Source organism: Rhinopithecus roxellana, chromosome 15, assembly GCF_007565055.1.
Source record: "Rhinopithecus roxellana isolate Shanxi Qingling chromosome 15, ASM756505v1, whole genome shotgun sequence".
NCBI classification, from domain to species: domain Eukaryota; kingdom Metazoa; phylum Chordata; class Mammalia; order Primates; family Cercopithecidae; genus Rhinopithecus; species Rhinopithecus roxellana.
The window spans coordinates 31,589,357-31,715,808 of record NC_044563.1 but is presented as its reverse complement, the minus strand read 5'-3'; the positions used below and the strand labels follow the sequence as shown (position 1 = coordinate 31,715,808).

General features: G+C 37.7%; 3 protein-coding genes across 10 annotated transcripts; 1 reads left to right on the top strand and 2 right to left on the bottom strand.

Moving 5' to 3' along the window:
* Positions 1-1,925: 1,925 nt before the first annotated feature.
* C15H11orf97 (chromosome 15 C11orf97 homolog) lies at positions 1,926-20,912 on the bottom strand. Its single transcript, XM_030918814.1, has 3 exons — positions 20,768-20,912; positions 15,709-15,813; positions 1,926-2,362 (listed from the first exon to the last, which is right to left on the bottom strand). The coding sequence occupies exons 1-3, from the start codon at positions 20,910-20,912 to the stop codon at positions 2,097-2,099; spliced, it is 516 nt and encodes a 171-aa protein (XP_030774674.1). The 3' UTR covers positions 1,926-2,096.
* A 12,974-nt stretch (positions 20,913-33,886) lies between these two features.
* On the bottom strand, positions 33,887-39,654 carry ANKRD49 (ankyrin repeat domain 49). 4 transcript variants are annotated; one of them, XM_010360565.2, is made up of 3 exons: positions 39,443-39,654; positions 36,506-36,850; positions 33,887-35,398 (listed from the first exon to the last, which is right to left on the bottom strand). In XM_010360565.2, the coding sequence occupies exons 2-3, from the start codon at positions 36,761-36,763 to the stop codon at positions 34,937-34,939; spliced, it is 720 nt and encodes a 239-aa protein (XP_010358867.1). In that variant the 5' UTR covers positions 36,764-36,850; positions 39,443-39,654; the 3' UTR covers positions 33,887-34,936. The 4 variants fall into 4 exon arrangements, with proteins under 4 accessions (XP_010358867.1, XP_010358868.1, XP_030774000.1 ...); XM_010360566.2 differs by lacking the exon at positions 39,443-39,654 and adding an exon at positions 39,308-39,438; XM_030918140.1 differs by lacking the exon at positions 39,443-39,654 and adding an exon at positions 39,391-39,409.
* On the top strand, positions 39,602-116,510 carry MRE11 (MRE11 homolog, double strand break repair nuclease). Of its 5 annotated transcripts, none has more exons than XM_010360562.2 (20): positions 39,602-39,689; positions 40,573-40,698; positions 42,556-42,688; positions 47,732-47,892; positions 54,073-54,160; positions 55,136-55,277; positions 57,618-57,732; positions 62,257-62,442; positions 63,362-63,533; positions 66,158-66,238; positions 69,943-70,069; positions 76,533-76,633; positions 78,541-78,714; positions 82,058-82,120; positions 87,983-88,202; positions 89,533-89,616; positions 99,015-99,073; positions 100,673-100,740; positions 106,235-106,310; positions 116,059-116,510. In XM_010360562.2, the coding sequence occupies exons 2-20, from the start codon at positions 40,679-40,681 to the stop codon at positions 116,113-116,115; spliced, it is 2,127 nt and encodes a 708-aa protein (XP_010358864.1). In that variant the 5' UTR covers positions 39,602-39,689; positions 40,573-40,678; the 3' UTR covers positions 116,116-116,510. The 5 variants fall into 5 exon arrangements, with proteins under 5 accessions (XP_010358864.1, XP_030773996.1, XP_030773998.1 ...); XM_030918136.1 differs by having other exon boundaries at positions 39,657-39,796; positions 40,582-40,698; XM_030918138.1 differs by having other exon boundaries at positions 39,659-39,796; positions 89,536-89,616.
* Positions 116,511-126,452: the final 9,942 nt, after the last annotated feature.

The window sequence follows — 126,452 nt, the reverse complement described above, 5'->3', positions numbered from 1 at the left end:
CTTCCTAACTGGTTCCTGTTTGCTACATGAATCCTCTTTAGTAACAAGTTTTGTGTTTGTTTTTTTTTAACCTCTTGTCTCAGTTTCTCAGTGGCTGTATTTTTTCCCTTACTGAGCCCATATCCCAGAGGCTGCATCCCTGGCCTCCTGGGGCCTCTACTCCTGTGTGACACTTTTATTGAGCTCTCATCTCACTTCAGGTTTAATAGACATCGTAGCTCGTGGGCACTTGGCTCAGAGACGCAAGTAGTGTCTAGTGGTTGAATGCATGGACTTTGGAGACAGACTGCTTTGGTTCAAATCCCAGCATTTCTACTCTTCTACTTGCTAGCCGAGCGACCGAGGGTAAATTATTTCACCTCCCTGTGCCTCAGTTTCCTTATCTGTGAAATGAATTATATGTTTCATGTAATTGTGGGTAGACAGAGAGAGAAAGAGAGACGAGGGGGGGGCAGAGAGAAGAAGAGGAAAGAGAGAAGACAAAGAGGAGAGAGAGAGAGACAGAGGAGAGAAGACAGAATAGAGAGACGGGAAGGAGAGAAGAGAGAAATATTATATAATATATAAATACTAGATATAACATTAAATATATACTATATACATATATGGTATATACATACATATATAGTATATAGTATATATAATAATTTTATATCTTATATGAATATATATACTATATAAATACTATCTATAATACATAAATATTATATTATACATACATTATTAATAATATAAATCTATATAAATATATAAATATATACTACACAAAAATATAATACATATATAGATATATAAAAATAATAATATAAATATTATAATAAATATAAAATACTATACTATAAAATATATATAATATAAATACTATACTATACAAATATATATACTATAAAATATATATATAAATAGTATATACTATACAAATATATAATATAAAATATATAATGTATATTATATATTAAATACTATTTATATAGTTATTAATGTATATTATATTAATAATACAATATTAATTTATTATATAATGTATGTTATATAATATAGAAATATTATATCATATATAATATTATATAGTATTATATCAACATAATATATAATATATTAATTACAAATTATATAATTATATTATATAATATGTAAGTTACAAATTATATAATTATATAATTATAATATATAATCTCACTCTGTCACCCAGACTGAAGTGCAGTGGTGTGATCTTGGCTCACTGCAACCTTTGCCTCCCAGGTTCAAGGAATTCTTCTGCCTCAGTCTCCCAAGTAGCTGGGATTACAGATGCATGCCACCATGCCCGGCTAATTTTTGTTTTTAGTAGAGATGGGTTTTCACCATGTTGGCCAGGCTGATCTCGAATTCCTGACCTCAGGTAATCTGCCCATCTGGGCCTCCTAAAGTACTGGGATTACAGGTGTGAGCCACTGTGGCCAGCCTATTATTGTATATATTAAGAATCTAGAATAAGCAATGCTATATAGCATTGCTATTATGATCATTATCTTGGTGAGTACCAAGTTTGAATTTTATCTAATTCTCCCTTTTGACCATGGTAATCTCCCAATTGTAAGGTCTATTTTAAGGACTTATGTAACTAGCTGACATTGACCCCTAGATTGTCTGGACACTGTGCTTCCATATGAAGACCTCTGTCTTCCCCAAATCCTGCTTCAAATGTTCCTTGGCAGACACTGGCTATGACAGTGAGGAATGAGTAATATTTTGTTCCAAAGTTTATGTCTGCTGAGGAACAACGGTATCCTAGGCCCAGTCTGGTGGCCTCATTCCTGGAATAAGGTGAAACTAAGAGAGCCAAGCAAAGTAGCTGCCATGTTCTTCCTTCATTCTCTCATTTCCCTTTCCTCATTTCCACTGGGGAAACAATGATCCTCTATCTAGAAGAAAAGACAGTACAGGATTCCTCTTCACAAAGGCTGACTGTGTGCTAGAAAGTCTTGTGTAGATAGAAAGTAAAGAAAAAAGTCATGAGTGTAACCCAGAGGATGAACTTCTGTTGTATCCATGGGGGTAAATTGGTTAGATGAATTGTTACAGTTTGAGTTCCATAATGACATAATATGGCCAAACTAAAAGCAACCCAAGAGAAACAAGTCAAAGGAAGGTTGAATTCTGATTGAGATCTTTAAACAGAGCATATACCACTTGTCTGTAAACTGCAAAGTCCCCGTAGGGGCTTCAGTGGAAGTCAAGGGCATCAGGGTCTTACTTCTCAGTCCTCCGTGCCTGGAATAGTACTTGGCTTGTGGCAATAAACTGTTTCTGCTCGGCAGTCCTGGCTTCAAGCCTTCTACAGGGAGATTCCTTTTAATGCTCCAAATCCCTTCCAGGGCCACTGTCAATATTTTTAAAGCAAGAAAATAATTATTAGCATATTCTCTTTTTAGCACAGTATTTTAAAGTTTTTAGTTGGTGATTTTTAAAATTTATTTGGGTGTGGGTTATTTGGTTTGACTAATCAAACCACCCAAATCTTTATCATTTGTTTAATCTTTTATTCCATTTCATTCATTCAACCATTCTCTATGCAATTAAACCTCTACAGTGCTCTTAGATCATTTAACTTACCCCTAAACTAATAGATAATAGAAACATCCATAACAAAATAGAGAAGGATCAGGAATAAATAACAGTCAATAAATAGAATTCATTTAGTCAACTTTATCTGATTCTGATTTAATTACTACAGTAAGAGAAAATATTTCCAAAGATAAAAGGACCAAAAATCACTACATTAATTCATCCAATAGTTAATTCATCCAATAGATCCAAGAATCCTCTAAAAGCCACAAACTAGATGCTGTTTAATCTCCCCTTGAAAAGAGCAACAATAAACTCACTAGATCCTATGTTTTAAAAATCATTGCAAAATACCTGGAAAGTGATGTTTGCCCATTGATAATTACAGTTCTTGGACCCGGATGCCTTTCAATAAGGTTTAGCAAAGATTCGCACTTGGTTGTCCTCCATATGCTAAAATCACCTGGTTACGTTTTGAGACTCAGCAAACAAGCACGTGGTGAATGTCCACTGCGTACAAAACTGCAACCCAAGTCTAGTAAGTTGGTGAATTTGGGTGAGTTGCCGTAAGTTGTTTTTCCCATTTCTAAGGCTGCAAATATTAATGCCAAACATTCTTCATAGATCCAAGGCTGCCCACTGGCATCCTCACCGATATTTGATCCCTCTCTAAAGGGTTCCATAGCAAGTAATTACTAGCAGCATAGTCTCTAGATTCAGAGGAGATCTGGGTTTTGATCTTAGTTCTACCATCTATCAGTTATTTGATTTTGACCAAGTTATGTAACCCACTATGTCTTAATTTCCTCATTTTTGAGACAGGGATGATAATATCTACTTGAAGGATTATTGTAGGATTTAGATGAGGTGGCTGTAAAGTGCTTTGTACTCAATAAATGATAGCTATTTTTTTACAGGGAGACTGATTTTACTATCCAAGCATGGACTAAGATTCCGTGACTGGAGGTACAGTCATTGAACTGACTTGCCAAGCTGTATGTCAATACCTGCCTCTCCTTTTCTACTCCTGAGTAGAGTAGCTGAAGTTATCTGTCAAGATTAGTTTCTCTCTTCTTCAAAGACCTTCAAGGAAGATTCCACAATCTCCTATTTAAGACCTTAGAAAGTTTAAGCTGTACCTTCTATCTAACCTAAATCTTCCCCTGCCATGCAAGCCAGTTTCCTCTTCTATCCTGTTCAGAGATACAAAAAGGCTGCTCCCGAACTGAAGGAGATAGAGACACAAACAACCCTTCAAAAATCCATGAATCCAGGAGCTGGTTTTTTGGAAAGATCAACAAAATTGATAGACCACTAGCAAGACTAATAAAGAAGAAAAGAGAGAAGAATCAAGTAGATGTAATAAAAAATGATAAAGGGATATCACCACCAATCCCACAGAAATACAAACTACCATCAGAGAATACTATAAACACCTGTATGCAAATAAACTAGAAAATCTAGAAGAAATGAGTAAATTCCTGGACACATACACCCTCCCAAGACTAAACCAGGAAGAAATTGAATCCCTGAATAGGCCAATAACAGGTTCTGAAATTGAAGCAATAATTAATAGCTTACCAACCAAAAAAAGTCCAGGACCAGACGGATTCACAGCTGAATTCTACCAGAGGTACAAAGAGGAGCTGATTCCACTCCTTCTGAAACTATTTCAATCAATAGAAAAAGAGGGAATCCTCCCTAATTCATTTTATGAGGCCAATATCATCCTGATACCAAAGCCTGGCAGAGACACAACAACAACAAAAAAGAGAATCTTAGACCAATCTCCTTGATGAACTTCAATGCAAAATCCCCAATAAAATACTGGCAAACCAAATCCAGCAGCACATCAAAAAGCTTATCCACCACGATCAAGTTGGCTTCATCCCTGGGATGCAAGGCTGGTTCAACATACACAAATCAATAAATGTAATCCATCATATAAACTGAACCAAAGACAAAAACCACATGATTATCTCAGTAGATGCAGAAAAGGCCTTTGACAAAATTCAACAGCCCTCCATGCTAAAACCTCTCAATAAACTAGGTATTGACGGGACGTATCTCAAAATAATAAGAGCTATGTATGACAAACCCACAGCCAATATCATACTGAATGGGCAAAAACTGGAAGCATTCCCTTTGAAAACTGGCACAAGACAGGGATACTCTCTGTCACCACTCCTATTCAACATAGTGTTGAAAGTTCTGGCCAGGGCAATCAGGCAAGAGAAAAAAATAAAGGGTATTCAGTTAGGAAAAGAGAAAGTCAAATTATCCCTGTTTGCAGATGACATGATTGTATATTTAGAAAACCCCATCGTCTCAGCCCAAAATCTCCTTAAGCTGATAAGCAACCTCAGCAGAGTCTCAGGATACAAAATCAATGTGCAAAAATCACAAGCATTCCAAACAGAGATTCAAATCATGAGTGAACTCCCATTCACAATTGCTTCAAAGAGAATAAAATACCTAGGAATCCAACTTACAAGGGATGTGAAGGACCTCTTCAAGGAAAACTACAAACCACTGCTCAGCGAAATAAAAGAGGACACAAAAAAGTGGAAGAACATTCCATGCTCATGGATAGGAAGAATCAATATCGTGAAAATGGCCATACTGTCCAAGGTAATTTATAGATTCAATGCCACCCCCATCAAGCTACCAATAACTTTCTTCACAGAATTGGAAAAAAAACTACTTTAAAGTTCATATGGAACCAAAAAAGAGCCTACATTGCCAAGAAAATCCTAAGCCAAAAGAAAAAAGCTGGAGGCATCACGCTACCTGACTTCAATCTATACTACAAGGCTACAGTAACCAAAATAGCATGGTACTGGTACCAAAACGGAGATCTAGACCAATGGAACAGAATAGAGCTCTCGGAATTAATACCACACATCTACAACCATCTGATCTTTGACAAACCCGATAATAACAAGAAATGGGGAAAGGATTCCCTATTTAATAAATGGTGCTGGGAAAACTGGCTAGCCATATGTAGAAAGCTAAAACTGGATCCCTTCCTTACACCTTATACAAAAATCAATTCAAGATGGATTAAAGACTTAAATGTTAGACCTCAAACCATAAAAACCCTAGAAGAAAACCTAGGCAATACCATTCAGGACATAGCCATGGGCAAGGACTTCATGACTAAAACACCAAAAGCAATGGCAACAAAAAGCAAAATTGACAAATGGGATCTAATTAAACTAAAGAGCTTCTGCACAGCAAAAGAAACTACCATCAGAGTGAACAGGAAACCTACACAATGGGAGAAAATTTTTACAATCTACCCATCTGACAAAGGGCTAATATCCAGAATCTACAAAGAACTTAAATTTACAAGAAAAAATCAAACAACCCCATCAAAAAGTGGGTGAAGGATATGAACAGACACTTCTCAAAAAAAGACATTTATGCAGCCAACAGACACATGAAAAAATGCTCATCATCACTGGCCATCAGAGAAATGCAAATCAAAACCACAATGAGATATCATTTCACACCAGTTAGAATGGCAATCATTAAAAAGTCAGGAAACAACAGGTATGGAGAGGATGTGGAGAAATAGGAATGCTTTTACACTGTTGGTGGGACTGTAAACTAGTTCAACCATTGTGGAAGACAGTGTGGCAATTCCCCAAGGATCTAGAACTAGAAATACCATTTGACCCAGCCACCCCATTACTGGGCATATACCCAAAGGATTATAAATCATGCTGCTATAAAGACACAAGCACACGTATGTTTATTGTGGCACTATTCACAATAGCAAAGACTTGGAATCAACCCAAATGTCCATCAAGGATAGACTGGATTAAAAAAATGTGGCACATATACACCATGGAATACTATGCAGCCGTAAAAAAGGATGAGTTCATGTCCTTCATAGGGACATGAATGAAGCTGGAAACCATCATTCTGAGCAAACTATCACAAGGACAGAAAACCAAATACTGCATGTTCTCACTCATATGTGGGAACTGAACAATGAGAACATGTGGACACAGGGTGGGGAACATCAAACACCAGGGCCTGCTGGGGGTAGGGGAAGGGGGGAGGGATAGCATTAGGAGACATACCTAATGTAAATGAGTTAACGGGCGCAGCACACCAACATGGCACATGTATGCATATGTAACAAACCTGCATGTGTGCACATGTACCCTTCAACTTAAAGTAAAATAATAATTAAAAAAAAAAAAAAAAAGAAAAGAAAAGGGCTGCTCCCCAGCCTCTGGACAATAAACTTAGTAGCCCATGACATTTATTTAATACCCCCAGTGCCTGATACCCTGTGGGAGACCAAGGAAATAGATTTGGACTTGTGGTTGACACTTTGTGAAGATCCAGTATGTGGAAAGCAGTATAAAATCAGGAAGCAGAACCGTGCAGACAAATCACATCAAATTAGATGGAAGAACTGTACTAGTTAAAGTGTAAGTGTGCTCTTTCACATGCAATCACAAGAATGTCATAGAGAAAAACACCTGAAATATAAATGCGGATGCCCAGAAATGCATTAGAAACTCTCAAAGCAAAATATGGTTATGCATAAATATTTGCTATATTCAGGGATAATGGTTGCGGGAAAAAAATAATAGCCCTTCATACATGTGAAGTGATGTTTGGGTGAAGAAGTTCCAGAAGGTGATATATTTGACTGGATAAAAGCGGGTCTAGAAAAAAACGTGGATGCTCTCTGAGGCAGCTGCTTCTTTTAAGAGAAACTTAACTCCCTCAGCTCAGGGCATGTGCATTCCAGAAGGAGGAAGGCAGAGAAAGCCAGAAAGGCTTCAAGTGTTGACTCCTCTCAACTGAAAAAGAAAAGGGCAGCAGGTACAAAGGGAGAAGCTAGAAAAAAAGAATCAAATCTGTTCTTGAGGCTCAGAATCCTCTAGAGATTCCTCTTCTCTCTTCCCTTCTCATGCTTCCAACACTTTCCACTCAGAAACCTTTATAGGTGTATTTTTATACTGAATTTTAAAATGACTAAACCATGCCTTTATGCCCAAAATTTTAGCCAGTAGGACCTGGCCTGGTTTTATAGGGAAGATAAGCTCACACTTTAAAAATATTTGAGTTCCCTTCAGCTCTCTCTGGACTGTAAATAATGAACATTGGAGCTTGAAAAGCCAGTTTAGAGCCATATCATCTGTACTTCTCTTGTGCAAACAAGGTCAGAGATTTGACTAGAGAAAGAAAAATATAAGTACTTTTAATTTATGTCTGGCGACTCCTAGGCTCTATAATTGTCTCGACATGCCTTTGGTGTCTAGTAAATTCCTCCTATATTGTAGGTGCAGAAAACATTTTAATTGAATGAAATAATGAAATATATCCACATTTGCTTGGCAACATTTTGCACTTTCTAAGCTTGTACTTAATGTAGTAAATAAACTGGATTCAAAATTAAGTTTCCATGTATTAAGACACATGTAGAACTCATTAATGTATTTGGCAATACACTTCTGAAATTCATTGGAAAAGGAAGTGCTGTGTAAGGGGAAAATTAATAAGTTTATTAATCAAATTTTTCATGACTACTATAACCTTTGTAGGTTTTAGCCAGAAAAATACAAAAGCCCTTGCAACTTGAAAACATTAAATTAATACATCATTTTATTTCTGCAAAGTCCTTTATAGAATAGAAATGCAGAAATAGTTTTAAAATAAACAATACAATAAATGCACTAGTTCCATAATGAATGTCTCACAAGCCTACATTTTTCTTTTCTTTCTTTCTTTTTTTTTTCTTGAGACAGAGTCTTGCTCTGTTGTCCAAGCTGAAGTGCAGTGGTGAGATCTCAGCTCACTGCAACATTCGCCTCCTGGGTTCAAGCAATTCTCCTGCCTCAGCCTGGAGAGTAGCTGGGACCATAGGCGCATGCTACCAGGCCTGGCTAATTTTTGTATTTTTAGTAGAGATGAGGTTTCACCATGTTGCCTGGGCTGGTTTCAAACTCCTGACCTCATGTGATCGGCCCACCTCGGCCTCCCAAATTGTTGGGATTACAGGCATGAGCCACTGCGCTCAGCCAATTCTACATTTTTGTTTTTGAAAAGTTGTAAGGAAAGGAAAATCTTCAGGAAATCACTGAGAATATATGAATGATGGACATTAGCTAAATTCTTCCTTATCCAGAAAGTTCTATAAGTTGCCCAAATTCCATTTTATCTGATTAAAAGGTCTGATGAGAAAATTACACTCCTTTTTTTTTTTTTCTCAGTATGAGGTTAACCTTTTCAAGTAGACCCAGGTTCTTTGTCCTTATCTGATGGGAATGTGGAAAGCCTCTGAAACCTGTTTTACCTCAAATTTGAACCTGGAGGCTAAACTGAAACTGAACTTAGAGAAAACGAGCAACATTTCTTTTTTTTTTTTTTAACTGAATAGAACACTATTTGCTACTAAATCAATTTCAAATCTCTGTTCTTCTCCAAAGGCATAATCTTATGTTTTAAAGAGAGATGGAAGAACCCAATGACTAAGAGCAACAACATTAGCTTCTGACAAATCTGCATCCAGGTATCAGTGTGACATTGGACAAGTCACCCCCTGAGCCTCAGCTTCAAGTTCTTCAAAATGTGAATTAAAACAGCATATATCTCACTGGTTATTGCAAGAATTAAAAGAGATTATTTGCAAAAAATGTATCATGTGCAGAAGAAACTCTATAAATGATAACCATTATCACTATTATTATCACCATAATTCCCAACATCAACATCATCATATAAAAAGACATCCCTACCTCTCACCCTGGCATCCAGTGTTTCTAACTCAGCCCATGTATCACTGCATCAAGAGCCTACAAGGAATCAAAAGTCCACAGAAGGGAGGACAAGAGGCCTGTCAGCCCATTATTTCTATTGTCACTAATGGCATTTCCTAGACCCAAGTATAGAGTGCAAAGTATCAACCATGTGAGACACCTTGTCCATTTCAGTGTCTTCACAGCCCTTATTAGCTGTAGTCACAATATGACCGCAAGAACAAGTAGGACAGCTCATTCAGATAAGAGCCCCAGTCTGAACAACTCTTTCTCCTGAGTCTCGCTAGCTATGCAACCAATGGTATTCCCAAAGAAATATAATGTTCATTCTGTTCAACATCCATAAAACTCAACTTCTGAACCTTTTGATTTTTTTTACCAATTTCATTCAACCAAAGGAGAAGAGAAAAAACACAGAAATAACCACACAGCTTCTGGGTACTTCCATAATTGTCACTGTCAACTCATTCAAAAATAAAACATGCTATAATTTAAGTTGTTTACCTCCAGGACAGATGGCACTCTTAATAGACTCTTCAATAAGTTCACCTATGCTTTGCTACATAGCCCAGTATTGCAGTATTTTATCTATAGTTAAGGAAAATCCAGTCTGGACTCTTACCGAAGTCTCACCTTCAACAATCAATTACTTTGTTGTGAGAGTATGTGGAGTTGATTGTCTTAAAATTCAAACAAACCCAGCTAATTCATACATAGCTACAAATATGCTTTGATCCATGCGTATATGTTGGGGTCCCTAGAATTTAGACAGGCTTGGGAATATCTGCAAAATACTATGTAGTGTTTATCCAAAGTCACAAATTCAAATATGCATAGGAAGAGGCCAGGCCAGTAGTATAAGTAAAGCTGGTCAGGGGTAAGAAATAATTGGTTCTCCCTGTCTTTCCCTTTTTTACTACTTTTGATGAAGGCATCATACAAGAGAAACAATTTTTTCTATTTCTACAATGAGAAGAAAAAACCTGCAGCGGGCACGTGAACATACATAACTTGTGATGTTTCCCACTGGAGTAGGGAACTTGGTGTAGGATGCTGAACAGTGGAGTGGGCAGGTCAGCACGGGGCATTGTAACCCAACCCCAGCCACTGTTGCCTGATGCAAACGGTGCCTTGGTGTTGTCAAATCATCCTTTATTCTCCCTGCTCCATCACCACTCAAGAAAATCTAGACATCTAGATTTGTATATAAAATTTCTAATTTTAAAATATGCACAACTGGTTCAGATATTTAAAAAATATACTGCAGGGCAAATAAATATGTCCGCAAGGTGAACCTGGCATATGGGTCAATATTTTGGGATCTTGAGCCAAACTAAGGTACCTCTCACAGTCTAATTAGATGTGGAACATGGTGGTCTGGTGTGGAGATAGGGGATGGCTCTGTGGTTTTGCATTTGGACCTTAGGCCATGCTATTCATTGGGATGGGTGATATAGGGGAAGCAGCAAGTCGGGGAGAGGTATGAGTTTTTTGTGTGTTTTTGTTTGTTTGTTTGTTTGCTTGTTTGTTTTGAGACGGAGTTTCACTCTGTCTCCCAGGCTGGAGTGCAGTGGCAGAGCTCGGCTTATAGCAAGCTCTCCAGTTCACGCCATTCTCCTGCCTCAGCCTCCCGAGTAGCTGGCACTACAGGCACCCGCCACCGCACCCGGCTAATTTTTTTTGTATGTTTAGTAGAGACGGTGTTTCACCGTGTTAGCCGGGATGGTCTCGATCTCCTGACCTCATGATCCGCCCGTCTCAGCCTCCCAAAGTGCTGGGATTACAGGCATTAGCCACCGTGACTGTCCCAGAGGTGTGAGTTTTGTTTTGGTCATGTTGGGCCTGAGTTATCTTATGACTTATGGGACATCCAGGAAAGGAAGTTTACCTGCAAGGACACATTTCAGAGGCATCCTAGAGAGGCCATAGTGGAAAGTCTGAGAAAATCCCAGGAAACCTAATGGAACAAGATTACAAGACTGTCGGAAACATTCTGATAAACATCAAGATTTGGAGAATGGAGTGAATAAAAAGAGCGCTTAAGAGAGGGTGAGAAAGAAGTAGAGGGAGAACCAGGACAGTTAATTATCATGGAATTTGAGAAAGGAACAAGGTTGAAGGAGAGAGCCATCAACAATGCAAATGTTGCAGAAAGCTCAAGCCACCTAGAGGCAGAACAGTATCCACTGCATTTAGCCATAATGTGTCACCAGAGACACCATAGTGAGCAGAAAGTCTATGGAATTGGGGGTCAGATCTGAATTTGGATCTGGTTCTGCTACTTAATGCATTACCTTGGGCAAGTTAAAAACCTCTCAAAATCTCAGTTTACTCATCCTAAGATGGGGATCAGAATATCAATATCATATAGCTTTGTGAGGATTTGGGGTAAGCAAAATTAAGCCCCTATCCTCAGATAGCTTGTGTTCTAGTGGGACAGATAGCCAAAAAAGAAGTATATAAAGAAAGATGGATGCTCCTCGACTTACAATGGAGTTACATCCTGAAAAACCTATCGTAAGTTGAAAAAAAATTCTAAGTAGAAAATGCATTTCATACACCTAACCTACCAAACATCATAGCTTGGCCTGGCCTACCTTAAACATGCTCAGAACACTTACATTAGAATGGCTAACTAGAAGCTGCGGCTCATGGCCACTGCCCAGCATTGCAAACGAGTGTCATACGGCATATCACTAGCCCAGGAAAAAAGCAGCTTTCACACCATCACGTTGAAAAATCATTAAGTTGGACCGCAATAAGTTGGGGACTGTCTGCATAAAATTTCAGGTAGCAATAGAAAACAGGAGAAAGAAGAAAGCAGTATAAGGGATTAGAAGGTGACTTGGAGGACAGTTTCTATTTTGACCTGGTGGAGTGGAAAGGCCTCTCTGAGAAGACGGCATGTGCAGTTGAAGCCTGAATGAAGAGAGAGGAAGACATCTGAATGTCTGGGTGACATTTAAATGTCCCGAGGGGTAAAAATGGGTTTGGCATGTTCCGGAATGTCAAGAAAGCCTGTGTGGTTAATTAAAGTGGAGTGGGAAAGTACAGGAGATGAGATCAGAGAAGTGAGCTGGCCATAGAAGCATGAAATCTAGTCTCAGAATAATAAAAAGCCATCAGACAGCTTTAAGCATGGAGGTGACATGTAACGATTTATGTTTGTAAAAGATCCCTCTGGTTTCAGTGCAGAGAATTAACAGTAGCAGGGGCAGTAGTAGAGGCTGTTATAGGATGCTATTGCCGGGCCTGCAAAAGGTGACAGGGGCTTGGCAACGGTGCTGGTGGGGGATTTAGGATATATACTGAATTCAACAGAATTGGCTGATAGACTGGATATGGAGTTTGAGGAACTGACTTCTAGGTGTTTGGTGGTACCATCTCATGATATGGGAAAGACTTATGGGTTTTTAAAAGCCTGGGGGTAGAGAATAAGACTTCTGTTCTGGACATCTTAAGGTTGAGAGGCCTATTCGACATCCAAGTGGAGAATCAAGTAGGTTTTGGGATTTAACGGGAAAAGTATAGGGTAGAAATAAAAACTGCTGGAGTCATTAGCCCAATAGGGCTAGATCTCCCAAGGTGTGAGGGTAGGTAGAGAAAAGAGTCTGTGACTGAGCCCTCTAAATTATACAGGCTAGGAGGAGGGAGAGCCAGCAAAGAAGATGGAGAAAGAATAGCTAAAGAGGTAGGAGCAAAACCAGGAAATTGGAGCATTGTGACCTACAGGCCAAGCTAAGAAAGTGTTTTTGGAGGGAAGGAGAAAACAACTACATCAGACGTTACAGAGAGGTTGAGTATGTTGGAGGGATCATTGGATCTGACCTTCAAAAGGAAGGCTATTTGCAATCCTGGGAAAGAACAGTTTCCCTGGACCCATGGGAGCAAACGCTTAATTAGAATAGGTGAAGTAGCAAAGGAGAAGTAAAGGGATGGAGAAAATGGTTAACATGTACTTACATTTAAAAATAGCAGCTATAGGAACCACACAATTCTCTAAAAGTCTTATGCAAAATTCTGCATGTATGTAACAAGATGTGTCTTCCAGGAAAAGAAGCCATAGCTGTCATCAGATATATAAAGGAGGGGTCACTGCAAACTGAACTAGAAGCAAAGGTTCAATGACTGGCCTCTAGACTCTGAGGCTGGGCTGAAAGAGTGTGGCACCCTCTCTAGATGCTAATTCCCTGTTCTGGCCAATGGTATGTGGCTTCTAGCCATGATATATATTTTAAAAAGAGCAGGATTTCCCACAAGTATATCATTTTAAAACCCAAATTTATAGAATCTATTCTCAGCATTGGAAGATTTTTCTAGGCTAAAATAGTACCTCTGTGCCACCTCTAGTGAATGTTATTTTAAAAAGCAGCCCAGACAGTCTTCATTTTATATAAAGGATATTTGAAAAGATCGCTTAGGAAAATGAATTTTTATAAACCAAATGATACATCCTATTCACTCAGACTGTCTCACAATCTAATGTATCCAATAAGAATAATACAACATACAGCTAGTGTATAAACTAGCTTTTATATAGATTTTTAAAACAATGAAGATAAATCCAAAATAGTATAGACTTAGAAAAAAATGTTAAACACCAGGAAAATAGTACACGTAGGCAAGGCTTCCCAGCTGAAATCTAGTAGGTCATTCTGCATCCATTCGTTTAATTCAAAATAGACTTTAAAAGTTTCCTTGAAGATATTATGGAAGCAAATTTCAACATTTTATTGGTCTCTCCTTTTATAAGAATAGGTCATACGAGAAGACCCAAAGGAGTTTCTATGTCTGCTTTAGAAATGTAAAGTTGGGTCAGGCGCGGTGGCTCACACCTGTAATCCCAGCACATTGGGAGGCCAAGGCGGGCGGATCACTAGGTCAGGAGTTCAAGACCAACCTGACCAACATGGTGAAACCCCATCTCTACTAAAACTACAAAAATTAGCTGGGCGTGGTGGTGTGTGCCTGTAATCCCAGCTACTCAGGAGAATGAGGCAGAAGAATCACTTGAATCCAGGAGGCGGAGGTTGCAGTGAGCAGAGATCGTGCCACTGTACTCCAGCCTGGGTGACAGAGCGAGACTCCGTTCAAAAAAAAAAAAAAAGTACAGTGGGCACAACATACATCATGTAATCTGAAATGATGGACTTCTGGTCCTGCAGCCTCTCTCTTAGGAATCCTTAGTGAATTGAGACCTCACTTGCAGGTTGACCAACAATTCTCCATAAAAAATGGCAAGGTCTCTTAATGAAGGAGTCTATGCAATGCAATAGTTTTATTATTTCTTCTAGGAACTGCTGATACCCAAGAGTGTCACAATAAAAATCTGATGATTGGGAGAGCATGAAATATACATCTAGTAATCGTTGAGAAGGAACCATGAAAATGAAGGGTGTCAGCAGTTTCAAACTAACATCTGGGATTCTGGAGCTCCTAGAGCATCTCTTGCACACATGAACGATCAATAAGAGCTACCAACGCTCAGATCCTCTATGGGATGAAATCTTTGAATGATTTGACCATGTAAATGACTTAGGTTCTGCTAAGTCAGTGATTTGTAAAGTCGGGTACTGGACCAACAGCATCAATATCATCTGGTAATGTTGTAGAAATCCAAATTCTTGGGCCTCACTGCAGACCTACTGCAGTGGTGGCGCCAGGGGTGCCAGGGGTGGCGCCCAGCAATCTGCTGTTAGTGAGCTCCCAGGTAATTCTGATGCAAATCTAAAGTTTGGAAACCACTGTTACTTGTCATATGTATATTGATAAAGATTAAAGATATTATTGTGTTTTTCAGTTTTTCAGGCACTTGGAAAGCATTGTACATGTCATTAAATAGAAATAACTCCACCAAGAAAGTGGGACAGCAAAGTACATATCGATATCTACTTCATTTTTTTGCTTGTTTGTTTGATATGGAGTCTTGCTCTGTCACCCAGGCTGGAGTGCAGTACCACAATCTCCGCTTACTGCAAGCTCCGCCTCCAGGTTCACGCCATTCTCCTGTGTCAGCCTCCCGAGTAGCTGGGACTACAGGCGCCCACCACCACGCCTGGCTAATTTTTTGTATTGTTAGCAGAGATGGGGTTTCACGGTTTTAGCCAGGACAGTCTCGATCTCCTGACCTGTGATCCACCCACCTTGGCCTCCCAAAGTGCTGGGATTACAGGCGTGAGCCACTGCGCCCAGCCTATTTTTTTTTCTAGATATGAAGATTTATTGGACATAAGCAAATTAATTATAAACTAGTTCAAGAACTTTCCAAAAACCTATTTTTACTTCAATAGTATGGTTTTATAATAAAATACTCTGTCATCAAATAGGCAATTTCATATTCATTTCACAAATATACTTCATTTGTCACTGAGATTACCTGCAGCTGGATTTTTAATGTGGCATTCATCTCTCTTAATATAAAGTTCTTCTTCCAGTACTTCCTTAATTCTCTTATGTGGCTCACAATATAAAAATTTCTTCCCTATAAAGGCATTAACAAAATCAATTACTTAGTATAAATTCTGCCCAATCTTCTAGCCATTATATCTACATGATAACAATTTTTAAAAAGAAGACATGTTATTTCATACAAATATCAGACAATTTGCCCTGAAGGCTCTATCTTGAAAAGATCTCTTCCATGGGAACTTTAGGTTCTTTTGGGACTTCACGTTTTCATGTAATTCCTGAACTTGCAGGGTAAGTTTCAGGTACCTCTTTTAGGTGTTAGGAAGAAATATATAAAGTTTTCTCATTAGCTTCAAGAAAACTTGCACTCATTTATTCAATGAACTCTTATTAAAGACCTACTCTGTGACAAGCATTTGGCTAGAGGCTGAAGACAGAGCAATGAATAAGACAGATGTGTGTATGGAGCTTACAATCCAGGTACAGGAGACAGAACAAAATCTCAGCATTTTTAAATCATCATTTTAAAAGACTGAAATTGAATTGTAGTAGTGAACCACTTATGGACATAGGACTTTTCCCTGGCTTCTAAATCTGGACCTATAGGACATGACTACTACAGTCAAGGACTGAATTGTTTGTTCTAAACACCGTAGCTACATTTCTTCTGCTCAGTCCAGATGTCAGAACTCCAGAGAAACAAAAGAGCTCTGTGCTATTGGGCCTACCCATATCTGCAATCTCTTCTGTCAGCCTCTCTCTCTTGCTCTCTGAGCGCCAGCCACATGGCCCTTCCGTTCATTCCTACCTTTGCACATGCTGTTTTTGCTACCTGAGCTGCCTTTCTCCTGGTTTTGCCTATATAACTTCTACTCAAATTTTAGGTCTTGCCTTAAACATTAGTTCTTTAGGGAAACTTTCCCTTACTCCACAATCTGGAAAGGACTTTTTATCATGGCACCCTCATTTATTTTTCATTTTACTTACTGCATTTTGGATACAGCTTCATTTCTTTATATACAATTATTTGTGTAGCTATTCATTTAATATCTATCTTCTTTACCAGATCACAAACCCCATAAGGGCAGGCATGTTGTCTCTTCAGTTCATCAGAGTCTTAGAACAGAGCTTGATGTAATAATAAATGCTCAACAAATGTGTGTTCAGTTAGAACTAAAGCACTGTTAAATTGGAGCTCTAACTAAAGACTACTCTGTGTGCATGTCTGTCAATGCAGTTATACGGTAACTGTGAATGTCAGTGAACCGATAGTTCTAATCTCAGTACCCAAAAGCTCAATTCAAGGAACCATTGAAAACCTAAACAACTGAGTACTTTAGTTGTTTATGATTTGATTTTAAACTCCCATATATATGGGCAGGTATCTCATCTTTTCCAGACTAATCAATAAACAACACAAGTGAGTCAATTTGATGGGGATGCAGACTGGCACAAATGGGGCAAGAGATCTGCTGCTTCCGGCAGTGATCCCAGGTCATTCCTAGTCATGAAGACCCAGACACACCCTCAGACATGAAAAAGTTAGAATTACATACTTTTAGGGTCTCATTCTTGTTTCCCCAAAGTTGGAAATCATATGAATAAAATATGGGAACAGCATTACTGAAGCCTAACTTTGGTTTAATCTGTTAAATCATGATCTTCAGGCAGAAAAAGGGTTCACAAACTTGGCTAGGAAGAAAACTAAGCCTATAACAGAACAACAGAAAGGAAAAGATCACCTGCTGTCAGTACAGGTCTCCTGATAAATTTCAGTCCTGCTGCTAGGAAAATGTACAGAAGAAATCACTAAAGGTGATTTGAAGAATTGTGGTAATTGGGAGAGTACTAAGGAGCTAGTACGAGCAAATATCTCCTGCTCGGGAGAAGAAAGGAAAGGAGGGGAGAGAAAGGGAGGGGAGAGGAGAGAGAACTTTCAGGCAGAAAAAGTTTTCACAAACTTGGCTAGGAAGGAAGGGAGAGGAGAGGAAAGGAAAAAGGGAAGGAAAGGAGAAAGGAGAAAAGAAAGGAAAGGAAAGGGGAAAGGAAAGAGGAAATGAGAAAGGAAAGAAAAGGAGAAAGGGAAAGAAAAGGAAGGGAAAGAAAATAAAAAAAAAGAAAAAAGGAAGGAAGGAAAAGAGATAAAGAAAAATCTACAAACTCTAACATAGCAGTTTGATGTTGATCTTTACCAGCATTTTGAGTGGATTGGTCGATAGATGTCTTGTTTATATAGACATGAGGAGCTGTGATCACTGAGAAGGATAACTAAGAACAATGTTATTCCAGAATTTCTTTTGAAACAATAATTACTCCAGGTTTTTGGGATTCTTTGTTGTTGTTGTTTGTTTGTTTGCTGAGAGCTAATAGCAATTGCATCTTACATATATTACTATTTCCCTTTCTCACAATGACCTATGGGCAAGTATAATTATTGCTGTTTTATAGTTGAGAAAGTAGCTTCCTTAAGTCATAAAACTAAAATCATGAAAATGAGAAGCCACACCTACCTGAGTCTCCCAAGCTCCTAGGGTTATTAAAAATTGTTTATAGTTTATTATAACCCATAGTTACAGATCCACTGCACTCTACTAATCAGTTCATACCTAGAATACAGGTTTCAGTGATTTGATACACTGGAGATTGTTGGAAGAAGTGGCCAGCCAGCCAGGTTAGAGCACTACAAGTGATCTTAAAGGTGACATTGGCCAGGCACGGTGACTCATGCTTGTAATCCCTGAATTTTGGAAGGCTGAGGTGGATGGATCACTTGAGGTCAGCAGTCCAAGACCAGCCTGGCCAACATGGTGAAACCCCATCTCTAATTGTTGTATATCTAAAAATACAACAATTAGCCAGGTGTGATGGTGCGTGCCGGTTGTCCCAGCTACCTGGGAGGCTGAGGCAAAAGAATTGCTTGAACCCGGGAGGGGGAAGTTGCAGTGAGCCAAGATTGTGCCACTGCACTCCAGCCTGGGCAACAGAGTGAGGCTCCATCTCCAAAAAAAAAAAAAAAAAAAAAAAGGCAAAAATTAAATAAATGAATAAAATAAAGGTGACTTTAAGTCTATGAAAGATTTGGTTGGTGGTTGAATAGCCACCTTTATATAATTCAAGGATGTTTACATGGGAAACAACCACACTTCGTGTTTGAGAGCAGGCCTGTGATTAGGGAATAGAAGCTGTAGAGAGACTGAAGACTTTTCCAATAATTAGAGACATTTGAAAATTGACTGAGTACTTTGTGCTTGTGCGAACAGCCTGTCTCTACTTAGGCTGAGCCCCTAAAAGGAGGTTCTGAGGGAGACTGAGGCAGGAACTCCTTCATTTTCCCACCCCAACTTTGTGAGCTTGTGAAAGTTTGGACATCTGCCTTAAGTCATTAGTCCTTTCCCTGAAACTTGTCCAATGCCTGGCATGTAGTAAAGACTCAACATATGTTAAATTGATGAGTGAATGTTAATCCCACCTTTTACTCCTAGAGCCACAGGACTAAAGAAACTTAGATACTAGCATGTTTAATGGGGAAGTTTCCTGATAGAATTTGAAGTAGGAGGCGGGGCGCAGTGGCTCATGCCTGTAATCCCAGCAATTTGGGAGGCTGAGGCAAGCGGATCACTCGAGGCCAGGAGTTGAAGACCAGCCTGGCCAATACCAGGCGCTACCCTGTCTCTACTAAAAATATGAAAAAACTAGCCGGGCATGGTGGTGTGTGCATGTAATCTCGGCTACTCAGGAGGCTGGTGCACGAGAATTGCTTGAACCCAGGAGGTGGAGTTGCAGTGAGCCCAGATCATGCCACTGCACTCCAGCCTGGCAACAGAGCTGTCTAAAAATAATAATAATCATAATAATTTTAAGTAGAAGTAAAGAATCTCCATTACCCAAATATACTGAATTTATGTGGGTAATCTCCATTACCCAAATATACTGAATTTATTAACTATATCTAAGCAAGTCCTCTGCATGCTGCTGATAATAACAAGGAATGACGTTTCATAGTCATACTGGAGCTGATGCCTAGGGAAGAGGCCCCTTTCACCAGGAGGCCATGGTTCTGTAACTCCTTGATGAGGTCTCTGGGGAGGAGAGTGTGTGGTCCACCAAAGGAGGTGCTTCAGCCCAACCCTCTCTCCTGGGGCCCGCCAGAGCAGAGGAACTGTGGAGAACCCCAGTCTGCTCTCTAGAAAGGCAAACAAGGAGGCGCTGCAGAAGGGCTGGAAACTACTCTGTTCCTCTGGTCTATTATTCTCACCATCATTCCTTAGCACCTACTCAAGACCTGGGGGTGCAAGACGCTGTGAAATATCTGTTAATTCATGAAACAGTATGGGTGAGTAACAACCTGGCTAGGACCCAAATTACAGCCACTTCCACTGTGGCTGTGGGCCAGAACTGTCTTTACCTATTTGAATATTGTGTGTTTGGCAGGGCAGAGAGCAAAGAACAGTGCGTTAAAATGTGACCCATAATTATAAGATTCTAAAAGGATTGGGTAGTTGTAGACTGAGAGTCCAAGAGATGGAAATTAAAAGTGATTTAAGTATTTCGCCTGCACTGACTGACTGTGGCAAGTCACTTTCTTTCCTCTGGTCTAGATCTCAATTTCCTCATCTGTAAAATGAAATAACTGGCAAAATGAGCTGCGTGTTTCTAAGGGTGTATACGCATGCATACATACACACACATATACATATACAAATGCATGTATAACATGGTATACATATAAATGTGTGTGTATGCGTGTGTGTGTTTTAATTCCTTTCAGAATAATGCAACTACCGATTAAATCGGAGCTGATGTCCAGACCCTGGGTTCAGGCAGGCTATCGGGAAGGACGGCTTGGAAAGATGAACCGATGCTTTCTGCCACAATGCCATCATCTCTGGCTCTCCCAAAAGCAGTAGCTCCACCTCTCCTGCCCCAAACCTTCTCAGCCAGTTCCACTGCGGTTTCCCCCAGCTGCCCCGTCACTCGTTCTCCACGCCCCTCCTCCCAGTAGCGTCCGCGGCGGGAGCTGAACTCACACTGCTGGCCGTGCTCTAGTGGGCCGCGGCCGGGCTCCCCTCGCGCCTCGCACCCCAGCCCTGCTGGCGGCGGAGGCTGCTCCTCTTCGCGACCCGCCTCGGGCGCCACCGCTGCGGTCACCACCACTGCCTCCTCGCCTGTCATGCCGCAGCTGTCTTCTGAGAGCCCCGAGCACAGTTTCCTTCTCAGCTCAGTCGCCGGCCGCCCGGCACGCGAGGCGTCTCGGGTTGCCATAGTGACTGCCGATTCTCCCCGCCCCTAGCCCGCCTTCCGAGGCCCTAGGTATCCCGCGCGCCAAAGAAGGCGCTGAAGTTATGGGGCTGGGGTTATTATTACCATTGACCAAAGCAAAGGACTTTCCATTAATTTCTCGTTAATTTCTCACACGAGCTCGGCAAGAGAGGCTTTACTATTCCCAGATACAGAATCCGAGATTCAGAAAAAGCGAAGGAAACTGCATGAGGCCTCATAGCGAGGAAGCGGCACCGTTAGAATGTGGACTCAGAAGTCTGGTCCCAAAGCCTACAGAACAGATCACTGCCCAGAACAGAAAAGTTAGAAGTGGAACTGGTGTGCAGGTGAGTACAAGGCACCGTCGCTGCTTTCATGCAGCCTTGTGCCTGTCACATCCCGCTCCCTGCTACACACACACAACGTGATTGAATAAGTAAATGCTGATGAATCCCAACTTTCACGTTGTAAATTATTACTATTATTAAGCAAATTGTAGTTTCCAAGCTCTTTTGTATTCACAAAACTAATAAACTAATAACTAACTTTACAGATGAAATCAAATTCAGCAAATTTTAATATGAAGAGCAAGTAGAAAAATTCAGGGTTTTATTTGGAGCATAAGGTTGCTTTTGCCTTGGTTTTGGTTTTGCAGTCCTTAAAAAATGGATTATGTTGTGGTGTTAATTTTATGAAAGTTGAATATGCATTGTTTTATAGTATTAAATCATTCTACAAGGCTTGCAACCAAATACAGGAGACCTCCTCTGTCTCCACTGTACCCCAGAGCCAAACACTTTTAATACCAAATCCTTATATTGCTGCTTTTTATGTTTTTCAATTTTAGATATCATGTTGATTTTCATACTCCCTGTGTCACATATACTTATTGCTCCTTTATACTATTATAGATAAATTGAAATTTTGACTAGAGTAATATTTAATGTTTACATTACTATCACAATTGTATTAGGCTAGTCTTGCATTGTTATTTACTTGAAACGGGGTAATTTATAAAGAAAAAAGATTTCATTGGCTCACAGTTCTGCAGGCTTTACAGGAAGCACGATACTGGCATCTGCTTGGCTTCTGGTGAAGCCTCCAGAAGCTTACAATCATGGTGGAAGGCAAAGGAGGAACAGGCAGCTCACATAGCAAAAGCAGGAGATCGCTCTCTCTCTCTCTCTCTCTCTCTCTCTCTCTCTCTCTCTCTCTCTCTCTCTCTCTCTCTCTCTGTAGAGAGATATCTATCTATATTTTATATATAGAGAGAGAGGCAATTAAAAGGTTGTGTGGAAAGGTTGTATTCCTTTTTTTATATCTCTGTATCTTTGCACTATTTTCTGAGAGATTTTCTGAGAGATTTTTCTTAACAGGAGTTTGAATTTCAAACTGCTCCCCAGTACCCACAGTGTTTCTCCAGGCAGTTCAGGCACTCCTCATTCATTTAATACACATTTATTGAATGACGGCTTTGTGTCAGGAGCTATTATATGTGCTAAGGATGTAACCATGAGCAAAACATACAAAAATCCCTGCCCTTATGTAGTTGAGCTCACATTCTGCATAAGATTTGATTTGAACAGAGTTGTTGATGTGTGTGTATGTGTGTGTATAACTTTTACCTAATATGTTTGGAGTGAATTCATCGCCATTCTTACCCAGCTATGTTACTGCCAACATGCCTTGGCTTTTGCTGAGCCCTTCACCTATCAGAAGTCCATATGGCTGAAATAATTTGATAGGTGAGTTATGGCAACTCAAATGGCAGAAATAATTTCCAAAAAGTTATTCTAAATGACTTATACTCATTATATCCTTACCTAATATGGGTTTATATAATTTTAAAGCAAAAACACTTAGATTTCATTTGATTGACTCATGATGCTATTTTAACATTATGTTCTTAATTTTTATCAAGAACCAATGGGAAAAAAGTCAAATAAGAAATATTTCTGAATTTTAAGTGAAACTATTTTTAAAGATGCTGTTCATTCTGTCAACTATCATTTGTTAGTTTTCACAGAATAAACTTAAGATTAGTTTCACCAATATCAGAAATGGTAAATCTATACCTAAAGATCTTACAGGCATTAAAAAGATAGGAAGATATTCTGAATAATTTGATGCTAGTAAATTTGACAATTTAAATAAAATAAATTACTTAAAAGGTTTCCAAAAGAAACACAAGAAGAAACATAGCTTTAGTAGAAGTAGTTATAAAAATATAACTACTAAAAATATGGAATTTAAAATTAAAACACATTCCACAAAGAAAAAGCCTCACTGGTACATTCTTCCAAACATGTAAGAATGAAATAACACCAATTCACCAATTCTATCCAACCTCTTGCAGGAATTAAAAAAAAAAATGTTAACACTTCCCAACTCATCTTTATACCAAAATCTGAAAGAACATCACTAAAAAGGAAAATGATAGGTCAATGTCTCTCCAGAAGATCAATTCAGATATTAAATAAAATATTAGCAAATGTAACCCAAATGTAGCATGTTAAAAAATGGATAATATATCACAATCAAGTTTTGATCATTGCAGGAATGCAAGGTTGTTTAAAATCAATACTGTATAATTTACCACATTAAAAAAATTAAAAAGGAAGAAATGAAACTGTCATTAGCTGTCAACATGGCTGTATACATAGAAAATTCAGGCCAGGCGCAGTGGCTCGTGCCTGTAATCTCAGCACTTTGGGAAGCCAAGGCGGGTGGATCACAAGGTCAAGGGATCAAGACCATCTGGCCAACATGGTGAAACCCCGTTTCTACTAAAATTACAAAAATTAGCTGGGTGTGGTGGCGCGTACCTGTAGTCCCAGGTACTCGGGAGGCTGAGGCAGGAGAATTGCTTGAACCTGGGAGATGGAGGTTGCAGTGAGCCGAGATGGCGCCACTGCACTCCAGCCTGGCAACAGAGTGAGATTCCGTCTCAAAAAGAAAAAAAAAGCAGAAAAGAAAATGAATGTACAGGTAAGCTATTGGAATTAATAAATTTATCAAGGCCAGGGGACACATGGTCAATAGAGAAAAATAAATGTTACTTTTTTATAGTTAAAAAAATTAAAAATGGAATGTAAAATACAGTAACATTTATAATAGCATTGAGAGCCAAAAAATACATTAAGAATAAATCTTTAAAAGGAGAGAAAGAATTCCAACAGAATACTCTAAAACATTATCAACAAAAAGTAATACCTAAATAAATGCGGAAATATATTACAGTATATTCAAGAACTGTAACACCGAATATTACAATGATGTTAATTTTCCTCAACTAGATCTAGAAATTTCATGTAATCCCAATATGAATCTCAGCAGGGTTGTTTCAAATAGATGTTGACAAGGAGATTCTAAAATTAGAAAGTAAATGTAGCACTTTGGCAGGCTGAGGCAGATGGATCACGAGGTCAAGAGTTTGAGACCAGCCTGGCCAACATGGTGAAACCCCGTCTCTACTAAAAATACAGAAATTAACTGGGTATGGTGGTGCATGCCTGTAATCCCAGCTACTTGGGAGGCTGAGGCGGGAGAATGGCTTGAACTCAGGAGGCAGAGGCTGCAGTGAGCTGAGATTGTGCCGTTGCACTCCAGCCTGAGTGAAAGAGCAAGACTCCGTCTCAAAAAAAAAAAAAGGTAAATGTAGTGGGCAAGAATGGTCAAAACAACCTTGAAAAATAAGAGTGAAGTTGGAATATCTACACTACCACATAATAAGACTTACGGTAAAGCCAAAATATTAAAACTGGGGTATTGGGGCAAAGATAGCTCAATGAAACAAAATAGAGTCTAGAAACAGACCCAACTAAATATGATCACCAGATAAATGACAAAAGTTTCACTGCAATGTAGTGTGTGTGTGTTTATATGTGTGTGAGGGGTTATTCCTTTTAATAAGTGGCATTGATAAATTGGATATTAATATGGGAAAATGAACTTTGACTCCTACCGTGTGTCAAATGCAAATATCAACTCAAAATAGCACTAAAGGTAAAACACAAAAGCTTCTAGAGTATAACAATGAAAAAAACCTTCATGATCTTGGGGTAGACAAATATTTTTCAACAAGGAAACCAAAAGCACCAATCAAAAGAAGGCAATAGATAAATTAGAGGTCATTAAAATTAAGATATTCTCAGGCCAGATGCTGTAGCTCATGCCTGTAATACCAGCACTTTAGGAGGCCGAGGCAGGAGGATGGCTTGAGCCTAGGAGTCTGAGAACAGCCTGGGGCAATATAGTAAGATTCTGTCTCTACAAAAACAAATACATGAATTAGCTGCACATGGTGGCATGCACCTGTAGTCCTAGCAACTTGGGAGGCTGAGGCAGAATTGCTTGAGCCCCAGAATTTGAGGCTGCACTGAGCTACAATCACACCAGTGCACTCCAGCCTGGGCAACAGCACAAGATCCCTGTCTCTATAAAGTAAATAAATAAATAAAATTAAGATATTCTCTTCATTAAAATCACCAGTAAGAGTGTGAAAAGGCAAGCCACAGACTGAGAGAGCATATATCCAAAAAATAACTAGTATTGAAAATATATAAGGAACTTGTAAAAATAAGAAATGTGCACACATCCCAGAAAGAAAATGGAGAAAGATGAAGCACTTCATGAGAGAGGAGATCCAAGTGGTCAGTCAGCACACATAAAAACATTGCTTCACATCACTGGTCACCAGGATAATGCAAATTAAACTACAATGAGCTAATACTACATGCCCACTAGAATGGCTATTTTAAAAAAAAAAAGAAATGAAAATCAACAAACCTGGCAGTAACAAGAACCATGGGCATGTGGAGCAATGGGAACTCTCCTTTCCTGCTAAGAGTGTAAATTGGTACAACTACTTTGGAGAAATGTTTTGGCAGTTTTTACTAAAGTGGAATATAAGTACATCCTGTGACTCACCAGGCTTTACTAGATATGCACTGAAAGGTATAGTAGGTACACCAAAACCATGTACTAGAATGTTTATGGCAGCACTATTCATAAAATCCCCAAACTGGAAACAATGCAAAATCCCACCAAAAGTTAACAATATCATGTATATATAAATTATTACATATTTGTATAACAGAATACATCAATAAAAAGAACAAAACCCTGCTACATGCAGAAATGGAGAAATTTCATAGACGTAATGTTGACTGAAATAAACCAAATGCAAAAATATACGTAAGTTACTACATTTATGTAGGCAAAACTAAATGATGGAAATAAAAGTTAGATTGTAGTTACCTTTGAGGGAACACTGAGCGGAAGCACAAAGTAGCTGTTGGAGGTGCTGATTATGTTCTAGATCTTGAGCTGGGTGATAGTTACATAACCCTATTCACTTTGAAGAATTCGCCAAGATTTCTGAATTTTACTTTGTGTATGCTATAGTTCTACAAAATTATACAAAAATTAAGAATATTTTATTTAGAAAAAAATGTCTAAAAATACTTTTACTCATAAAAATGTGGTTTATTTGATCAAATTAAAAAATATGCACAAAACAAACATAAAGAAAGGCTGGGCACCATGGCTCACACCTATAATCCCAGCACCTTTGGAGGCCAAGGCAGCAGGATTGCTTGAGGCCAGGAGTTTAAAACCAGCCTGGTCAACATAGCAAGACTCTGTCTCTATAAAAGAAAAATTAAAAAATTAGCTGGGCATGGTGGCTTGCACTGTAGTCTTAGCTATGCAGAAGGCAGAGGCTGGAGGATCTGTTGAGTCCAGGAGTTCAAGGCTGCAGTGAGTCATGATCACACCACTGTACTCTAGCCTTGGTGATAGAGCAAGACCCTGTCTCAAAAAAAAAAAAAAAAAAAAGCAATTACTGTCTTCCTCTTTTTTCATTACCAAAAACCTTAAAGATAATCTATCAATTTTAATAACTATATTGATTTAGGTAGTTTATTTCCTTCTTTCTCCTTCTAAATGGCTTTTGATTTTTTTATTTCCAATTGTTATACGTGTGTCTTCAATTATATACCAATGCATATTCTCTTGAAAGAAGTTACTGACACAAATAATTATAAAGGGTACTGTTTTAGGTATGAACTGTGGTTTCCATTTTTCTCTTTTTAACTTTTTTTTAGGTTCAGGGGTACATTTGCTGTATAGGAAAATTACATGTTGCAGGAGTTTGGTGTACAAATTATTTCATCACCCAGGTAATAAGCATAGTATTCAATAGTTTTTCAATCCTTACCAAAAAAACTAAAAATGAACAACAAAAACAGAATGAAAAAACCCCAGGATAGTTGGCTTATCCTTTTAAAATTTCAGTTACAGTCATGCATCACTTAATGATGGGGGTATGTTCTGAGAAATGTGTTACTAGGCAATTTCATCCTTGTTCAGTATCAGAATGCACTTACACAAACCTAGGTGGCATAGCCTACTACACACCTAGGCTACTTGGTATAGCCTGTTGCTCCTAGGCTACGAACCTGTAGAACATGTTACTATGCTGCATACTGTAGGCAATTGTAACACAAGGAAAGTATTTGTGTATCTTAAGAAATCTAAACATAGAGAAGGTACAGTAAAAATATGGTATAGTTGACTTTAAAAGGTACACCTGTAGAGTGTGTACTTCATGAATGGAGCTTGAAGAACTTGGTGTTGCTCTGAGTGGGTTAGTGAGTGAGTGGTGGGCAAATGTGATGGCCTAAGATATTACCGAACACTACTATAGACTTTATCAACACTACTGACTTAGGCTGCACTAAATTTTTGCAAACATATTTTTCTTTCTTCCATAATAAATTACCCTTAGCTTACTGTACTTTTTTTACTTTATAAACTTTTAATTTTTAAAAACATTTTAACTCTTGTAATAACACTTAGCTTAAAATGCAAACACCTGGCGTAGCTATGCAAAACTATTTTTTTCTTTATAGCCTCATTCTATGAGCTTTTTTGTATTTTCAATATGCATTATTTATATATTTTTTTACTTTTTAAACTTTTTTGTTAAAAACAAAGACACAAACACATACTTAGTCAAGGCCAACAGAGGGTCATCATGATCACTGTCTTCTCCCTCCACATCTTGTCCTCTGGGAGGTGTTCAGGGGCAATAACACTCATGGAGTTACTCCTATGTCATCTCCTATGGTAATAATGCCTTCTTCTGGAATACCCCCTGAAGGACCTGCCTGAAACTGTTTTACAGTTCACTGTTTTTTAATAAGTGGAAGAATACCATAAAATAATGACCAGAAGTATATTATAGTAAATTCATAAACCGGTAACATAGTTGTTTATTATCATTATCCAGTGTTATGTACCATACATAGTTGTATGTAAACATGACTGGCAGTGCAGTAGGTTTGTTTACATTTAGCATCACCTCAAACATGTGAGTAATGTGTTGTGCTATGACATAATGACAGCTACAACATCACTAGGTGATAGGAAATGTTTAGCTCCATTATAATTTCATGAGATCACTGTCAGTATAGGCGATGCATCATTGACCCAAGCCTGACTGTAAATGGAAAAGACCAACATGACCACTAGATGGAGACAAAACCCAAGACTAAAGTTTTCTTTTAAAAAGTTACACATTTCACGTAAAAAATGAAGTCTTAAAAAAATAAAAAGTTTTAGTATATTACCAGAGTAAATAGGTTACTTCATGTTACTTGTGCTTAATTCTATAGAACTAAAACACGTCTCAAGAAATCATCTCAGTTTGTCTTATAGCACAACCGAATAAACAACGGAATGTTGAATGCTACCGTTTTTCTTCAGAAAAGTAGATGCTAAAACCACTTTGGTAGCCTCTTCTAGGTTCTAACAGTCCTGATTTAAATTAAAAGCCAGCCAAATCCTTCTTATATGGTAATAAACAATGGGATGTTGAATGCTATCGTTTTTCTTTGGAAAAGTAGATGCTAAAACCACTTTGGTATCCTCTTCTAGGTTCTAACAGTCCTGATTTAAATTAAAAGTCAACCAAATCCTTCTTATATAGTAACTAGCCATCTTTTCAAATTTCTTGAATCCTGCCAAATGGACTAATTATTTTAAAGCAATTATTTTGTTTCCCATTCTGTCATTTAATGGAGAAATTGCACCTTCTGATTATAAAGGATGTGTTACTTGGTATTTTAAAATTCCAGTGAATTGGTGAAATGTATTTTTTTAAGTAACAGGCCCCCCCTGAAGATATATCCTTAGAATTTGAGGATGAGTTCATCTTATGCTTGCCATGGAAAATAATAAAAGAATAAAATTAGTCATTTCTGGATATCTATTTTTAAAAATCAACTTCATAAAAATATAATTTATGTACAAAAACCCTACATTACTCTTTAAAACCCAGTGACTTTGACAGTTGTGTACACCTGCAAAATCATTACCACAATCAAGCTACAGCGTATTTCCATCACCTCCAAAAGGTTCTCCCTGCCCTTTTGTAGTCCAACCTCTGTCCCTGTGACCAAGAAACCACTGAACTGCTTTCTGCCTATAAATGAGTTCATGTTTTTTCCAAGAAGATATTCAGTTGTTCCAGCACTATTTGTTTAACAGAATGTCCCATTGACTTCCTTGACACCTTTGTCAAAAATTAATTGATCATCTATATCTGAATTTATTTCTAGACTGTATTCTGTTCTATGGATCCACGTGTCCATCCATCAATACTACACTGTCTCAATACTGTTGTTTCATAGCTAGTCTTAAAATCAGATTGTAAAAATCCTGATTTTAACGTTTTCTTTTTCTTTTTTTTTGACACGGAGTCTCACTCTGTTGCCCAGGCTGGAGTGCAGTGGCATGATCTTGGTTCAATGCAGCCTCCGTCTCCTGGATTCAAGCAAAAGCAATTCTCCTGCCTCAGCCTCCCAAGTAGCTGGGACTACAGGGGTGTGCCACCATGCCTGGCTAATTTTTTTTGTATTTTCAGTAGAGATGGGGTTTCACCGTGTTGGCCAGGATGGTCTTGATCTCCTGATCTCGTGATCTGCCCACCTCGGCCTCCCAAAGTGTTGGGATTACAGGTGTGAGCCTGTTTTCTTTTTAAATATTGCTTTAGCTCTTAGGATTTTCAACTACTAGGATTTTTGCTTATCTATGTTTGTGTACCATAAAATGCAATTCTCTCCTTGTTGCATGAGTCCTCTTATATGAGGTGTCTAAAATAGTCATGCTTCTAGAAACAGAAAGTAGAATGGTGGCTGCCAGGATCTGGGGCAAGGGAAAATGGGGAGTAGCTATTCAATGAGTATAAAGTTTTAGTTATACGAGATGAGTAATTTCTAGAGATCTGCTGTACAATCTAGAATCTCTGTAATTCTAGAGATCTATAAGCATTGTGGTTATAGATAAAAAAATACTATGCACTAAAATTTTAAGAGGGCAGATCTCACGTTGTGTTTTTCACACAATAACAAAACAAGAAATTTGCACACAGGTATGGAATCCTACACGGAAGGCGAATAAAATAGATTTAGTGGCCAAGCATGCTGGCTCATGCCTGTAATCCCAGCACTTTGGGAGGTCGAGGCCAGCAGATTACTTGAGGCCAGGAGTTTGAGACCAGCCTGGCCAACATAGTGAAACCTGGTCTCTACTAAAAACACAAAAAATTAGCTGGGCATGGTAGCGCATGCCTGTAATCCCAGCTACTTGGGAAGCTGAGGCATGAGAATCACTGGAACCTAGAAGGCAGAGGTTGCAGTGAGCCGAGATCGTGCCAGTGCACTCTAGCCTGGGCAACAGTGAGTCTGTCTCAAAAAGAAAATAAAAACAAAAATAAAAAAAAATTAAATAAATTTAGTTATAGCCTATGTACAACATATACTTTATATGTGGATAAATGGCAAGCATATTTAAAAGTAGATATAAGTAACTAAATTCAAAAAATATAAACTGCACCTTTAAAAGCAAATGGAGTTGCTTTTGCTCCTGATAGTAATTTTTATGTCCTCAAACCCTACTGTAAATAAACTACATAAAAATAATGTTTAAGAAAATGGAATTTTGGTTATTATGATTGACAGACTAACTGGTGGTATATAGATAATATTCAAAAACACCACAGGTAAAAAGTTGTGATATTTGAACATGAGCTTTCTGGGAACATAAGAAAATACACTTAACATGTACCAAATCATGCATTCTTTAATCAGCTTCACAAATACATGTCAAATACTAGTGTGTGGTGAAGAGGAAAGGTGGTAGAATCAGATAGACAAACCTCCATCATGCACACATAGCATGACAATGGGCAATCCGTGTAAGTTCTATAAGCCTGATTTCCTTTTGTACAATATGTATCTCAGAGTTGCTGTGAGGCTTACATGGTATCACACACGCGAAGCACATACAGCATAGTTGGCCTACAGTGAGCACTCAGTTGTTAGCTATTGTCACAGAGGTTTGGTGTACCACATCTTATATATGTAAGAACTTTCATAAAGATCAGATGATTTCATTCATGCATTACATAAAAGATGACTGGAGGACGTTGATAAACACATGTAGCTTTTTTTTTTTAAACAATATGATTTCAACGTATTTCATATTGAAATTTATTTTTAAAGTATTAAAGAAATTGACAAAATAAATTATACCATACGATTTTTACATTTAAATAACAAACTAGCCTACAACAAGATAGACATTATCCCTGATTTACATATGAGAAAATTGAGGTTTTTTTTTTTTTTTTGCCCAAAGTCACCCACAGGTGGCACTGAGGATTTGAACTCAGTTTGTCTCACTCAAAGTGTAATGCTCTGTGTAACCATCCTTCTTTGCCTCCAGGGAATGACTCAGGCATGTAGATCTGTGCTTTCAATGGACTAGCCATTAGACAAACATGGCTGAGAACTTGAAATGTGACTAGTCTAAATTCAGATGTGCTTTAAAATACACCCTGTATTTTGAAGATTTACTACAAAAAAAACTCAATAATTTTAAAATATCTCTCATATTTTGGATGTATTATCCTAATATATATACATATAATTAATTTCACCTGTTTTTGTTTTAATATGGCTCTGATGATTTTCAACTTCTAAGATTTTTGCTTATCTATGTCTGTGTGCCATAAAATGCAATTCTCTCCTTACTGCATGAGTCCTCTTATATGAGGTATCTAAAGTAGTCATGCTAAAAACATAAAATTACATACGTGGCCCACATATTTCTATGTGTTGGCACTGATTTAGATCATTTCCATTTAGGTTCCGAGAAGCAAAATTTTGGAGTTTCAAAGGGAAATTTCCAGGAATTTAAAACATCAATCAGCTACACTTAATCCTTCTTGGTTTACTCTCTTCTGAACTTAATAAGCATAGACCTTAAATATCCTTTAGAGAAAGCATTTCATATTGAACAAATTGAGTGGTCATTTAGCAATCCTACAGATGGACTGGAGCATCTTATGATAAACTAATTATAGGAAAGACATAATCAAAGATTTGGTGATCTTATTTTGCAGGCAGTTGCATAAATTCCTAGAGCCAATGCAAGTAGGGTCAAAGATGGTACATGTGTTGATCAGGAATCAAGAGTTGATCCAGAGATTTCATTTTGGTGCAGGACATAAATCTCAGAATAGCCTCTGGGCTTCTTTTGATCATGATTTTCCAGCATAGTGTTAGATAACATAATAGATGTCAAATAATAAAAATAAACGTCTTCATATTATAGTATAAAGACTCTAAATCCCCACTGTGGTAGGCGGTGGGTTGGAAGGCTCCCTGGAAAAGCATATTTAAGATTCATAAAAGCAAAGCCAACTGGTTCCACTTTAGGCTTAAGAATTATGATATGAACCTTGAACATTCACAAAAATTATCTCTTCCTCAAGCATATGTTAATCAAAATTAAACCCTTAGTTATGAAAAACTCAGATTTTATTTTTTAATAAGTCTTTGTATAGGCTTTTCAAGATTAGAGAAAATTCTGTTTGCAAACTGAGCTATTTAGCCTGCCTAAACTGGAAAGTAGAAATAATCCTTTCAAAGCACAATTAGTGACTGCCTTCTGTGGACAGAGCAGTCTAGTAAATGTTCTGGAAAGTATAAAGGAAGCAGACAATACAAATTCTGCCCTCAGGGGTGGGGTTTGTCTTATATGTAGAGTTTGCTCTCTAGCATCAGTGAGTGTTGAGGTCTGAAAACAAGGGAGTAGACACATCTTAGGTCCTTATTGGAAACAAGACTTCTTTGGCTTCATACTTAAATGGAAAGTTTGCATGGAATCATAGGTGCAATCCATTCTCAAATGAGAAAGGAGCCATCAGCTCTGTGACTTTCAGGCTAAGCAGCCTCATTCAGCAGTCTGCTTGGATAAATAAGGTCTTATTCTATCATCACTGCCTGTCAGCTGTACCTGTCATTTGGTGTCACTAACTTAGGCCAGTTCAAACAGAAAGCAACCTCTTTCTGCCACAAAGCATCTCCCTAGGCAGAGATCACAACATAAACTAAAGCACTAACTCTCAAGAGCCTGTTGTCACGATGATTCAGTTCATATATTGTCTCTGAATTTTCTGAGATCATCTAATAAGTTCTAACCAAAAATAAATATTTAATATTTCATTAAATAACATTATTACTTAGTCTAAGGTGACTGGGTTACATAGGATGGCTTGAAAGAGATAAGCCTTGGTGGACATTTAAAAAATTTAAATGAAGTAAAGAGCAATTGGTTTAGTTCCCTTCCCCTAGAGTGTTCTCATGTTGAGAAGACAAAACTTTGGGAACAATCACAGAGGGGCTAGGTACACAATGCAAAATTGCTGCTGGAGAAACTGAGAGAGTAGATATTAAATAACTAAGTGCACGTTGGATGAATAATGTTCTGGATCCAAGAAAGACATACACAGGTAAAAAATGAATTCATGCCTTTTATGTTGTTCAAAACTTGTACTTTATTTTTCTCAAATATTTTTACTTATGCTTTTTGTCATTATCCACAGTGTTTTTTTTTAAGCCTGAGCCACTTTGTGATTTTAGCCTTAATATAATAATCATCCCCTTACTCTTAGACTAATTCCTTTTCCCCTGTCACTTTGCCTTTGTATAGTTTGTAAAAATGAGGACCTTAGAAAATCAACATTTCCTGTGAACTTGAGAGACTATATGAGCAGTGCCCCAACCAGTAGGATTAGGCATGTAAAACCAGTTGGATAGCAGATATATTATGATCTCTTGGACAAAGGTATAGTTGTGTGCATGTCTACAAGGTCATCGTGATTTGCCATTAGCATAAGGATCATGTAGGCTGACCAGGGTGAGGTAGGACTACCCACAGGATTGTGTAAATTGTGGTAGGGGAGGCAGTATACAATATTCATGAATTAAACACCTAGCTAACTGCTTTCCTGAAAATGGTCTGTGTTCTAAAAGACAAAGATCTAGGTTTTTTGCTGTTTTTTTCTTTAACTTATGAAGATGCAAGTCACTAATATGTTACTTGCTCTAGTTTAAAATGAAAGCAACTGGCTATGGTAAGGTAGAGAAGACAGCTAAATTGTATCAGAATATGTAAGACTTTTAAATTAAGTTCTGAGTTACCTCACCTTATAAAAATATATGTCAATATACTAAGTACTCAACAAAGATCCAGGATGTGGGATATTTAAAAATACATCTCTCTTGGATCAGCACCAAAAATATCAGTTTCTGTACAACCCGTGTCAAGTTTTTAAGTATACACACATTAAAATTATTTCTGATAAAAAATCACAAACTTCACAGAAATCATTAAAGATATATGCAAATTACTTTTAAATACATTCTGACATCAAAGTCAGGCAATTCACTTGGAAGAATGTTATAATGAATATCACTGAATTTTTGTAGTAAGATGTTTGACGTCAACTTTGATTATGGGAATACTTTACATCTCACACAAAGGAGGCACTGGTACTTAGAAGCTTAAGAAAATTACTAGAATTGTTAAGACTGAGGTGAAGAATTTGTACAGCCTTCCACAATTTCAAAGAGGTAGTGATAGATACTCGTCCTCCTGGCAATATCAAATGCAGTTTCTTCCAGGTTGTTTTTCAGCCCTGGTTTGACATAACGGTTCATCAAGAGGAGTTCTAGGGTATCCTTGCTGTCTCTGTTTCCAGCAGCAAGATGCAAGGGGGTCAAGAGGCCTTTTGTTTGGGCATTGATATCTGCATCATGCTGCAGTAAGAAAGAAGCCACTCTGGTATTATTCCACTTACAAGCACTGTGCAGGGGCGTCCAGCCATCCACAGTCACTGCATGAACGTCTGCCCCCTGTGCAATGAGCTCCCGGACAATATCTAAGTGTCCACTGTAGGCTGCGCGATGAAGAGGGGTATACTCATCTTCATCCCTAGTGTTCACATGAGTGGCCTTTTCAGAAAGTAGTCTCCGCACTGTAGTTAGCTGAGAAGAAAAAAGGAAATCTTTCAACTCAACTCAAACCAAAACAATAACTAAAACAAAATTGTCTTGTGGTGTTAGATTTAATTAAGTTGAATAAAAACTTACTTGTTAGTAGATGACTTTAAAATGAAAATAATTTAAGATCTCTTTTTTGGGAGGAGAGGACTACTGATTTAAGAATGAACAAGTTAGTGTTAACTATACTTTGTTGCTTCTAAGAATGAGATTATCTGAATATCAAACCAAACCCTTACTCCTGGTCCAACTAAGGTTCATTGCATAAAAGCTTTGGTCCAGTGAATATCATAGGCTTTAATTGTATTTAATATTTTATATGTTATCTGTGAAGAAAACTGCTTGATTTTTCTATTGGATTATCACACCAATATATACACTGTATGAAACTTTTAAAAATAAAACTTTTAACAAAAGAATAAAGTATTAATAAGGAATTCTAGGGATTTAAGAGCTCAATTCCTTCTTAATACAACCTTAGAAACATCCTTTTAGGTTGTAATTTTTAATTTGTTCTATGGGCCTCTGGTTAAATGTGGCATGCTCTTGGGTTAAAAAGCTATTTAAAATGCAAGACCCTTTTAGTTATTAGTTTACTAAAACAGACATGGGGAAACTTAGTAAAATTAGGTGGAAGTGGCCAAGTAGAAGAAATAGGCTTTTGATGTTCACTCCACTTGGATGATCCTGGGCAAATTAGTATTTCTGAATCTCAATTTCTTACTCTATAAAAGAGAAGAATATTACTTATAGAGATACATGAGGATTAAATAATGTAATAAGGTACCTGGTATAGTTAGTATTTAATAAATGTTAGTTTCCATCCTCTTTCCTAAATGATCCTAATGACTTTATATAAATGATTTTAAAATATAGATGATTGCTTGCTATCTTTATAATTATCCTTAAACCCCCAAATAATACCTGGCATGACATTTTGCAGCTTAATATGTGCTTTCATGTACATTGTCTCATTTGGTCCTCACAATCAAGAGATAGGTATGACAGCCATAATAGTAAAGGCAGGCCTTCTGGCTTGAACCCAGTGCTATTCCTACTGTCACACTTCCCTTTGTAATTTTTTTTTTTTACCCGATTTTTTTCAGCAGCCCAAAGAAGCAATTTGCTTGGGTCTTTTTCCATTTTTTTTTCTTGCAATCGATACCACTCTTCATTTTTGTCATCTTGCTCCTCATCTTCATCAGAATTGCCTACCCAAAGACTTTGAGTACCAGTAGGAATAAGGTGTCCATGTGTTTCCAACAATTCAAGTTGGTTAAAGTGTTCAGAAAAATCCAAGGAATTCTCTTGGTCTGGTATTCCATCATCATTTCCTTTTTCTTTTTCCATTTTTACTACTATTCTAAATAAAAAGCATTTCAAATGCCAGGGTATAATCTTCCTAGAGATAAATTATGCTGCTTTATTCATCAAGACCTGAAAACACAAATACAAAAGTTATTAGTAAAACAATAATTCAGGCTTTATCAACTGCATAGATAAGTCTCGCAAACATATACAATTAAACCCTGTCTAAACTCTTGTTTTTCTCATGGTATTCCTTACATACACTAAATACTGGTGCTGACAGAAAACAACAAAAGTAAGAAGCATTAGACCACTATTAGATCACAGATGATCTTTAGTGGTCTAATGCTTCTTACTTTTGTTGTTTTCTTCTAAGTCAACTATATTATTATATAACTATTATTTTTAATCTACTGGTTTAGGTATGATGGTATTATGCTAAGAGTGATGAATGCTTGAAGGTTTTGAAGTATAACTAATACAATTAAGAAGGTGCATTCAAGATTTTTATAAACTAGACACACAGATAATATAGAGCAGAAATAAAAACTTCTAATTCCTAAAAAAACTAGTTGGAAGAATCAGGGATTCTTGAAGATGGAATAGCCCCAAAAAGGACATCTGTCCCAATCTCTCATTGGAGCAGATATCTTTATCACAACATCTACACTAATTATCCTATTTCTACTTTGATAATTTCAGGCCTAGGAAAATTCACTGCTTTAAAAAGTAGTCCTATTTATTGATAAGCAACTATAGTTCTTAGTTGGGTCCTTGTTTTCAACTGAATTTCGGCTGTCATTCATTCCTTCATTCAACTAATATGAATAGAATGTCTGGTATGTGTCAATTTCTGGGTACTGGGATTCAACAATGAGCAAGATTCATGTCTTCACCTCAGGAAGCTTACTCTAGTGTAGGTGACTGGCAAAGACATCATGTGACTGGCAAAGACAACATGATAAGTACTACTACAAGACCTTATCTAGAAACCATGAGTATACAGGAAGTTCGTAATTCCCCTAGTCCTAAGGGATTAAAGAAGGCTTCCTGAAGGAACTGATGTTTATTCTGCTAAGCCGCCATATTAATTTATAAACCAATATCAGCTTAAAGAGTTACACAGCATATAAACCTTAATCAATTACAGAAAAGGAGAATAACCAATAGATAATTTAAAAATACCAATTCCCAGCCTCCCAACTCTATTTGTCGAAATCTTATCAGTCTTTCAAGGGTCTTCTCAGACGTTATCTCTTTCATTCTTTCTTGATCCTCTCATTTAGATCACTTTCTGCTTTCCACTTTTTTTGGTGCTACATTGTATTTCACCACTAACTTTGTTCTTGTTTTTGTCCCTTAAAAGATTATAAGTTTAAAGATAAGGACCACATTTAACTTATATTTATCTCCTACTTGTCTATAGAAGGCATTAAGTATGTGTAGCATTATATTTAATTAAAGTCTTGTCGCTTGATTTTGCCTGGAATGGATTCTGAGAAGTTCCAGAGTTAGACAATACCCCCAAGATACTGATTTCTGGTACCTAATCTCACAAGTTTAACAGTATACAATCTTAATGTGGTATTAAATTTTATTACTAGTGGCAATAGCACTAAACTCAAGTTTAAATATATTACTTACATCCAGTAACTTTTCTGGACCTGTTACTTTACTGTAAAATGTAAGAATTTTACTAAAGTGTTCCTAAGGTCAATCCGGCTTTTCAGTCACCCTTGGAATCAGAGACACCCAATCAGAATCGCTTTGTGTTTTATTAATTCTCCTGGAGCTTCTACTTTTTCTTTGATTCTCAAACTAATTCCTGAACCTTGCAACACAAAAGTGACCATACATCAATTCATTAAACACTTAACAGAGGCTAAAAAATAAAAGTTCACTTGTAACTATATCAAATATAGTAACCTTATACCACAGATCTTATCCTCTTCCTCAACATGCTTTTCCTTTTAATAAAAACTCCCTTTATATAAATTTTGAGTTTACAGATTCAGATACAACAAATTATATATAAAATTTTACTGGTATATTTAGTTTAAAAAGCCAAACCTAGGCGCATCTACCCGATTCACAGTTAAAAAACAAAACTGATTACTTGATGATGATATTCCTGATATTCCATTAGGAATATCAGGGTACGTTTCCTAACTTAATGGGCATATCCTATTTTGAGAGAGATCCGAACTATGTCAACTCCTTACAAACAACTCAGTGATGGGGGTGGGGGGGAGTATAAACCTTACAGATGAAGGAGGTTCAGATAGATAAAACAACTTGCCCTAGATCAAGGACCCTTCAGTGGAACTGAAAGGGCAGACGTTCTAATTCAAAAGTTCCACATTATTTTTCGCTGCACTATACATCTTACTGTTATCAGCACAAAGCAATGCAGATGTGCTGAACTCAAGGACCTATGGGTGACACCTGTAGAGAGTCTGGTGAGTGGGAGGGAGGGAGAGGGGATCCAGCTCCGGCACTCTGCCACCGGCCGGGAACTCACAGGCCCGCGAGCTCCGCCTGAGGCCTTCTAAATAGCCAAGAGCGGAGAAGCGGCTTTAGCCCTACCTGGGGACCACGACGCGGCCTGACCTGCAGGGCTCGGCCTGTGTTCACAGGCTACCCACCCGCACGGGCTCAGGAGTTCTTACATGGCGCGGGTCCACCAGAAAGCGCGGTCCGGGACAGGGAATAACTACCCACCTGACAGAAGGGAAAAATCGCCGCCTTGCATCTCACTTCCGGGTTTGTCTCCTCGGCAGCTCAAGATTGGCTCCTGCGTGAGGGCGGGACCTCGCCGCTACTTTCCCCGCCCCTTCACGGCGTGCGGTAGCCAATGAGAACCGAACTGGACTTGCAGCGATCTACGTTTCCCATGAAGTGTCGCGAGAGAAACGGACGCCGTTCTCTCCCGCGGAATTCAGGTTTACGGCCCTGTGGGTTTTCAGAGGCAAGTTCGGACCGTGTTGTTTTCTTCTCACGGATCCTGCCCTTTCTTCCTGGAAAGAAGACAGCCGTGGGTCCCTATTGTGGGGCTTTGAAGAGTCCAGGAGTGGGGTAATATAGGAATCGCATTCGTCTCCAGTTTCTGCAGGTTCCCAGGCTGAAGCCCAGAGTTAACTGGAACCTCGGGAAGAACGGGCCGAGTGGGCCGGGGAGGGGTCCTCGCGGGCTCCGCGTTCTGATTTCCAGGCGCCTGGCGGTGAGGGCGTGTTGAGGCTTGGAATCCCGACGGAATCTGGAGCTCCAGATGTGGTGGGGGTTGGCTCGCGGTGGCAGCCACTCTTCCCCAAACCTGGCTGTTTTCAGTCATCCTGCTGGTGCCTAAAGATGTTCCTCTGCAGACCACGTGTTTGTTTATTTACACTCGCTTTAAACGCGGGTCCCTTCCCTTTTCCAAACTAGCCAGGTCCTTTAAAAAAAAAAATCGTGTGTTTGAGCAGGAAATACAGGATTGCCTCCGTTCTCCAGAGTAACCTATGCCTGCAACTTAAAAATATCTGCGCACCTAGAGTTGTTTGTGTGTTGAACCACAACCATATGTGATCCTTTTTGCCCATTTGTTTAGCATACATTAATTTCCCATAAGAGTACGGGAAAGGAAAATAAGAGTTTAGTCATCCTGGTGAAACTAGGATAGCACTGGAGATGTATTATTTCTATGCTTAGTTCATTAAAAAAAATTAAAGTATAGTGGGTGTTTAGATGAAAATGAGACTTCTGGATTTGCCAGTCTGCTTAAGACGTCTGTACCTTGTGCAGCGTAAATCATGTTGGTTAAATACGTGCAGGCTTTTTAAAAAATGTGTTTTATAATGTAATTTTGTTTTTAGAATTTCTAGAATTTGGAATCGAGTGCATTTTCTGACATTTGAGTACAGTACCGAGGGATTCTTTGGAGAGGAACCTGGTCCCAGAGGAGCTTGACTGACCTTAAAAATGAGTACTGCAGATGCACTGTAAGCACCGGACTTCTGGAATCCCTTGTTATTTTGGGTTTCTAAAGCTCCTCAACTGTGATCACAATAAAAGAAAACTTATTTAATAAGCAGTAAATAAAGAATCTGCTTGTGAACAGAAATACTAGTCATCAAAAAGGATATTTGGAATGTTTTTAATATTTATCTGTTTAATTAGAAACTAATATGCAACGATAGATTGGAGTCTTGCTGTAATTTGATATATTGATATAGTATTAAGTTTATGTCCTTAGGCTTTGTCTTAAATTATTGAAGTTATAAATATTCAATTTTCCTGACAAATTCTTATTAGTCAATGCAGTTCTGTTTAAGATTTTTAGAGTAAATTCCTCTAGTATTAAATAAGCTGGAAATGAATTTGAATGAAATGGGAATAAATAAAAGGACTATAAAAGTTATGTGCACTTTGGGAGGCTGAGGCTGGCGGGATCATCTGAGGTCAGGAGTTGGAGACCAGCCTGACCAACATGATGAAACCCTGTCTCTACTAAAAATACAAAATTAACCAGGCATGGTGGTGCATGCCTGTAATCCCAGCTACTCAGGAGACCCAGGCAGGAGAATCACCTGAACCCAAGAGGTGGAGGTTGCAGTGAGCCGAGATCATAAAAAAAAAAAAGTTATGTGGGAAAGACTTTAAACTTGTAGTCTTTTATCCTAGTTTCAAGTCCTTGAACACTACTAGCTGTGTGATCTTGGGCAAGTCAGCAATTCTCTGAGCCTTGCCTCAATTTTGCCATTTGTATAACTGGAATAATTATACCTTTCTCAGATTAGTTTTGAGGCTTAAATGAGAGAATTCATGTGAAAATACCTCATAAATTGCTACCAAAGCGTGTAGTATTGTGATTTGAAAAGTATTCTGACTTACCTTTTTTGATATAGCAGTCAGAACTGTGTGCATATCATTTTTGAAGTTTTTGAAGAGGAATAGTTTCTGGAAATATCTTTTGTTTGTAAAGATTTGAATTTTGGAGATATATGCAGAGATTTTTTAAAAAATTCATTGTGGTTTATTGAAAATAGCCTGAGTTTTCATCATGGGTTTTCGTCCTGTTTCTGTCACTAGTTATGTGATAAAGCAGTTAATTTCTCTGGGTTTAGCCTTCTCATTTGTCAGAGATAATAATGCCTGACTCTTTATCTGTGAGGATTGAGATGAGATCATAGAAATAAAAGTATTTTATGCAATTAAAGTTAAGTTTAGTGTAAGAGAGTATTAATAACTATTACATTGCTACTTCACATTAAAGTACCTTTGAATATTACCAAATTCAAATTGAAACAATTCTGTTTTGTTACTTGGCTAACTTTTTTAATGAAATCTAACTCTATAGAGAGTAGAGTCAAGCAAGTGTCTTCAGGGGCCTGAATGTAAGTTATTAGCATATTAGTATAAAATTGACTTATAAATTTAGAGGAAGGCTTTTTAAATTAACTTTGATTTTCCTGGAAGAGTACAAAGTCAGATAAATAACAAGTTTAGATAAAGGTGTCAAAAGCTCTTTGGTTTTCTAAGAAGAGGAAAACAAGCAAACTTTCGGGCCTGGATTACGTGAGTTTGTAAAACTGGTTATAACAAGATTGTGAATTTTTGAAGCAGTTATAGATCCTTGTAAAGATTTATGTACATTTGTTCTATATTGAACTAGTGGTTAGGAAAACTAATGTTAATATATGTTGAATACTTCAGATTTTCAGATGAACTCTAAGGCTAAAAAAAAGATTTTACTCCATAACTGTTGTTATTTATTTTATAAGTTTAAGCCTCAATTTGTTTGAATATCCTTTTAATGAATTATTAATATATTAAATGTTTTTTCTTTTTTAATATAGTGATGATGAAAACACGTTTAAAATCTTAGTTGCAACAGATATTCATCTTGGATTTATGGAGAAAGATGCAGTCAGAGGAAACGATACGTTTGTAACACTCGATGAAATTTTAAGACTTGCCCAGGAAAATGAAGTGAGTGTGGTTTATATTTGTGCACTTTCTACCGTATTCCCTTAGTCAACAAGTTATTTTTCCTTCTAAAATTACAGATTTGTTTTATAAGCTCAGGTGCTTACCTTGCCTGCTTGAATATCAATATACTAAAAGCTCAAAGTCGATTTTGTGTGCTTTGTGTCTTAAATTCAAGTAAGAGCTACTTTTGTAGACAGTCTTTAAATTTTACAAATTTTTTGGGGTGTTTACTGAATGCAGGATACTGTGGCAGTGTCTATTTGAAATGGAAAGTGACTGTCAAAACTTCTGCTTTCAGAGGACATAGAAGAAAACTAGTGTGAAAGACATATATCCACAATCCTCAGATGCAAGGTTGTATGTGATAGTAGCCCTAAGGAAATTCTAAATAGCATTTCCTGTGAGTTTAGAGGCAGAAAAGATCACATTTAGATTATAGCAAGATGAGGGCTGGGCGCGGTGGCTCATGCCTGTAATCCCAGCACTTTGGGAGGCCGAGGTGGGCGGATCACGAGGTCAGGAGATCGAGACCATCTTGGCTAACACAGTGAAACCCCGTCTCTACTAAAAATACAAAAAAAATTAGCCGGGCATGGTGGTGGGCGCCTGTAGTGTCAGCTACCTGGGAGGCTGAGGCAGGAGAATCACGTGAACCTGGGAGCAGAGGTTGCAGTGAGCCGAGATCACATCACTGCACTCCAGCCCAGGGAACAGAGCAAGACTCCATCTCAAAAAAAGAAAAAAAATAGCAAGATGAGCTTAATGAAAAAGGTTGTGTTTAACTTGGGCTTTGGAGGAAGGGTAGAGTTTTGGCCAGTGGGGAGCATAGAGAATGTACATCCATGTGAAGCAGGAGTGAAGACACAGGTAAGACAGTATAAGGTATGTTAGGGGCCCTGTAGTCAATTTGGCTCACCAGCAGGTCATAGTTAGCAAGCATGCTGAGACACTAAAAGTAAAGGTTTGAGCTGCATTAATGAGGACTTCAAATATCAGATTGAGAAATTTGTACCCAGTTCAATAGAAAGTCTTCTGGCAGCAGAGTATAATACCATGAATTGGAGACCAGTTTTTTGAAGTGTTGTCCTTAGGGATGGGAAAGAGGAAGTGAATGCAAGAGATACTGCAAAAAGAGGATTCGTGTGCTTTGGTTAGTTGTAGGGTGTGGAGATAAGGGCAAAGGGGATGACAGTGACTCTGAAATGTGTGGAGTTTGAGTGAATAGTTGTACCAAAAATAGAAATAGGTAGATAAGGAAGAGGTACTTCTTTATGTGGGAAGGTGACAATTTCTGATTTAGACAAATTTAGAGTTGGAGACTGCAATGGGACAATCAAGGAAAAATTTCAGCAGCCAGTTAACACATCAGCCCAGGAGAGGGTTGGAGAATAAACATAAAAGTTGACTTGCAAATTAACACCTCCAATCTTGACTTTTCTGCAGAGTTCTCTTCAGTTTATCTGCTAGGTCCTTATTTCTTCCTCCCAAATATATATGGTGCCTCTCTACTACTCTCTTCACACTAATAAACTTAGTCCAAAGCTTGATCACGTTTCACATGGCCTGCAGGAGGTCCCCTTCCATCTTTCTGCTTCCATTCTTTTCTGCTGCATCTACTCAGCATACATCTACTCAGCATAGCAGCCAAAGTGAACTTTTAAAATAATAAATCAGATCATGGCACTCTGCCGCCTAAAATTTTCCAAGTGTTATTCCATTGAATCTAGTATAAAATTCAAACTACAAGGTTCAACTCAATCTTGGCCCCTGCCATGAAACTTCATCTCCTACTACTCTCTGCCTGATTTACAATGCTACATCCACACCGGCACGTTCTACTCTGAGGCCCTTATATATCTATTTCTTTCTGCTTGGAGCACATTGATCTTGGTGGGACCTACTTCTGAGAGTTCAAGTCTTACATTTTTGGAGACGTCTTCCCTGATACTTTCAAGCACTCTTTTATCAATTTCTCTGCTTTTTTTTTTCATAGCATATTTTTAATACCACTATCCGAAATAATTTATTGAATTACTTATTTATTATCTGTCATCTTCACTAGAAGGAAAACTCCATGAGAGTGAAAATCTTTTGTTTGTTCATGCTATTTCTTAGTGCTTAGAAAGAATCAAGAAAGCAGTGGGTATACATATTTTAAGTTTCTTAATTAAGTGAGGCAATGGCTGGATTCTTTCATTTTAGGTTCAGGGGTACATGTGCAGGTTTGTTATATAGGTAAACTCATATGACAGGGGTTTGTTGTATAGATTATTTTGGCACCCAGGTATTAATCCTAGTACCCCTTTATTATTTTTCCTCATCCTCTCCCTCCTCCTGTCATCTGCCCTCTGGTAGGTCCTAGTGTCTGTTGTTCCCCTCTTTGTGTCCATGTGTTCTTATCATTTAGCTTCCACTTATAAGAGAGAAGTGGTATTTGATTTTCTGTTCCTCCATTAGTTTGCTAAGGATGATGGCCTCCAGCTCTATCCATGTCCCTGCAAAGGATATGACCTGGTTCTTTTTAATGGCTGCATAGTATTCCATGGTTTATATGTACCACATTTTCTTTATCCCATCTACCATTGATGAGCATTTAGGTTGATTCCATGTCTTTGCTATTGTGAATAGTACTGCAGTGAATATATGTGTGCTGTGTTTTTATGGTAGAAGGATTTATATTCCTTTGGGTATATACTGAGTAATGGAATTGCTGGGTGGAATGGTAGTTCCATTTTTAGCTCTTTGAGGAATCGTCACACTGCTTTCCACAATGGTTGAACCGGTTTATACCCCTACCACCATTGTGTAAGTATTCCTTTTTCTCCGTAATTTCACCAGCTTCTGTCCTTTTTTGACTTTTCAATAATAGAATGTAAGGTGAATTTTTCCTTCCCTGAAGGCACAAAAACTTGTGGCCAAAGGTCTGTTTCCTGCCGGAGAATCCTGCATGTGCTCTTTCTTTTTTAACTCTTGAGCCCTAAAACAGAATCTTCTCCTGAGAGTAAGCTACTTACTTCTACTTTGCCCTTTTCTTCACCTCTGTTTCCACTGTTTGCCTTCCCTGCATTCCTTAATCTTAACTGTTCCAGCCTCCATAACCCCTAGGGACTTCTAGATGCGTGTTATGTTTACTTGTTTTCTTGATTTGTATTTAGTATTTCTTATTATTGAAGTCTAAATTCTTCCTGACTTTTAAGTCCCTTATTATGTTGGCCCATGCCCACTAACCAGTCTTAGTTCTGTTCCCTAGATTCTTGGAGTCTTTTTTTAAAAAAACTTTTTATTTTGAAACAACGTCAGTCTCACGGAAAAGTTGGCAAGAATGGTGCATAGAATTCCTTACCTGTCACCCAAGTTTTCTAACATTTTGTCACATTTGCTTTATCCTCTCTTTACAAGCACATGATTTTTTTCCCTCAATCATTTGAGAGTAAACTGCATGTATAATCATAGAAAACCAGGAAAGTAGTATTGATTCCGTGCTATTATATAATGTTAAGATGTTGCCAATTGTTCCTGTAATGTCTGTTATAGCTCTTTGGAGGCTGGTTGGTGGCATCCAGGACCCAGTCCAGGTTTACATATTGCATTTAGTTGCCATGTCTCTTTGTCTCCTTTAATCTGGTACATTTTCCTGAATCTGCCTTGCCTTTGTTTTTCATGACCCTGATATTTTGAAGAGTACACAGGCCAGTAATTTTATAGAATCTTCCTCAAATTGACTATATGTGGTATTTCCTCATGATTAGGTTCAATTCTGCACTTCTGGCAAGAATACCACAGAAGTGAGTCGTGTTCTTTTCAGTATTTCCTAGAGTCACCGCCAGCCAGTTAAAAAAAAAAAATTTTAATGTTTGAATGATGTCAAAATATATTAAATACATAACATAAAATTTCCCTTGTTAACCATTTTCAAGTGTACAGTACAGTAGTGTTAAATACGTTCATATTGCTGTGCAACCAATCTCCAGAATTACTCTCATCTGGCAAAAATGACACCCATTAAGCAACAACTTCTTTTCGCCCCATTATATTTTTCATTTGGTTTGTTGTTTTTGTTTTGTTTCTTCCATGCCTTTGATTGTGATCATTTTCTTCCTTTTACTCAAATAGTGTTCATCCTGGAAGGCCTAGCTTAAATCTCACATTTTTATTAAAGTTACCCTAACTACCATACGCACAGTGATCTATACCTTGTGTTCTTTTGTATGATTAAGCACTTAAGTTTCTTTAGGTGCATCGTATATGTCTTGAAAGCCTGTGTTAGACTTTTTCTGTATGATTTCCCTCCTTCACTGAAGTTATTCCTAGAATGTCTTCCTCAAAATTATTTATCTTTCCTAGTGCAACTAACATGCCATCATGTTAGTTCATCCCTTCTAGACTTTGTGTCCATAGGCGAATTGTCCTGCCTTGAGTTCATATTCGTTGTAGTGTCATCTCCGCTGCTGGTTGCTTACGTGTCCATTCTGGTACACCCCAGAGTTTGACTTATGTTTGGATCTATAACAGTTTGCCTCTTCCATTAGAGTTTGAACATATTTAGGATAGGGATGATATTTTATTCATCATTGTATCTCAGGACTCAGCAGGGGGTCTTGCATAGAGTCAGTATTTAATGAGGGCAGGGATATAATCTGTTTTGTAGATTGCTATTTTTTTAGCTTCTAGAACCTGTAGGAATTCTAAATAAATGCTGAATGAATTAAATGAATGATTTGGATTGAATTTGGTATCTCTTCCATACGTTCTGTTGAAGTGCTAAGTTTATGTTTGATTCGAATAATAGAAAAAACATGATCACCTTGTGTAGCTTGAATCAGAGACTTGGTGTAATTGGAAGATGGCTTTTTTTAAGATAGCTTAGTCAGCTAAATTAGAGTCAGATTAATTACCAGATTGAAAGTCCCTTTGAATAAATAAAATGTAAATTGCCATACATAATAGTGTCTTTTGTGAGTTTTTTTAATCTCTTTCATCTGCAGTTTATAAAAATGTTACCTGTAAAACATACTAATTGTAACACCTTTTTCTGTTGATCAGGTGGATTTTATTTTGTTAGGTGGTGATCTTTTTCATGAAAATAAGCCCTCAAGGAAAACGTTACATACCTGCCTCGAGTTATTAAGAAAATATTGTATGGGTGATAGGCCTGTCCAGTTTGAAATTCTCAGTGATCAGTCAGTCAACTTTGGTTTTAGTAAGTAAGTATATTTATTTACTTGAGTGAATGATTACTTGTGTATGGTATTTTCTGTATAAGACGCACAAACACACAATTAACCATTTTGCTTTTCACATAAGCTATTTTCTTAGTAAATATCATTCTTTGAATTTTTTGTACGTCGTCATATTAATTTGTATTTTCCCAATTAATAGTGGGACTGACCCAGCTACTCAGGAAGCTGAGGTGGGAGGATTACTTGAGTCCCAGAAGCAGAGGTTGCAGTGAGCCGAGATTGTGCCACTGCGCTCCAGCCTAGGTGATAGAGCAAGATTCCATCTCAAAAAAAAAAAAAAAAAGTGTTGGGACTGAATATCTTCTCAGGTTATTGTACATTTTGGTATCTTCTCCTGTTCATATCCTCTACCTGTTTTGAAAACTGAGATTTTTTGTTTGTTTTTCTACCTGAATTGCAGAAGTTACTTATATATTCTAGTTAGTAAACCTTTGTGATACATATATTTTTTCCCAATTAGTGGCTTATGGCTTGTCTTTTGACTTTGTTTATGGACTCTTGTTGACAGAAATATTTAATTTTTATGTAGTTAAATCTATTGTTTTTTCTTTTATTCCATTTGTGCCTTTGGGACTATTTATGACATTCATCAATCCCTGTATTATAAAAATATCATGTGTTTTTTCTTTTTTTTTTGAGATGGGGTCTCGCTCTGTTGCCCAGGCTGGAGTGCAGTGGCATGATCTTGGCTCAGTGCAACCTCCGCCTCCTGGGTTCAGGCAATTCTCCCTGCCTCAGCCTCCTGAGTAGTTGGGATTACAGGCGCCCATCACCACACCCAGCAAGTTTTTGTGTTTTTAGTAGAGACGGGGTTTTGTCATGTTGGCCAGGCTGGTCTTGAACTCCAGACCTCAGGTAATCCACCTGCCTCGGTCTCCCAAAGTGCTGGGATTACAGATGTGAGCCACCACTTTCGGCCCATCATGTCTTAAACATTGTACAGGATCTCACATTGCATTTAGTAAAAAAGTTTCCTTAGTTTCTTCAGCCCGTGTCAGATTTTCTGTTGTCTTTCGTGACCCTAATACTTATAAAGAGGTCAGGTTTTTTGTAGAATGTCCCTCAATTTGGGTTTTTCTCTTGCTTTCTATGATTAGATTAGGATTACAGGTTTCGGGGGAGAATATTCAAGAAGTGACCCTTTCAGTCACATCACATCAGGAGGTGCATGACATCAACCTGATTTATCACTGGTGATTTTAACCTTGATCACTTAGTTAAGCCGGTCTCTGCCAGGTTTCTCCGGTGTAAAGTCATTATTTTTTCCTTTCCATATGCTGTTGGTTAGAATTGAGTCTCTGAGTCCATCTTACTCTCAAAGGGAGGGGAGTTAAGTTTCCACTTCTGATGGACATAAAACCACCAAGGTAATTAATAAATATTTTAGGGGAGATATTTGAGGCTGTGTGGCTTTTCTATTCCGCCTTAAATTTGTTCATTAATTTTAGATTCATCAGTGGATCTTACCTACAACAGTTATAACTGTGATATTCTAATTTTGATTTTCTATTTCCTATATTCTTGCTACATGTATTAATTGGGATTCTTTTGTAAGGAAGATTTGCCCCTTGTCCCACATTTGTTTATTCAGTTTTCTATATCAGTTTATTCAGTTGTCTGTGTCAGTTTATTCAGTTGTCTGTATCAGTAGATACATTTTTTTTTCCTTTGGGTTATAATTTAATGCTATCATAATGTACTTGTGGCTTAAATTGTTCCAGCTTTAGCCATTGGGCTCTTTTTGAGATTGGCTGCTGTATCCTTTTGATATACCCCCATATCCCACCCTTTCTTCTGATTTTTTTCACTGTAAGATGTTCCAGGCTGATTTTGTACTTTTTCTTAGCTTCAGACTCAACCATTTGTTCAAGGAGCCCTGGTTCCTTTTGGAGAATGGTATTTGGAAACCAAGATCTGGATGTTAGATGTGCACATTACTATTGTATTGTTGCTTCTAGGCTCTCAGTGGACAGAGCTAAGAAAAATATGTGTACATACTAACCCATGAGAATAGACATACTCATGTTTATTTATTTATTTATTTAAATTTTGCTTTTGAGACAGGGTCTGGCTCTCTTGCCCGGGCTGTAGTGCAGTGGCATGATCATAGCTCACTGCAGCCTCAACCTCCTGGGTTCAAGCTATCTTCCTGCCTCAGCCTCCCAAGTAGCTGGGACTACAGGCATGTGCCACTGTATTAGTCCGTTTTCATGCTGCTGATAAAGACATAATCGAGACTGGGCAATTCACAAAAGAAAGAGGTTTAATGGACTTACAGTTCCACATGGCTGGGGAGGCCTCACAATCATGACTGAAGGCAGGAGGAGCAAGTCATGTCTTATATGGATGGTGCCAGGCAAAGAGAGAGGTTGTGCTGGGAAACTCCCATTTTTAAAACCATCAGATATCTTTAGACTTATTCACTATCACTAGAGCAGCACAGGAAAGGCCCGCCCCCATGATTCAGTTATCTCCCACGAGGCCCCTCCTACAACGCGTGGTAATTGTGGGAGCTACAAGATGAGATTTGGGTGGGGACACAGAGCCAAACCATATCAGCCACCACACCCAGCTAATTTTTAAGAAATTATGTTAGAGATGGGGTCTCACTATGTTGCCCAGCTGGTCCTGGGCCCAAGCAGTCCTCCTACCTTAGCTTCGCAAAGTGCTGTGATTACAGTTGTGAGCCACCATGCCTAGCCCATATTTATTTCTTATTTATTTTTTAAAGTGTGACTTTATATTGGGAGGTAAATTTTTTTTTGAGATTTTGTCTACATGAAAATGTTTATGTTTACTTTCCCCTTGATTGATAGTTTGGCCGCATATAAAATTGAGTTTTAAAAGATTTGTATAATACTTCGTCCTTGTTTGTAAAAATTGTGATCAGTGTCTCTGCTCTCCTTCTATTCAAATCTAAAACTCGAGACATTTTTTATTTTTTATTTTTTATTTTTTGAGAAGAAGTCTCACTCTCTCGCCCAAGCTGGAGTGCAGAGGCACGATCTTGGCTCACTGCAACCTCTATCTCTCAGGTTCAAGCAGTTCTCCTGCCTCAGCCTCCTGAGTAGCTGGGACTACAAGTGTGCACCACCATGCCCAGCTAATTTTTTTATGTGTTTTTGGTAGAGATGGGGTTTCACCAGGTTGGTGAGGCTGGTCTTGAACTCCTGACGACCTCAAGTGATCCTCCCACCTCGCCCTCCCAAAGTGCTGGGATTATAGGCGTGAGCTGATTATAGGCGTGAGCCACTGCACCGAGCCGGGACATTTTTTGACTTTAGTGTTTTCTTTCTTTTATCTTATTTTTAAATTGCATTCTGTTTTGAAAACTGTTTCCCCACCCTATATACATGTTTAGCTATTTCTTTGCTCACTGTTGTTTCTTGTATTTCATTTCTTTTGTGTAGATTTAGTTTCCTTCTTTCTGAAGTACAGTTTTCAGTAGTTTTTTCATGCGGTGTCGGTGGGTGGTAAACTCTTTTTTTGTTGTTGCTGTTGAGGAGTCTACTGTTAGTTGAGTTGCTAGAAAGTTTAGCATAGTGATTAAGAGCATGGGTTCCGGTAAAAAACAGTCTGAGTTCAAATCCTGGTTCTGTCATTTAGTAGTTGTAAAACTACATTAGTCACTTAACCACTCCACCTTAGTTCTGTCATTCATGACATGGGTAAGAAATGTGCCAATCTTACAGAGTTGAGAAGACTGAGATGATAAGAAAAATGCTTAGAGTAGTGACTAGCATAAAGACAATACTCAGGTAACACTTAAGATTTTCTTGTTGTTCTTAACATATTGCAGTCTTACTTAGCTGTGGATTTAATTCTGTTTGTCCCGTGTGGGCTTTATCATATATTTAGTGTGGTATTACTGTTTTTCAGCAACTTGGGGAAATTCCTATTCATTATGTTTTCAAATATTGTTTCCCTTGTCTTTCTGAATATCATTTATATATCATACTGTTAAAAAAAAATACTGCCCATAACTTTACCTCTTTGTGTTACATTTTGGATAATTTAATCTTCCAGTTTACAGTTCATGTAGAAAATAGACAAAGATAGGGAAATCCTGAAAAAGAAGACTACTAAGGAGTTAATAGCCAATTAGATTTGAAGTATAACAATGCTACAATAATTGAAAATGTGGTATGGCTTATGAATTGGTAGATAGGTAAGTGAAAGAGAATAGAAACTCCAGAAATAGCCTCAAATACATATAGGAATTTAGTATTTGATGAAGGTCACTGGCTCATAATGTAGGGGAAATAATGGATTCAGTAAAACTACTAGGAGAAACTGTTAGACGTATTTTAAAAATCTAGATGTTGGAAAGCCTTCTAAGTATGATATAAGATCCAGAAGCCTTAAAGATTCATACATTTGTCTTTGCAAAAATAAATTTCTGTATGCCAAAAACTGCCTGAAGCAAAGCCAGAAGTCAGAGTTCAATCAGGAGGAATAATTGCAACCAATTGCAAATTAAGGCTGAATTCCCCAATAAGCAGTTCTTTCAAGACAATAACATTCATGAGTTAGTAAGAAATAAGGAAGATGGACATACTTCACAGAAAAGGAAATAACATGACATTTAACCTTTTTTTTTTTTTTTTCGAGACAGAGTCTTGCTTTGTCGCCCAGGCTGGAGTGCAGTGGCGCGACCTCGGCTTACTGCAAGCTCCGTCTCCCAGGTTCAAGCACTTGTGCTGCCTCAGCCTGCCAAGTAGCTAGGACTACAGGCGCGTGCCACCATGCCCGGCTAATTTTTGTGTTTTTAATGGAGACGGAGTTTCACCGTGTTGGCCAGGCTCATCTCGAACTCCTGACCTCAAGTGATCTGCCCACCTCGGCCTCCCAAAGTGTTGGGATTACAGGCGTGAGCCACGGAGTCCGGCCTAAATGTATTTTTTAAAGTTTGATCTAACTCATAAGAAAAAGAGCTATACTGAAATATTTTTCTCCTATCAGGTTGGCATAGGTCTGTGACTCTCAATCCTGAGTGCACAGTACAGTTACCTAAGAACCTTTAAAAATATGGATGCCCCGTCTCCAGGCCAACTGGCTTAGAGTCTCTCTAAATATGTCATGGGCATTGGCATTTCTTAAAAGATCCCCAAGATAATTCCAACATGCTGCTAGCATTGAGATCTACTAGCATAGATTTAAGAGCTGGATAATATACTATGTTAATGAGGTAGGGGGAAACTGTCCCTCTTGTGCATTGCCATTGCATTATGTGTAAATCGCTGTGGTGGGAAATTGGCAGTGTCTATCAAAATTACAAATGCACGTACTCTTTGACTTAACAGTTCCCTTCCGGTATCCCTTTACAGGTCGACTCACAAGGGCAACAAGTTTACTTTGTACAAGATCACTCCGTACAAAATTACTTTGTACAAGATTACTCACTGTAGCATTGTTTGTAAAACAAGACTGCACAGAATGTAAATGTCCATTGGTAGGGAACTGCTCAAACACATCATGATAATCCATGTAATGGAGTACTGTGTGACTGACAGAGCAGAAGAATGTACTGATGTGGAATGATTTCTAAAATATGTTGAGTAATAAAAGCAGTATGCAGAAATCTGTATTTTTGTATCATTTATGTAAGGAGGAAGAAAATCTATTTGTGTGTATAGGTATAGGATCCTTTTGAAAAATGCACTAGGAATTGCTGACATTATTTGCCTCTGAGAAGGGGAGCTGGATGGCTGGGGGCAGGGGCTGACAGGAGACTTTAATTTGCACAGGTCATAATTGATAGACCTCAGAGTTTTAATTTACCTCTTTGGGATTCTAAAGTATATGGGTTTTCTTCCCTCCCCCCACTATGAATAAAAACCATATGCTAAGTTTTTAAAATTTTGAAGGCCTATTTACTTTTCATTAATTAGATGTACTACTCATACATACCACAAGCACTGTTTAATATAGTTGGGGTTTCTTTAAAATGTAGTACTTTATTTTCAAACTCATTGAAATGAATTGTCACCTACGATTTTATTTTTTAAAGCTCTAAGCTAGTGATCATATGCCAATGTAGATTATGCAGTTTGCCTATGATTGCATTAATATTTTGGAGGAGAATCTTAGGGAAAACAGCTTTTGTCCCTTGTAGACATTTTAAATAACTTTTTTTTTTTTAAGGTTTCCATGGGTGAACTATCAAGATGGCAACCTCAACATTTCAATTCCAGTGTTTAGTATTCATGGCAATCATGACGATCCCACGGGGGTAATTATTGTTTTCTTACGGTTTGTTGGAATTTTGGAAATGATCAGTTTAGTTTGTCTGTGGAGAGCATGCCTCCCCTTTTTCTCAGTGTGTAGTAGTCAAATTGATTTAAAAAGTCAAGTTGACTTTTCACATTCATACAAACTTTTATACTGCTTTTTAGATTTTTTAAAAAATCTGGACTAAGAATTGGTGTATGAGCGATGCTTTTATTTCATTAGTACTGATGTTAACAGTAAGAAGCCAGGAGTAGGAGTGAACACCTAACGTTTGTATAGTTCTTTACAGTTTGCCAGTGTTTTTATAACTGTCTTATAAAATCACACTTTTAGGAAATGATTGTTTCATGAACATCTTTAAATCTAAATTAGATTATCTTAATTTAGATTATCTGTTAGGTAATCTAATCTCAATTTAGACTATCTGTTAGATAATCTAATCTCAATTTAGACTATCTGTTAGGTAATCTAATCTCAATTTAGACTATCTGTTAGGTAATCTGATCTCAATTTAGACTATCTGTTAGGTAATCTAATCTTAAATTAGATTATCTGTTTGATATGTAGGTAAGACTAGAGATCGTACCCTCAAAGTATTTTTTCATTTTATCTGGTTACTAATATTATGAATCGCTGATGATCTATGGTCTTTTTTCCTTCCCCAGGCTTTAAGAGGTTTGCTTAATATTACAAAGCTTTTATCTCATGACTGATTTTTATTTTTTTGTGGCCAAGACATCCTAAGTTTTGGTGAGATGTTAACCTTGCATTTGGCATGTGATTCCAGTTGCTGTAGGTGATTTGTAGTACAAAAAAATGTAGCAAATACTTTTACTGTTGTAATTTTGTTTTGAGAAGACACTGTCCTCATCTGTTTTTGTAAGTAGTATATGGAGTATGCTTTTAACGGGTGATATGATATTCATGCAGATACTTTTACATACACACTAACGTTCTTTGAAATTATTTTATGTAGGCAGATGCACTTTGCGCCCTGGACATTTTAAGTTGTGCTGGATTTGTAAATCACTTTGGACGTTCAATGTCCGTGGAGAAGATAGACATTAGTCCAGTTTTGCTTCAAAAAGGAAGCACAAAGATTGCGCTATATGGTTTAGGTAAGATAGTTTTATTTTACTCTTTATGTCCATGCATGATTCTTCAAACAATTGAGAAGTGAAATTTTGGAGATAAGTTTGTATCTGTTTGGAAAAAATGGGGCAAACCTTATTATTATTTATTGGTGACTATAAAAAACTGATGGATGGTTTTGGTAAAAATTTTTGGTGAGAAAATGTCTTTTCGTTACTATTTATTATTTTGGGGTTTTTTTAGACTCAGATGTAGAATCCTGAATGTTAGAATTATAGAATAATTAGCAAAACTGCACTTTGATATCTTGGAAGTCTTTGAAAGGTCTAATGCTTCACTGTACAATACCGCTAGCTTATAATTTTGTCCAGCTTTCATAACACCTCTGGCAGGTAGAAAAGCATCATGGTTATTTATATTTTAGAGATAAGGAAAGTGAAATCTGGATGTTATATCTGATTCAGCAAGTGATACAGCAGGAAGTGAAATATACTTTTCTAAAAAAAGCTATTAACAGTTGTTTTAATCACTGCAGTGTTATTAGGGATCGTATCTCCAGAAAATTGCCTTTCCTCCTCCATTCACACTAAGGACAGATTTCATTATGCCTCAGTCACCACCGGAAGCACATCTCTCCAGTCATCCATTTTCTCCCAAACTCTTATCTTATCCTGTTCTATTATACCTTCCTTAACTAGACTCTGTCTCCACCCTGCACCTTTCTCTGTCCCCCAGCCTTCATTATAAACTCTAGGAACTCTTTTTATAATTACCAGATTCCTCATTATTATCTCTTCTCTGAATGTTGTCTCTACTTTCTAACCTTCAGTGAAGCCCAACTGACCCCTGAGGTTCCTGTGTCCCATGCAGTTCTCTTACCCCTGGGCTTTTGGACAAAAGCGGGAATCACTGTTCTCCTTGCTCCACCCACCACTTCTTTGTCTGCCTGCAAACACCCTATTCCCTTTAAGCTTCTGCCATCTGGCTAAACTGCATTGCTTTTTCTCTCAGACTTTTTACTACTTACCCATCTTCAATTTTGCCAGTGTTTTCAGTGTTTCAACACTGAAGTAGATTAATCTTCTAATGCCTTGGGCTTTGTGTGTCTTGACTTTTTTGTCTCCAGTTACATGTTCTGCATTCCACCTCAGCCATTTATTCCATTGGCCACTCCTGTGGAATTCTCCTTGGGAGCTAGGCCACTTCTAACTCCTAGACTTCTACATTGTTGGCTTTCCTTCTGAGACCCTCTCTAATCTGTATATAAAGTAGCAGTGTTGTCCACCCTTTTAATTCGATAGTGTTAATTCTCCATCTTAGCATCCTGGCTTTTTCTCCTTTCATAATATTTAATGTTTGTAACTATTTTGTTGACTTGGTTTTGTTAGTTTCTTTCACTAGACCAAGATGAACTTATGGAATATGAGAATTGTTTGAAAGTCTTTGAGTTATTTAAAAAGCACAATATATTTTATTTAAAACAATATAAGAATATTGTTTTTAAATACACTTTTATCATCCCTTTTAATACTTATTTCTGCACATGTTATAATATATATGTTAGATCAAAAGAATATATAATTTATAACAAAGGGATGGTGAAAAATAGTATTACTAGAAGTTTTAATAAGAATTAAAGCATAGGAAACTCACATTTTTATTCTACATTTTGCTGGTTTTGAACATATATATGCCTGAAATGGAAAATTTTTTTTAATGCAACTAACTACTGTTTATCAAGAACCTGGAACAGGCCGGGCATGGTGGCACATGCCTGCAATTTCGGCACTTTGGGAGTCCAAGGCAGGTGGATCACTTGAGGTCAGGAGTTCAAGACCAGCCTGTCCAACGTGGCGAAACCCCATCTCTACTAAAAGTGCAAAAATTGGCCAGACGTGGTGGTGCATGCTGCGATCCCAGCAACTCAGGAGGCTGAGGCACGAGAATCACTTGAACCCAGGAGGTGGAGGTTGCAGTGAGCCGAGATCATACCACTGCACTCCAGCCTGGGCAATAGAGCGAGACTCTGTTGAAAAAAACAAAACAAAACCCTGGAGCAGCCAGGCATGGTGGCTTATGCCTGTAATCACAGCACTTTGGGAGGCTGAGGCGAGAAGATTGCTTGAACCCAGGAGTTTCAGACCAGCCTAGACAACATAGCAAGACCCTGTCTCAATTAAAAACAAAAAAAGATAAAAAAAAAAGAACCTGGAACATACCCATTTATAAATGATTCCAGAATTCAAATGTATCTCCCAACAGTAAAGTGAAATACTTTGAAAAGGATATAATTTAGAAGCAAAATAGATTCATTTTTTAAGCCAAAGTAAGAAAACAATTTAAAAATAATTTAATGTCCATTTCAGGATCCATTCCAGATGAAAGGCTCTATCGAATGTTTGTCAATAAAAAAGTAACAATGTTGAGACCAAAAGAAGATGAGAACTCTTGGTTTAACTTATTTGTGATTCATCAGAACAGGTAAAAGTTTTCTCTGAAAAAGTTTGAGCCAAGTGCTGAGGTTTCCCAGATCTGTTTCTGAACTCACCTATTTCAGTGAAATGCCCTTAATCTTTCAATGTTGTCAGTGCAGGATCAGACAAAACATAGGTTTGCTTTGTGTGATTTCGTTTTGAAATTGTCTTTAGTATATATTAATACCTGCAAGAATATTTGCAACATATGGATAAGGCATACACCATGAATACTCCTCAATTCAACAAAAAGGTAGAATCTTTTTGTTGGATTATCCATTCCATTATCCCATTCCTTTTCCCTGATCCCACCTGCTTCCCCTTATCCCAAAGGGAAGCATTATTAATTTTGAATTAATTATTTCGTTGCTTTTTTTTGCTGTTTAATCACATATATACTCATATTATGCTATATATTTTACAGCCAACTTATTTTCAGCATTACATTACTGAGATTCATCCATTTTGATGCTTAGAAATGTAATTTATTTTTACTGATGTGCACAGTTATGCTTTGCCTCCTGTCAGTGAACAGGAGTTTTTTGCTTTTATAAATCTTGCTGTTACGAACATTCTTATACATGTTTCCTGCTGCATATATGCAAGTGTTCTTCCGCAATATACAAATATAGCTAGATTACCTCTCTTTTGTTAGTAGTTTTAAGAAGTTTAATCTGTTGGCAGGATATAGGATTGATTGAAAAGAAGACAGACTTGAAGAAGCAAGATTTATTAGCTGATCACTGCAGTAAAAATATGAGGTGGTGACAATGATGGCAATGAAACAGAAATGGGAGGGACACACCTGAGAAGTTGTAAGGGAAGAACTCAAAGGATTTGGGGCCTGACTATATAATTTATTACAGTTGTCCCTTGGTATCCACGGGGGGTGTTGGGTCCACGACCTAAAATCCTGGGATGCCGAAATCCCTTGAATAAAGTGGTATAGCATTTGCATATAACCTACATATATCCTCCTGTGTACTTTAAATCATCTCTAGATTACTTGTAATACCTGATACAATGTAAATACTGTTTAAATAGTTGTTATACTATATTGCTTTAAAAATTTATATTTTTCATTGTTATTTTTTATTGTTTTTTTCCTGAATATTTCAATCTTTGGTTGAATCCACGAATCTGCCGATACAGAGGGCCGACTATATTTATTGAACACATTTATTGAATGCAGACTACTCTGTCCATTCAGTGAATGCAGACTTATGTTAAATACTCGGTAAAAGAAAGGGTTTAAGAGGCTGACTTGTGTTGCCTTATGTGTGAGTTCTTGAATAAACTGTGAGTTTCAAAGGAGGAGCAGGCCAGAGTTCAGATATGTGTGGTCTTCATATAACTTTGCACCACTGGGTTTTGTTCCTTCTCTTCCGTGGAGCTTCCCAGGTCTACCACTTTTTTGTACTATGTCAAAGTAGGGATGATGAGTTAAAAGGAAAACTCATAAGTAATTCTAAGAATTTAAGCAAGAATGAAAGGTAGAATGGCAGCATTGGTAAGGGGAATGAGTAGTCACCATATGATGTTGATTTTTCTCATTGCCCCCTCATCATTTGATTAAGGGGATGTATAACAGGTTTCTCTCCTGTAAAGTTTCCATTTTCTACTTTTCAGTTAATAAATATTTTTGGGAAAATACTTTGAGCTATGCAAATATCCCATTTCACCTTAAACTTTTACCCACTAATTTTAGCATCCATGGGTGTTCTTATTTCCAATAATTAATACTGTGGTATTTTAATTGTAAGTTTTGATTTCCTTCATTCTTTCTATATTTATTAATGGAATTCTCTGTAAGGAAAATTTGTCCCTTCTTCTCTATTTACTTATTTATTTATGTCATTATGGACTTGAAGATCCAGTACTATCAGTTTTTTAGTTGCTACCGTTCCTCAGATTGTCCCAGCTTTGACCATTGCATTCTCTTTTATGTTGGCCGCTGTGTCCTTTCAATGTCTCCCCACCTGTTTGGGGGGCATGACCTTAGCTTTTTGGTACCTCAAGATGCTCAAGGCTCTTGGCTCTTACAATGGCAAAAATCATAATTACTTTTGCACCAACCTGATATTTTCCTACTTAGCCCCGGAATCAACCATTTCTCCAAGGTTCTGTGATTCTTTTTGTTGGAGAGTGGTATTCAGAAACCCACAAATGGGTGGTAGGTGTGCTTACTGCTACCAGGGCTTGCTCAGCACTCTGAATAAACAGAGTTATGGAAATAGATATATGTGTGTATAGTAACCCATGCATACATACACGTCCATATATGTGCTTAAAAAACCAATGATAAGTTCAGACTGATTCTAATCCAGCCCTACAAGGTCCATTTTTGTCTTCTCCCTTTCCTTACTTGTGACTTCTTTGTCTAACAGAAGCCTGGGTCATATTATAAATGTATATATTTACTTATTTTTTCAATCCTGGTTTAATTATATTTCCAATTCTAGTATAATTTGAAATTATAAAGTAATTTCAAAATTACTAACTCATATCCCTGTGCAAAACAACTTCCCCAACTAGGTTACAATGTTTATGTAAGTTATTTTAGTCTTTAGCCTTTCTGTATCTAATTGAAACATAATTTTCCAAACTTACTTAGCTCCTTTTCTCCCCACCCCCTTCACTGTGGTTATGTGATTCTTTGGTAATGCTGTTAGATTCATTTGTCACCGTGTGCATTCTTAAGATGCTTCTGCTTTTGTAAGAGTTATTTTTAAAAAAAAGAAGGTTTTCTCAGATTGGGTGAGAATCTTGAGCCTTCTGCATTTTGCCTTATTTCCCATTTGTTTCTCTACATCAACTGTTTTTTTCTCTTGTTTCAAAGAATAAAGAATCTGAATCTGCAGATGACTTGGTCATGCAAAATCTTTCAACAAGGATATTGTGATCACTTCTAGGTCACAAACTACAGTCAGCCTACCAGCATCATCCTCCCTTCTTCTTCTAGGAAAGAACCAGCACTCAAGGCACAATGGCATCATTTTGTATTTGGGAATTATTCTGCTTTTCTTTAGTAGTTGTGATAATCTTATACCTTAGATGTATGTTTTTTACATAAAAACATTACTGGATGCAAAAGCCTGTGTACTCTTTGATTTTATTTTCTGTCTTTCTGCATTTATTCTACTTAGCCCTTCTGTTTTCCTTGCTGTTCCTTGAATTCACTGAACACATTCCCACTTCAGCACCATCTGCTCTTCTACTGCTTAGGACTTTCTTTCTCTGCGTATTGATGCTTCATTTCAGTTCTGTGCTCATTTGACGCTAGTCAGAGAGGACTTTCCTGACTACCCTGTCTATGTAGAGAGGAGTATGCCACTTCTACGTCACTTTTCCCTTTATTTTTCTTTATAGCACCTATCACTAACAAGTTATGCATGTGCATACATACACACATGCATATACATATTGTATTACACATTGAGTATCCCTTATCTGAAATGCTTGGGACCAGAAGTGTTTTAAGATTTTGGATTTTTCAGATTTTGGAATATTTGCACTTATGTTGGGGATGGAACCCAAGTCTAAATATGAAATTTGTTTACATTTTTTATATATCTTACACACATGGCCTTAAGTTAATTTTATACGTTTTAAAATAATTTTGTGCATGAAACAAAGTTTGTGTGAAGTATTTATGTGTGGAATTGACCATTTGTGGTGCCATGTTGGCGCTTAAAATATTTTGGAGTTTGGATTTTCAGATTAGGGACTCAACCTGTATTGCTTGTTCCCACACTGGAACAAGGACTTTGTTCACTGCTGTGTCTTCCATATCTGGAAGAAGCCTGGGACATCTGACATAAAGTAGACAGTGGGTAACAGTATTTGTTGGGTGAATGAAAGAATATTGGGTTGGATTAAATGAATGCTCGGGGTTAAAGTATGTGAACACTTTTACTTGAATCTCCAATGATGTAAGTTAATATTAGGGAAAACTATTCCTTCTTGTCTTCTCTCACCTTGCATTTCATGTATCTTTAAATAATAACTGATACAGGTATAAGACCATAGTTTGCAAATCACTTATTTAATATTTGATATTGAAAACTCTTAGCATTTATGTGAGATTGACAGTTTTACTCCCATTATATTTATTAGTAAAAAGAGATTACTGGACATATTTATACTTAACTTACTTTCATTTTCTGTATGTTTTCTCTAGTGTATAGTTAGACTGATTTATAGATTTCTACTATTGATAGAGTTCATGCTTTTCTGATTGACCAAAGGGGAAATCCTTCCTATGTAAAACCTTTCATGATCTTCCTCCAAATGTAGAATTGACTGCTTTCTCTTTTAGGGTTTCTACTTGTCTGTGTCCTATAAGTTTGTAAAGCTCTCAAGGTCAGGAATTAGTATTGATGATCTTTACATTCCCAATCCTGTGCACACTTTCTGGTACATAGAAGGATGCAATAAAATCTTTAGTGAATGGAAAAAGAAAGATCTGTGTAGACTTCATTAATATGAAATTTTTCTAATCAAATTTGTATTTTTCAAAATCTTGATACAGGAGTAAACACGGAAGTACTAACTTCATTCCAGAACAATTTTTGGATGACTTCATTGATCTTGTTATTTGGGGCCATGAACATGAGTGTAAAATAGCTCCAACCAAAAATGAACAACAGCTGTTTTATATCTCACAACCGGGAAGCTCAGTGGTTACTTCTCTTTCCCCAGGAGAAGCTGTAAAGAAGTGAGTGATTGTTATATATTTTGAGCCAATTTTTAAGAAATCTTTGCTATAATAACTAATCATCTGATAGGTTTAAGGCCTATGTTAAGGTTACCGCTAACTGGCAGTATTGTAATTTATATGATAGATTTATTTTTGAAAATTGATCCTCCTATGTAGTCTTATTGTTTTTCCAGATTTTAAGCCATTTTCAAAAAGAGAGCATCCAATTGGTGTTATTTTGCTGCTCATTAGGCAAATTCAAGATGCACATTTTTATCATATTTCAAGTTAGATGCTTTAGGTTGATGATTACCAATTTCATAAAGTTCATTTATAAAAAATTCTCCTAAAACCAATTAATTGAAAATTTTTGGATTATAAGTACAATATCATATATCTCATTTTTAAAACATTTTTGGGGGAATGATGTGATTTTAAGAAGTAGTTAACAGTGATTAAACTCAATTTTTATCGTGGGCTTTATCACTTGTTCTGATTGTTATAATAGGGTTAAGGAATATGGTAGTAGAATCTATGTTCATTGGTTTTTTTTCTTCATGAGTCCACTGCAAAATCATTTTGTCTATATGTGTACATGTATGTACATATACATAGGTATATAGATGTAATACTATAGTCTACATATGCTACCATCATAGTCCTGATATTATTTTATTATACTTAATATGTCTATCTTTCCTTATAAGACTGACCAGACAGGAATAATAATGGATGAGTTGATTTTACTCTGGGGAAGGAAAATGTCTACCATCTTTTCCTGTGATAACATTAAGGTTATATTAGCAGAAACATTTATTTTTAAGAGTATGATTAAAGAAACATTTTTGTAGAAACTAAGAAATATGGAAGCTTTCATGTGCACATTTTCTTGAGGAAATTTACACTGTGACGTGGTGTTCATTTCTCTCCATTTCAGACATGTTGGTTTGCTGCGTATTAAAGGGAGGAAGATGAATATGCAGAAAATTCCTCTTCACACAGTGCGGCAGTTTTTCATGGAGGATATTGTTCTGGCTAATCATCCAGATATTTTTAACCCAGATAATCCTAAAGTAACCCAAGCCATACAAAGCTTCTGTTTGGAGAAGGTAATTCTTTTTGATAAAGTCAATGAGATCTACTTTAGTTGAAGAATTATTCACCTTCAATTAAGTAATTTAATAGAGTAAAGGGAAGCCTTTATGTTGATTACATTCTCCTGAAGCCTGTAAGGACACTGTTCTTCAGTGAATGTGTTTAATCGTGTCCAAGATTTTTTTTTTAAGTCATTGAGAGGGAAGAATAATGGATGTTAAAAAAACCTTTAATTAAATATCTCTCCTAGTTTCTTTCTTCCTTTTCAAAAACATAATACATAATCTTTTCTCCTTTTTAATCCTGATTTGATGATTTGTTCATTTTATTTATTGAAAGCAAGCAGCAACTTTGATTGAGGAATGAGGGACTATCATGTGTGGGAAAAGCCTTAGCTTCTAATAATCTGTATTAGGCGTCCCTTTCGCCCTGAAAACTACCCCAAATAAAATGTGAAAAATGTGTTTGCTGTCCATCCTATTGCTGCAACGCAAGTCCCAAACCTCCCTCTCTATGCATATTGCCACCCCTAAATCTCTGTAGAAAATTTCAGCCACTACTAAGGTTGGGTGGATTAATGCATTTCATAATATGTGCGTTGACAGCTTAATTAGCATCACTTGCTGACACTCAGTTCTTACTCTGTGTCAGCTGTCCTACTATGTTTTATTTTCATGAAAAATCATGTAATATAGGAACAATGATAATAATTATGACCAGTGATACTGATTTACTGTATATGATGTGCACTGTTGACAGCATTTAATCTAGCAGCCAACAATGCTATATGTGAGTAGGTTCTACCATCTGTAGTTTAGAGGAACTGAACCTTAGATAGGGTAATTCATTCAGTGTCACAGCTTTTTGAGCAATGTGTAGCTCACGTAACTAAAAGTGTGCTTGTTTCAAGATGATTGACTCCAGAAGCTCAAATGTAGGTTAAAATTCTGGCATCCCTAAATCCAATCTCTCAAGGCAAAGAGATAGAAAATGCATTACTTGCTTTTGCATTGATTGATCCAGGCGTGAGTCATGTGCCCTTCCCTGGAGTCAGCCCTGCATTTTTCAACCTTGGCTTAGTTGACATTTTGTACTAATAATTCTTTATTGTGGGAGGCAGTTCTGTGCACTCTGGGATGTTTAGCAGTATTCTCCCTGGTTTGTACCCACTAGATGCCAGTAGTACCCCTTCTAACTGGTCGTGACAATCAGTGTTTACTGACCTTGCCAAATGTCCTTAGAGAAGCAAAATCACCTCTGGTTGAGGTCCACTGTATGAACTTCACCTAAATCCTGTGGGCTTTGGTGACATGAATCCAGAGAGTAAAGTAGATGCTGGTGACGTTAAAGTAATAGAGGTTCATTTTAAACACCAGGTGTACACATAACTTTCTGTCATCGCTGTATTTTATGTACCTTTCTATTATTGTACTTAGTTAAGTTGTATTATATTATTATTTATAAGCATGTGAGTCTCTTCTGAACTCTTTGAGAACAGGGCCCATGTGTTACTTTTCTGTCTCAGCACTTGTCCTAGTACCTGGCAAAAAGATGCTCTATAAATGCTTGTTGGATTGAAATAATTGACCTAGGAGATCATGTTCTTATAGATTTTCTATGTGCTCTCTGATATGGTAGTCACTAGCACATGTGGCTGTTTATATATAATTAATTACATTTAAATTTAAAATTCAGTTTCTCACTTGTACTAGCCACATTTCAAGTAGTCTATTTCCACATGTGGTTTTGGCAGCCGTATTGAAAATGCACATATAAAAAATTGAATATGCACATATAAAAAAATTGCAGAAAGTTCTGTTGGACTTCATTATTACAGACAGTTTAAAGGACAAGATTATAAAATCTTAGATGTGAAAGAAATCTGAGTACAAAAACACTTGTTCTGTATTGTTCTTGAGATCAGAACCAAGTTATAAGAAGGCAGTTTTTGTTCCAACACAAGAACTTTCTGAGAACTGGAATTGTTCAACTATGAAGTTGGCCATCTGAAGATATCTAATCACTATGCACACAACCATTTATGAAAATAATCTAATACTGTCTCCTTGTAACTTGGTTTTCCCCTTAAGAACAATATAGAACAAGTGCTTTTGTCTTCAGATCTCTTTCAAGTCTAAAATGTTATAATCTTGTCCTCTCAGAGTATGAGACAAGTCCAATATTTGAAAACATCAGTCTTATTTTCTTTTACCTTGAACTCTTCCAAGATAAATAATCCAAAGTCCTTGCTTATAGATCCCTAAATCTTCTGGTGAGTCTCCCATGGATCATATGACTGCAAAAACTAGACTTACTTGGTTTTAAGTTGGTAAGATGAGGAAAGCCTTATTGAAACATGAGTAGAAAATTGAAACATGAGTAGTAATATTTTAAATTTTATTCTAAAAGAATTACTTTAGAGATTGAAAAATTATAAAGAACTTTCACGAAAGTAAAACATTAAGGAATAGTATTAAAGGAGCATTACAAGAAGGTATATTTGAAAAGGTGTCATAAATGACCTGGGAAATAAAGATAATTATGTAGTTCAGGAAAATTCCTGTGGTAATAAGCTGCTATTCAACCAAGCTAAACTCAATTTACTACTTTATTTTTTAATCTTTTTAAAAATTTTGAGATTGAAGAAATGCTTGAAAATGCTGAACGGGAACGTCTGGGTAATTCTCGCCAGCCAGAGAAGCCTCTTGTACGACTGCGAGTAAGTCCTATTTATACAGATTGAATATTATTAATTTTCAAAGCATAGTAATGTACAGTTTACATGGTTTCTTTGAAAAGTAGTGAGGAGAGTGCTCATAGTAATCAGAAGAGCAATCACCATTGGAGGCAAAAACAAAGGTATAAGGATTTGAGTTAATCACAGTTTAAGTGATAGGTTTGGTAACTTACTTTTCTCATTTTCTAAATAATTTGTTGTTATATTTAATAGATTGGCTGAGCTTTCTGACTTCATCTTTAACTACCTCCTCTACTCACTTCATTCCAGACACCTTGGCCTTCTCGCAGTTTCTTGGGCATGTGGCATGTGCTCTTATCTCCCTTTAGTCTGCTTCCGTGTCACCTCACTGAGGCCCTACCATCAAGATTGCAGCCCCTACCTTCTCTCCTGAGTGAAATCAGGAGAGTGGGAAGACACTTCCCACTTCCATTGAGTGAAATCAGTGCTCCTGATTTCACTCACTTTCTTCTGCTTCCTATTTTCTTCTTATTTTTTTTCCCCATAACGCATCCTTCTAATCTATGTACAGTTTATTTATTTTGGTTATTATTAGGATTCTTTCCTGTGCCTATAAATCTGCTTATCCTTTCTATCGTGTTATAAACAAAGAAACAACAACAGACCTGTTCTTTACCACTATGCTTTTCCCTTTTCCTAACTCCTACCCCATGTTACTTACTCTTTCAAAGCAAAAGTATATGACTTATATCTCTCATCTAACTTTCTCTTCTTCAGTTCACTATAACCAAGGCTCTGACTTCACCATATCCAGTGGAAAAGATGACCTTTAATTGTTAAATCCAATAGATCATGTCTCATCCTGCTGAATTACCTTTGGGCATTCTCTGAGTTATCTGTATCCCTCCCATCTCATAGTTAGCTGTCTTTTCAGTGTAGGCATACAGCTTTAATGACCACCAATAGAGTGATGACTTCAAAATCTTCACGTAGACCTCCTTGTTGTTCTATATCTCCGGGAGTCCCCTGAGGCCTGGTACCGAGGAGTGTAGTCTTTAAACCAGCAATGTTGTTGTCACCTGGGAAATTGTTAAAAATGCAGAGTCTCAGACCCTGCATCAGAACCCACTGTATTTTAACAAAAATCTCCAACATATGTATAGGTTCATTAAAATTTGAGATGTCCTGGGATGTAGACTGTGGAGGTAAGGAGTATAGTCTAGAGCCAGACTTCCTGAGCCTCATTTTGGCCCAGCCACTAGTTGTATGACCTTGAGCAACTGCATCTCTTATCCCTTGGTTTGTATTAGGTTGGTGCAAAAGTATTTGCGGATTTTGTCATTGAAAGTAATGGCAAAAACTGCAATTACTTCTGCACCAACCTAACGCTTCATAGATTTATGAGATCTAAATGGATTAAGTAGTGTCTGGTGCACGGTAGGTAATCTGGTCCCGTTTCTTTATCCCACCGTCGCTGGCATAGTGAAGCCCTTATTAACACTTTCTGGCCTATTGCTGCAGCCTCCTACCAGGACTCTGCCTCCAGTTTCCTTCTGTCTCCAAACTAATGCCAAAATGATCTTTGTAAAACACAGTTTTGCATGTCTTTTCTGCTAAAAATAACTTAATTGTTCCCTAGCACTAACAGGAAAAAGTCTAAATTTTTTAGGTTAGCATTCAGGGGTCTACATGATCTGATCTAAACCAAACATTTCAGCTCCTCCTTTTCCTTCCATTACATCCAAAGCTCAAGTCTCAGCGGACCAAAAGCTACTGTTCCCTGGGCGCAGTGGAGTTTATTTCACCGGAACCGTTGTCCATGTTGATCCTGCTGCATGAGACACACTTCCCTCCTCCTTTCTCTATATCTTCTTCAGCACTCACCTAAAGCTTCCCTCTTCAAAGAAGCCTTTCTGGACCTCCCCGCAGAGAACATGCTTCTTCCTTTGTGTCCTCATTCAACTTTGTTCATACCTCTTATAGCACCACTCACTCACATTCTGCTTCCAATGATCTGTTTACATGTTTGTCTTCCCAGTCAGTTTGTGAATTTCTTGGCAGCCAGGATTGTATTTATTTATGGTTGTATCCCTGGCCCTGAACAGCATACCTAGAACATTGAGGAAATCCAATAAAATTTGTTAATGACCAAACATTTATAAATGAGGAGTTTGAAGGGGAGACCTAATAGCTTTAGCATTTAGTATTTTCTTTTTTATAACATGGTAGCTGTAGAGATGATCTGGGTAAGGGTGGGCATGGTGGCTCATGCCTGTAATCCCAGCACTGTGGGAGGCCGAGGTGGCCGAATCATCTGAGGTCAGGAGTTCAAGACCAGCCTGAGCAACATGGCGAAACCCCGTCTCTACTTAAAATATAAAAATTAGCCAGGTATGGTGGCGCGTGCCTGTAATCCCAACTACTTGGGAGGCTGAAGCATGAGAATCACTTGAACCTGGGAGGCAAAGGTTAGAGGTTGCAGGAAGCTGAGATTGTGCCACTGCGCTCCAGCATGGGTGACAGAGTGAGACTCCATCTCAAAAAAAAAAAAAAAAAAAAAAAAAAGAAGAGATGGTCTGGGTCATATAAAAATAATTACTTTAAGGGAATCACACAGTTCTCTTCATTATGGCAGACGATCCCAATTTTCTCATCTGTGTCTGCCTAACAGCGTTAGAACTAACCAGACTTTAATAGAAAATTGGCATTTCTTTTCCTAAGCACAGTAAATTACGAATTCATTCATAAAACAGCACATACTGTCTTATAAGTAATATTACAAAACTGCATTGTACTGACTAAAAGACATTCATGAATTCATTGACTAAATCCTGTTGAGTACCTGCTATTATGGATGCTACAGGATATAGGGATGATAAAACAGATGAGGTTTTGAATTTGTTGAGCTTACAGGAGGTAGAGATGTGAAGAGAGACATAATACACAAATATCAAATAAATGAACAAAAAACCTTAGCAATACTGATGATGGGTGAAAGCAGGAGCACTTCAGTTAGGGAGCAGTCTGAATAAGCTGTGAGGTGGTGCAGTGCTGGTCCCCAGAGCATGCTTTGGGAACAGCTAGTTTAGGAGAACGTATCTCTGAGAAAGAAAGGTGATATTTGTCTTTGTAAAGGTCTGTTGACTACTACAGACTTCTGTAGAAAGAGCCTACCTTGAGAGAAGTTCTCAGTTTCAGTGAGATACCATGTTTTGGAGGTAGTCATTTCTCAAGGCTCACAGATTTGATTCTTTATTACCTGGATTTTCCTAGCATTCATCGTTCCCGTGAGGCACATCTCTAAGATGATAGACCAATTTACTAATGTATCTAGGGCTAGTATTTTATTTTGGTGTGTGTTTGTTTGTTTGTTTTAAAAGCTCAGAAAATTGTTTAGAAATTCTGTCTCCTTTTCAGATGGTTTGCCCGGTAGGTACCTAGACTATTAGTGTTGTCAGGGAGAGATGTAATCATTCTGCATTGTGGAAATTATTGCAATACCTTGATTCTGTCGAACAAAGTATTTTGCTTATGCTTATAAACCTTTCAGACATTAGTTTCTCAGTAGGATAAATGATATAGCTCCATCATGAGCTACTGTAGAAAATTAATTCATAAATTTGAAAGTATCAAGCATAAACACTGAATACTGAAGGATTAGTATGTTTTTTTAAAATTGGCAAATTGTTGTTTCCTAGCCTTCATAGATTATTCTGTGTTTTCAGGTGGACTATAGTGGAGGTTTTGAACCTTTCAGTGTTCTTCGCTTTAGCCAGAAATTTGTGGATCGGGTAGCTAATCCAAAAGACATTATCCATTTTTTCAGGCATAGAGAACAAAAGGAAAAAACAGGTAAGCTAGTTATTTTTACAAGTTAAAAAAATTTTCTTATAGGATTTGTGAATGAATCTTTAGGAAAATCTATATCACAATAATGGAAGATGTTTTAATATGATTGTAATGTCTTAAATTGACAGTTGGAATAATTCTCTTGTCTTCTGAAAATTAGATAGCAATCTTTTTTTTATTATTGTACTTTAAGTTCTAGGGTGCATGTGCACAATGTGCAGGTTTGTTACATATGTATACTTGTGCCATGTTGGTGTGCTGCACCCATGAACTCGTTGTTTACATTAGGTATTTCTCTGAATGCTATCCCTCCCTGCTCCCCCAACCCCACGACAGGCCCCGGTGTGTGATGTTCCCCACCCTGTGTCCAGTGTTCTCATTGTTCAATTCCCACCTATGAGTGAGAACATGCAGTGTTTGATTTTCTGTCCTTGCAATAGTTTGCTCAGAATGATGGTTTCCACCTTCATCCATGTCCCTACAAAGGACATGAACTCATCCTTTTTTATGGCTGCATAGTATTCCATGGTGTATATGTGCCACATGTTCTTAATCCAGTCTATCATTGATGGACATTTGGGTGAGTTCCAAGTCTTTGCTATTGTGAATAGTGCCACAGTAAACATACATGTGCATGTGTCTTTATAGCAGCATGATTTATAATCCTTTGGGTATATACCCAGTAATGGGATGACTGGGTCAAATGGTATTTCTAGGTCTAGATCCTTAAGGAATCACCCACTATCTTCCACAATGGTTGAACTAGTTTACAGTCCCACCAACAGTGTAAAAGTGTTCCTGTTTCTCCACATCGTCTCCAGCACCTGTTGTTTCCTGACTTTTTAATGATCGCCGTTCTAACTGGTGTGAAATGGTATCACATTGTGGTTTTGATTTGCATTTCTCTGATGGCCAGTGATAATGAGCACTTTTTTCATGTGTCTGTTGGCTGCATAAATTGCCAGTGATGATAAGCATTTTTTCATGTGTCTTTTGGCTGCATAAATGTCCTCTTTTGAGAAGTGTCTGTTCATATCCTTCACCCACTTTTTGATGGAGTTTTTAAAATTTTTTCTTGTAAATTTGTTTAAGTTCTTTGTAGATTCTGGATATTAGCCCTTTGTCAGATGGGTAGATTAAAAAATTTTCTCCCATTCTGTAGGTTGCCTGTTCACTCTGATGGTAGTTTCTTTTGCTGTGCAGAAGCTCTTTAGTTTAATTAGATTCCATTTGTCAATTTTGGCTTTTGTTGCCATTGCTTTTGGTGTTTTAGTCATGAAGTCTTTGCTCATGCCTATGTTCTGAATGGTATTGCCTAGGTTTTCTTCTAGGGTTTTTATGGTTTTAGGTCTAACATTTAAGTCTTTAATCCATCTTGAATTAATTTTTGTATAAGGTATAAGGAAGGGATACAGTTTCAGCTTTCTACATCTATCTAGCCGGTTTTCCCAGCACCATTTATTAAACAGAGAATCCTTTCCCCATTACTTGTTTTTGTCAGGTTTGTCAAAGATCAGATGGTTGTCGATGTGTGGTATTATTTCTGAGGGCTCTGTTCTGTTCCCTTGGTCTGTATCTCTGTTTTGGTACCAGTACCATGCTGTTTTGGTTACCGTAGCCCTGAGGTATAGTTTGAAGTCAGGTAGTGTGATGCCTCCAGCTTTATTCTTTTTGCTTAGGATTGTCTTGGCAATGCGGGCTCTTTTTTGGTTCCATATGAACTTTAAAGTAGTTTTTTCCAATTCCGTGAAAAAGTCATTGGTAGCTTGATGGGGATGGCACTGAATCTATAAATTACCTTTGGCAGTATGGCCATTTTCACAATATTGATTCTTCCTATCCATGAGCATGGAATGTTCTTCCATTTGTTTGCGTCCTCTTTTATTTCGTTGAGCAGTAGTTTGTAGTTCTCCTCGAAGAGGTCCTTCACATCCCTTGTAAGTTGTATTCCTAGGTATTTTATTCTTTTTGTAGCAATTGTGAATGGGAGTTCACTTATGATTTGACTCTGTCTGTTATTGTGTAGGAATGCTGTGATTTTTGCACATTGATTTTGTTTTTATTTTTATTTGTTTTTTTTTTTTGAGACAGTCTGGCTCTGTCATCCAGGCTAGAGTACAGTGGTGGGGGCTTGGCTCACTGCAAGCTCCTCCTCCCGGGTTCACACCATTCTCCTGCCTCAGCCTACCTAGTAGCTGGGACTACAGGCACCCATCACCACATCCGGCTAATTTTTTGTGTTTTTAGTGGGGACGGGGTTTCACGGTGTTATCCAGGATGGTCTCGATCTCCTGACTTTGTGATCTGCCCACCTCGGCCTCCCAAAGTGCTGGGATTACAGGCGTGAGCCACTGCACCTGGTCTGCACGTGGATTTTGTATCCTGAGACTTTGCTGAAGTTACTTACTGGCTTAAGGAGATTTTGGGCTGAGATGATGGGATTTTCTAAATATACAATCATGTCATCTGCAAACAGGGACAATTTGACTTCCTCTCTTTCTAATTGAATACCCTTTATTTCTTTCTCCTGCCTGATTGCCCTGGCCAAAACTTCCAACACTATGTTGAATAGGAGTGGTAAGAGAGGGCATCCCTGTCTTGTGCCAGGTTTCAAAGGGAATTCTTCCAGTTTTTGTCCATTTAGTATGATATTGGCTGTGGGTTTGCCATAAATAGCTCTTATTATTTTGAGATACATCCCATCAATACCTAGTTTATTGAGAGTTTTTAGCATGAAGGGCTGATGAATTTTGTCAAAGGCCTTTTCTGCGTGTATTGAGATAATCATGTAGTTTTTGTCTTTGGTTCTGTTTATATGATGGATTACGTTTATTGCTTTGCGTATGTTGAACCAGCCTTGCATCCCAGGGATGAAGCCAAGTTGATCTTGGTGGATAAGTTTTTTGATGTGCTGCTGCATTTGGTTTGCCAGTATTTTACTGAGGATTTTTGCATCAATGTTCATCAGGAATATTGGTCTGAAATTCCCTTTTTTTGTTGTGTCTCTGCCAGGCTTTGGTATCAGGATGATGCTGGCCTCATAAAATGAGGTAGGGAGGATTCCCTCTTTTTCTGTTGATTGGAATAGTTTCAGAAGGAGTGGTACCAGCTCCTCTTTGTACCTGTGGTAGCCTTCAGCTGTGAATCCCTCTGGTCCTGGACTTTTTTTGGTTGGTAGGCTATTAATTATTGCCTCAATTTCAGAGCCTGTTACTGGTCTATTCGGAGATTCAACTTCTTCCTGGTTTAGTTTTGGGAGGGTGTATGTGTCCAGGAATTTATCCATTTCTTGTAGATTTTCTAGTTTATTTGCGTAGAGGTGTTTATAGTATTCTCTGATGGTAGTTTCTATTTCTGTGTAATCGGTGGTGATATCCCCTTTATCATTTTTTATTGCATCTATTTGATTCTTCTCTCTTTTCTTCTTTATTAGTCTTGCTAATGGTCTATCAAGTTTGTTGATCTTTTTAAAAAACCAGCTCCTGGATTCATTGATTTTTTTGAAGGGTTTTTTGTGTTTCTATCTCCTTCAGTTCTGCTCTGATCTTAGTTATTTCTTGCCTTCTGCTGACTTTTGAATATGTTTGCTCTTGCTTCTCTAGTTCTTTTAATTGTGATGTTAGGTTGTTGATTTTAGATCTTTCCTGCCTTCTCTTACGGGCATTTAGTGCTATAAATTTCCCTCTACGAACTGCTTTAAATGTGTCCCAGAGATTCTGATATGTTGTGTCTTTCTTCTCATTGATTTCAAAGAATATCTTTATTTCTGCCTTCATTTCGTTATTTACCCATAGTCATTCAGGAGCAGGTTGTTCAGTTTCCATGTAGTTGAGCGGTTTTGAGTGAGTTTCTTAATCCTGAGTTCTAGTTGGATTGCACTGTGGTCTCAGAGACAGTTTGTTGTGATTTCTCTTCTTTTACATTTGCTGAGGAGTGCTTTATTTCCAACTATGTGATCAATTTTGGAATAAGTGTGATGTGGTGCTGAGAAGAATGTATATTCTGTTGATTTGTGGTGGAGAGTTCCGTAGATGTCTATTAGGTCTGCTTGGTACAGAGCTGAGTTCACATCCAGGATATCCTTGTTATCTTTCTGTCTCGTTGATGTGTCTAATGTTGACAGTGGGGTGTTAAAGTCTCCCATTATTATTGTGTGGGAGTCTAAGTCTCTTTGTAGGTCTCTAAGGACTTGTCTTATGAATCTAGGTGCTCCTGTATCAGGTGCATATATATCACTGATACCCTTTCTTCCACTTGATCAAATCTGCTACTGAAGCTTGCACATGTGTCACATAGTTCTCGTGCCATGGTTTTCAGCTCCATCAGGTCATTTAAATTTTTCTCTACGCTGTTTATTCTAGTTAACCATTCATCTAATCTTTTTTCAAGGTTTTTAGCTTCCTTGCGATGGGTTTGAACATCCTCCTTTAGCTCGGAGAAGTGTGTTATTAACGACCTGAAGCCTACTTCTGTCAACTCGTCAAAATCATTCTCTGTCTTGCTTTGTTCCGTTGCTGGCAAGGAGCTGTGATCCTTTGGAGGAGAAGAGGCGCTCTGATTTTTAGAACTTTCAGCTTTTCTGCTCTGGTTTCTCCCCATCTTTGTGGTTTTGTGTACCTTTGGTCTTTGATGATGGTGACCTACAGATGTGTTTTGGTGTGGATGTCCTTTTTGTTGATGTTGATACTATTCATTTCTGTTTGTTAGTTTTCCTTCTAGCAGTCACTTGCAGGTCTGTGGAGTTTGTTGGAGGTTCACTCCAGACCCTGTTTGCCTGGGTATCACCAGCAGAGGCTGCAGTACAGTGAATACTGCAGAACAGCAAATGTTGCTGCCTGATCCTTCCTCTGGAAACTTCATCTCGGAGGGGCACCCAGATGTATGACGTGTCAATGGGCTCCTACTGGCGGGTGTCTCACGTTAGGCTACACGGGGGTCAGGGACCCACTTGAGGAGGCAGTCTGTCCATTCTCGGAGCGCAGACTCCATGCTGGAGGAACCACTGCTCTCTTCAGAGCTGTCAGACAGGGACTTTGAAGTCTGCAGAAGTTTCTCCTGTCTTTTGTTAAGCTATGCCCTGTCCCTAGAGGTGGAGTCTACAGAGGCAGGCAGGCCTCCTTGAGCTGCGGTGGGTTCCACCCAGTTCGAGCTTCCAGGCTGCTTTGTTTACCTACTCAAGCCTCAGCAGTGGTGGACGCTCCTCCCCCAGCCCACTGTACTAGCAGTGAGCAAGGCTGTGGGCGTGGGAGCAGCAGAGCTAGGCGCGGGATATAATTTCCTGGTGTGCCATTTGCTAAGACAGTTGGAAAAGTACAGTATTAGGGTGGAAGTGTCCCGATTTTCCAGGTACCGTCTGTCACCGCTTCCCTTGGCTAGGAAAGGGCTAGATACTCATCATTTTTAAACCTGTGGATATCAAAAAAGAAATGGAAGACTTTCTCTGAAAACTGTTTTTTTTTTTTAAGAGGTCTGTTGTTGTTTCTTTGTTTATAACATGATAGAAAGAATAAGCAGATTTATAGACACAGGAAACAATCCTAATAATAACCAAAACAAATAAACTGTACATAGATTAGAAGGATGTGTTGATTCAAATGACAGCTGCATTTGATACCTATGCATGATTTTCTGCCTTCTTTGAAAAGAATTAATTGCTTTTTTCTCTATGTGTTATATTCTTGAGAGCACTTACCACCTTGTATTATAGTCATTTTTCTTATGGGCAGGGATCCTGTGTTTTTACATGTAGACATTTAAAATGCATTTACCTGACAAGGGTTATTGACAGAGCAAATACTGGACTCTGTGCTTCCTAACTTCCTACCGAGTGCTCTTTCTAGTCTGTGCCTACTGTTTTTGAGACAATCATCTTGCTTAGTAATGCAGCAGAAGTGCATTAAACATACTTCCCCTTGTCTCACAGGATGTTAAAAAGATATGTGCTCAAGGGCTGAGATTTAATTAAATTAATAATTTTAGCTGTTAAATCAGAGACATTCTTAAGTGAAAGTGGTGCTGTGTATTGAGCTATGAGTACATGGTCGTGTCTACTATTCATAGTAGAGCTTTATGCTACTATCTCGACCCATCACAAGGCACCAGCAGTACCCGCGATTGCTTTTTGCATCATCAGTGTAGCAATGATGGCAGATGGCAAAAAGGCAAATAACATCTTAGGATTATTATGAAAGTATTTTTGATGTTATTACTTCCTGAATGGGTGCTTCACCCAGTGAGAACAGCTACAAGACACCTATCCTGGAGGTATGGACAAGAAATACTGACTGTGGGGAGAAGACCGTGGCTATTAACAAAAATGGCTTGTTTAGCCTCAGAATTTACCATGTTCAGCAAGCTGGCAGTTGATAAAGTTTGGCCTTACCTTCTCCACTGACAACTTGCAATGAGTATGGGCACTTTAACATTATGATAGAAGCTATTTTTTGATATACTTCTTTTTTTCTAGGAGAAGAGATAAACTTTGGGAAACTTATCACAAAACCTTCAGAAGGAACAACTTTAAGGGTAGAAGATCTTGTAAAACAGTATTTTCAAACTGCAGAGAAGGTAATTTCTTACAGTTCACATTTTGAATAATGGCTACCCTATAGTACAGATTTTAATTTAGGATATGTTTAGTTGATAGTTTAAACAAAATGAATCCTCAGAATGTTTCTATGAAGTAGGGAGACAGTTAATTACATTCAGTTGCAGTTGCCACACAGCAGGGATAATTAGTGGTTAATGTTAGTTATTTTTCTTTTTTTTTTTTTTGAGACAGAGTCTCGCTCTGTCGCCCAGGCTGGAGTGCAGTGGCCGGATCTCAGCTCACGGCCAGCTCCGCCTCCCGGGTTCACACCATTCTCCTGCCTCAGCCTCCCGAGTAGCTGGGACTACAGGCGCCTGCCACCTCGCCTGGCTAGTTTTTTGTATTTTTTAGTAGAGACGGGGTTTCACCGTGTTAGCCAGGATGGTCTCGATCTCCTGACCTCGTGATCCGCCCGTCTCGGCCTCCCAAAGTGCTGGGATTACAGGCTTGAGCCACCGCACCCGGCCAATGTTAGTTATTAATACTGTTATTAATATAGCTGTTATTATTGATATTGTTATTCTCTTTCTTTGTATCTCTGTTGCAATTATTAAACTAAATGAATAATTTTAACTTAAATCAGGGACATTCTTAAGTGAAACTCAGGGTGACATTTACATTCATTTGTAGTTGCTGTACATCAAAGAAAATCAGTGTTTAATTAATGTTAATTATTATCTCTATTGCAAAGATCTCAATCCAGATTTAGTTTTCTCACATTTGGATGTAATTTCAGAATTATTCTACAAACAAAGACAGCCACGTCATGGTGAAGCCACTGAAACTTACTGTCATGAGTATATGCCACTCTAAGATCCTCCGGTTGTATTAGTTTCCTATTGGTGCTGAAACAAATTTCCACAAACTTAGTGATTTAAAACAACACGAATTTATTATCTTACAGTCGTGTAGGTCAGAAATCTTACACAGAACTGAAATCAAGGTTTTGGCATGGCTGTCTTCCTTTTTGGAGGCTCTAAGAGAGAATCCATTTCCTTACCTTTTCCAGCTTCTAGAGGTGCCCACTATGTTCCTTGGCTCTTGATCCCCCCCCCCCTTTTTTTTTTTGAGACAGAGTCTCACTCTGTCACCCAGGCTGGAGTGCAGTGGCTGGATCTCAGCTCACTGCAAGCTCTGCCTCCCGGGTTTACGCCATTCTCCTGCCTCAGCCTCCCGAGTAGCTGGGACTACAGGCGCCAGCCACCTCGCCCAGCTAGCTTTTTGTATTTTTTAGTAGAGACGGGGTTTCACCGTGTTAGCCAGGATGATCTCGAACTCCTGACCTCGTGATCCGCCCGTCTTGGCCTCCCAAAGTGCTGGGATTACAGGCTTGAGCCACCGCGCCCGGCCTTGATCCCCTTTTATCTTCAAATCCTGCAATGTTGTATCTCTCTAACCATTTCCCCAGAGTTATTTTTCCTTCCAGCTCCCATCTGCCTCGCTCTTCTGCTTTTCAGGACCCTTATGATTACACTGGGCCCACCTGGATAGTCTCTGATAATCTCCCTATTTTACAGATAGCTGATTAGTAACCTTTATTCCCCTTTGCCATGTATTCACAGTTCCCAGAGTTTAAGATGTGTACATCTTTAGGGGGCTCTTATTTTGCCTACCACACTAGTTAATTTCATCTCTATTAATCATAGCTGCCATTTTTGAACTCCATATCCTAGCCATCAGGCCTCTACATTTCACCTGTCCTATACTCCTCTCCCTTTTCTGGTTTTGACTTTGCTTTTTCTGGTTCCTGATATTAGTAGGCTTAACTACAACTGTTCACTATAGTTTTTCTCTGGTAACATACTTGGTAATTTTCCTTGCTCATCTATAATTATTTTGTAAAGAATAAATACTATTTCTGCATCCAGTGATTTGTATCTTATAGAATGTGCAGCTCTCACTACTAACAGAAAGAGGGATGGGTGAAGCAGTACAAGAATTTGTGGACAAGGAGGAGAAAGATGCCATTGAGGAACTAGTGAAATACCAGTTGGAAAAAACACAGCGATTTCTTAAAGAACGTCATATTGATGCCCTAGAGGACAAAATCGACGAGGAGGTAAGTCGCTAATTTGAGTGTCTAGGTGAATTTAAATAGTCTCTCTTTAAGAGTAGCTCTGAGATTTTTTTCTGGTAGATCACTATTTAACCTCTCTGATTTGTTTAGTTTTTCTCATTTATAAAATTGAATTGATAAAATGAGGATTAAATTAGAAAATGCAGAAAATGCCTAGAACAGAGTCTTGCATATGGTTGGTACTAAGTAAGTGTTTTGTTCCCCATGGATAGTATCTTCTCTTGAAGATCCTGAAAGGGCTTTAAAATGAACCTTATAGGATGCTAACTTTTGTTCATTTTAATTTTTTTAGTAAGTTTTGATTGAGATCTTGAATTTTTTTTTTTTTTTTTTTTTTTTTTTTTTTTGAGACGGAGTCTCGCTCTGTCGCCCAGGCTAGAGTGCACTGGCCAGATCTCAGCTCACTGCAAGCTCTGCCTCCCGGGTTCACGCCATTCTCCTGCCTCAGCCTCCCGAGTAGCTGGGACTACAGGCGCCCGCCCCCTCGCCCGGCTAGTTTTTTGTATTTTTTGGTAGAGACGAGGTTTCACCGTGTTAGCTAGGATGGTCTCGATCTCCTGACCTTGTGATTCGCCCGCCTCGGCCTCCCAAAGTGCTGGGATTACAGGCTTGAGCCACCGTGCCCAGCCAAGATCTTGAATTTCATCTAGAAAATTTCTGCTAAACAAGAAGCAGTGGAAGAAGTACAGGAAAAGCTATCTAGACTTGACTACATAGAAATTTTGAATGTTTGCATATCACATTGTCAAAAAACAAAATTAAAAGATATTGACATGAAAATATTTGTATGTGGGCAAAAAAAGGTTAATATTCTTAATGTAATATTAATGAGCTCTTAGAAATCTTAAAAATAAACATTTTGATAGAATAATGAACAAAGGACATGAGTAGGTGGTTCATAAAAGAAATATAAATGGCTAATAAGCATATGAAAATGGTGTTTAGCCTAGGATAATCAAAGAAACTGAAATGCATCTTTTGTTTGTCAAGTTGGCAGCAATTTGAGAAAAATAGTATCTAGCACACTGCTGGTAGTAGTATTACTTTTGAATAGCTTTGCTGAAAAGCAGTTTGGCAGTGTATATTAAGAGTCTTAAGATTTACCCTTTAACTCAGCCTGGGAAATTTCCCTACGAAAATAGTGAGATAGAGATTTGTGTATGGAGTGATTCATCTCGTTGTTCATAGTGGGGAATAATTGGAAATGTTTTGGTACAATAAATGTTGGTGCATATACCATATAAAATTTTATGCAGCCCTTAAAAATGACATTTTGGAAGAACATGAAAAGCTATTTCTAATCTAATGTTAATTGGCAAAAGATTTTCAAAGATGAACTGCATAGTATAATCTCAATTATTTTTATTTTATATGTAATCATGTATGTTCATGTAAATAAAGAAAATATCCCAGATATATTATCAACAGTTATGTCAAGGTAGTTTTATTACAGGGGATCACTTTCTGTATTTCCCAGATTTTCCCTAAGCAGAAGAACAAAACAACATTAAAAAAAAAAAAAAAACTCATTCCCTTATTTTAGTGCTTTTTGTTAACATGGTTCTCTTAAAGCCTTATGGTGTCAATGTGTAACTAATATTATTTAATACCAAGTGCTTCCAGATGTAGGACAGGCAGTTCACACTCTAAAACCATTCACTCTATGACTCTGAATGTGTTGGGTTTGCTAATTTATAGCATAAATAGATTTCTCGGGTACATACCAGATATAAAACATGACCATCCCCACCTGGAGTGAGATCATGACTCCAAAGCAGCAAAGTCTGTGTGGGGTGTATGTGTGTGTGTGTGAGTCATGGTGACTCTGGACCAGACACCCATGTTCAAAATCAAAACCCTTATTAGCTGTGTACCCATCATTGAGTTATCTAAACCCACATATCCCTCAGTATCCTCATCTGAGGATAAAATGGTGATGGTAAGAGGCCCTTCTTCAAGGTTGTTGTAAGGATTAAAAGAATTAATCCATGTAAAATCCTTAGAATACTGTCGGATACATAGTGCCTGTTCAGTGTTTCCACTCTGACTCTCATTTCTCTTCTATGAATGGCTTAGCACCTTTGGTATGCTACGTATCACGTAGGCACTGTTACATGCTGTGTCATCTTTTAAAATGTTGTTATTCTTGTATTTTTCCTTTACTGAATCATAACGACCATGCTGTTATTTCTTTCAGCTTAAGAAACAAAACTCTCGATCCCATTTTCCTTTAGTTACTGCTCTCTGTTCCTCTTCTAGAGCAGAATCGCTTCAAAGAGGTTTCTGTATTTGCTGCCTCATTCTTCTCTCTCCGTTTTCTGTTAAATCTATCCACTCAGGCTCTTGATCCCATCATTCTAGTGAAGCTGCGCTTGTCAGGATCACCAGTGACTGCCATTGCTAAATCCACTGTCAGTTTTCTATCTTACATCTCACTTGACCTTCTGTTGAAACTTGTTTTTTATTGGATTTCAGGATACCAGACTTTTGTTATCTTCCTGCCTCACTGGCTGCATATTTTCGGTGTCTTTTGTTGATTCCTCTCATTGCTCCAGTCTCTTACATTGGAGTCTTATTTGCTGTTCCCTCTCCCATATAATCAGTTGATTATAGATTCCATGAGAGCAGGTTTTTGTCTGTTTTGTTAATAATTGTGTTCTCAGTTTCTCTGGTAGTATGTGGCACATTGAAGGTGCTCAGTAAATATGTGCTGAGTAGATTATTAAATAAATGGGCTTAAAGAATGTAAACATAGCTGTATAGTAAGAGCCTTGTGAGCAGGAACCATTAAAAAAGAAACTTGTAGTCTCCTTCTTGATACCAGGACCATGCTCAGCAAACCTTCACGAGTTGACTGTTGATAAAAATGGATCTTCAGGGGCCACCCACTTCAGATCCCATTTCACACAGCCTCCTGGATGTCTTGCAGCCAGGTGCATGAGAATGATTTGCAATGTAATAAATATTTCAAGCCTTGTCAAGGAGGTATTTTTGTTTTTAACTAGTTTACTGAAGTGTAACACCCATAGGGTATTAGAATTTTTCCTCTACAGTCAGAAAGACTTTTTCAGTGATGTGAAACATTTTGGCAGCAGATAATATAATTTTGCTTCTGGTCAATATGAGTTTTTTTTTTTTTTTTAACAGTACATTGTGCAATTTTAATGTTAATAATTGGAAAAATATGATTTATTTACTCTTTTGAGACAGGTTGTTAAATTTGCAAGTTTTATAACATAAAGCGTTTCTTAATTGTAGCCCCTTGTTTTATATTTACATAACTGGAATAGGCAACATGTTTGTGATTTACTCTGTTATGATCTAGGTACGTCGTTTCAGAGAAAGCAGACAAAAAAATACTAATGAAGAAGATGATGAAGTCCGTGAGGTAATTATTCTGCTGTAAATTCTTGTGTTTATATGTCACTTTCTTAAACTAGAATACCCAGTAGGTTTAATTAGAATAGTCAGTCCATAGGTCTGGTGGATAGGAGTGAGCTGGGGTTGACTTAGGATGGCTGCCTTTGATTGATTTCGGTTCAGCCTACAAATATTCTGCTCTTTTTTTCCCTTTTGCTCTTGTCTAAAACCTGTTTAGCAAGTGCAGTGGCTCACACCTGTAGTCCTGGCTACTCAAGAGGCTAAGGTTAGAGGGGACTGCATGAGCCCAGGAGTTCAAGGCTGCAGTGAGCTATAATTGCACTACTGCACTCTAGCCTGGGCAACAGAGCGGCACCCTGTCTCTAAAATAAATTAATAAAAATGAATAAAACCTATTCAATTGTATGTGTGTGGGGATATATACAACAAAAGCCCTTATTACTCAAAATAATATCTATTCGTTAGCAGAAGATCTTATAGATAAAATCTTATCTTACTGAGCTGATATTATTTTGGGCATAAAAGAAACTTAAAGTGTTTTGGTTAGCAGTGTTAACCATGACTAAGCAAGCATGGGTAAATAGACAGTTTATATTATCTATTCTAAAATATTAAAATTAGCTTAAGCACCATCATAGCTGTCTTCTCAGTCTCATTGCAGGTTTGAAACTACAAGTTAGCAATCATTAACTTAAATTTGGGGCCTCTACCTAGTACTTGTTGAATTTATGATTGAAATGTATTTTCTTACTTTCTGATTGCCCTTCGTGTTTTGCAATTGCTGTCTAGTATTTAAAAGTTATCTTATAAATGATGTACTGTTAGTTTTGTCTTGATTGCTTTCATTCAGCAAATATTTTGTATAGTCCCTGTTATGAGTTAGATATTCTGCTTTATAATAGGACTGTACATATAAAAAAGCTATGGTCTGTATCCACAAGATTTTCTCATTTTAGTAGATAAGAGACATTTGTGTAAAGAAGATATTTGTTGAATTACTTTTCTTAGGTGCCCATTTTATAAATGAGGATTCAGACCAGACTCAAGGTCATAGAGTGGGGCTAGAATTTGAACATATTTCTGACTCCAAGTGTAGACTTTTCTATCATCCTGTGTCCTATCAGAATTTTAGATTATTATAATATTAATTTGGTGCATTGCAAATGGATGGTTTTCTAAAAATAAAAAACTTCTAAAACTGTCATGCAACACGTCAGAATCACTGTTGAAGTATGCATAGTTGCAACCACTGTATCTTTTACAGGTTGTTTTTTGGAAGCTAAGGAAAAGAAGCTGTAGATTAGAAATGCCTTAACATGTTTATTATATTTGTATTCATCTTATAAGGTGCACTTAAAATAGAAATAGTTTGCCAAATCGCAAGAATAATGCTAGGAAGAAATGATTCCTGGTTCTTAAATATCCAGCTTAAATTTGATTAACCCTTTCAATTTAACAGGGTACAGAAATATTTCATTACGTTTGAATGAGCTCTTCATGTTTGAAGCCACAAACCTCAATTTTTCATTAAGATTTTAAAAGAGTAAGAGTGAACGTCTTATACAAGGAAGGTAGGAGAGGCTGTGGCAAATTTCAAATGGGAGTTTTACAGAAGAAATAACGTATGAATTCAGACATTCAGCTTTATTTTAAGACTAAAATATAATCGGGGCTTCCTAGGTAATTTTTCAGCAGACCATAGGATATTATATGTTTTTTTCATTTTCAGCATACTATTTAGAACTTAGGTAATGGAGTCTGACACTCTGCCAAGCTGTAATTCACAGCTTTGCAGAATCATTTGGCTTAGAATATGAATCCTAGCACCATGCTTAAATTACTTACACTGACAAACAAGATTATTAGCTCTCCTATTTGGAGAAAAAAACATTATGCTTTAAAGTCTTTTAGGCTGGGCATTGTGACTCAACTGTAATTTCAGCACTTTGGGAGGCCGAGGCAGGTGGATCTCTTGAGCTCAAGAGTTTGAGACCAGCCTGGGCAACATGTGAGCCTCTACACCTGTAGGGCTAGGATTAGAGATGTGAGCCTCTACGCCCGTCCCTCTTATTTCTAATGATGTGTATTTGTGTTTTCTTACTTTCTTTAAAGGTTTGTGATTTTTATTAATATTATTGTTTTGTCCTGAAGGACCAGTGCTTATATTTATTCATTCTAATGTGTTTTTGTTTAAAATCTATTAGTATGTGGTTTTATCGTCATTCTAATACTTGGATAGGCTTTGTTTTGTTTCTCCTCACTTTTTGAGTACAGAATTAACTTATTTACATTCATTCTTACTTAGCAGGCTATAGCTTTCTTATAAGCATTGCTTTAGCTCTCTCATATGTTGTGATGTGCAATATTCTTGTTATTTTCTAGATGTTATTTTCTAGATGTTCCGCAACTTTCATTTTGTTTTATAGTTTTGACTGGTTTGTTTTCAGGAGGCAGGTTTTTACTTTATTATTATTAATTTTTTATTGCAGGATGATTAGACAGTGTGATAAATTTATTTCTCCTCTCAATAATGTATTGAGATTTTTCTTTGCACCCTGTTATATATCAGCTAAAAAGTTTCATGGGGTCTTGAAGTATATTATTAATTTTCAGTGTATAGAATTCAACATTTATCAATTAAATCTATCTTATTAATTATGTGATTTAGGTCATCTTTTTTCTCTTAAGTCTGCTTTCTAAAAACATACAGCTGGTTCCTGTTATTTGTGGTAGTTACGTTGTGTAAAGTCACTTCCAGCACAGAATTAGTGAATAGTGAATCATTGCTCCTAGGGGAAATACAAAATTAGGTTTCTGTGAGCCACTGGTAATGTTTTCATCAGCTGATCAATACATGATCTTTTTAATGTGTTTCTGTTTAAAGATACTGTATTTAATGTATGATTCATTAGCATCGAACTCATAGCCAGTAGCACTTTGACTTATACTTGAAGTTTGTCTAATGTACATTTTTTCCTCCAAAAGTCATATTGCAGCCTTTTTGCATGTAGGAATGAACACTAAATATGTTGTGGGGAGGTCATTTTAAACACCATGTTACCAAAGCAAAAGTACGAAAATGCAAAAAATGCAATAATGTGCCACATACAACATTTTGGTCAATGTCAGACTGCATATCCAGTGGTGGTCCCATGAGATTATAATACTATATTTTTACTATATCTTTTCTTTTAAGATATGCTTAGATACACAAATACATAGCTATGGTGTTATAATTGCCTGCAGTACAGTAACATGTTGTACAGGTTTGTAGCCAAGGAGCAATAGGCTATCTCCTATAGTCTAGGTTTGTAGTAGACTATACCATTTAGCTTTGTGTAAGTACACACTATGATGTTTGCACGATGATGAAATCACCTGATGACACATTTCTCATGAGGCATCCATCATTAAGCAATGCATGACTGACTGTCACAGAAAGAACCCTTATTTAAAGTGCACAAGTGGAAACAAGAAGGCAGAGTGGCTCATTGTTCAACCTCAGCTGGGAATGTGTGTGTCAAGCAATTCAAAATATTTACTGCTCTGTGCATCTCCACAAATGATGCCAAAAGTATCGTGAGTATTGATTTTAAGGTTACAGATAAATTTTGGCAAGTAAGTGAATTTGCAAATACAGAATTAATGAATAATGAGGATTAACTGTATTTTATGTGGGACAGGAAAGATGAATTGAAATCACTGTTGTTTCTTGTATTTTTTGTTGTATTTCCTAAAGTGTTTTCTTTTTGCCTTGTAATGCCATATTGAACCCTGCATGTAGTGGGTTAGCTGTGATTTCACCTCAACTGAGATCATCTCATCATGAAGTTGCCACTTCACTCCCACTTTACGCTGCCTGCCTTGTTCACATCTCCTCATTTAGCCCTGGGTCTCCTTAATTCATGGTATCACAGAGTTTAGAAATGTTCTGGTCAACTATTCTTAGACCCAGAACTGCCATTCCAAGCATGAGGGACTGCTGTCATGTCCTCTTGGGATTTATACATCAGTTTTGGAGAGCTCTACAATACCTGAAACTCTTCTCACCTTTCTCCCTTAGCCAGGTCAAATATTTGTCATATTCATTAACTCCTCTTTATAGAAGAGTTTGTGTGTTTGGGGGTTGGAATTATTTTCTCATTTTATGGAAATTGTATTTTGTTTTTGTTCTCTTATTACCTTTTGATTGGTTTAAGGGAAGATCAAGGCAAATTTGCTTTTATAATATTTTATTTTATTTTTTGGAGACAGTCTCACTCTGTCGCGAGGCTGGAGTGCAGTGGCGCCATCTCGGCTCACTGCAACCTCTGCCTCCTGGGTTCAGGCAATTCTCCTGCCTCAGCCTCCCAAGTAGCTGGGACTATAGGGCATGTGCCACCACGCCCAGCTAATTTTTGTAATTTTAGTAGAGACAGGGTTTCACCATGTTGGCCAGGATGGTCTCAATCCCTTGAACTCATGATCCGCCCACCTCGGCCTCCCAAAGTGCTGGGATTACAGGCTTAAGCCACCGCGGCCCCCTATTCTATCTTAAATCTCTATTCATTTTAGAGTTAGAATATTTGGTTAAATCTCAAACTTGTCTTTTCTAAATGGATTCTTATCAAATTAAGAATGCGTGGCATGTTCTTGGTCCTGAGGTATTTATTTCTTCTTAGGCTTTCAATTGATATATTCTCCTTAATTCTTCCGTTTCGTTGTTTTTTTTTCCAGACAAGGTCTCACTCTGTCACCTAGGCTGAAGTGCAGTGGTGCAATCTCAGCTCACTGCAACAACTCCCCTCCCCGCTGCTTCCCCCAGGCTTGTGCAATCCTCCCACCTCAGCCTCTCAATTAGCTGGGACTACAGGCGCATGCCGTCACACCTGGCTAATTTTTTTGTTTGTTTGTTTGTTTTTGTATTTTTTCTAGAGACAGGGTCTTGCCATGTTGCCCAGTCTGGTCCCTAACTCCCGATCTCAAGCAATCCACCCACCTAGGCCTCCCAAAGTGCTGGGATTACAAGGTGTAAGCCACCGCACCCAGCCCTTAATTCTCTTTACCATATATTTGTGAGAGATTGTTGCTCATGTTTTTTCTGATTATAAAACTAATTTTTTAGAAAAAGCGTAATATAGAAAATATGTAATATTCAAGAACAAAAAACAAAAGCACCCTAAAATTTTACTGCCCAGCAATAACAGCTATTTTTTGTAAGTTTTTTTCTTTTTATTTCCTAGGAGCCGATTCTAAAAAGTAGCTCAAATGATGACAGTCTGTTACTGTCAAATATGGTATTGAATTAGGGATGATTGCCAGTATTCCTTCTAGTTCTGAAAATTTTGATTCTGTGAAATTTTGTTTTTCTTGGTAAATCTTTTCAAAGGGTCTCATGGGTAGTATGGTAGATTGATCTGACAGGATAATAAGTATTAAATTTGATTGGTGGGGATGTTCTCCTTTACACATATATAAGTATTTTTTATTTTTATTTTTATTTTTGTGACAGGGTCTCTCTGTCACCCAAGCTGGAGTGCAGTGAGGTGATCATAGCTCACTGCAGCCTCTATCTCCTAGGCTCAAGTGATCCTCTTGCCTCAGCCTCCTGTGTAGCTGGGACTACAGGTGTGCACCACCATGCCTGACTAATTTTTTTTTTGTAGAGACGGGGTTTTGCCATGTTGCCTAGGCTTGTCTCGAACTCTTGGGTGCAAGCAATCCTCCCGCCTCGGCTTCCCAAAGTGCTGAGATTACAGGCATGAGCAACTGTCAGCCTCCTTTATGTTTTTATAGTATGATTACTTCATGTCAATGCCTAAATTAATGATTTTTAGGATGATACATTATCTCCTTGTGTGTGCTTTCTCCTTCTTCTCCAAACCCTTAGGCTATGACCAGGGCCAGAGCGCTCAGATCTCAGTCAGAGGAGTCTGCTTCTGCCTTTAGTGCTGATGACCTTATGAGTATAGATTTAGCAGAACAGATGGCTAATGACTCTGATGATAGCATCTCAGCAGCAACCAACAAAGGAAGAGGCCGAGGAAGAGGTCGAAGAGGCGGAAGAGGGCAGAATTCAGCATCAAGAGGAGGGTCTCAAAGAGGAAGAGGTAAGCGCTGAGTTCAGTCCTGTGCACATTCACACTTGGCAGTTGAGTGGAAAATACAGAATTAGATCTCGTCAGAGTTGAATTATAAGTTTTTATGTCTAAAACATGGTTCTTTAAAAAATCTATTTTTATAATACATAAAGACAGTCTTTCAGGCAGTTCTGACACGTGTCTTTTACTTAAATAAATTTTGAATGGCCACATGCACTTAGGGTTTTAATTGTTCTTAGCACATACCTTATAAAAGCTTCACTGTGTCACATAGTACCTTTTGGGTACATTTAATGTCATATGTATTCTCACATGTACAAAGTAATAGGCAAATATGAGTTGTTAAAGAAAATAGTTAGCTAAAAGCCTTTGGCAACAGGAGGAAAACTCCAGATCATACAATTATTATTTTTGTTACTGTCATAAGATACAAATACCCACATGCTTATCAAGTAGTCTTTATAATAAAGTCGATTTAAGAAGGAAAACTGCCCTCAATTTGATTTCTAAAACTAGTCATTAACATTGTCATCATTGTATTTACTGTGAGACTATTGTCATTAAATAGTTCATGCCAATAGAAATTGGTCATTCAGTGACTTTCTCACACATTATATCAATTCATCTCTAAAGATTTTTTAAAATTCTTTTTATTAAATATACATCCATAGGAATTTTAAGCTGGTGAAATGAATATTAATTTGGTTTAAAATCTCCAGGGAGAGAAATCCTCATCTTTTAATGATGATTATTTTCACTGTTCTCATATTTACAAAATTTTTCCTTAAAAATTTTTATTTTTGTTTTTTAATTTTTTTTGAGATGGAGTCTTGTCTTTGCTCTGTTGCCCAGGCTGGAGTGCAGTGGTGCGATTTCAGCTCACTGCAACTTCTGCCTCCCAGGTTCAAGCAATTCTCCTGGCTCAGCCTCCCAGGTAGCTGGGATTACAGGGACCCATCATCACACCCGGTTAATTTTTGTATTTTTAGTAGAGATGGGATTTCACCATGCTGGCCAGGTTGGTCTTGAACTCCTGACCTCAAGTGATCCTCCCGCCTCTGCCTCTCAAAGTGCTAGGATTACAGGCATGAGCTACCACGCCTGGCCTATTTCCTTACATTTTAATTGGATAAATTAAATTGAATAAACTAAAGTGTGGCCTAAAAGAATAGTCTCTGAAAATTGGTCAGACTCTAGATGTTTGTTCTTATATATATGTCTAGCTTTTTACAGACAAACTATTTGACATAGGTTTATTTGGCTTTCATTTTTTGGTGTTGTATGAAATAAACCTTAGCTGCTGATAGGCTTGTACATTGACTGTTCATTTTTCTAACAGCAGACACTGGTCTGGAGACTTCTACGCGTAGCAGGAACTCAAAGACTGCTGTGTCAGCATCTAGAAATATGTCTATTATAGATGGTGAGTATAGACTGCAAGTGATTATTTATAAATTCCAACATTAGGAAGACCAAGGTAATCACCATTAGTAGCCCTTATTTGTGTTGCCATCATTGGAAAGTTAAAAGGGCAATTAGGATCACAGGATAAATTATTTTTTAAAAGATGTTTGCTATGCATTAGAGTTACTGAAGAGGGTAAGCTTTTAAAATTATGTTTTATAGGCCAGGCACGGTGGCTCACACCTGTAATCCCTACACTTTGGGAGGCCGAGGCAGGCAGATCACAAGGTCAGGAGATCGAGACCAGCCGTGCCAACGTGGTGAAACCCTGTCTACTGAAAATACAAAAATCAGCTGGGCATGGTGGTGCATGCCTGTAGTCCCAGCTACTCAGGCGGCCGAGGCAGGAGAATCGCTTGAACCCAGGAGGTGGAGGTTGCAGTGAGCCAAGATTGTGCCACTGCACTCCAGCCTGGTGACAAAGTGAGACTCCGTCTCAAAAAAAAAAAAAAAAGAAAAAACAAAACAAAAAAATTAGGTTTTATAATTTCTTACTTTCAGACAAATGTTGTTTCTGTTTGGCAGAGAGATCCTGGAAAGAGGAAAGTGAAGTAGTTGGTCACTATATGGACAGTGGTCGAAAGAAAGAGGAACTGTCTCTACTGTTTCCTTGCTTCCCCCATGCTGCCCTGTCAGTCTCTGCTTTCCATGTAGAGAAGTCATGTGACCTATATTTAAGAGAAATTATGGCTAGGCCCTTGGAATTAATTTCTGTATATCCTATGGTCTAAAAATCCTCAAGGGGATCTGTTTAACTGTTTTTAATATTGTAGATTATGAAATCAGCCTAAAATGTTAGTCATATTTACAAAAAGTATGCGTTAAGATAGGTGGTGATACTTTTTTCTACCTAGCATTTAGAATATATTCATATGTATATTATTTATGTTAGTTATTTGAGGTTGTTTCACTTTTATAATGTTTATAAATATTAATTTATTAAATATTATAATTATTTATAATCTTATAACTAGGATTAATTGTTGACAAACTGGGGAGCTGAACTAATTCTTAGAAGATGAAGTTTATCAAGGGCAGTATAAACTGCATTTATGTCCAAAAAGACAGCTGCACAGATAGAGCTGTGAGAGGTATGTGAGATTAACAGCAACCCAGGTGAAAAAGACTTAGGTCAGTAAGAGTTATGCAGGCAGACCCAACTGTCCAAATCTATTGATGTCTTAAACAGTATTTAATGAGTCTTGCAGGGGTGTCCAAGGGAGAGAATACAGTCGTGGGTTCTTAGTTTCTCTTTCTGGTTGGGCCAGTAAAGCCCTTTTCTCATCCCTCTTTTCCTCGTATCACTAGCGACAGAAACTAAAAACTATGGCTTTAGGCTGCTAAAAGCCTAAAACAAAAGAAAATGGAACAAAAACAACAACAAAATGCGGTGGGTTGGACAAGCTTGCACAGCAAGGAAGTTCTCCGTATGTACTAAATTGGACATAACTTGCCAAGAATACTGTACTCCTCTTTGGAATTATATTTCAAAGAGACTGTCAACTATATATGATCATTCAGAAGACATACCAAATAATATAAAAAATGGTTGGCCAGGCGCAGTGGCTCATGCCTGTAATCCTACCACTTTGGGAGGCCGAGGCGGGCGGATTGCCTGAGCTCAGGAGTTCGAAACCATCCTGGGCAACAAGGTAAAACCCTGTCCCCTACTAAAAATACAAAAAATTATCTGGGCATGGCAGCGTGTACCTGTAGTCCCAGCTACTTGGGAAGCTGAGGCAGGAGAATACTTGAACCAGGGAGGCGAAGGTTGCAGTGAACTGAGATCATGCCACTGCACTGGGTGACAGAGCATCTCCAAAAAAAAAAAAAAAAAAGGTTGAAGGAACTTAGGATATCTAACCTGGGAAAGATTCAGATCTTTATGTAGATAATGTTCTATCATATAAAATGTGGAATGAATAGATTTGATTTTAGTCCCAAAGGCAATGCTTTTTAATCGATTTTGGCTTATGGATTCTCTAAAAATCTGATGAAAGCTATGTCTTCTCTCCTTAAATAAGTACTCACATGCAGTTGCACCCAATTTCAAAGGGTTCAGCCACTCCCTTGAAGTGCATTCGTGTTCTCCAGCTTAAGAACTTCTGGCCCAATGGGGATGGATGGGTATAGCTAGACACATACTGATTTAAGTTTCTCATAGAATGGACCTAGAAGATTTAAGAACAACTGTGTTCCCCTGTTTTATGTGTGCGGGAACTAAGCCAAGCAGTTTTGCCCTGAGTTGATAAAACCACTAATAGTAGCAATAATAGCTAATATTTATGAAACTGCATGCCTCTTAACAGGTCTATGGAGCAGGTACTTACTATATTATTTATGTTTTACAGAAAAGGAAACTAAGGCTTTACAAAGATAGGTAGCTTACCCTAGATCTCATAACTTGTCAGTACCAGATCTGAGAATGATCTCACATTCTCTGGACTCCACAACCAGTAGCTGACCACTGTACTAATTTCCAGAACAAGAATAAGATTAGAGACCTAGCTGCTGGTTCTCCATAGAGGAATTTTTGCATTATACATAATAACCTATGTAATTAATACAAACATGGACTAATTTGCCTTGGAAGTAAGTATCACTCCATTAAAGAAATTTTCAACATTTATCAAATGACAGCTGACATTGAAGAAAAGATATAAAATCAGGTTGATTAAATGACTCAAACCTTACAAAAAAATTCCATTGCTATATTTTTACCCAGTATTATTTAGTACTTCAGAAGAGCCAGCTAAGATCCTTAGCTTTTTGCTTCACAAGCATGTTGTCTTTATTGCCATTTAGGAAATGGTGTCTAGAAAGATGCTGTTCCATTCTTGGTAGGTTTAATATAAAAGCAGAGAGGAAAAAAGAAAGAAAGAAAAGGCAGCCTGGAAAATTGTAAAGGATTCATGCTGAGTTCAACTTTGCATTCAACAAATGATAGCTTTGTGACTTGAGACAAGTCAGTCACTCTCCTAGTTTGTTTAGATATGATTGGGAATAATAATCTCTATTGTATTGGGTTATTCTGAAGATTAAATGATCAAAAAGCCTGGCATGTAGTAGGCATTTATCAAGTGTTATTAATATTAAAAATGAGAAAACAGGAACATAGAAAAAGAGTGAATAAAATAATGAACACTTCCATGTTAAACCACCAAAATTGGTTAGCATGCAATCGACAGTCATAGATGTGGATTATCCACCTTTACCTTAGCCCAAATCGCCTTTTTTTGTCCTGTCTTGTTTTTGTGTTTTCTGCCCTGTGGAATCCAGGGTCCTGGCTTGTTTTATGTGACGCTTTCCTTGACTCCAGTGGGTAGAATTCATCACTTAAAGTGAGTCTTTGGCCGGGCGCTGTGGCTCAAGCCTGTAATCCCAGCACTTTGGGAGGCCGAGACGGGCGGATCACGAGGTCAGGAGATCGAGACCATCCTGGCTAACATGGTGAAACCCCGTTTCTACTAAAAAATACAAAAAAAAAAACTAGCCGGGCGAGGTGGTGGGCGCCTGTAATCCCAGCTACTCGGGAGGCTGAGGCAGGAGAATGGCGTAAACCCGGGAGGCAGAGCTTGCAGTGAGCTGAGATCCGGCCATTGCACTCCAGCCTGGGCGACAGAGCAAGACTTCGTCTCAAAATAAATAAATAAATAAATAAAGTGAGTCTTTGAGTTTCCATTGTAATTAAGAAATCAGTTATTAGTTAAGCTTGTTGGTTTTTGTTTTTTAAAAAAAAAAATCTGTTTTTCCCTCAGCTTGCTGTTTTGGTGTTCTGCAGTATCACTGTGATCAATCTAAAGACAGTATTCTTGTTTATCCTGCTTAGGATTTACTGGGCTTCATGAATCTCTGAACTGGTATTTCTAGAAAATCCTTAGCTATTATTCCTTCAGGTATTACCTCTATGCTATTCTTATTCTCCTTCCTTCTGAGTCTTCAGTTAAATATAAGACCTTTTTATTCTGTCCTCACATGACTCTTGTATTTTCTGTTTTCTCTTTCTGTACTACGTTCTGAGTAATTATTTTTGATCACTTTGTGTGTGTGTGTGTGTGTGTGTTTTTTTTTTTTGGAGACAGAGTCTCTCTCTGTCGCCTAGGCTGGAGTGCAGTGGCATCATCTTGGCTCACTGCAACCTCTGCCTCCTGGGTTCAAACAATTTTCCTGCCTTAGCCTGCTGAGTTGCTGGAATTACAGATGTGCACCCAGCCTATTTGGTTCTTTTAAAATATGCTCTGTCACCGCCGGGTACATGGCTCACGCCTGTAAACCCAGCACTTTGGGAACCCGAGGCGGGCGGATCACAAGGTCAGAAGATCAAGACCATCCTGTCTAACACAGTGAAACCTCGTCTCTACTAAAAATACCAAAAAAAAATTAGCTGGGTGTGGTGGTGAGTGCCTGTAGTCCCACCTACTCGGGAGGCTGAGGCAGGAGAATGGCGTGAACCTGGGCGGCAGATCTTGCAGTGAGCTGAGATCGCGCCACTGCACTCCAGCCTGGACTACAGTGAGACTCTGTCTCAAAAAAAAAAGAAAAAAAAAATCTAAAAGTTCTATACATCATTGTCAGCTGGCCTCATGTCATGTTAGCTTTAATTAAAATATGCTTTGTCACTTTTAATACTTTTTAGAAGTTTTCTGAAGATATTTTTAGGCCTATTTTTAATTTTTCATGTGTACAGAGTAAGGATTGTTTTTGTTATTTTGTATCTAATAACCTAGTGTCTGAATGTCTTTGGCCTCTTTCTGTTGTCTGTTTCTGTTGATTCTCGTTTATGGTGACTTACTTCCTTTCATGCTTTGTTATTTACTGTCCCTAGAAAATTATCAGCAGGAATAATTTGAGACCTTGGATGAAGCCATCTTCATCCAGAGAAGATTCATGTTTGTTTCTCTAGGTTTGTAGGGCACCACAGGTCTTAGACCACTTTAAGCTAATTTGAGGGTTTCTTGGACCAATCAGGTGATACATGCTTGTAACTAAAATGCAGGTTCAGTCACCTGCTGCTTGCAAAGTCCAATTAACAAAAGCAAGGTGTAGTATAAAGAGACTTTTTATTCCAAAGGTAACTTAGGGGTTGGAATACAGGCTTCCTACCTTAAGGGTACTGCTTCCCCCTTTGCAGCAGAAAGTGGAGGCTTTTAAAGGGGGCCTATCAGGAATGGCATGCAGGGGAGGAAGCGAGCAAGTAGGGGGTCTGCGTGCTAGTTTTATCTACCAGGCAGTTGAATTGGCATCTTCATGGGAAGAAATAGGCTATAAAGGTGGCTGAAAACTCTTTAGGTTGGAGAGAGTTTCATAGCAGGACTTTGGGTTGTAAATTGACTGGTATCTCTACAGGCAGCCCCCTGGTGGGTGACAGTTTGACTCTGGGGCTTCCAAGCACATAGTTAGATGAACTCCCCCTTTAGGGAGTGTCTGATGAAGAGGGAGTAATAGACTATAATTGCATTTCTAAAGAACTCAGTAGAAAGTGGGGGAAAGGAGAAAAGAGAAGAGAGAGAAAAAAATAATTAAACTATCTCTTAGAAAAATGGGGTATTCAGTTACATGCTTATGAAATCCTGTTTACCTCTGCTTCTCTCTTTAACCATTGGGACTCCACCTTAGGAAGGGAAATGCATCAGGGTTTTCACTCTGGGCAGTCTGTGGGCTATGGTAGCCCCCTCTCTTTTTCTTCAGGATTCTCAAAACCTGTGTTAACATTTTCCCAATAGAAAAGGGATCTCAGGGAAAGGACTCTACTTACCTCTCTGAGTTCTAGCTTTTCTTCAGTTTTGGCCTGGTAATTCCTTGCTATGTGATCAGCTCTTCAATGCCATTGAGAATTTTTTTTTTTTTTTTTTAATGTTTGAGGTACTAATTTGGATTGTTGTCAGCAGAAGTGAGTTTGAAGACAATGAGAGATCATGTTGTCTGAATAACCTAGCCTGCAATGACTGTTACCCATTGACAACATAGAATAAAGCTTCTATTTGTGTAGAGAGGCTGGAGACCAGTTATGGTGCCCTGAAAGTTTTACAGATTGCCTTGACTAATTTTTTTAAGGAAACAGTATTCATCCATGAAAAGAGGCTATGTAAATAAACTAAATACGAAACGTCAGATTTCCTGAATTATGTTGTAGGCAAAAATCTTATTATGGTACCTTTTGCAGCAGAGCATGATGGTTAAGAATGCAGGCTCTGAAGTAAGGCCCCTTGGGTCAGCCATAGCCAGCTCCTTACTGCTGGCTCAGCACCCTTGTACTGTAAGTGCTGTGACAAAGGGGTCTACATCGTTCCTGCTCATCACTGTATCCACTGTGCTTGGCACATAACATAGTAGATGCTTGTTAAATACTTGACAATGACTGAGTAAAAACTACTTAGAGATTGTGTAGCATAAGGGTTAAGACCATGGTTCTAAAGTCAGGAAGATCTTGATTTGGATCCTGACTTCTCAGTTTTACTAGTTGTATGTCCTCCAGCAAATATGTTAAGTTTTTCATCTTTAGGAGTGAGTGTTCTCATCTGTAGGATGGGACAATGATTGTGTCTACCTCATTGCGTTATTTTGAGGATTAATGAGAACATGTATGTGAAGTACCAGGCAGTGTCTATGCATATTAAGCCCTCAGTAAGTGCAAACTGGTGTTATTCTACAAGCATCAGATCCCTTAGCTATAAAATTGACAATGTTATACTGACTTCAGAGTAATTATATTAAATGAGCTTAAGTGTTTACAATACTGATCACAGCACCTGGCAAAAATGTGATAGATGATAGCTGCTATTAGTATTAGTGGTAGTGTTTTGCAATAAGGTTATAAAGATGAATATTATGTGAATCATTGGTCTAAATTTGTCTTTTATCTAATTGATTTGATGTAATGGTTTTGCTAACTTAACTGATTACCTCCAGTACTATGCCTTTTTTTGAAAAATGAACTGATTTTTTAAGTATAAATTTGTAAAACATTTTTTATCAGGTTGGATTTGGTGTTTTTTTTTTTTTTTAAGCCTCTGACAGAATACCTGTGGAGTAGTAACTATACTTGTCATCACTTTGGAACAGAAGCAACAAATTCAGACTGTAACTTCTAGATCCCTGTTTTAAATGGAGGAGTGAAGAGATAAATAAAGGTCAAATTCTCTTATAACAAGGTCCATGGAGTATGGAAATTTATGTGCTGCAATTTTATTGGAAAAGATAGAAATTACACTTACAGCCACAGGAGTTGTAAATAAGGGGTGACAGCCCAGATTTTTCCATTGAAGTTAGTCATCAGAGGATAGTGACTAAGTGAATAAAAGTACCTCTGAAGCCACTGCCTTTACATTTCATTTATACCACTGTGGGTACCACTGCTGCTACTATGTTTGCTACCACAAATAGCTATGTGTATTTGAATGCTTTCTATCTGCTAGACACTTCTTACCCTCTCAGCAGTTTTCTGCATGAAGTATTAACATTGTTTTACAGGTGAGGAAATTGAGTCTTAAAGAAGCCAAGGAGATTGGCCATAGTCGAGCTAGTAAGTCAAAATGAGTTTAACTCCAAAACCAGAGCTTTTAACCACCACACTGTATTGTCTTCCTAACAGAACATAGTGCTTAGTTTTCTGATAAAATTATTTCACAAACATTCACTCATCTTTTGCCTTCCACTGGGATAAAAAGAAACGTATCTTGTTTTCTAGGATCTCAGAGTTAGAGGAGTCACTGAATAAATATTGAACAGAAATATTCTTTGAAATCATCATGATCTCTGGCCTTTTTATTCAGTCGCTCTGTCTAGCCTTTTGAGTAGAGTAGGATGTGAAACCAGTAACTGAGTAAAGCAGATAAGAATACTGTTTCTGCCTCTCATTTCTCCTCTTAGATATTACAAGTTTGGAGATAGAACCTAGAATAGGAAACATGTACAAACACAATAAATTTAGGTTAGATAGAAAGATTCGTTAGTTTTCTGACTAGGAGAATTTTGGACTTTGCAGGATTTTTTGAGTATTTCTTTGTTTTTCTGTGCCCTATAGTTTGTGAGTTATCTTGGGGAAGATATTTTTAATATCAGCAAACTGGTAAGGCATAGGAGAAAATAAACCTAAATTAGATGTTTGAAATTTATTATAGGTTTTTGTTTTGTTTTGTTTTGTTTTGTTGAGACAGAGTTTCGCTCTGTTGCCCAGGCTGGAGCACAGTGGCACAATCTCGGCTCACTGCAACCTCTGCCTCCTGGGTTCAAGCGATTCTCCTGGCTCAGCCTCCCCAGCAGCTGGGATTACAGGCACCTGCCACCACGCCTGGCTAATTTTTATATATATTTTTAGGAGAGTTGGGGTTTCACCATGTTGGCCAAGCTGGTCTTGAACTCCTGACCTCAAGTGATCCACCCACCTCGGCCTCCCAAAGCGCTGGGATTACAGGCATGAGCCACTGCGCCTGGCCTTATTGTAGGTTTTGATGTCAAGGAAAAAGAAAGGGAAAGATAAAGAGCTAGCTAAACTTCAAGTATCTAACCAAGTTTAAAAGGAAAAAGGGTATGGATACAAAGGAATTTTTATCATAGAATAAAGTATATGCTGTTTTCTAGAATTCTCCTCTGGACTATTTCTTAGATATTGAATATGGCTACTAAGGTAGAGGAAAATGAGAAACTACTGGAACCCGATGGCTCCTAATGTAGCAACAGGGATAAAGGTATCATCAACAACAAAGAAGGGATTAGGAGGCTTTCCTTCAATACATCTATAGTTCATTTGGTTAGGTGATTAGATTTTATCCTTCAGGTATTTTTCTATGAAATATTTTTAGTGTGTGCGTATTTATAAACACTACAGTATTCAAATAAGCTGGGAAATAACGAGACTGACAGTTGAGCATTGAGTTATGTGTACTTATAATTCTGTCTCCCTTTAGATTTTAAAAAATATCAAATAGTTTTATAATTAGGCAGCATGCAGTTTTGCAGATAGGACTCAGAAAGTCTTTTTTTTTTTTTTTTTTTTTTTTTTTGAGGCGGAGTCTCGCTCTGTCGCCCGGACTGTAGTGCAGTGGCTGGATCTCAGCTCACTGCAAGCTCCGCCTCCTGGGTTTATGCCATTCTACTGCCTCAGCCTCCCGAGTAGCTGGGACTACAGGCACCCGCCACCTCGCCCGGCTAGTTTTTGTATTTTTAGTAGAGACGGGGTTTCACTGTGTTAGCCAGGATGGTCTCGATCTCCTGACCTCGTGATCCGCCCGTCTCGGCCTCCCAAAGTGCTGGGATTACAGGCTTGAGCCACAGAAAGTCTTTAGCTAAAGAAATATACAAGTTTTTCTAAATTATTTTAAGAATAACAGAATGCACATTTCATCTTTTTCATTCTAGCCTTTAAATCTGCAAGACAGCAGCCTTCCCGAAATGTCACTACTAAGAATTATTCAGAGGTAAGAAAAAAAGTTTTATAGTTGTGTATTAATAATTTATGTTTTCTGCATTATGAATTGTCAACTCTCTGATTTACAAAGTAAATAAAAGAAGAAAAATTGGCCGGGCGCGGTGGCTCAAGCCTGTAATCCCAGCACTTTGGGAGGCCGAGACGGGCGGATCACGAGGTCAGGAGATCGAGACCATCCTGGCTAACACGGTGAAACCCCGTCTCTACTAAAAAATACAAAAAACTAGCCGGGCGAGGTGGCGGGCGCCTGTAGTCCCAGCTACTCGGGAGGCTGAGGCAGGAGAATGGCGTAAACCTGGGAGGCAGAGCTTGCAGTGAGCTGAGATCCGGCCACTGTACTCCAGCCTGGGCGACAGAGCGAGACTCCGTCTCAAAAAAAAAAAAAAAAAAAAAAAAGAAGAAGAAGAAAAATTATGGAACATTAAAGCTGGAAGGAGCTTTACCAGTTATCTCCAGGGCTTCTAGGATTTGATTTTTTTTTTCTTGGTTGCTCTCTTTGTTTAAATAATGGTTATTATAGAAATCCGTAAATGTTATGTATAGTCATGTTTTCAAGGATAACAGTGTTGAACCAAAAGAGCTCATGCATGGAATACTAATATTGAAGGTGAGTTCAATGGATATAGAGGTTTTATCTATACCGAGTTTCCTTTTGTTACTTACCTTCCCAAAATACTAGCTGTGCTTTAACAGCTGATGGTAGACTTAAGATGAACGAAAAGGCTGGAGTCCAGTGATCCATGTGGTTTGCCATAGGTTTAGCCTGGGCCTTCTGCTCTTCCTTTGGATTCCAAAAAGAGTCCAGTATGGGCTTGACTCTCCTATTACTTCACTTTCAAAACTGTATCTTAACTCCTAAGCCAATACTCTTCCCTCTACATCAGGGTTTCTCCATAGTGGCACCGTTGACATTGAGGACCAGATAATTCTTCTTTGTGAGGGATTGTCCTGTGCATTGTAGGATATTTAACTGCATCCTTAGTCTCAGGGGCTGTTCGTTCAGTATTTGGTCTTTGGCTTCATCCTCATCTGCACTTAAGTTAGATGAACATATGGCAAATGTGTGTATCAAATGTCAAGATAACAGAAAATGTAGAGAAATAGTATTTTGGATGATAGAATCAACAGTCAGAAATATCTTTTTTGGGTCTTAACACTAACAAATGGTATTTAAGAGGGACAGATTTAACAGAAAGATATCTAGTATTTCCCAAATGGTCTGATACCTCATTTAAAGCTGGAGATGGAACACTGATGGTCTCACCTCTCATAAGAAACCAAGAGGAAAGTCACAGGGTCTGCATACAAGCCTGTGCAAGTCATTCACCAGTGTAACTGGGTTCCCTTAGGTGCTCAGGTTCCTGGGATGGCCAGGAGAGAGGTGAGCAAAAAGTAACATTTGTGGATGAAGAGGGACATTGGAGGGAGGTCAGACTGAGTGTTAGTTTTAATGGTTATGGCTTTCTGTCTCCTTTTTTGTGGCTCATATATAACTAAGATTTAATTGTTTAATTCATTTCTTCATTTTCATGTTTATTCAGAGAGTCAGTTCTCACAAAAACCGTTTGTTGCTTTGTTTTCTTGCCAGGTGATTGAGGTAGATGAATCAGATGAGGAAGAAGACATTTTTCCTACCACTTCAAAGACAGATCAAAGGTAGGTGCAGTGATTTTCTGCAAAAAGAAACATCTGAAAAAAATTTTAAATTATCCAAAATTCCATAATTACACATTTTTCTATGCCATATAACAGGCTTACTTTCAACTAGTAAAGTATATAGAGGAATGAAAACAGACCAAGGGCTAGTTTATAGAGTTGGTGCAGCATTAGTGAAAGGATTTTCAGTGAAAATTGAAATAGCCTGTAATTTTTTTTCCTTTTGACTTTATTAGTGCTTTTCTTTCTTTTTATTTATTTGTTTATTTTTTGAGACAGTGCCTCACTCTGTCACCTAGACTGGAGTGCAGTAGTGCGATCTTGGCTCATCGCAACCTCCACCTCCTGGGCTCAAGCAATTCTCCCACCTCAGCCTCCTGAATAGTTGGGATTGCAGATGTGCACCACCACACCCGGCTACTTTTTTGTATTTTTGGTAGACACAGGGTTTTGCATTGTTGCCCAGGCTGGTCTGGAACTCTGGAGCTCAGGCGATCCATCTACCTCGACCTCCCAAAGTGCTTGGATTACAGACATGAGCCACCGCGCTTGGCCTCAGTGCTTTTCTTAATGGAAGACTATGTTCTTTCCAAATAACAGAAAATAATTTTGTATTTTGCTAACATTTGATTTCAGCTTTTTGTCATTGTCTTATTTTTATATTCTTAACTACACATGGTGCTGTACTAGACACCAAAAAGGGGATCACATAGAGTCACTCCGTCTTCAGAGGACTTGCATGCTCTTCCTGTGTGTTTTGGGATTTTTGGCCTATTGTGTTAAGCTTGACTTGATTCACTATTACCATTTGCTTTTATACATTAACATTTTGGTTGAATACTGCAAAGCTCGATTAATGAGAATTTCTACTTAATAAAGTAATCAACTGCCTTATTTTGTACTTATTTTCTGTTTGAGCATTATATTAGGTCTGATGAGGGAGGGGCATAGCAAATGCTTTAATATGGCCTCTGTCTTCAGGTAACTTCAGTTGTAGTGGAAAAGAGAAATGAACATATTTGAATTCATCAAAGAATGAATTAGTACATAATTAGGTGTAGAATTTTATATTACAGACCCATAAGTGTGAGTGCTTGTGGGCTGGTGAAAAAAGGAACAAGGAATGTGGGCTAGAAGCAGCAGCTTCATGGAGGGAGTAAAACTGACCTGAGGTTTCAAAGGTAAGATTTGGTTTAGTAGGGTGGAGAATGGTGGTCCCAGCTGAGAGTAAGGGCATGAGCAGGAACTCCAGAAAGAAGGGTGATTGAGGAAAAGCCTTATATTAGTGTTTCTCAAGCTTTTTTTTCATGATCTCAGCCATTTCTTGATTATCCAAGGAGAAGAATTAAGTAACTTAGATGTAATTCAATTTCTTCCTAACATTAGAAATTAAATACTTAAAGAATGAAATTTTGGGGGGTAGGGTTGAGTTTGAGAGAGCCAAAAACTATTGTAATACCTACGATTTTTCATCCCACTCTATCCGCTGGAGCCAATTTTTGTTTTTTTGTGATATTGACCCCACTGAGAATATAAGCTGTATGTGACTTAAAGGTTAATGTTAGAACAAGTGTAAGTATAGTTCCATGTTCACTTATTAGATCCTTTAAACATCATGCTAGGTTCTGGGGATAGAAAGATAAAAGAAATGTTTCTTCCTTCAGAGAATTTACACTTTAGTGGTATGCTAATTACAGGGCACTGCTAATCCACCAAGATAAATGTTTTATTCAGGTGTAATGAAATCTAAGGGATGTGCCAATATCTTCCTGGGAAAGGTCACTGAAGGTTTTACAAAGAAGATAGGTGACATCTGAGCTGGTGATCAGCCGATCAGTTAGCATGCATTAAAGGAAATGATCTGGTGTAGAGAGAAGAAACAGTGGCACAGGACACAGGCATCTACTTTGAAGGATGGTCAGGGAAAGCCTCTGAGGAGGCTACATTTAAGCCGAAATTTAATAAGGGAAACGTGGCCTTGTGTAAAGCAGAGGGACAAGTGCATGCAGCCTGTATTAGTCCATTTTCTTGCTGCTGATAAAGACATACCTGAGACTGGGCAATTACAAATCAAAGAGGTTTAATGGACTCACATTTCTACATAGCTGGGGAGGCCTCACAATCATGGCAGAAGGTAAAAGACATGTCTCACATGGCAGCAGACAAAAGTAGAGAAAAAGAGCCAAGTGAAAAAGATTTCCCCTTATAAAACCATCAGATCTTGTGAGACTTATTCACAACCATGAGAATAGTATGGGGGAGCTGCCCCTGTGATTCAATTATCTCCCACCAGGTCCCTCACAGAATACTTAGGAATTATGGGAGCTACACTTCAAGATGAGATTTGGGTAGGGACACAGCCAAACCATATCACAGTCTATTGAAGAAGCAGGTTTAATAATGTTATTTAGGAGCCAATGACTAAAGTGTAGTGGAAAAGGAGGTGATTTGAGATGAGAATAGACAAGAGAGGCAGGGTAAATCATGCTGCAGGAGCAGGTGAGCACTACAAAGGTTTTGAATGTCCTTATAAATGCAGTGGGAATCCACAGAAGGATTTTAAGAGAGGAGTGGCACCTTCTGATTTACATTTACAAAGGATCACTGTGGTTGCAGAACAAGTGTAAATAAGCCGAAAGGGGGGTGCTGCAGGGAGTCTGAGCTAAGAGAGATGGAGGCTTGCACAGGCTGGTGGTAGGTGAAATGGAGAAAACAGATGGTTTCAGGATATATTTTGAAGATAGACATGACAAAACTTGAGTATGGATTAAATATTTGGAATGAGGGAAAATAAGGAATCAAGATGGATTTTCTGGTTTCTTGCTTGAGCATTTACATTGTGCCATATATTGAGAAGGGCATAAAAGAAGAAAGGACAGATGTATTGTAGGGAATGATAGGCATATAATTAAAAGTTCCACTTTAGATGTGAAAAGTTTGAGATTCCTAGAAACTTACATGAAGGGTGGTTTTAGGCAACTGAATGTATGAATTCAGAACTCAGATGAGGGGTTTGAAATGATAGTTAGATTTACCTCTGGACAGCATGCAGATGGTACTTAAAACCATGGGGATGGATAGGATCACCTCAAAAAAGAAGGCAGAGCAGAAGAGGGTTTGTTTTCCTAGCCTACAGTTTTAACCTTACCCAACGTTTGGGTAGAGTAGAAAAAAACAATAAAGACATGAGAAAAGTCCAGGAGAGTATAGAGTTGCAGAAGGCCATACCGGCCTTTATAGGAGTAAAAAATACCAAGATGGGCACAGATGCAAGTCAGTTTCTATGTTTATGGTAAGTAGTGGAGGGACTTATTTTAGCTTATGAAGGTTTACTTGAATTTCTCAGGGCTCCTTTGGTTCCAGCTGATAGAAATCTAACTCAGATTCTCTTACAGAAAAGGAGATTTATCGGAAGATTATCAGGATACCTCAGGTTTTGGAAGGAAGTCCTTGTTTGGTTGTTGTTCTTTGTAAATTGAAGCACACACAAATCAGATCTAGCTTTCTAAGTTTTTTTTTTTTTTTTTTCAGAAATGGGTCAAAATACTATTTTGATATTTTTGATATATGCTTAAGAATATTAAAGAAAAATAGTTTGCTTTTGTTATCACAGTAGATTGTTTACTCTTCAGCTGTATAAATGTCTACTGATTTCTTTAGACATGAAATAGTAATGTAACTCACAGTTGTTTGGCACTTCCTCTGTGCCAGACACTGCTCTCAGCATTTTACATGTTAGCTTGTGTGGTGCCCACAACTTCCCCAGGAGATAGATTATAGTTACAACTTTATCATCCCCGTTTTACAGATGAAGTGTGAAGCACAGTGGCTAAGTAACTTACCTAAAGTCACCCAACTAGTCATACAAGCGAGGCATTCTGATCCCAAACTCATCTCTGTTGTTGCTTCTTGGTATGGTAACTAACTTCTCTGACCATTGTGCAAGCAATAAGAATCATTTAAGTTTTGAGAGCCTGTTTAAAATTTTAGAGGCAATTTCCAAAATTGACATTTTGGAAACACATCAGAAATCAGCTTTGGCAGATTGGTGTTTCTAATTACAGCATCTAAATGATAATTTAGACTGTTTTTGCAGAATTTTTTAGTAATTGCAGGTTATGCATGGTGTTTTATTTATAATTTAAACTATTTAAGCTCTGCCATCTACTAGAGTGGACCTTGATAAATGTGCTGATCTGTTACCTCTGAACCTTAGTTACTCTTCAAGTTTGCCTGATAAATCCTTCTGTCCTTTCCTTTTATGCAAAGGACCTGTGAATTTTTTTATTTACTTCTGACGTAAGATCTAATGATTCTCATTCTGTTTTCCAGATAAGACCTTTGGACATATTTCTTTTGCTATAATGACATCCCCAAGCATGTTAATAAAATTGTAGACTAAGAATTTATAAACACTGCTTTTATTGAAGACAGGAATCAGCAGACTTTTTCTTAACGGGCCAGATAGGAAGTATTTTAGGCTTGGCAGGTCAAGAGGCAAAACCAGGGATATTATATAGGTAGACACTTGTATAACCATTTAAAATGTAACCATTTCAAAATGTGAAAACCATTCTTAGCTTATAGGCCATAAAAAAAAAAATGGTGCTGGGCTAAATTTGCTTACTAGCCCCGATCTAAAATGACTTAAATTTCTTATTAGTTAAAAGGCATAGGAATTTACTACAAGTTAAACTTTATAAGAGTAGGAATCAGCTGGGCGTGGTGGCTCACGCCTGTAATCCTAGCACTTTGGGAGGCTGAGGTGGGCGGATCATGAGGTCAAGAGATAGAGACCATCCTTGCCAACATGGTGAAACCCCGTCTCTACTAAAAATACAAAAATTAGCTGGGCCTGGTGGCATACTCAGGAGGCCGTTGGAGAAGAATCACTTGAACTGGGAGGTGGAGGTTGCAGTGAGCCGAGATCATGCCACTGCACTCCAGCCTGGAGACAGAGCAAGACTCTGTCTCAAAAAAAAAAAAAAAAAAAAAAAAAAGAGTAAAAAGAGTAGGAATTATGATTTTCTTATTAACTGAGATGTGAGTAGAAAATATTTCAATGTTCCCGTGGTTTTCAGAAATGGAAGATGGTAGTGGATACATTTTGGTATATGATAAGTACTATAATAATATAAGTAAGCATCGTTGTAGTACTTAATATGTGTCAGGCACTGTTCTAAGTGTTAAAGCATGTTAACACATTTAGTCTTTATAAAATTATTATCCCCATTTTACAGATGAGGAAATTGAAGCACAGAGAAGTTAAGTAACTTGCTCAAAGCCACATAGGTAGTAGAAGGCAAAACCAGAAATCAAATCTCAGCCCCAGAGTCCTTTTCCTTATATTTTTATTGCCTCTAATGTTGATTTTAAGGGAACTGTATGTTATTTATATTCATGGTAGCTGCTAGACTGAAAAACTTAGCCAGAAAGGCACACTTGATGAATCATGTAGTTCATTGTGTTCGTTTTTGTTTTTGTTTTGCCTCAGGTGGTCCAGCACATCATCCAGCAAAATCATGTCCCAGACCCAAGTATCAAAAGGGGTTGATTTTGAATCAAGTGAGGTAAATAAGTAATATTGTTAAATTTTAATTAATTTTTAACTTTATAAAGTTTAAATAGAGACTGCTAGCTAGTTGCTGAACTTTTTTTTTCTTTGATAAATATCTTTTAGGTTCAGGGAGTACATGTGCAGGTTTGTTACATGGGAATTGCATGATGCTGAGGTTTGGTACAGATCTTATCACCCAGGTAGTGAGCAGTAGACAGTTTTCCAACACACATCCTACTGTCAGCCTCCCCTCTCTAGTAGTTCCCAGTGTCTGTTGCTCCCATCTTCATGTCCATGTGAACTCAGAGTTTAGCTCCCACTTATAAGTGAGGACATGTGGTGTTTGGTTTTCTGTTCCCGTGTTAATTTGCTTAGGATAGTGGCCTCCAGCTGCAAAGAACATAATTTTGTTCTTTTTTATGGCTACATAGTGTTCTGTGTTATATATGTACCACCATTTTCTTTATCTAATCCATATTGGTGGAAACTTAAGTTGGTTCCATGTCTTTGCTATTGTGAGTAAGTGCTGCAGTAAACATATGAGTGCATGTGTCTTTTTGGTAGAATGATTTCTTTTCTTTTGGTGATATAGCCAGTAATGGGATTGCTGGGTCGAATGGTAGCTCTGTTTTAAGTTCTTTGAGAAATTTCCAGATGACTTATAATGGCTGAACTAATTTACTTTCCAACACTGTATAAGCATTCCCTTTTCTTGACAACCTCTCTAGCATCTGTTGTTTTTTGGCTTTTTAGTAATAGCCATTCTGACTGGTGTGAAATGGTATCATTGTGGTTTTGATTTACATTTCTCTGATGATTAGTGATGATAAGCACTTTTTCTTGTTTGTTGGCTGCTTTATATGTCTTCTTTGTAATGTGCCTGTTCATGTCCTTTGCCCATTTTCTGATGAAGTTATTTGATTTTTCCTTACTGATTTATTTACATTCCTTTTAGATTCTTGACATTAGACCTTTGTTGGATGCATATTTTGTGAATATTTTCTCCCATTCTGTAGGCTTTTTGTTTACTCTGTTGATGGTTTCTTTTCTTTTCTTTTCTTTTCTTTTCTTTTCTTTTCTTTTCTTTTCTTTTTTTGAGATGGAGTTTCGCTCTTGTTGCCTGGGCTGGGGTGCAACAGTGCGATCTCGGCTCACTGCAACCTCTGCCTCCCGGGTTCAAGCGATTCTTCTGCCTCAGCCTCCCGAGTAGCTGGGATTACAGGCGCCCGCCACCACACCCGGCTAATGTTTTGAATCTTTAGTACAGACAGGGTTTCACCATGTTGGCCAGGCTGGTCTCAAACTCCTGACCTTATGATCTGCCCCCCTCGGCCTTCCAAAGTGCTTGGATTACAGGTGTGAGCCACCGTGCCTGACCCGATAGTTTATTTTACTGTGCAGAAGCTCTTTAGTTTAATGAGGTTCTACTTGTCCGTTTGTGTTTTTGTTGCAATTGCTTTTGGGGATTTAACCAAAAATTATTTGCCAAGGCTGATGTCGAGAAGGGTATTTTCTTGGTTTTCTTCTAGGATTATTATAGTTTGAGGTCCTACTATTAAATCTTTAATTCATCTTGAGTTAATTTTTGTATATGGTGAAAGGTAGGATCCATTTTCTTCTGCACATTGCTAGCCAGTTATCCTAGCACCATTTATTGAACAAGGAGTCCTTTCCCCTTTGCTTCTTTTTGTCAGCATTGTCAAAATCAGATGGCTGTAGATGTGCAGCTTTATTTCTGAGTTCTCTGTTCCGTTCCATTGGTCTGTGTCTCTTCTTGTACCAGTACCATATTGTTTTAATTACTATAGCCCATAGTTTAAAGTTGGGTACTGTTAATACTTCTGGCTTTGTTCTTTTTGCTTAGGGTTGCTTTGTCTATTTGGGTTCTTCTTTGGTTCCATGTGAATTTTAGAATACTTTTTTTCTAATTCTGTGAAAAATGACGTTGGTAGTTTGATAGGGATAGCGTTGAATCTGTAGGTAGCCCTGGGCAGTACGGCCATTTTAATGATACTGATTCTTCCAGTTCCTAAGCATGGAATGTTTTTGCATTTGTTTCTGTTATCTGTGATTTCTTTCAGCAGTGTTTCATAGTTCTCCTTGTAGAGATCTTTCACCTCCTTGGTTAGCCATATAGCTATGTATTTAATTTTCTTTGTGGCTATTGTAAATGGGATTGTGTTCTTGATTTGACTCTCAGCTTGAACGTTATTGGTGTATAGAAATTCTACTGACTTTTGTACATTTTTTTTTTAAAATTATTCTGAAACTTTGCTGAAGTCATTTATCAGTTCTAGGAGCCTTTTGGCAGAGTCTTTAGGGTTTTCCGGGTATAGAATCATATCATCAGCAAAAAGAGATAGTTTGACTTCTTCTTTTCCTGTTTGGATGCCTTTTCTTCCTTCCTTCCTTCCCTCCCTCCCTTCCTTCCTTCCTTCCTTCCTTCCTGCCTTCCTGCCTTCCTGCCTTCCTGCCTTCCTGCCTGCCTTCCTGCCTGCCTTCCTGCCTGCCTTCCTGCCTTCCTTCCTTCCTGCCTTCCTTCCTGCCTTCCTTCCTGCCTTCCTTCCTTCCTGCCTTCCTTCCTTCCTGCCTTCCTGCCTTCCTTCCTGCCTTCCTGCCTTCCTTCCTGCCTTCCTGCCTTCCTTCCTGCCTTCCTGCCTTCCTTCCTGCCTGCCTTCCTTCCTTCCTGCCTGCCTTCCTTCCTGCCTGCCTGCCTGCCTGCCTGCCTGCCTGCCTTCCTTCCTGCCTTCTCTTGCCTGATTGCTCTGGCTAGGACTTCCCGTACTATGTTGAATAGGAGTGGTGAGAGTGGACATTCTTGTCTTTTTCCGGTTATCAGGGAGAATGGTTCTAGCTTTTCCTTGTTCAGCATGATGTTGGCTGTGGATTTTCATAGATGGCTCTTACTATTTTGAGGTATGTTCCTTCAGTGCCTAGTCTGTTGAGGGTTTTTATCGTGAAGGGATGTTGGATTTTATCAAAAGCTTTTTCTGTGTCTGTTGAGGTGATCATATCGTTTTTGTTTTTAATTCTGCTTTTGTGGTGAATCATATTTACGGATTTGCATATGTTGAATCATCCTTGTATCCGAAGGTTGTACTTGATCATGGTATATTAACTTTTTGATGTGCTGCTAGATTCGGTTTGCTAGTTTCTTGAGGATTTTTGCATCTGTGTTCATCAAGGATATTGGACTGAAGTTTTTTTTGTTTTGTTGTGTCTCTGCCAGATTTTGGTATCAGGCTGATGCTGGCTTCATAGAATGAGTTAGGGAGGAGTCCCCTTCGATTTTTTTGGAATAATTTCTGTAGGATTGGAACCAGTTCTTTGTATGTCTGATAGAATATGACTTGAATTCATGTAGTCCAGGGCATTTTTGGTTGGTCAGTTTTTTATTACTGATTAATTTCAGAATTTATTGTTGGTCTGTTCAGGTTTTCACTTTCTTCCTGGTTCAATCTTGGGAGGTTGTGTGTTTCGAGGGATTTGTCCATTTCCTCTAGATTTTCTAATGTGTGTGAATAGTTGTTTGTAGTAGTCTCTAAAGATCTTTTGTATTTCTGTGGGGTCAGTTGTAATGTCATCTTTGTCATTTCTGATTGTACTTATTTGGATTTTCTCTTTTTTTCCTTTGTTAATCTAGCTAGTAGCCTATCAATTTTGTTTATTGTTTTAAAGAACCAATTCTTGATTTCATTGATCTTTGGTATGGATTTTTGCATCTCAGTTTTATTCAGTTCTTCTCTAATTTTAGTTATTTCTTTTCTTCTGCAAATTTTGGGGCTGGTTTGTTCTTTTATTTCTAGTTCCTCTAGGTACAATGTTAAATTGTTAATTTGATTTAAATTAACACATTAACAAATTAAATTGTTAATTTGATTCTCTTAATGAAGGCTTTTAGTTCTGTAAGTTTTCCTTTTAACAGTTTTAGCTGCATCCCTAAGATTTTATAAGTTGTGATTCTATTTTCATTTTCATTAATGAAATTAATTTTATTAATTAATGAATGAATTTTTATTAATTTCAAAGAATTTTTTTATTTCTGCCTTAATTTCATTATTGACCCAGGAGTTATCCAGGAATAAATTGTTTAAGTTCCATGTATTTGTGTAGTTTTGAGAGATCTTAATTTTGATATCTCTTTTTATTGCACTGTAGTCCAAGAGTATACTTGGTATGATTTTTATTTTTTTGAATGTATTTAGACTTACTTTATGACTGAACATGTGATCTATCTTAGACTATGTTCTGTGTGTAGATGGGAAGAATTTGTATCCTTCCATTATTGAATGAAGTATTTTGTAGCTGTCAATTAGGTCTAATTGGTCAAGTGTCAAGTTTAAGTCCCAAATTTGTTAGTTTTCTGCCTGGATGATCTTTCTAACACTGTCAGTGGGGTGTTGAAGCCTCCCACTATTACTCTGTTGCTGTCTGAGTCTTTTTTTAGGTTAAGAAGAACTTGATTTATGAATTTGGGCATGTATATATTTGGCATAATTAGGTCTTCCTGTTGAATCAAACCCTTTATCATTATGTAATGCCTTTCTTTGTCCCTTTTTACTGTTGATTGGTTTAAAGTCTGTTATATCTGATAAAAGAATTGCGACTCCTGCTCTTTTTTGTTTTTTATTGCATGTTAGTTCTCCATTCCTTTACTTTGAGCCTGTGTGTGTCGTTACATGTGAAATGGGTCTCTTGATGACAGCAGTCAGGTCTTGTCCTTTCATCCAACTTTTCACTGTATTCCTTTTAAGTAAGACATTTAGTCAATTTATATTCAGAGTTAGTATTGATATATGAGATTTCAATCCTGCCATCATATTGTTAGCTGGTTTTGTAGACTTGATTATGTAGTTGCTTTATAGTGTCTCTAAGCTATGTGCTTAGTGTGTTTTTGTGGTAGTAGGTGGTGTGTTTTTGTTTCCATGTTTAGCACTCTCTTAAGGACCTCTTGTAAGGCTGATCTAGTTGTAATGGATTCCTCAGCATTTGCTTGCCTGAGAAGGATTTTATTTCTCCTTTACTTATGAAGCTTAGTTTGGTGGGATATGAAATTCTTGGTTAGAATTTCTTTTTTAAGGATGCTGAAAATAGGTCCTCAATCTCTTCTGGCTTGTAAGGTTTTTGCCGAGATGTCCGCTGGTAGCCTGATGGGGTTCCCTTTGTAAGTGACCTGACCCTTCTGTTTAGCTGCCTTTAAGATCTTTTCTTTCATGTTGACTTTGGTGCATCTCATGACTGTGTGCCTTGGGGATGGCCATCTTATATAACGTCTCATACGAATTCTTTATATTTCTTAATTTGCATGTCAACCTTTCTAGCAAGATTGGAGAAATTTTTCTGGACTATAGCCTCAAATATGTTTTCCATATTGCTTGTTCTCTCTTCTCTCTCAGGAATGCCAATGAGTCGTAGATTTTGCCTCTACATAATCTCATATTTCTGAGGTTTTTTTTTTTTCATTATTCTTCCTTCTTTTTCTTCATTTTTCTCTGACAAGTTGATTTGAAGAACTGGTTTTCAAGCTCTGAGATTCTTTCCTCAGCTTGGTCTGTTCTGCTGTTAATACTTTCAGTTGTATTATGACATTCTTGTAGTGAATTTATCAATTCCAGAAGTTCAGTATGGTTCTTTCTTAAAACGGCTATTTTGTCTTTCAGCTCTTGGATTGTTTTACTGGATTCTTTGGATTGGGTTTTAGCTTTCTCCTGAATCTTGATGAGCTTCCCTGCCATCCAGATTCTGAATTCTATGTCTGTCATTTCAGTAATTTCAATCTGGTTAAGAACTATTGTTGGTGAGCCAGCAGGCTCATTTGGAGGTAAGGGGACATTTCTGGCTTTTGGAATTGCCAGAAGTCTTGCACTGATTCTTTCTCATGTTAGAGGGCTATTATTCCTTTAACTGCAGTGTAAGTTGAGTATATTCAGTAGGCCTTGTTTCTGGGTGCTTTCAGAGGGCCACAGCTCTATATAGATCTTTACTGTGGCTAGATTCTTGCCCTGGGTGTCACAGAAATGTACATTGGTGAATTATTTTGTTGTAATTTTGGCTGTGATCCGGTAGCTGGCAGTTAACATTAATGTCCAGCGGATAGGCTCTTACTCAGCTGCATATTTCTTTTGTATTTCTGTGTGTTCGCAGCCGTGCTCTGTGGTGGGGATGGGGAGAGAGATGACCACTCACAAGGGCCACTTCTGGGCCATGAATGAGGCCCCTCCTATCACTGGCACCACACCTGCATTACTGTTGTTTGTTGTCTTGGGTTGCAGGGCTCCCTCAGACAGAGGCCATGGCTGCCAGACAGGCCACACCCTTCCCAGACCAGCACTGTGGAGGAAGGCATGTCCCATTCCTGCACTGGCCCACAAACCCACATGTCTCACTCCTCTCAGTGTTCTGAAAGTGGGATTTCTCCCCAATTTGAGTGCCAGCAGCCCAAGCTGTGTGCTGTAGCCCTGTAGCACTGGGACCAGCCTGTGGCTCCATCGTTCGGACCCTCAGGTCAGTCACCAGCAATCTGAAATGCTCCCAGGCTATCAGGAAGGTACTTAGGTGAAGCCACCAGCAAAAACAAGGCTGGGCAGCAGAGTCTGCTTTGTGCACACATTCCTGCAGGGCAGCTTGGCAAGGGCCCTGGAAGGGGCTGTAGGGGAGGAGGGCCTGCAGAACAGGTGTTCCTCTGTCTCACAGGGAAGCTGGCCCCACTGTCCTGCCCCAGCATTCAGGGGGGGCAACTCCTACTTGAAGGGAAATAAGAAGTCTTGGGGGATGGGCGCCTATGGCCACCTTCTGCTGCAGCTCCCTTGTGTGTAAAAACCCCTGGGCTCCATGCATTCTAGAGCTCTGTCTCTGCCTACTGTTTGGGCAGATTCCCCGCCAGTTGAAATGTCTCCAGGGGACATGGAATCTTGTAGCTAGGATCTCTGAGGTCCATAGTGAGAGTGGACTGCCCCGTTGTCCATTCACTCATCCCGTCCTAGGGGCCTTTCAAGGCCAAGAACTAGCCCTGGCAATGGGCAACCCCCCACAAGGTTCTCAGCATCCTCCCTCTTCAGCTTCCAGTTTGTATCACCTCTCTATCAACTCTTGGTGTTTTTTCTCCAAAGATCTGCTCAAAATATGTTGGCTTACTCGATATTTTGGTCTTTACCAGTGGCAGTGGTGCTTCTTGGCCCTGTCTAATTGGCCATCTTGTCCTTCTTCCACTAAAAATTATTTTTAAAAATAGTTTCAGGCTGGGCGCAGTGACTCACGCCTGTAATCCTAGCACTTTGGGAGGCTGAGGCAGGCGGATCACCTGAGGTAGGAGTTCGAGACCAGCCTGACCAATATGGAGAAATCCCATCTCTACTAAAAATACAAAATTAGCCAGGCATGTTGGCACGTGCCTGTAATCCCAACTAGTCGGGAGGCTGAGGCAGGAGAATTGCTTGAACCCGCGAGGTGGAGGTTGTGGTGAGCTGAGATTGCACCATTGCACTTCACCCTGGGCAACAAGAGCAAAACTCCGTCTTAAAAAAAAAAGTAGTTTCATTGATAACCTTCCTTTGAACTATAGTTAATGTTAAGAGTTAAAAGTAGCTTTGTTGAGTGCCCATCAATGTAATTACCTCAGATATAAAAGTCCTGTAGATTTTTAAAATATGATATTTACTCAGCTCTTATTTGCCCAGTAACAGTGGGATCAGAATTTTTTTAGCTTCTTCCATTTACTTATATTTGGAGAGATGATGATGATGATGATGATATCCCAAGAGCTTTTAATATTACTTTAATGAATATTTATTAAGTACTCACTATATGCTCTACAAGTGTCATGTAGAGGGTGGCACATGGTGATTTCATGACATGGAGGTATTCAGGCATTGTCTGAAATGTTCTCTGGGAGGATGTCTGGAAAAAACTCAAATTCCAGATCATGTCTGTAACCATGATATCTCCTCCACCATGAATGAGGAGGAGGAGGAAGAGGAAGAATTATAAGTCAGGACTTGCCTCTTGCCTTTATTAATTTGCTGTTTCAATTAAGTTTAAATAAAACTACATGACTGAAGGATGCTGCCCTTCCCCTTTCCTTCATGGCTACCATTTGAAGGGCCTTTGCTCATTTTTGTTGAATTGCTTGAAGGTGTTTCTCTTAGGCCCATCATACCTTTCATTTTTTTTTTTTTAATTTAAAAAAATTGTTAATTGTAGCAAAAGCATAACATAAAACTAACCATTATTAAGTGTACAGTTCAGTAGTGTTAAATAGATCCATATTAAACAGATCTTTAGTACTTTTTCATTTTGCAAAATTGAAAATCTGTATCCCTGAAATAGCAAGTCTCCATTTCCCCATCTTCATCCTCTGGTAACTACCATTCCACTTTCTCTTTCTATGAATTCAACTACTCTAGGTACTTCATATAAGTAGAATCATAGAGTATTTGCCTTTTTGTGACTGGCTTATTTCACATAGCGTAAGTTCCTGAAGGTTTATCTGTGTTGTAGCCTGTGACTTACGCCTTTCATTTTTAGCTTTGGCTGCTGCTGCCATGTTCCCTATATTTCAGCTGTGGTTTAAAACAGCTTGAGAGGACTCAACTCAGGCAGCCAAGAAAAATAGCAGCAAGAGCTCATTCTACCTATTAAATACTAACAGGTTGCTTTCAGGAGGGAAGTGAGCAATTATTGTTTGTTTATTCCAGAACATCTGGATATACATGTGGTTATATGTTACAGTTAAAAATTTGTATACTAGTTCATGTTAACTGCAAAGACAAACTATTAGCAAATTATCTATTAGACTTCATTTGGATTTGTCTCTGGTTTATTTAAGTTTTGCCTTTGATAGTAGCAGAAAATGAATCAATAAATGCAAATGAATTTATATTTCTTAAGGCATCCATTTCTCACCAGAGATAGTTAGTTTAGCTAACATTTGGAAGTGCTGATACCACTAACAAAGCCTAGCATCAAATAATTTCTTTTTTTAATGTCTTAAACACAAATAAAAAATTTACAAACAAATTTGCTTTATTTTCTGAATATTTATAGAATACATAAGAATTGATTTTATGTTGTCTTCATAAAATTGTATAATTGGGCTTATCTGAGGTTTGTTTTCATTCTCTTTAATTAAATTATTAGTTAATATCTCATATTCCTATTTATTCTTACCATGCATACAATCTGTAGCCCATTGGCATGGGAACTCTTGAAATACTGCATGTATTTCTTTTTTTATCCAAAAAACTATTTGAAAGCTTGCTTTGCTAGGTTGTTTTTTACATGAGTGTGAGAGTAGCTAGCTATTTCTAGCATTAAATGGGCAATGGGAAATAAAAATTACAGCTCTTTCTGAGTTAGATCTCCATGTGGCTTCATTATTTTTTTGCTGTGAATTTCCAGAAGAGTAGATACAACTGTAATAAAATGTAAATGAGAAAATCTATTCAAAAACCAAATATAAAATGACTTGAGGAATTTTTTTTCTGGTTTACCTATACTTCATTTGTCTTTATTAAGGTTAGTGAGAGAAATGTGTGTGGTTTATATTGTAGATACATGCACACACAGCAGGATAAATTTTCATTTTAATGCCAATTAAGAATTTAATTGTACTTACATATTTCACAGTTATAAAGGAAATAGAAAAATAAAGTCTACCCCATGTGAAATGACTCTCACTGGTATTGTTTTGCCCATAAGAACTTCTGTCTTGTTTCAGTGAAGCAAGGAACAATCAGTAATACAACATTTGTATCTCATTTCAGGATGACGATGATGATCCTTTTATGAACACTAGTTCTTTAAGAAGAAACAGAAGATAATATATTTAATGGCACTGAGAAACATGCAAGATAACAGGAAAAATCAAAATGTTATAAGCTAAGAGTTTACATTTTAAGATTTTAAGTATTGTTTCCTGAGCATGACTCCATAAGTAAGAAAGTTCTAGCTCAAGGACATAAACAATAACATTGATTCACCTTGTTTTTTTAACCTGGTTGTTATAGTAAGAGCTTTGTTTCAATATCATTCTTGAGTTAAGATTAAAATAAAGCTACCATTTTACATTTCTGCTTCATGATCAAAAACTATGTCAGTATTTTAATATGGTTACATTTAGCCAAAGTTGAGGGAAAGAGCTTATAACATTTAACTTCTTTGTAATTTTAGTAATTTCCTAGAGGTTCCGGGTTTCCTGAAAGTAAAACAATTAATGTGAACTTGTGCCTAAATTCACTGTTTGTTACTATGTATATTTTTTCCTCATGCTTCTTAAAAGACTACCTATTAGTTTGAACAGATATGTTCTTATTTAAAAGAGTAACCTGTCAGAATTATTGAGTTTTTTATTCCAGTTGTAGCAAAGATTTCAAAAGATTATGTTCCCATTAAGTGGTAGTAATTTCCTTTATTATTCTGTATCCTTAATGGTGTTCTCTCTCTCTCTCCCCTCCATTTCCCCCTCTCCCTTTCTCCCTTTCTTTTTCTTCTCTTTCATACATATGTGTGTGCCCATTTCTAGGAGGAAAAGGGTTAAAAATTGTTTTAAACTACATCCTGAAAATATTAAAGAATTTGTTTTAGGTAGCATGGTCAGCTGAACCTTACAGTAAAGTATAGAAATGTATTTAATGTGGAATGTCAATTCCAGGATTTCTCATTAACAATATTTTATCTTAACTTTGGTTCCTGTGAAACATTTCTGAATGAGTAATTCCAGAAATCTTAGTAGCTCATGTTAAGTTTCTGTTTTTTACTTGTTTTCAGGGAGAAATAAGAATTAGACATCTTCAGATTTAAATTAAATAATCCCAATCTTCTTTATAATACTCTGTAAAAAGATCCCTGAGATTATTCCTTCTTTTAGTCATATGCAACAGCTTTACTTTAAAATTCTCTAAGGAAGTTATAGATCTTGGGAGTACAACAGCCCGACATTTCTTCATAGGTAGAAACAAATACTTGACTCATTGATACTCATGACCATTAGAATAGTCATACCTGGAATGTGTCAAATTATAAGAGACAGATGTTTGGTTAGTGGCTGCCTCCTATAGCACTTTTGAAGAGGCCTAAGTCAAAACTTGCAGTATAACATTCTATTGACTTTCTTAAAAATATTTTTTCTGTACTTAACTTGAGCATAAGGGTTATTTGAGCAAGTACCATTAACTTAGTGGAAGGCATTGTCCTGTGAAATATTCTCAGGCAGATCTGCCCACATCTTTATTGCACTTGAAATTTAATATTTCTAGTATTTGAACAAAGCAGAGGGTTAAGTAAGGGGAGAGCAGTGCTGTCCATGAGGGAATGGAAGCTACCAGGGCAGGCAGTGTCTGGGTGATGCCGTGCTACCTACACCTGCACAAGCCATGCTGGCTCAGACTGAGCTGTCGGCCACATCAGCTAGTGGCTCTTCTCATGCATCAGTTAGGGGGGTCTGGATGAGAGTAATAGTGAGGGAATGGTCACTGAAGTATCCTGACAAGTTCCTAGGAAAAAAGGAATAAGGCTTTTTTCCTTTAAAAAAAAAAATTGCTCTTGGCTGTGAAAAGAGGTACTAAATGTGATTCACTTCACCACTAAGGAAAGTGATGCCATAGCAGTTACAGAGGGTGAAAAATCACTCCAACTAATTCAGGTCATTTTGTGAATAGTATGTATCAAGCCCTGAAAATATGGTAAATAAAACGTGACAGGGAAACCTTTCTTTGATTGAATATTGTTACATAGTTAAATGTGCTATATATCCTTAATATTTTATATTGATGCTGCAAATCAGTTGGTTTTGGGGGAGTTTCATTTTTTGTTTCTAACAATTTTCAGACCTGTTGGTATAGGAGTGTAGAGGTCTTTCAGATGATTTGAAAGTGGCTGCATTTGCTCTTGGAGGCTCTGGGAGAGCAGGAATGAAAACATTCAGAGGAAAACGTCTGTAGAGAATTCTTCTGTTGCTTACCAAAGAATAAATACCTTTCAGGTGTTTTGTTTCCCGTCATAAAAATACAACAGTGCATTTACAAGGTTAAAGATTCCTCGAAGTTCTAGGAAATTCTAGAAACTATAAGTGGTGCTTAGAAAATTCAAGCATTTAGGAATGTGACCTTTTAATTCAGGTACGTGAAAGACTTTTTTCCCCAAACTTTTAAAAGTAGGAAATACAATAAATACAGAAAAGTCATATGGTTGAATAAATAATTATAAAGTGAGCACTGATGGAATCCCTATACAGGTCAAGAAATAGCGCACTGTCGTGGACCCCCAATATATTGTTTTCTCCTTTCTGGGTAACCAGCCCTGACTTCTGTAATTTAAAAGCTCCTACTTTTGCCACAAGGTGGTGCTTCTGCTATTAGATGCAGTTAGTAGGAGGATGCAACTGCAAATCTAAAATTAGGAAGTTAATGTAGTTGCAATAAACTTAGAACATATGCATTAATACTAAACCTATACAGTAATACCATAATTAGCCTTCTAATCATGTAAATTGCTTTACTTAGGTATTTCATTTGGTTTAGCCTGTTATGGAATTTACCAGCTTGATAAATTTTGCATATCAAGGTTTATAAAGAAAAGGAATATTTTATGTTTTCATAAAGAGAAAAATCCATTCTTAGAAAAAAACTGAGTTAAAAAGTATCTCATTGGGCTGGGCATGGTGGCTCACGCCTTTAATCCCAGCACTTTGGGAGGCCAAGCAAGGTGGGTAGATCACCTGAGGTCAGGAGTTCGAGACCAGCCTGACCAACATGGTGAAACCTCGTCTCTACTAAAAATACAAAAAATTAGCCAGGCATGGTGGCATGTGCCTGTAATCCTAGCTACTCAGGAGGCTGAGGCAGGAGAATCGCTTGAACCCAGGAGGCGGAGGTTGCAGTGAACCAAGATTGCGCCATTGCACTCCAGCCTGGGCAACAAGAGCGAAACTCAGTCTCAAAAAAAAAAAATCTCAATGTAAAATATCTTATTTGGAAATATACAATTTAAAAGCAACCTTCCCCCAAAGTAATCTGATGTCCTTTTTGTATCTGTCATATATTTAATTCATAGTATTTTGTGTTTTTTTTAAAGCTAACTACCACTAAGATCATTACAGAAGTTTGGTGTAATAAAGATTTGGGTTTTTCAGCCCAGTGAGTTTCCATATTCTTGAATGAAAAAGATCTACATTTCATCATTTGCCTGTTTCATTTTCTTTTAGTACTTTTGAACTTAGTTTGGTCAGAAAATACTAGAATTTTAGTTTGATCTAAAGAACCAGCTTACATAACTTGCTATTGCAATGTACATTTTTATGTTTTTGGTGTGTCAGATAACTGGATCTGATTTTAGCTCTTTTTAAGTGGTAAAAACAATGCATTTTTATTCTTCAAATTCAGACATTGAATACATATTAAAATGTGTATGCTTACCTGTCATCTTCTCCCTATCAACAATTAGGAACATGTTTCTCCAATTACTGTTGGCACGACTACCAAGAAAAATTGTTGAATTAGAACCCCAGTGCCGGGCATGGTGGCTCATGCCTGTGATCCTAGCACTTTGGGAGGCCAAGGCAGGCGGATCATCTGTCAGGAGTTCAAGACCAGCCTGGCCAACATGGTGAAACCCCAACTCTACTAAAAAGACAAAAATTAGCCAGGCATGGTGGTGGGTGCCTATAATCCCAACTACTCAGGAGGCTGAGGCAGGAGAATCACTTGAACCTGGGAGTTGGAGGTTGCAGTGAGCCAGTATCACGCCATTGCACTCCAACCTGAGCGACAGAGCAAGACTCTGTCTCAATCAGTCAGTCAATCAACAAGAACCCCAGATTGTATAGCTACATATTTTAGTCCCCTTATCAAAGTATATGTTCTCCTTGGTACTTATTTTGATATTCTGATTTTTCTACATATGCTTTATCAACCTCTTAATTAAACCATCATTGTCTATTTTGAGAGATAACTGCACTGCTTCCCATTGTGTGTTTTAAATGTTGTTGTTCAGTTTGAGTCAAATAAAAGGATATTTAATCTGTGGTGCCTTGACATTAAAAGTGGTAAAGTGATTTTTAAAGGGCTCTTGGCTGGTTGTTGCAAATTATGGCTGATTAACAACAGACATTTAATGGCTATTAGGCTGGTTGGCCCATGCAAACTTTTTTCTGCCTCTGAGCCACTGTGTAGTCAAGATGGGTCACATACAAATACCCAAAACTAGTGCATAAGTACCCCTGATCACAGTGCCTGTTTAATATCAATACCAAGTGTTTCGTGTTTATATTTTATGTAAAAACCAGAATTTTCTACATAGAAGCTTATAACTGCAGTCTTCCTGTTAGTGCATTTGAACTGATTGCAAGGTATATCTGACTTTGAGTACATTTTGCTAGAGGCAAAAGGCCATTGCTTAATAGGCTGAGAGGCCCAACTGCATTTCCACTGGTTCTTGGGTAGTCCGGAAATGAAGGCATATGAACTGAAGGTGTCCATTTTACACTCATTAAAGTGTTTTACCATAAACAATGAGATAAATAAGTAAACCCATCATAGGTATACCTGAAAGTTTCTAGTGGTTTATCATTCCAATACTGATTTCTGAAGTTTTTAGTAGTTTTAAGTCCAGATTATATTTTTAAAACTTGAAATAGTATCAACTTTACAGAAATTTGCAAGAATAATGGAGAACTTTTTATCCTTTTTTCAGATTCACCAATTTTTGACATTTTGTATTAAAAAAATTCTATATGTACATATATGTATATGTTATATACATATATTTTCATATCAAATGTGAACACACACAATTTCTCAATCTTTTGACAGTAGGTTGGAATGTCATGTTCCTTTACTCTTTAATACTTCAGTGTATGTTCCCTAGGAACAAGAATATCCTCTTATATATATCCTTTTATAACCACCATACTATTAATCTACAGTCCATTTCCCAATTTTGTTATTTGTTCTAATACTTTCCTTATATAGCATATTTTTCCCTCTATTCTAGGATTTAGTTTTATTTTGTGAATATGTAGAGTATCAATGTGCTTCCTGAAGTCTAAATAATTCAAATGCACACTCAAGTCTTACTCCCATCCCTATTCCTTTCATCCATTTTTGCCCCACCCATGGTAGGTAACCAATTTCATTTTTGTTTATTCTTTTTGCCAAAATATGCAGATTTGTACATTTTTTCATGTCCCCTATTTTCGTACATAAAAGGTTTTATGCTATATATACTCTTTTTATCTGAACATTATGTCCTACAAACTACTCTATGTCATTTTATGGAGATCTTCCTTCCTTTTTTATAGCCTCATGGTACTGCATTGAGTTTAAATGTCATAATTCATTCTGTCCTCCTATACTTGTGCCTTTTGGTGGTTCTGATATTTACAATTACAAATAATACTGCAATGCTAATACTAGTATTTTTAATACTGCAATACTAATACTAGTATTTAAAAATTTTTAGAAGTGTTATCAGAGTAAATTCCTGGAAGTGTGATTATTCAGTAAAAGAGTAAATGTACGTGTAGTTTTGTTAGGTGTTGCCAAGTTCCTTTTTATAAAAGCTATATTCCCACCAACAATGTGTGAACTATTTCTCTATAGCCTCACCATCAGAAGAATGTGTTGTCAAATTTTTTATTGTTTGCCAAACTGATGGACAAGAAATGGCATCTTAGTGTAATTATAATTTGCATTTGTAAAAATATGTTTAAGGTACATTTTTACATCCATTTTTGGTGAATTGTTCATGTATCTTACTCATTTACCTAGAATGTCTGGTCCCGTTTTTCTTCACTCAATATAAAAAATATTTTTTAAATATTAGATATTAACCCTTTGTCTATAATATATTGTAAAATTTTTTCCCAACTTCTTGTTTGTATTTTTACTTTTGCTTATCGTGGTTTTTTTTGCCGTGCAACTGTTTGTTTTTAATGTAGTCAGATTTATCTGGTTTTGTCTCTGGACTTGACTATTGTTGTATAAATGGTGTCTAATTGAACAGAGGGTCTCTTAAGGAACATAACTTTTTTATTTTTATAATTGCATAATTGGACTTTATGAAGTCCAACTTACATTGATTAAGGTGTAACACTTTTGTGTTCTGTTCAAGAAAAGCATTTATTGTGCTAAGGTCATGTAACTTCTTCTGTGTTATCTTCCAGAACTTTGTGTTTTGCCTTTCCAATTCAGCTCCACAGTCCAGCTGGGAATTGATTTCTATGCTCTTAATTGCTATTGGGCTATTTCTTTCTATTTTGTTTCTGCTATGTGCTTTGTTTCAAATCAGATCCTCAGAACATGAAAGAAAATAATTATCTGTTAATTTAACCCATTGATTAATATTGCGTCTTACAGAGGGGGAAATAATGATTAAAGTGGGTTGTTTTTGTTTTAACAACAATACCATGTAAAAATGTCTTTAATGATATTTCTAGAAAGCATCACCAGATCAGCAACTCATTTTCACATGATGCAAGCAATAGCTATCATTGATCTTACATGCTTTTAAAAAATGCTGCTAATAAGATTTTTTAAATTGCCATTTGAGGCCATTCTTTTTGAGCATCAGAGAAAGAAAAGTTGTATTTTTTCATACTGACTCTAACTGCCTTGTGTTTCATAAAGTTCATGCTATGATAAAGACAAATTCTATCAATTACAGTGGAAGACGCAGCTTGCAGGCAGTGAAACAGGGAAGGCTGTGGTGATCATACATCTCAGGGGAAAAATCTGTACACAGTGAAGGAAACATGTAGGATCTGAAGGTGAAAGTCTGTTCTTGACCCACCAGTTAGACTATTCAGCAAAATCACATGATATTATAAAAGGCTGAAATTAAGGGCACAGTGACAAAAATCTAAATTGTGTGAAGAAAGTGACCATGCCTTTTGTTTTGTTTTGTTTTGTTTTGTTTTGTTTTGTTTAAGTTCGAGAAAGTCTTGCTCTGTTGTCCAGGCTGTAGTGCAGTGATGCGATCTTGGCTCACTGCAACCTCCAACTCTCCAGATTCAAGTGATTCTCCTGCTTCAGCCTCCCGAGTAACTGGGATTACAGGCATGAGCCATCATACCCAGCTAATTTTTTTCTATTTTTAGTAGAGATGGGGTTTCACGTATTGTCCAGGCTGGTCTCGAACTCCCAACCTCAGGTGATCTGCCCACATCGGCCTCAAAGTGCTGGGATTACAGGCATGAGCCACCATGCTCGGACCATGCCATTTATGCTGTACCTACAAGTTTAATTGCTAAATAACAATTCTTAACAGCAAGTGCCTTCTGGAAGGCTGTGGACTCCCAGCCTGGGTTCATCCTGAATTCACCTCTTCCACAACCTTTTATTATGTGATGCCATAACTCTCGACACTGCCTTTCCCATTAAATTGAGTTTCCTTAAGGGAAGGCCCCTTGCTGTTTTTGTCTCTTAAACCAAGCCTAGAATGGTGCCTGGCACATAGCAGGCTCTTAGTAAATACTTAATGCATGACTATGTGAAGACATAAATAGATTTTGTTAAAAAAAATTCCAAAGCACTCAGAAATAAAGCAGAGCTGTTAATTTCACCCTCACTCCTTGACAATGGAAATACCTCTCGTAAACACAAATGTAGTAAAAGCTGTGTTATGCAGTAGAGGCATTAGAGTCTTAAGTTATGAAGCCAACGACTTGATTTCCAAACAGCTATTTACCCAAAATTGCCACCCTAGTCAGATTGGTTCAGTTGACTGATCAGACCAGTGTCCCATCTCTGACAGTGGCAATAATTAGGAACCTGTTAAAGATAAAGATGGATTGTTATCCTCTGTAAACTACTGAGTTTTTTCGAGTATAAATAGTATTTGCGAAAAATGCAAAAGAATATGAAGAAAAAGGATACCATAATCCTGCTATTAACATTTCACTGTGCCCCCTTAACTCTTCACATAATTGAAATAAAATTGTATCAGTTTGTGTCCTGCTTGTGTTATTCTGAAAGCATTTTCTATGTTACTAAATTTTTCTCAAAAACATTTCTTTTAATGGTTGCATAGTGTTTGGGGTCATGGTGTGCCGCAGCATATTTTTTCACTATAATAAGTAATGCTTGATGGAGTCATCTTTTTACATGAATATTTTTATACTTTTTATGTGGAGTAGGGTGTGAGAAACCTACATGTATCCATCATCCTGCTTCAATCCATTTCTCTTCCCCTAGTCCAGATGATTTTGAAGCAAATTCCAGACATTGTGTTACTTAATCTGCATAGATACATGCACATGTGTATATACAATAAACAACAAGGACTCTTTTTAAATAAAATATACTGTCAGTTGTACATAAATCTTTAACCACATTTTAAAAATTATATCCATAGGCTAGGATAGAGTAAAAAATAGAATTTCAGGTAAAGGAGATGAAAATATTTTAAGGCTTATGACAGTTTTACCAGATTGCTTTGCAGAAAGGATATATCCATTTATACTCCCACCAGCAACATGAGAGCACCTCTTTCACTGAACCCTATCCAACACCTAGTCATTTATTTGATTTTGTGAACTTCACAGTAAAAGGTTTCTTGCATTTGGTTTTAGGCTTTAGCAGTATTCTTCACCCAGAAGCTAATAAGATTGTTGATCAGTCAGACCTGGGCTTCAATCTTCCAATCCTTTTAGCTGTGTGACTTACACAAGTCAGTCTCGGAACATCTGCTTCCCTATTCAGTAGACAAAAATGCCTACCTTGTATGTTTTGTGATTAGATGCAGTGATGCTTATGAAGTGATTAGCACAGTTCCAGCATATAAAACCTTCAATGGATCTATTGGCTGCAAGTTGCACCTTCAACTGTAATTGCTAGAATTTCTTTTATCATAGCATGAACTTTATGAAATAGAAGTCAATGTAAAATTAATATAAAAAAAGACGTTCTGATGCTCAAAATTAATGGCCTCAAGTGGTAATTCAAAGACATAAAAAAATCCTATTAAAGCATTTTCAAAAGAGCCTGAAATCAATGATAGCTATTGCTTACATCCTGTGAAAATGAGTTGCTGATCCTGTGATGCTTTCTAGAAATATTAACAATTTTTTTACTTGGTATTGCTATTTAAAAAAAAAAAAAACAAAACTTTAATCATCATTCTCCCTCTGTAAGATGTAATATTAATCAAAGAGCTTAAATATCATGGCTAATTATCCTCTTTCTCATTCTGAGGATATGATTCAAAACAAAGCACGCAGCAGAAATGAAAAAGAAATAGAAAAAAATAGCCCAATAGCAATTAAGAGCATAGAATGAGATGATGTTAAGAAATGTGACTCAACCTATAGAATTGTAGAAAATCCCCTTAAAACATTAAATGCATAGCTCTGCTCATTAGAGGAACTGTATCTTCCTTTTGCCCCCTCTGAGAGCTAATGAAGAAATTCTCATTTTATGAGAACACTGTGACACAGGGCAGGGATCGTCACACCCCGAGGCCTGTCGTGGGGTATTGGGAGGGGGAAGGGATAGCATTAGGAGAAATACCTAATGTAAATGACAAGTTAATGGGTGCAGCACACCAACATGGTACATGTATACCTATGTAACAAACCTGCACGTTGTGCACATGTACCCTAGAACTTAAAGTATAATTTGAAAAAAAATCTCAAGTGGTTATCCAGCAACAGAACCAGAAAATTGTTACTTTTACAGAAGGTAGGTTTTGTTGCATATATAAGAGGGGTAGTGATATCATTTTAAATTAGATATGTCCAAGGTAAACGATCATATCAGCAAATAGGGACAGTTTAATTTCTTTACTGATTTGGATGCTCCTTCTCTTTTGTCTGATTGCTCTGGCTTGGACTTCTGGCACTATGTTGAAGAGGAGTGGTGAGAGTGGGCACCCCTGTCTTGTTCCCATTTTCAGAATGCTTTCAACTTTTCCCCATTCAGTATTATGTTGGCTGTGGGTTTGTCATAGATGGCTTTTATTACATTAAGGTATGTCCCTTGTATGCCGATTTTGCTGAGGGTTTTCATCATAAAGCGAAGCTGGATTTTGTCGAATGCTTTTTCTGCATCTATTGAGATGGTCATGTGATTTTTGTTTTTCATTCTGTTTATCTGGCATATCACATTTATTGACTTGCGTATGTTAAACCATCCCTGCATCCCTGGTATAAAACCCACTTGATCAT

What these genes read in the sequence shown, in the direction of transcription:
- C15H11orf97 (XM_030918814.1), bottom strand. Translation starts at nt 20,912, where the DNA reads ATGACAGGCGAGGAGGCAGTGGTGGTGACCGCAGCGGTGGCGCCCGAG. An exon ending in ACTAGAGCACGGCCAGCAGT is followed by an intron (nt 15,814 to 20,767) that starts GTGAGTTCAGCT and finishes ATGCCTTTATAG; the next exon opens with GGAAGAAATTTTTATATTGT. An exon ending in CATTAAAAATCCAGCTGCAG is followed by an intron (nt 2,363 to 15,708) that starts GTAATCTCAGTG and finishes AAATATTGACAG; the next exon opens with TGGCCCTGGAAGGGATTTGG.
- ANKRD49 (XM_010360565.2), bottom strand. Translation starts at nt 36,763, where the DNA reads ATGGAAAAAGAAAAAGGAAATGATGATGGAATACCAGACCAAGAGAAT. An exon ending in GGGCTGCTGAAAAAAATCGG is followed by an intron (nt 35,399 to 36,505) that starts GTAAAAAAAAAA and finishes TTTTCTTCTCAG; the next exon opens with CTAACTACAGTGCGGAGACT.
- MRE11 (XM_010360562.2), top strand. Translation starts at nt 40,679, where the DNA reads ATGAGTACTGCAGATGCACT. An exon ending in ATGAGTACTGCAGATGCACT is followed by an intron (nt 40,699 to 42,555) that starts GTAAGCACCGGA and finishes TTTTTAATATAG; the next exon opens with TGATGATGAAAACACGTTTA. An exon ending in AAAGCTTCTGTTTGGAGAAG is followed by an intron (nt 63,534 to 66,157) that starts GTAATTCTTTTT and finishes AAAAATTTTGAG; the next exon opens with ATTGAAGAAATGCTTGAAAA.